Source organism: Rhinolophus sinicus, linkage group LG02 (assembly GCF_036562045.2).
Source record: "Rhinolophus sinicus isolate RSC01 linkage group LG02, ASM3656204v1, whole genome shotgun sequence".
Classification (NCBI taxonomy): domain Eukaryota; kingdom Metazoa; phylum Chordata; class Mammalia; order Chiroptera; family Rhinolophidae; genus Rhinolophus; species Rhinolophus sinicus.
The window spans coordinates 135847914-135967872 of NC_133752.1; the positions used below are offsets into that span (position 1 = coordinate 135847914).

A 119959-nucleotide genomic window follows, 5' to 3' on the forward strand; every position below is an offset into this window, starting at 1 on the left:
TTGATGTTAAATTCCTGTGTGGAGGTGAGACCAGCCATCAGCACATAAATAGTGTCAGCCTGAGACTGAGATTTAGGGTCACAGAAGGAAAAACCTATACAGGGTGAGGAATTCTAGCTGGGGAGGGGGAAGAAGCTGAGCAAGAGTGTGCTCAGGTGTGTCTCACCTTGGCCTGATCACTGGGGGCTCTGACATGCAAACTGCACCTGCTGAGTCCTACTTTGAGGCAAGAGGATGCAGCTTTTGTATCTCTGTCTCTGTCAGTCGTTGGCCACACCATGTGAAGTGGCTCCTTGGTCACTAGTATAAGTTGTCAGCTGTGGCATTCTCAGGAGGGGGGTTATGGGCTCACTGGCTGGTAAAGGGCTTCTGGGCAGAGTATCAACACCATCTACATATATTCACAAGGGGAAAAAGTCACCTAGTGGTAAGTGGTAGGAGAGAATGAACATTCAGTGACATAAAAGAGACTTCTAATTAGATTAGATAGCCATGAAACAGGGCTGGTAGGCTCAGATTTTGTAGAACCTGAAGCTTACAATTTGAGGGGCCCTTCTAAAGTGAAAGAATATAAAATCATAAGTACAAAATTAGTACACACGTGAAGATCTATTCAAAATGAGAAATCCCACTAATTATAAATAATAAAAGCTAAGAAATAACTCAAATATCACAGAATCCAGAAAATATAACACATTTATATTAATGAACTCCCTGACACACCTCTACAATACTTTTCCTACATAGTTGGGTCATGTATTTTTGTTGTTTTGTTGATTTTTGTTTTGCTTTGGGGTTTGATTTTTTGTTTTTTTTCCGGTTAGGGTTTTATATTTTTAAAGTACCTCTTTATGTGATAATGTTTAGTAATACACTCTTTATTAAGGGAACAAAGACATTTTGATCTTTCTCCTAAAATGGTAGACCAAAAAAGAAAAAGTATTCTTTTGTTATTGACTTTTTTAAAAGTTTATTTCAGCTTCAGAACTTATTTGATAAAGTCATGTGACATTTTAGTATTATTGTCAAATTTGGGAAAGTCTGTACTTTTAGCTTTGGAAAGATGTGCCACAGACTAGCGTCTGACCCCACCACACATTTCATGCTTACTCTCCTCCCACGTTTTCCTAGTCTTTTGGTTGCTGGGTGTTGAGACATGGTCATCGTGACAACAGGTCATCGTCAGCACACCAGTGACAGGAGTATTCCAGGAAATCCTTACTGTGCCAGGATATCCAACAATACAGTAGTACCTACACAAGGAAATGACTGCAAATTACTTAACTATTTTCCCTAAATTCGCCTAAAATGAATCCTAAATCAACTTCCCCTTAGCCCAATCCCCAAAATGCTCTCAGAGCCACTCCAATGCCAGCTGACAAAGGGGAAGCATGAGAGAGGGACAATTGGAGTAAAACGAGGGAGTAGCCTTATGTTTTAACCGATTGTGGTTAATATGTTTTACTTTTGCAACATTTATAAAAACACACAAGCATGTGACTAGATCGTTTGGGTCCCTCCGAGGATTTAGAAAGGGCCCACGCAAAGTCAGGGGTTCTGAGAGGTAAGCCTCCTTAGCTTCGCCTTAAATCCACCTCTGTCAGTGAGGGATTGAGGAGGTGACATAGAAACCAAAAACACTTAGTTGACAATAAATTATTATTAATTGGAGACTCATGGTGACTCCACTGTGGTTTCTGAAGGCACCAAATGATGAAAAGACAGGAATGTAGCACTTCATCTGAAAAGCCTCTTTTAAAATAGAAGCGGCCCGCATCAGAGACCCTCCCCAAAGTACCCCATTTATGGACTTCCGCCACCCGTGCATACAAGCAATGAACAAATGGTTCCTGTCTAAGTGCCTGTGCAGTGTTGGTTGGAATCAGTAAAGATTTGAAGTCAGTGTAGCATTTGGCTATGGTTTGCATCGTCTCTTCCTTTGCTGGGTCCCTGGGTGAGGAAGTCCCTTGTTCCTGCCAGGTGTTCTTGATTAGAGCAAGAGTCTCCCAGCCTGGTAAGTATTTGTTTACCTGCCTGTCTCCCTTACACAACTGAGCTGTACCAGGGCAGGGCCCTGGCCCATTTGTGTGCCTAGTATACAGCCCTTGATCCATATTACAAGCAGAATACCTAATTGCCCTTCCAGGAATGTACGAAAGAAAGAAAATCATTCCACCAGTTTCTTTATTTTATCTCAAGTTCCCAAGGAGAGGTAAGTTAATACTTTGTTCAGTTTGGTCAATAATGTAATGCTTGATCCTGAGTGACTTAAGAATATTTCCGTTTTTCAGGTCATTTGCAGAAAGCATGGGCTAGTTTACATAAATAATTTTCACTGTCGGATAGAAAGCATTCACAAAGTAAAGGAGAAATAACATACAATATACAGTTTTCATTCTGGTTCCTCTGCATCAAAATATGGCACAGATTCTCTTTATTTTTGAGAACAAAAGAGCTGCTTGTCTAGAATCACTGTTCCCTTTGTCAATAAATAAAAGGTCCTTGTGTTTGCACGGATTTCACATGATGTACTAAAAAAAAAATTTTTAAAAAGCGTGTAAAGTTTTCCATAACAAGTGTGCTCACCAAATGTGCTAGAACCACTTAATTACAGAGAATTCAGAGGGATAAACCACACTTATGTACAGTGCTAATAGATGTCAGGGTGTTTTTCCCTTTGGGTTTCCTCTTTCCCGTATGGCTTTCACAGATCCCAAAAACAACAAAAGCAGCAACAACAACTACAACAACAAAAAATCCTCACAAATTATTTTTTAATTAAAGTTGAAAATTTGAAGCTTATTTCCAAGGGATTAACAATATCTCACATCAAACTAAATTAATAGCAGAGAAAAAAATGTTTCTCCTGTGTTTAAACTACCAAGAGTGTTTAATAAAATCAACTTAAATCCTTCACAAACTTTCTTGGGTTCTCAAATAACCCTGGCTTCAGATAAAAAGCATGCTTAACTCCAAACATATCAAAGGAGTTAAATTTTATTTGTATATAAATTAAAATCTAGATGAATCCTGAAACTAGTAAATAAAGACTAACTCTGGATATTTGAAAAAGATCTTTATCGATCAAATATCTATGTTTATAAGGCAAGAAGAGCCTTGGTTTCATTAATGAAGAAATAATGGGCTAGTGAATGAAATTTTATTAAGTAAAAGTTAATCTATGTTAAAAGAATAATAATAAATTAAATCTCGGAGCTTCGGGTGATAGTCCACTAACCAACTGTCCTATTTCTTAGGGTAATTTTGAATGATCTTGGAAGTTTTTGCCTAACTCCATTCAAATATTTCTCTATATACTGGTCTACAATGTATGTAAAATTTCGGCATCAGCCTCATTATTGGGTTCTGCCAAAATAAGTTAGCTTTTATCACTCATTAATACCTTAGTTTGAATTGGCATTTGAGGTAGCTGGGATGTGAATGCAAGCACTGTGGGGAGATAAGATGGCTGCAGAGGTTAGGAAAAGGGAACACATAAAATAGTCAAAAAGCAACTGTCTCTGGGAGACAGATATCCTCTCCCTGGGCAGAACCAGTAGCATGCGATCATACCCTGTTTGGTGGTCAACTCACTCAAGTCATGCCAATTTCGAAGGCTTTTCAAGAGATGGCAGATAACCTTCTCCAAAGCCCACTTTCTTTTCTCTGTCCGTGTGGTAGAATGTAGTGGTCAAGCCCATGGGCTCTGCAGCCAGACTCACATTTCCGCTGCATGATCTTGGACAAGGCATATTTTTTGTTTATGCGTGTCTGCCCCATTAAGATGTAACTTTCACGTTGGTGGAACTTTCTTTAGTTCCCAGTCACAGAAGAAGGCCTAGTGCATAGTAGGTGCTCAGTGCTTACTAACTGAATGAGTGAATGAAGTATTTAGCCTCTCTGAGCCTAGTTTTCTCATTTGTAAAATGAGATAATAATAGTACTCAATGTGACATGTATACAGATAGCAACCAGCGTCACAATGCAGTAACAGGGTTTACCTATCCAAGGAGTCCTTTATGTTCTTCCTGTTCAGGGAGCACACGGTTTCAGGATGCACAGCTGCTGATAAAAGGGGAACAGAGATAGCAAGTGCAGGTGGGTCCTGTTTAATCATGTTTACTGGAAATGTGCTCTTTCAAGGAGATTTGATCATACCGACATCCTTTTGCTCTTAGTTTTGTTTTCATGGACCAGCCACTAATATTTAATGAAATGAAAATGACAAATAAAATGTGATTGAGGAAGGAAGAGGGATAGAAGCAAAACTTGGCAGTTACATTTCACAACTCTCATTTTCATTTGACTTACACAACTTGGGTGGGAAAATATTTTTAGAATTCAGTATGCTCAGTTACAAAATAAGTGTATAAACATTGGTGTCTTTCCTACAGATGGCTGTGTTCAGTTGGAAAAAAAAATGGAAATATTTTTGCAAAAGCAAAACTAAATATTAAACACCAATGAATAAACATTAACAAGAAATATAAAGTCCTATATGAAGAATCCTCTATAACATTATTTAGAGACATAAAAAGAAATAATAAATTGAAGAGACACACTTAATTTCTGGATGAGACGATTCATTATTATCAATATGTGAAATTTTCCACAGTATTTTTCTTGGACCTATTTAAAATAATGATAAGCATTAACTTTTTAGACTTAATCAATAAAATTTAGAAGAATGAAAGAATATGGTTAAGAAAGGACTTGTCCTATCAGTTATTTAACAAAGCATACTGGGAGTGCCAAAGAAATGTATACACATGACTTGTATTTGTCTTTTGTTACCGGTATATATTGAGTATTACAATTTTAATATAGTTCTTTCCTTTCTTAAAATGTGTATGTATTTTTTTTTTGGCATCCTCTGTATTATAAAGGTATAACACTTAAAGTATAATACATAAGATTGATAGTTATGATCTGTTAAATTTATTTCAAGGCCTACTAAGGGTAATGCACTGCAATTTGGAAAACATTGGTTTTTAGATATCAAAAATGGGTAATTTGGTTAAGTATATTTTATTACAGTCATAATGCAGAATATGCAGTTATTAAAAATAATGTGGTACGACTATATTTGTTGACATGGGAAGGTGTTGACAATATATTGGTAACTAAGAAATTTACTAGAATTACCCCATTTTGAAAGAATAAAAAATATATATGCATATGTATGCAGAGAAAAAATATATAGACAGATAAATGCCAATATATTAATGAAAGTTATAGCCCACTTGTCTTTAGCTTAAACCTTGTTTACAATTTCTTGCTATTATAAATAATATGACTATCAACTTGATGGAAAAAAATTTTTTCCAAATTTCTGATGATGCCCTTAGGATAGTTTCCTAGAAGTAGAATAACCTTAATAAGCATTTTTAAGGCTACATCACAAAATTATTTCCTATAAGATTTGCAGCAATTTTCATTCCTACCACAATGTATGAATGAATGGCCACTTTCTTGGAACCTTTCTCGTCATAGGCATCTCATTTAAAAAAATGAATAGATACAAAAAATTTTTTTTAAATAGTTGCTATTTTGATAGGTTAAATTTTTTTCACTGTTATTTTCATCTGTATTTCTTTCATTTCCAGTGCGGTGAAACACTTTTCCATATGTTAGTCACTTGTATTTCCTCCCTTGTGTATTGTTGTGAACACTTTTTTGACTGGACCACTTCCTTTTGAGTAATGATGAACATTAGGACCACGGTGATTACACTTTTTCCACTGCTAGAGAATATACTATTATATAATCTCTTGTCGAAAACCAGGGTCTAAAATCCGCCATCTAAAGTCCCACCTCATCATAAAATGAAGAAAGGTTTTAAGATAGCTAACAAACTATGCCTTTTATTTATTATAATAATTCGTTGCCAAAGATATTTTTCATCTATCCTTCATACTTCAAATATAATTACTCTTGAATTTCCTTCCCCCCCACCCAAATGTAGCCCCAAAAGGAATTTCAACTAATATGTTGGGCCATTCCATTAACAAATTTTATTTACGCAGCGTAATATTCTCTTGTAAACAACATCGAATAAATAAAATTGCTTAGAAAAAAATAAGCTTACTGAGCTGGAACTAATTCTTGGTCTATTTTCAGCAATCAACAGAGCTTTCGTGGAACTTTCAGGACATACTCATAGCATAGTGAAGGCAGTCATTATTTTATTTACATGAAGTATGCCTGTCGTCTCCATTAACATTAGCCTTTAATAACTTAAATTTGTTTTAAAGAGGATTATTTATTTGCTGCTATCATATGCTAGCCATTGTTCTAGGCACTGATACAGTGGTAATAAACTGAGATCCAAGTCTCACTGGGCTCCCTTAGAGGAGGCAGACAGGTGCGGTCCATACAACTCAGGTGGTTCTCCAAGCACCACGGAAAGAAGGAGGTAAATGAAGGACAGGTAACAGGTGCCCTTCTAGATAGGATGGTCAGAGAAGGCATGACTGAGAAGGCAATGTTTGAGCAGAGTTCAACGTTTGAGTTTTTAATCTAGCATTTTAAAATGTGATTTTAAATTTAAAGGGACATCGTAATAAAGAATGGTGAACTGTTGCTGAGGTTAAAACATAGAAACTATTTTAATTCCTTATTATTATGTTTAACTTTTCATTCATTTGTATCTTTAGTCATTTGCTTAAAAAGAAAAATGTTTATTTTGTGCCTACCAAAGGCCGGCCACTGTATTGGGCCCTGGGGGTTGAACTGAGAGAAAGATAAATTTAGTTCTTGCTCTCAGAAGTGTCTAGTCTACTGGGGTATTCAAAAAAGGGACGTAGGCAAAGGCAGTCACAATGTGATAAGTAAGTAATGGGGCGTACAGGTTGCAATTTCCCTCTTGGGGGATAAGGGAAAGCTTCCTGGAGGAATGATGACTAAACTGAAAAGGAGAGGGTGAAATAAAATTATTACTGTAAGTTAACAATTTTGTTTGACTCACTCTCATTTAAAATCATAATTGAGGCCATAGGCATTGCAGTGGTACTTAATGAGACACTTTGAGTTGTGACACGAGCGCTTTTACTTCACATAGCACTGGGTTAGTCATTACCCTCTATTAAAAAAAAAAATGGAGGAGGTTAGAGAATGTTTACATACCTGTTGCCATTACATTTAAGTCTATAATGATTTTACATCTTGTAATCATAGTTAGGTTTCTGTTTACTAAAAAGGGCAAAGAGTGTTCCTGTGATATTCAGCGGTATGTTTTTATAGTTGGAGGGGCTGTTGACCCATAACCTGAGACTATGAGTGTTAGTCTCAGGTTATGGCACTTCATGGCAGAACTACCTGTGAAGTGCCAGAACGGTGCACAGGATCGTGTTTCTTCATCTGAGGTTATAAACTGTTTTGTCACAGGAGGTCAAACTAGCTCACCAACCTTGTGATAATTAACCAGGAAGACCTCACTGATGCTGGTATAATGAATTCAACCCATATAAAAGGCTGTGGGTTTCCTTGGTGTAAGGATAATAGCTTTTTCCTCCTGGTGTAGATTATGCAAATAAAAATAAATAGGTGCGGCGAAACCAATTACAGTAATTTTAGGCGCAACCCCAACTCTCATTCTTCCACAGAAGTTAGCACACAAGGTGGAGCGGAGTCTAGTCCAGTGTTTGAGATCATGGGAACTGAATACTGGGGGAGGTAAGTCCTCCAGACCAGCACGGGCAAGCTTTTTTTTTTTTTTCAGGAACTGAAAGTTCAGATGCGAAGTGTCCAGGGCGAGATGGTGGATTAAACGGATGCGTGTGATTTCCTTCCCTGACCCAAATTTAATCTTCTATTGCAGTACCCTCCCTGAGTGGCATTTCACCACCACCACCACCACCACCCAATTTTTTTCCAAAGCATTTATTATTCGCTCTAAAATACTATGTATTTTACCCTTTATTTTCTGCCTCTCCCTTCCTCCACCCCCCAATAGAATGTAAATTCGCAGAGAACAGGACTTTTGTCTGTTTTGCTTACTAACACCCCCAATTAAGAATGGAGACTAAACACTGATCAGATTTTCAAGAATGAGGCTTCTTAACTTTGATCTTCAACTCTAGACCCAGGGTGATATGGGTGGATTATTTGCTGACTCTCATCTCCACCCTCTACTCCCATGTTCCTATTTTTAAGTATTTCCCCTTGGGCTGGTCAGAAATTTTCCTGAGAAGAGTTTTGTAATCTCCTACCTGGAGGGAGAGTAAGGTCTGGCAAACTGTCAGATTCTAGGAGCTGAGTTGGGAGAAGGTCTGGGAGTTTCTGCGTTCAATGTATTTTTTTAATCAACTTTTCCACATTGGTTTATAGGCTCATGGGAGCAAATCCATGTCCAAGTTAGCTCAGCTAGAGAAATAGAAGCAGAAGGTCGATTATCTGTCCTGTCTTTTGATTCTATGCTTCCAACTTCTGCCAGCTCCCTTCCATAGTCTCTCTTTGGTCCCATTGATCAGTGAAACCTTATGATATATCTATTCACTTCCCTGACGTCTTTAACATGCTTCTTGTGCATCTTTGATCTGAGAAATCCCCTCTCATTCTTCCTTGTCCTTCTAACCCCAATGGGCCACACCTTCTCGCCTTATTTTGGACGGGACCCATCCTCTATAGGCCAGGTCTTATTTATTTCCTTTACACAAAGCAAGCAGAAGCCTCACACAATGAAGCTGCATGTATACTTCATCAAAGAGGATGAGGTAGAGGGAAAGGGAAGCAAGGGAACTGACTTGAAGGCCTGGAGCTCCATAACACAGCATATTCAGGATGTTTATGGGAAGTTCATGGATTTCCTTAACTCTACCACATGTATATAGAGGTCCCAGCTGAGTTTACATGAACTTGATGAACTTCATTTCTCCATGAAGTCATATTGGCAAGAAAAATGGTCTTCAAAATCAAGTCCTTCTTTGCTAAATCTTCCATTAATTCTTCCGTTTCAAGCTACCATGTGCAAATGAGCTGCAAAGGCTAGTCAAGATCACTAGTTAGCTAGAAGTTACCCGTGGGGACCCTGGAACTCTCAGGGACACCTTTCTCAAACAATAGCATAACATTTACATAATGATGGCTTTATTTCCTTTTTTTTAACCTGCCAGCCAAAACACAGATTTGTTGTTGGTAACAAGGGAGAAATTTTATGCAGTAGAATTCCTTTGGGGGGAACATTACACTATTTCAAAGGCCTTATCTTGATGAGGCCTTTTGGGAGTGTAAAACAAAAGACTGGCAACCCAAGTGTCCGTGCGCAAATGCATTGATAAATAAAAAGTAGTATGTACATAAGCTGTAATATTATTCAGCCTTAAAAAGGAAGGAGATTCTGATACATAGTATGACATGGATGAATCTTGAGGACATTATGCTAAGTTAAATAAGGTAGTCATAAAAGATAAATACTGTATCATTCTACTTGCCTGACAGGGCATAGTAAAAAGTCAAGATAAGCAGGCCAAAAAGGATGTTTCTTTCATTCATTCATTCATTCATTCATTCATTCATTCATTCATTCATTCTGTATGCTTTCTCACTGGGAACATAAGCCCAGGAGATTCTGATTGCATAGATCTACAGTGGGCCCTGTATTTTTTAGAAGGTCCCCAAGTACTTATGATGATCAGCCAGGCCTGGGAACCATCAGACTAGAGGGGAAACATTAAAATATTTGCATGGACTAGTAAATATTTGGGACTAATACTCTGAAATGATTCTGAAGCTCTTACTAAAAGAGTTCCAAATTTAAAATAGGAAACCCTTATCAGGAGAAACCGTTACACTAGAAATGTGTTTTAAAATTCTATTTTCTCTTACCTGAAGATCACAATTACGTAAACACCTTGATTTCCTCCCTTAGTTATTACAGATAATCAACTTGCTTAATTCTTACCTGTTCTGCAGATAGGGAAAGTTCGATTAGCTTACTGAACAAGTCATACTAAGAGGATCTAAAATAGGAGGCCGGCCCGGTGGCTCAGGCAGTTAGAGCTCCGTGCTCCTAACTCCGAAGGCTGCCAGTTTGATTCCCACATGGGCCAGTGGGCTCTCAACCACAAGGTTGCTGGTTCAATTCCTTGACTCCCGCAAGGGATGGTGGGCTCCGCCCCCTGCAACTAAGATTGAACACAGCACCTTGAGCTGAGCTGCCGCTGAGTTCCCAGATGGCTCAGTTGGTTGGAGTGCGTCCTCTCAAGCACAAGGTTGCCGGTTTGACTGCCACAAGGGATGGTGGGCTGTGCCCCCTCCAACTAGAAACGGCAACTGGACCTGGAGCTGAGCTGTGCCCTCCACAACTAAGATTGAAAGGAGAACTTGACTTGGAAAAAAGTCCTGGAAGTACACACTGTTCCCCAATAAAGTCCTGTTCCCCTTCCCCAATAAAAAAAAAAAAATCTTTAAAAAAAAAAAAAGGGATCTAAAATAACACTTAGGCAGGGCCAACTTCCTGGGCTCAAGACCTGTGCAGTCACATAGGGCTCACGCTTAGAAGAGCCCAGTGCTGGGATTCATGCTCCACTGTTGCAGTCTTGAAATTCTTAATTTTTTAACGAGGGGCCCACATTCTCATTTTGCACTGGGCCTGCAATTTATCCAGGAGTTCGGTCACTGATTCCAACATGTGATGCTCTAGGCTCAGCTGGAAGAAAAGTCATATGAGTAAAGGAGCAGCACTGTCCCTTTTCCTCAAGATTCAACATGCTATTTTATAGACAATTTTCATACTGGTTTGGCCAACTAGCACTGCAATACTGTCTAGTATCTTCCATTTAAAGAGAAGCTAGAACACATATTACTTATAACCAAGTTTCAGAGAGAAATCCTCAGAAAGACGAATATAATTTTCTCATAAATATTTACAAGTTTCAAATTCTTGGACATGAGTCACTCCATTTGTCTTGGTGTTTCCTTGTGAATGAAGTCCATCCAGTGTCTACAGCTTATTGAGAAAAATCTGTGAAGCTAATGCAGAAAGAAGAATCAAGGATTCCAAAAATAAATGTTTCCATCTTGAGCCAAAGAATGAATCATTTGTGCATTCATACGTTATAGAAAATGTGATCCCTTTTTCCCAGTTTTATAAGGCCCACACCTATCAGAAACACTAATTCTTACGTTTACTGATTTAGACTAGGTCTCAAAAGCCATAAAAAGACCATTCATGGAAATGAACAAAGAATGTATTTGTATCTTTATCTGAAAATTCTTGCCAGAACCCATTCCAAATTACCAGAGTAACATTTACTTTATATTTGTATGTTTTCGCGAATTTTATAAACCTTGATGCTAACTGATTTTTGCTTGTAAAGTAGAGATAAACTGATGTTGGGAGCGAAGACTGGTGCTATGTCAGAACTGAAATGTTTGTGCCTTATTTATTAAACATAATCATCCTTTCTCACCAGAAATCACCATAGAGCCTGCTTTCTCAGAAGGCTCTGAAGTCCAAAGTCTGGGTTTCACTTCTTCCTTTTCCCTAAGCACCTAATACAATACAAGCACATGGAAAGTACTCAGCAAATCCTCTTTTCACACTTTCTCCAATTGTGGCCTCCCAGGGAGCAACTTCCTTTCTGCTGCTAATTTTTCATCTATATCTGTCCTAATTGGGCCATGCTCCCAGGGAGGCAACTTTTCATGTTCTCACTTTCACACTTCCTTTATAATTTATTTGTCTTTGGTCCCACTCCCTCTGATTCCCAAGATGAAAATAATCTGGTGACTAATTCGGGCTCGTGTTTTGTAGTCACAAGGTAGCATGTGACTTCTATTCTCCTTTAGGTAACATTTTTTACAATAACAATGAGATATCAAGACAGTGGCCAATGGAGTGACTCTGAGAGTTAAAATGTATGGCTAGGGAATTGGGATTTTGAAACATCTCTAAGTCTCATAATTTAGATGGCAGCCTCTGGGCAGGACTGGCTCTTTTGAAAAGGTATTTGTTCATTTCTTTGTGCAATCATCAAACACGTATTAAGGACAGCCTATGCAGGGCAGACAACATTGAACAGGATGACCAAGCCCATTTCTCATGGAGTTTACATTCTAGGCATGTGGGAAGATGATCTACAAACAAATAATAAGAAAATATTTAGTAATGATAAGTGCTATGATGAAAATAAGACACAGTGGTATGAAGAGAAGTGACTGTTAGGGCCTGGGCTGGAGGTTACAGCTGAGTCGTCCCAGAAGGCCTCTCTGAGGAGATGACATTGAGGTTGAGACCTGAAGGCTAAGGAACCAGACACGCGATGGTCTAGAAAAAGAACACGTCAGACACATGGGAAGACCTAGTACGAAGGCCCTAAGATGAGACGCAGCTCTGTTTGTTCAAGGGTAATGTGGCTAGAATGTAGGATGGATGACCAAGGGAGATGAGGGGAGAAAGGGAGGCAGGGACCGGGTCATGGCGTGTCTTAGAGACTGTGAAGAGGCTTCGGGCTTGATTCTGGGTGTGACTAGAAGCCACTGGAGTGTTTTAAGCAGGTGATGGATATGTTCTGCTTGTGTTTTAAAACAACCCTCTGGCATTTGCTTTGTGACTAGACTATGGGTGCCAGAGAGGAAGCAGGGAGGGTAATGAGGACAGAGACGATGGTGGCTTAGGCCAGAATGACACCTGTAGTGATGTTGGCAGCAGACAGAATCAACAGATTTTATATATGGAGGGGAGAAAAGGAAAGAGAAGAGTCAAAGATGAGTCCTGGGGTTTTGGTTTGAGTTTATGAATGTACGGTGGTGTCATTTCCTGAGATGGAAAAGCTGGGGAAAGGGGGCCAGGTTGGTGAAACAGGTTTTGAGGGGGAAAACCAACAATTACATGTTTTTAAATGTCGAGTTTGAGGTGTCTATTAGACATCCAAGTAGAACTGCCAAGTGAGTATTTAGATACATAAGTCTGGAGCGCGGGAGAGAGGCCAGGGATAAAAATTTAAATTTGGGAGTCATTAGCATATAGATGGAAGTTAAAGCACGGGGTTGGATGAGATTATCTAAAGAGGGAGGGTAAATGGAGAAGGTGAGAAGTTAAGAATGCCACCACTTAAAGGATAAACAGAGAAGTCATCAAAGGAGCCATTGAAAAAGATAAAAATCTGAGCTTCGTGTGTCTGAGAAGCCAAGAGAAGGTAATGTTTCAGGAAGAGAGAGTGTAAATGGTGCTGGATGCTGATGAGAAGCTGCATGAGATGCAGGCAGATGTGTGGCCATTGGAGGCCTTTGGCAGCCTTGACAGGGCAGTTTCAGAGTGATGGGAACAGAGTGAGGGGATTGAGGAAATGCATGTCATATTCTAGCAGGTTGGGCAATATCCCCATAGCTGTGCTGGTTTAGGAACACACAATGTTCTCAGAGGTTTGGGCAGGGGGGTGGGGGGTTTGTTGTTGTCGTTTTTTAAAAATATTTTTTCTCAGCTCTTTGGCACACAGAAAATGCACAACAACAAAAAAATGCTGTGAAGTTTTCATTGCCACTTACATAGCTCATAAATCTGGAAATGCCATGAAAGAGCTCCTAAATAACCAGCATTAATAATTTTATGGGGTAGCTCTCCAAGACATCATGAAGAAATAACTAATAAAAGCAACTGTAAAAAGTCTAACAAAAATAAAAAACCTGACTGGGAATAACTCATGCCTGATGCATTTTTCTGTTGTAACACTAACAAAGCTACCATAAACACATGGTATTCACTTCTGTGGTTAAGGCAGTTCATATTATAACAACTCCCACAACCAGCAAAACTATGTCTACAATGGTGAGAGACTTTTATTTCACTTGTCACAAAGCACTACAGAAACTTTATTGTGTTCCATTTAATTCAACAAATATTTTTACTGGGCAGATAGTAAATAAAGGGGTTGTGGTTGCTGCTGAAGGGGACACCAACATGAGTCAAAGATGAGTCACACATCATAAAAAGCTGACAAGAACTCTCTCTACCATCAGGCCGCCACCACAACAGGGGAAGGGACTGAGTCTATGGCTTACCACTGAAACCCAACTCCTAGACGTAGAAGGAAGGCACTTGTCTTAGTCTGTTCGGGCTACTATAACAAAATATTATACACTGGGAGGCTTATAAACAACAGAAATTTATTTTGCACAGTTCCAGAGGCTGGGAAGTCCAGGATCACTGTGCCAAGCAGATTTGGTGTTTGGCGAGGGCTTCCTGGTTCTTAGAGAGCCGTATTCTTGCTGTGTCCTCACATGAAAAGGAAACTCTGTGGGATTGCTTTTACAAGAGCATGAATTCCATTCATGAGGGCTCCACCCTCACGATCTAATCATCTCCCAAAGCCTCCCACCCCTTCATACCGTCACCTTTGGCATTAGGTTTTCAACATAGGAATTTTGGGGGGACACAAACATTCAGAGCGGAGGAGCACCCAGGTCAACATTTGTGAATGAATGAATTCAAAATACAGTAAGATAAGTAGATCTGGCACATAGTAAGTGTTCAATAAATATTTGTTAGACAAACATCTTAGGATACCTTACAAAATAAGAAGGAAAAACATAAACAAAGGGATATAGAACTAGGATCGTCAGAAAAGATTATTGAAAAGATTGTGTCCTCTGAAATAGGCCTTGGAGGCTGGATAGAATTCTAACAGAGTCAGAAGGAAAGATATTCTAGGCATGGAAACAAGAAAGAACTGTCTCTGTAAGATTTTTCACCCCCAAAGGAGATCCTTTAAAGAGAAAAGAGAAAGTATATGCATGCTGGAGGAGGCTCTTCATTACCCAGTCGTGTGAAATATGTGTTCGTTCATTATTTTGAGTTCGTTCATTATCCAATATTGAGCCAAATATTCTGTTGGGGCAATGTGTGTCAACGCCTTGGGTTGGGTTCTATAGTGCTAACTTGCCGAGAACTCTGTTTTCTATAACTGGTACCTACTTACCCAGCCTGACCTTGTCTTCTTGAGAAATAGTAGTTTTGGTTAGATCACCTATACATTTTGGGTGAAGACAGTCAGCCATCCAACCTCAGCCAGAATCATGCAAATAGACCAGAATATAACACAGGTAGCAGAGCCTAAGGCTCATGTTCTTCTGACCCAGCCATAAGCACAAAGGAGGTGTATACAGTTAGTCACAAATGCTTTTCCTCCCTGTTTACTTTCATGGGAAACAGGCGGCATCAAAGACACCTGTAGGACTAACTGACCAGATGGAGAACGTCTGTAAAATCTTGCCCTGTCTGTCATCTTCCCAACAATTTGGGAAAGGCAAGGACTCTGGGAGGTGTGAAAATATACACAGGACAAACTGGGGAAAAGGCTCTCTCTTCCCTCTCTTTAGCTGCTGCTCTGCCTCAGAAATATACCAGATGTGTGTTTGGAAGAGGGGAGAGAAGTGGGTAGAGCCAGCTTTGTCGGTGTGGGGCCTGCACAATAGCTCAGGACCCTTGGTTTAATGGCCATAGTTTCGCTCTCTTAATAATTTTTGAACCATGGGACCTCATCTTCATTTTGCACTGGGCCCCACAAATTGTGTAGAAAGATCTGAAGGCAAGAGCTGGTCCTCCCATCCTAGCCTTCAGGGAAAAGCAAGCTCAGTCCTGACTCTCAACTGGGTCTTAAACTAGTGCTTCTTGACCAGTTTCTGGTCAAGTTCTTTCTTCTCCCAAGTACTCCCAGTGTCAGAACAGAGGACTCACTAACCTGGGTCTGAGGGAAGAGCAGGAAACAGCTCTCCTCAACTGTGACATTTCTTTGAAGGTGGATATTTCATCCTTTAAAAAAAAGTGATATTTGGATTCTGCTCCATAATATGTCTGTTGGATACATTAAAAAAATAAGATCGGCTTCCCTCCTACTCCTAAAGAAAAGCTTTAAGTAAGACTGACACTTCAAGAAGATACACCCTCTTTATCACTTGGATTTGAAGGCCTTCTGCCCTCCCAAATAACCTCTCACACAATCACATGTTGGGGCACACAGGGCTAGGAGAAGCGAGTCAAAGGTCCAGTTCTGCAAACACCCACTCACAGAACTCCAACTTCTTTCTCCTCACATGGTCCCCGCATGGCCTTCAATGGCACATGATGGAACTCCTTTTATTCTGCCCTTCTTCCTTTTCCTCTTCTTATAAAAAAAAAAGTCTCATTTGCTTACTAGAACACAGACCTCAAATTGCTTTGTATTTTCTCTCAATCCAGAGGCGCCCTCATGGCCCGGCTAGTCGGCTTCTGATCAGGCTTCCTGGCTCCGGGAGGGGTTCTGCTCTTCCAGGCTCCATCCCTCTTCTCGGCTCTGGACACAAGGTCCATTGGTGGTGGGAGGTATCAGGGCCAGTGTTCAGCATATACAATATGAACTCTAACAGTCATCACCATCATCGGGCTCTTTCTTACCTCTCGGGTTTGTACATGCAGTGCCCTCTTCTCAGAATGCTCAAGGATTCCTACCTGTTCTCAGGTCTCAGTGTAGATGCCACTTCCTCTGGGAATCCTTCCTTGACATACCCCACCCCCACTCACCACCAAGACTAAGCTGGTCCTCCCATCCTACTCTTTCCTCCCCTTATAGGAATACTTACCACAGCGTACTTACTAATTCTTGCTAACTTGCCTGTTACCTGCCTAAACCCCACGCATGATCAGAACAGCGACTTGCTTGCCTTGTTCTATACTGTACTCCCTAAACCTGGCAGCCCACCCCACACACACACACAAACATTGTTGAATGGTATTGAAATGTAGACATTGTTATGTGATTTTTATTTATTATCTCACCGCAATTCTGGAAGGAAAGGATTAGAGTTCCCATTTAACAGATGGGGAAAGTAAGGCTCATACAGATTAAGTTGCCCAAAGGTCACACAATTGGAAGTGGTGCCATCAGGTTGTCAGACCTTAAAGTCTATCTATTTAATTCCCTGTGCCAGGTGGAGTTCAAGCCAAGAAGCAGAACTACCAGGAGTGATATAGAGTGAGGGATTTCAGAATCTGGCCATAAATGAGCAATTGTTGGAGCTTGTTAAATGGTCTACGCAAGGCTATTGCCTCCTCATCTGGTGCTGGGGCCTGCAGTCCACAAGGCAGGTAGTCAGGAAGGAAAGATGGATGTGAAGTAGAAGAAAGCAAGGACACACAGGAGCTTGCAGGGATGAGCTGGAACCCTCCAGCACATGACTAGCTACCATCCTGCCTCCAAGCCTCCAACTTCTATGTGCAGATGACTTCCAGGAGCAGTAGGCACCTATGTCAGGAGTAAACACACACCTGGTCCAAGGGTCACAGAAATTGAAGGCGATCTGGTGAGAGCTGGAGGAGCTGTGGGCTTCCGCAGTGAGCAGATGAGCAAGGCCCCCATCACCCCCATCTTCTCCAGAAAATGACCATTTAAAATCATAAAACAGATAGTTTCACATTTTCATGAAAACCCCAGAAAATAAATGATCAGTATTTATCTGATACCTATATTCCAGCTATTATAGGCAGATAATAAAATCTGGGATATTTAGGGACACAGATCAGGGGACAATTATAAATCTTAAATTTCAATATTTCTGTTGATTCTGTAAAGGAGATACTGAAATAACCTCACCTGGAGTCTGAAGATGGGCCCCAGCAGTAATTAACTAAAGGCCTACCTCAGCAAAAGCTCAGAGCCCTTAGCGGTTTGGGACCTATTTGTTTGTTTGTTTGTTTGTTAGATTCTATTTGGGCCTTGAGAGTTGCTTTGGGATGCTGTGATATTGTGGTTTATAATAAGAAATATGTATTTGGTTTTCATCCCCATTTCTGGCACCAAGCTCCTAAAACCCTTGGAATTTCCTATGTGATGAGAGCCGAAAGTTCTCTTGTTATGTTAATGAGATGACTTTTGGAAATCTCCTAAGGATGGGGGTAGGTTGGCATGAGAACCAACCAGGTGATTAGAGGTTGGAACATTCAGTCCCACCTCCACCCCAAGGTTCAGGGGAGGGGAGATGGGCTGGAGGTTGAAATTATCACCAATGGCCAGTGAGTTAATCAATCATGCCTACATAATGAAGCCTCCATAAAAACCCAAAAGAGGGGTTTCTGAGAACTTTCAGGTTGGTGAACAGGTGGAGATTGAGCGAGAGAGTGGGGCACTGAGAGAGGACATGGAAGCTCCCTGCCCTTTCCCCATACCTTGCCCTTATGCATCTCCTTTATCTGACTGTTCCTGAGTTAGATCTTATTAATAAACTGATAATCTAGTAAGTAAAATGGTTCTCTAAGTTCTGTGAGCTGCTCCAGCAAATTAATCAAATCCAAAGGAGGTCATGGGAACCTCTGATCCATAGCAGGTGATAACTTACGGGACTGAACTCTTACCCTGTGGCATCTGAAGCTACCTTCAGGGAGAGTGTCAGGATTGAGATGAATTGCAGGACACCCAGCTGGTATCCGGAGAATTCCTTGGTGGTGGTGGGGGAGCCCCCCCGTATTAAAATTGGGTGTTCAGAACCTCTTTAGGTGGGGAACAGCTGTTAGAGTTGTTTGGAGAGGGGATTCTGGAGATGGATAGAAAACATGAAAATATAGTATAAATCTATAAAAAAAAGTGAGACTGCTCATTATCTCAATATTGTTTCTAATGTGTGTGAAGAAATGTAATAAAAACTATATAAGAATGTAAAATACAACATACTTTGTCTCTTCCTGGGCCCTCCACTTCTCCATCCTTCAGGCTTCAGCTTAAACAGACACATCTTCAAGAAGCCTTCTCTGACTTCCACTCATGCCCACTCCAACCCAACTAGCACCCTCAGTCTATCTCATAATACCCTATAATTTCCTTTCTGTAGTACACATCAAAATGGTACTTGAGTGGTTGTTTATCTCTGAGTCTTCCCCAATAGCATATGAACTCTGTTAAAGTGAAGGCTATGGTTCTAACTTTCCACCATGGTATTCACAGTGCTTAGCATATTATTAGATGTTTAATAAGAATGACTAACCAATTCAATCATGGGAAGACAAGAGAATTTGTTTTAGGTGCTGTCTGAGTATATTTATAGTTTCATTTTGCGGAGATCATTGTTGAACGGACATGATTTAGGCTGTTTTCAAAAGGATCATAGAAAAGAAAATGACTGGATGAACTTACAAGTGTGAATTACAGTAGTCCCCCCTTATCCATGGTTTTGTTTTCCACCATTTTGGTTGCCTGTGGTCAACCATGGTCCAACAATATTCTATGAAAAATTCTAGAAATAAACAATTCATAAATTTTAAATTGTGCACCATTCTGAGTAGCATGATGAAATCTTGAACTGTCCTGCTCTGTCTCACGCCGGGCATGAATCATTGCTTTGTCCACTGTATCCATTAGTCATTAGAAGCTGTCTCAGGTATCAGATGGATGGTTGCAGTATCACAGTGCTTCTGTTCAAGTAACCCTTATTTCACTTAATAATAGCCCAAAAGCACAAGAGTAGTGATGCTGACAATTGCCCAAGAGAAGCTGTTAAGTACTTCCTTTAAGTGAAAAGGTGAAAGTTCTCAAAGTTACCATTGCTTCCAGTCTCTAGACACACAACCACTAAAGGAATTCATATAACTACCACTGCTTCTCTATCAAATGTATGATTTCTAAAGTCAGATCAGCAACCCTTCACTTTGTTCCTTGTCAGTTTCCTTTCCCATTCCTTATAGTAACTTTACCAAAATTTAGCTAATCTCCTCAAAGTCCATTCCCCCTCCTTTCAGAACTCAGTAAACAACAGTGAAAGGAGAATCTCTTCAAGCCATCTAGTAGAAGTCACATTTAACATAGTAATGGTAGCATACCTTTTTAAAATTACTTAATATTGAATATTTACTCATTCATACAGATCATAGGGTTAGTGCTATGGATCTTGGACTTCCAGCCTTCAGAACTGTGAGAAAAAAAATCTCTGTTGTTTAAGTTCCCAGTCTAGGGTGTTTGTTCTGGGACCTGAACTAAGACAGTTAGCTTCACAGGTAGATGTGTTTGTATAAAAAAATTAACTGAAAAATCATTTGGCTTTTATCTGTTATGTTCATTTAATTTTAATTGGCTTAGTTCCATTACAAAAATCTAAATGACAATTCAAGTTATTTACAATTTCAGGAGATGCTTTATAAAAAGAGCAAATGATTTATATTAAGGAAAATTATATTAATTCATCTTAAAATAATATTAAATTGATTGTTTTAGCTGGAACATTTTATTTTTTCTTTATAAAAATATGTATATTTATAAAAATAAATATTTATTTATTTATATTTATTTTTCAATTACAATTGACTTTCAACATTATATTAATTTCAGGTGTACAGCATAGTGGTTAGACATTTGTATAATTTATGAAGTGATCCCCCAGTTAGTTTAGTACCCCCAACACCATAGATACTTATTACAATATTACTGACTATATTCCCTTTGTTGTACTTTATATCCCCATGACTATTTTGTAACTGCCAATTTCTATTTCTTAATTCCTTCACCTTTTTCACCCAGCCCCCCAAACCCCTCCCACCTGGCAACCTATGAGTTTGTTTCTGTTTTGTTGGTTTGTTTTGTTTTTCAGATTCCATATATAAGTGGAATCATATGGTATTTGTCTTTCTCTGACTTACTTCATTTAGCATCATGAAATAATGCAGCTCCATCCATCGTGTGGCAAATGGTAAGATTTTGTTCTTTTTAATGGCAGAGTAATATTACATTGTATATATGTACCACATCTTCTTTATCCAATCATCTATCAATGGACACTTAGGTTGCTTCCATATCCTGGCTATTGCAAATAATGCAATGAACATAGGGATGTTGCATACCTTTTAAAAAAAATCTACTCAAAAACCCAATAATGTCATATTAAGATTTTCCAAGTCTTAGAAAATTCTGCTTGAAGACATATTCAACTAGATTATTTCTTTAATAAACACCTTACACAGAGCCCCAGATCATGTGACACTATTGTCTTAGCTCTTAAACCTCTTGGCTATACTGCCTGGGACTCACAGGAGGTCTCAGGGTTCCAAAGAGCTCAGTTCTACAATAGCATCTATTAATATCTGTAACAACAACAAAAAAAGGACAGGCAAACTCTTGAAGGCACATTAGATTCACTCAAGGCACTTTTTAAAAATATCTCTCCTGGGCATCATTGAGAGAACTTCTATTCAGTTCATCTGGGGTGGGGCCCTGGCATCACTATTTTTAATCTGTTGGAGAGGAATGTTATTGCAAATCAGTGATTTTCAAAACAGTCCCTCATTATCCTTACAGGTAATGTGTGTGGCAGGTGTATTGCCTCTCAGGTTCCGATGAAGTCCTTGTTCTCCCCAACGTAAACACAGACTACCCCATCTTTCCAGAAAAAAACATTTAACGAAGAGAGAATGGAAATTGAACTCGAGTATTGGTGGAGGGAGCACTAGATTTACAAATAAAGGCTCTGCTTTCCTTCATGTAATTTCCAGTTTTAAATTTAGCTCTGATTTAATCAAATCGCACTCTGTGTGTGTGTGTGTGTGTGTGTGTGTGTGTGTGTGTGTGTGTGTATGCTTCTCAGAAATTTTTCTGGACTACATACTTGATGGCATTTAAAACTTTTATACACATACATTCTTTTTTTTAAAAAAAAAATCCCATGCAACTGCAGAGCAGGCAGTGCAGCCAAGGGGAGCCTGGGGTGGCTGGCAGCGCGGCCTGGGGGAACTCCGGCTGCAGAAACCCGTAAGAGCCGGTGTGGGACTCCGGGAGCCCCGAGTTGGCAGCGCACCCAGGGACTCCAGGTGAGCCAGTGGTCCGTCCGCGCTGCCCAGCGCGTGAACCCTGCCGAACTTTTAACATCTCCAAACTTGCCCCAACTGGAGACACCCAAACGCACGGGTGCCCCTCATTGGAGCGCCCCGGACCCCTCCAGCGGCCGGAGCCCTGATCGAGGTGAGAACACACTTCCAACCCAACAATGATTAAGGCTGCCGCCCACACGCACAGCCCGGCGCGTCCCTGGAACCCCGCACTGCGCGACAGCGGGAGAGCCCAGGTGCGAAAGAGGCAGAGGCCCCGGGGCTGCGACTCCGCCCCGCCTAAGAGGGACCTCGCGGTGCCTGAGTGGGCCGGCGGATGTCAGTCAGGCTGTGGGGGCGGGGCCTCGGTGCACCCGCCCCCTGGCCCGGCTATAATCTCTGTCCCAGCGCTGAGACTGCGGGTGGATGGAGGTGCGCGCCTGTGCAGGGGTGAGGGTGAGGGCGCGTGTGGCCGAGTGCAGCTGCTGCAGCTGCCGGGCGGCGGCTGGCAGCGGAGACTAGGAGAGGAAAGAGAGGGGCGGGCGGCGGGATGGAGGGCACCCGAGGTTGCCCGTGTTCCGATTGCACTAACTCCCTAAGGTGTTGCTTCCAACTTTTACCTCTTTAGGAAGCAGGGAGCGATAGTGTCAGGAGCTAGTAACGTCCACACCAGCGCCCCCGCGACCCCCCTCCTTGTCTGTTCTCAGCTTTATTATCATTTTTATTCATCCCTAGAACATGGACTTCGCCTGCCTCTGGCTAGGGCTGCTCCTGCCTGTGGTAACTACGCTGGATTTCAGCTACCACCACCAGGAAGAGATGGAAGAGTTTTTGAAGAATGTTGCCCAAAACTACAGTTCTATCACTCACTTACACAGTATTGGGAAATCTGTGAAAGGTAGGGTCCGTCTCGTGCAGTTTTCCAAACCCCGCGTCCTCGCTTTCATTCATTAAATATGCCTTAGCTTCGTGCCCACTCTGCGTGAAGCTACTCGGACAGACTCCAAGCGGGTACTCCAGTGCCTTGCTTGTGGGTTGTTTTCTGATTTTGTATGTCGTGCTGTTTTATTTTGTCAGGGGAGTAGTAGTAGGAAGACCTGAGGTTTACTAAACATCATCGCAGTCATTCGGTGTCATTGAGTCCTATGAGTTAATGGCGTTCTGTCTTTTTGGATCTTGCAGACATTGGTTGCCTGGGATGTGTATTTTAGTTCCTTTTCTAAATAAACTTCTGCCAAGGAAGTCCGTTTATCCATCTCAGGTTTCCCTTTTTGTTGACTTCTTTAAATATGATTTGGACTGTTAGTATCATTTCTTCAAGCCTCTTTTAAACTAAAATAGTGCAGCTCTGTTGGTGAGATTTCTGTCATGTATAATTAGCCCTATGGCTTAAAGTAACATAAAACCATCATTTTTCAGGTTTCTTTTAAATAGTACAGTTCTGTTGGTAAGATTTGAGTCATGTATAATTAGCCTAAATGCTTAACGTTATGCAAAAAAAGTGGCTCTGATACTGTTAAAGGCTGTTTTTTTTTTAAATTATCCATTTGAATAAGACAAGTGCTGAATAATAAATATACATTAACAGTGATTGGCCCTGCTTCTAGCATTTTGATTTTTATTGTTTAATTGCTTTATTGTTTTAATTTAGAAACTATACATTAAGCATAAACATAACTATATATTGCATTAAGTAGTTCTCACTTTTATAGATGGAGAACTTGAATCATAGAGAAATTAAGTATTTTACCCAAGATCACCCAGATTGTGAATTTTATAATCAAGACCACTACTTCAAGGCTTAGACATTTGGGGTCAATGCAAATAATTTTATCAGATATTATTTCTGTCTTTTATTATATTGCTACCCCCAAAGAGATTACCAGAAAATTTAATGCTTAAATCAAAAGTTTTGTCAAGCTTATGCAATTTTGATCTCAATGCTTTGTAAGTGTGTTCACACCCTACCTGGATTTTAGCTCAGCTTTTCAGCCAATTGGGAGTCTCTTAATTACCATATTCTTATTCTTTCCCCAAAAAAATTAAGGTCACGGTTTTTAAAGAAGTATTACATAAGTTTACTTATGTGCAATGCAAAATAAAAATCCTGGGCTTCTGTGTATAATGGTACCTTTGTTTTTAAACAACGTTGCCAAAGAGTTGTGCCCAAATTACTCTATGTTGCTCTATAATTCAAAATTATAGAGGTTTGATGTATGAGAAATCCTATCTTGAATCAGCATGTGTATTCAACCTTTTCAAGTCATTTCCCCCTAAGTCTAGAGAAATTTAAAAACATCTACGAATACTAATTATATTAATAAAGGAAATATTGAACACAGCCAGCTTGAGTTATTCAGTCATCATTTAAACCACAACATGATGAGGATGTTGTTAATTTTATGTAGTAAATGATTTGGGAAGCTTTTATTTATTTCAAGCACAAAGTGTTTGGCTTGTGAAAGAAAGCTGGGGACTTTCTTAATGTGAACCAGCTATTTTGATCTATCCTGCATGATATCAGACCACAGAATAGTAAAAGCCAGCAGGCTTATTTTTTTTACCTTGTACGCACTCCTGTAGTTAGTTGAAGGACTAAGAAGTTATAATGTAAAAATAAAATCTGACCCGTAGTGGTCAAATGTTTGCGCCGAGTATGTTCTGAATAATTACTCAGATTAATAAAAATCCCAAATCTGCTATTCGGTTCCAAGTGGTAGGTTAAACTGCACATTAGCATGAACACTGAAAGACAGTGCTCCTTTGTCGGCACTCTTTTCACTAGATACGTAGGCAATTTTCCCTAGCTGACCTGCCCTCTGGGGTGAGGTAAGTTTGCTTAGCAAACAGGATTTATTATATGTGCTATTTTCTTTCCTTTTTTTTTTTTTTTTTTTTTGTTATGAATGTGGGCAGCCTACCCAGAAGGGAAGAAAGTAATATTCCTACCTCATCAAATGCATTTTTAATTTTTTGTCAGTGTATATCACATTTCCATTGTGATCATGGATTCTATTCCTTTTTTCCCCATTCACGTTATTTCATTACATATTTCCATGAACTGGCAAAGTCTGCAGATGTGCATTGGTTGCCATATAGTATTTTTATTCTCTTGATTATCTGAGTTTTCTTAGTCATTCACCTCTTTGGGACTAATCTGTATAGTTTCTGATCTTTGTTATAAAGAGTGATGCTATAAAACCATTGATACATGTCATGATAGTCACCTTCTATTACATTTGGTGATTTCTTTTTCAGTTTTTTTTTTATTTTGAAGTGTTTGAAACCCACGTATACCCTTCACCTCGATTCAGCCATAGCAGACACCATATTTCAGTTGAGTCTTTTGGAGGGAATCCCACTACCTAATAACATAGTAAAGAAAATCTATGTGAAATAGAGAAGCAACTCAAAAAAAAAAAAAAAAGAACTGACAAATGAGTTGAAAAAAATCAGTAAAAGTACAATGTTCATTGGTTCATTAGTTCACTCCTCTATTCAGTTAAGGACGTGCATCCTTTTTTATTTTTTCCACTTCTAACCCCCTTTGTATAGCAAGATGCCTGGCACATATTCAGTCATCTATATCTGGTTAATGGATTAAATATTTGCTGAATGAAAGGTGTGTGAAGCAAGCAAAGATGTTCCTTGCAATCAGGTAGCCCCTTTAAAATATGAATGTATTTATTGTGCATTTCCCCAGCTTGGCTCTTCACACCCCCAAAAATTAGTTCTAGGACCATTTTAAATGGGATTGCCTACCATCCCTGTTTTAAGAATCTTGTCTTGCCTTCTGCTAAGTCTATTCTTTGTCTGAATAAGGAAGATTGCAAAGGGCAATAGGTAGATAATAAAAATCTCTATTATCCAGTGTTGTCCATGTATGGGGTGTTTTAACACATGATTTCAATCTCCACAACTCAAAATAGGAATTATCCTCATTTATCGCACAAGTCAAATGAGGCACAGAGAAGTTAATTAACTTGCTGAAGACCACACAGCTGATAGGGTTAGAGGGAGAATTCAAATTGAGATTCACCTATTTCCCAAGCACATCTCTTTTTTTCTGTAAAGAAGCATCTCGACACAGAGGTAGATGGTTATATGGTGATTAAGGTTGTTGGTGGAGGGTTTCAGAGTCATGCTTTAGGCTTATTTGATCTGAAAGTATAGCTTCTGCCAAGGATCTATAGCTGTGTTGTCCATTAAAGTACCCATTAGCCACTTGGCTTATGAGCAGTTAAGATGTGACTAGACCAAACTGAGATTTCCTAAAGTGACTGAAGACTTAATACAAAAAAGTAAAATATTCCACTAATGATATTTTTGTATTGACTACTTGTTGAAAAGGTAATACTTTAGACATATAGGTTAAACAAATACTTAAAAATTAATTTTACTTTTGTTAACGTAGGTATGGTTACTAGAACATTTTGAGGGCTATATGACACATTGTATTTTGAAGGCTGTGCTGATCTAGAGAGAAATTTGTTATTAGTAATATTTTTCTAAGTACAAAAAGAATTTAAGTTCATTTAGAAAATTTGGAAGATCCAGCAAAGCACCAAGAAGAAACTTAAAATCCCACAGGAAAGGAAACATTTAGTAGACTAGAACCACTATGAGTGCTGTTTTGTGCCTTTCCTGTCCTCCCACTGAGCCAAATAATTTTGTTTGTCCGTGCAAACAAGTTAGTTCTAAAACTTGATTTTTAATGCCTGCTTTGTGTCCTATCAATGGATGTACTATTGTTTATTTAACTCATACCCCACTGATGGACATTTAGTTTACTTCTAAACTTTTTCTACTATAAACAGTGCCATAGTGAAAATCTTTATCACTAAGACAGCAAAAGTTGTCAGAACACAGGCTTTGGAACCACAGTGCCCAAGTTCAAATTCTAGGTTCTCTACTTTGTCACGGTGTGACCCTGGGTTGTTGAATAATTTCTGGCATGTAGTAAGTGCTACATAAGAGCTGTTGTTAGGGATACATTTATTGGAAAATCCTGGTCATAAGCAGCTTTATGTATTTAATACATATAACCAAATTGTCTTTCACAAAGATTGTATGGATTTATAATCTCACAAGAAATGTATGCTAAGAAGAAAACAACTCTTCTAAATCTTATACTTGTCATAACTCAGTACTGGTATTAGTGGTTTGAAAGATTCCCATAGTATTTGTCAAAGGGTGCAATACAAAGTTTCAGTTATACAAGATGAATATGTCCTGAAGAACTGCTGTACCAGGTAGTACCCATAGATAATAATATTGTATTATGTACTTAGAAATTTGGTAAGAGGATAGATCTTACGTTGAGATGAGGACGATGATGATGAAAGATTACCGCAGTACCAACTTTTTGTTGTTGTGTTTAAAGTATAAGGGAGAATTTATTCCTCAGGTTGTTTTCTAAGAACTCTCACCTCCATATATTCATTCAACAGATAATTTATTTAATCCCTCTGCCAGGAATCTTTATACAATTTCAGATGCTCAAAAATCTCCCTAGAATTGGCTTAGATTCCTACCCCAACGATGCATGTACTGTGTTCACATACACAGATCTTTCATCATCTCCTGCCCTTGACTTGGGTAGGTTTTGGCTAGTGATTTGTCCTTGGAAAAAAACATTGTGTGTTAAATTTTGCCACAACATTGAGTTTTCCATCACATTCTGTTCATTTCTCAAGTGTGGTCTTAAGGCCAGTTTGCTCGTGATCCTGATAAAATGCTCTGTGTGATGTAAAAGAGGGGGACATATTGAGGATGAAATATCAATAAAACCACTAAAATCTACGAATTTCAGCTGTAATACACGTTTGTGATTTAAAGTTACATTGGTTTAGCAAGTCTTTCCCCTATTTTAACTTGAAATGCAAAGTCTTCTTCTGAAACATCTTGTGGATGTCAGCCTTGTTTTATAACCATTTGGGGATTTTTTATGGCATCGCCTTTTTTTTTCTTATAAGGAAATGATTTAGATGACCCCCATGTCTGTAGAATATTTTAAGAGAAAATTGAGACAGAATATTTTAAAAGTAGCACAGAGTTTTACTCTGCTTCTTTTATCTAGTAATCATTTTTATTCCAAATCTCAAATATATCTAAACAAAAATCCTCTAGGGGAAAGTGGCATTTGAAATTTTAGAAAAATAATGACAGCCTATGTCAACTGAATTTTACTATTTGCCTGGCACTTTACATACACGTATATGTTTCACTTACTCATTCTAACAATGGTATGAAATACCTTTATTATTCCCCAATTTACACGTGAAGAATTGAGATTAAGTGAATTGTCTGTCCACAGTTTGTTAAAGACAGAGGGGTGATGGAACCAAAGTCTGTCTTGTGCCAAATAGTGAATAAACCTTAAGTTTCTTTGGTAGAGATTTATAGATAAAAGTTTCTCCAGGTACCTTTTTCTCTGTTCTTGACCCTAACCCCTGTGATTCTGAAAAAGTTGACAAGCATCTTCTATCATCCAAGAAAGGGCCTTGTGCTGAGTGATCTGTGGAATTCCTTGATCTGTTTTCAGTATTCACACAGTTCCATTCAAAGCAATTTGAATTCCATTTTTTGGTGTAGACTTAAAATTTTCTTTTCTATATGCCAAAACTCTTTGATTATGCGACAGAAGGCTGAGATTCTGGTTTGCACACTTACTGGACACCTATTCACCAAACTGCCATCTCTTGAATTGAGAACAGTGGTAGCCCCCCCTAGAGGGAATTTTGGAAATTGAGTGAGGTGGAGGCCATAACTTAAGAAATCTTTGTGGGGGAGGTGGGGGACGCTCCTGGTGCATTCTCCTGATATCAACGCACAGAATAGTTATGCAGAGTGAAAAATTGTCCCCCACATTTTCTAATGCCATACATAGGTTAAAGACCAGCTTAAAATTATCTGAGTCTAAAACCAAACTGTTTTTTGTGCAAACACAAAATACTTTTCCCCATGATTTTAATATATAGTTAACTTTCCAGGAACGTAACTGTAGGTAAATTGAGGAAATTTTTGATTTCGGCTTTCTCTGAATTTGCTTGAGAGATATTTCACATTCATAAAGTCCTAACACCAGTGACCACACAGCTGAATTACTCTCAACTATAGTTTTCTGTATCCACAGTTTCTGCATTCAATCAACCATCAACCACAGATTGAAAATATTTGATATGTCGTTTGTAGTTAGGCCCGATATGGTTGCATTTGCACTGAACACGTACAGACTGTTTTTCTTGTCATTGTTTCCTAGACAATATAGTATAATAACTGCTTACATAGCATTTACATTGTATTAAGTATTATACTCATCAGTAATCTAGAGATGATTTAAAGTACTCAGGAGAATGTGTGCAGGTTATATGCAAATACTACACCACTTTATATAAGGAACTTGAGCATTGGCAGATTTGGGTATCCACAGGGGTCCTGGAACCAATCACCCGCAGATAGAGAGGGACGACTATATAAATGTAAGCATCTGAGTTTTTCATTACGTCTTCTAGTGAATCGTGCCCAAGTTTTTACATACTGATACCATGTTTTAAGTTGCTTTCCTTTTATTTCTCCTCTATATACAGTTTGAACACTGAGCTGATCTTTTTGGAATTATGTTGTATTTTCTATGAATTTAATGCCAGTAAAGGAGGAGTTGCAAAATATGGGACATAAAAAAAAGAGTCGTAGACTGATAGGGTTAGGAACTGTTAGTCTAAAATTACAGACATAGAGAGCTGATAAGGACCCACTTCAAATTTATGTAGCAGCATCACTAAGGTGGTTGGTTTCTGTTCCTGATCAGTGAACATGTATGTGTGTCTGGAGATAACACTGTGCTGACAGCAGTATCTGGAGTTGAGAGACAATTGCCATTAGCTCTGTTTTTCTTCCTTCAGCTTGTATATTTAGAATGTACCTCTTTGTCTAAGGGTACAAAGTAACAAAGTATTAAAATTCTTAGTATTATCTCAAATACCAACATGCATTTGGGTTAGGGGAAGGGAGTTCAATCAAATCTTCCTATGCAGTGATTTAAAACAATTGGTATCCTTTCTGACTCCTTAGCAATTCAATGTAGTATAGTAATTTTTTTTTAAAGATTTTATTGGAGAACAGGACTTTATTGGGGAACAGTGTGTACTTCCAGGACTTTTTCCAAGTCAAGTTGTTGTCCTTTCAATCTTAGTTGTGGAGGCTGCAGCTCAGCTCCAGCTCAAGGTGCCATGTTCAATCTTAGTTGCAGGGGGCGCAGCCCACTATCCTTTGTGGGAGTCGAGGAATCGAACTGGCAACCTTGTGGTTGAGAGCCCACTGGCCCATGTGGAAATCGAACCAGCAGCCTTTGGAGTTAGGAGCACGGAGCTCCAACCGCCTGAGCCACTGGCCGGCCCCTAGTATAGTAATTTGCTGAGAGGTTAGTAAGTCCTAATTTGAGTTTGTGTTAAAACAGACATGAGTTGTACATTAAAAATGTTTCTCATCTCTGTATGTCAGATGTTTAAATTAAAGTACAAATTTTCTGGTCTCTGACCTTTCCCAGAGAGCATAACTTCGTCAAGCTCAACTGGGGGGCTTAGTCTTCACTGACTCAGGAAAAGGGCCGCCAACTTCAAACAAGTGCCTTCAAACTGGCTCCACAGACTTATCATGAATTTACTCAGAGCTGAAGATAACGTGGGGTGTAAAGGGATTAACAGTAGTGCTTACGTATTTGGAGGGTTTACCCTATCACAGAGTTCAGTAGAAGAAACCAGCTTGGTAACTCTTCTATTTGTTTAAACAAAGAGCTTTCAATTAGTTGCTTTCCCAGCTTTTTCCTTTTTCTGATCGGAAGCTCTCTGAACAAACTAGAACCACACTTACAGAGCATCACTGAAGTCACACGAACAGGTACCCAAATGCATAATTCAGACTCCTTCCTGACAAAGTGCGCAGGTATACTGCAAAGACAGCAGGTGAAATTGAGCGTAGCGTCACATTTTTAGAGCAGTTATGGATGGTACAGACCATGTGATCATTTATTCAGTTAATTGAGGCTTAGTTCAAAATGGTACTTCCTCCGGGAAGCCTTTTTCTAATTCCCTGGGCAGAACTGGAATCTCCTTGGGCTTCTCCTCCTGAGCATCTTCCAGTGGCTCCAGCTACATTGCATCCGGAGAGCAGGGACTAGGCCTTGTTCATCTTTGTATCCTAGGCCCGAATATGTGCTTCTTCTATGTGACAGGCACTCAAAGGGTCAAAGCTGAAGAGTTTTCCATGCATAGTAAACGAAACATGAATGGAAATATACGGTTATACAGTTTAGTGTAGAGTATGTAGTGTGTTATTATGTTGTATAAGTATAGGACGTCTTTTTATATATACTTTTATATAGTTACCTATGCTATATGTCACTTTATGTTGTATAACTTTACATATTTACACATACTGTATGTAATAAGTACTTCAGTCTCTCAAGAAAATGAAATTATTTGTTTGCAATGTAATCTTTTTTTGCTAAAATGATTTTATGGAAAGTAATATAACTTGGAAAGGTAGAATTGGAGGACCTCATGCCACGGTGCCAGAGAAGTCCCTGACAGCGGGGAAGTTAGTGTCTTTCAGGCAGTAAAGCACATAATTGAATTATTCACTGACAAGCCTCAAGTGGTTCTGTTCCTGCCCCCCCTTCCGCACTTCCCCACCCCCAACGCTAACCAAACGTACTAAGAGAACAGAGGGTGTATATAGAATATACACCCACACCTCCATTAAGAAAAGTAAGTAAATATCCTTGGTTTTATTTGAACAGCACAAGAATAATTCAAGTGTCTATTAAGAGAATGTAAAAAGAAAGAGAAACAGATAAAGCCTCCCCTCAAAGAAGTTAAGCACCGATTTGAAACTCACCAATTTTAAGTGTCTTTTTTTGTCCCCTCCATACTCAGGAATGTTGTACAGATTTAATATGAAGGCATTTGGCATGTTTAATTATTCTTGCTGTGAGTGGTTCAGAAAGGCACAGGTTTTGGAAATACACCAATATGCTGTCTGACAATTAAGGTTGCGAACTCATCCTAGAAAAAGTGCTACACACCTCATTGCTGAATATCACTACGGTCACCTTCCAAGTACTCCCCTTGGGAAGCTATGCACTGATGCCAGCGCCTAGTCCACCCTTCAAAGCAAATTTTGGAACTCTTTTTCTGGAACGGCCAGCAGAGCTGTCGTTGTATTACCCTTGATGTCCTGAGTGTCATCAAAATGTCTTCCTTTCAATATTTCCTTTATTTTCGGGTAAAGAAAGAAGTCATTGGGGGCCAGATCAGGTAAGTAGGGAGCGTGTTCCAATACAGTTATTTGTTTACTGGCTAAAAACTCCCTCACAGACAGTGCTGTGTGAGCTGGTGCATTGTTGTGATGCAAGAGCCATGAATTGGCGAAAAGTTCAGGTCGTCTAACTTTTTCATGCAGCCTTTTCAGCACTTCCAAATAGTAAGCTTGGTTAAGTGTTTGTCCAGTTGGTACAAATTCATAATGAATAATCCCTCTGATATCAAAAAAGCTTAGCAACATCGTTGTAACAAGTTCACGAACTTAATTGTCAGGCATTGTAGACTGTTGACAGTATCTTAACTTTAATTTTTAGTTCCTATTAAATATTCATTCCCTTGCCCATTGTTGGTAAGTCAGTTGAGTTCAAGCATTAAAATTATTTTAACCTGATTCACTCTTGTGAAAGGGTAGACACCTGGGGACATGTGGGAAGCACAGATCATTTTAAGGAGTTTTTACATTTTTAAGTAGAAAGATTTATTTACATCTTAATAATAATACCAGGGTCACATGGAGTTAAATGTCAGGTAAAGGTTGCTCAGTTGGGGAACACATTTTATTTATTTTTTCCATTACTCTTAGGGACTCAGATGAATAATCTTACTGTACTATAAATAACCTATAGATAAGCCTAGCTGGTTTAACATTTCTTACTGCTAAGTTTCTATTGATGAATAAACAAAGATAAACTGGGAAATACCACATTCTGGCCTTTCTGAGTTTTAAGAACATAGACTTCTAAAGGTAACTACAAAGTGTGTTTTCAGACTCTATAGCATACACTGGTTCACAGTGTAGAAGCTGGTGAGAGTGCAAAGGGCAGGAGGTGGAAAGGGTTCTGCTGTGTTCTAAGGACAGAAACGAGACCAGTGGGCTGAAGTACAGTGAGCAGAGAAGAGTGGCCCTGGATGAAGTTGGGGAGGGGTACAGGGGACAGTTCACAGAGTGCCTGACAAGCCAGATCGAACATGGAGGCTTCGAATTCTGTTCTGAGAATAGAATCGAAGGGGTTTCAGCAGGTTGATGTAATCTGATGTGGATTTGAAAAAAGATAACTTTGGCTGCTGAATAGAGAATTACTTGGAAAGGGGCAAGAATAGAAGCAGAGAAAATAATCCAATTATAATAATCCAGCAAATGTTGATGATGATGAGTTGGATTAGAAATGGAGAGAAGTGGAGGGATTAGAGATTTGTTTTGGAAATAAAACCAACAATACTTGCTAATGGATTGTAAGAGAGGTGGGCAGAGATGAGGAAAAAAAAAATCCAGGAAGACCTTTTAGGTTTTATGCTTGGGCAACTGAGTTTGGGAGGTATTATTTACTAAGATGGGAAAAACTAGAAGAGGACACATTTGGGGTGAAACCAAGAGTTCTGATAATAAACCAGTTCTTTTAGAAGTTTGAAGTCCTTAGTAGCTATCCAGTGAAGATGTCCGGTAGACAGTTGGGTTTGTATGTGGAGTTTAGGGGAGAGGTTTGGCTGTAGAAATAAGCTTGAGAGTCATCGAGATGTAGATAGTATTGAAACCCATGTGACTAATAAAATAAAATAATTTAACAAGAGAGTGGAGATAAAAGAAGCCCAGAATAAAGTTATAGGACACTATACCGTTTAGAATCTGGTAGAGACAGAAACCAACAAAGGAGACAGGAAGAGAATCAGTTGTTCAAGAAGGAGGCTCTTTTAAGGGCCTGTGACCACACCCACTAGTGAATTGCTGGAAGGAGTCATGACTCAACGTAAAGTCATACAGCTAAGCGTTATTAAGCAAAGGATACAGCGCAGGAACAGTAAGATAATGATGTATGTATACAGAGATGCATCAGCTTTCTTGTTCTCCTTCGGTGAGGACCCTACAGGTGCATGTTCCTCTCAAGCTGTGAACAGTACTGCCACCCAGGGAAGCCCACTCACGTCTTGGCAGTCCAGAGTTCTTCAAGGGAGCTGTGCGACCAGCCAGGGCACAGATCCACCCTGGGGACCAGGTGTACATCATGAATCTTCATGTTTACTTTAAACAGTGCTCTCGGCTTGGTACACCTTGACCCACTGACTTGAGGGTACAAAATAACATCATTAATTAGTGAACATTTCAGGAGTTTCCTGCTCAGTTTGGTTAAGGGTCATTACTGTGACTGCACGTGTTCCCTGAGATAAGAAGTAAGTAGAACAGACAGGCCGTGTTAACTCTTCCCTCACTGAGGTCATGGTTACAGAATGCTGCTGTGAGTGAAAACTGAGGACCATAAAGTTAAGGGAAATGTCTCAAAGGATAGTTAAATTCCATTTTTGTCTAAACAGATTCATTCCATTTCTTCAGCAAACATTTACTGAATGCCTAATAAGTTTGTGGCATGTGCTGGCATAGGAATATAGAGGTAAAAGACATGGTCCCTGCCCTGATGGAATTGACAGTCTGAGGGGTGAGCTGGAGGGAAGAGACATCTGGCAAATACAGATGTGATCAGCCCTGTGGGAGTATATGGAGGGGGACTTGTTGTGGCTGAGACCTGAGGAATAAATGGAAGTCAACCAGGTGAGAGGGCGAAAGCAAGGCAATACATAGCATATTCAAAGGCCTGGTGGTGAAGGAGCATGTTGACCTTGAGGAACAAAAGAGATTCAGTTTGGCTGGAGAGGGGCTTGTGAAGGGGAGAGAGGCAGCAAAGTGGGCAGATCCTGGGAGACCTTGTACCACTGTTAAAGACTTTGCTTCATCCAACGGGAGTTTGTACTCATCCTAGGGATTCATGCCTCATTGGAAAATGACAGTTTTGTTTTCTTGATGGGACATTTTCTGATAATTTTATAATTCATCTTGCATTACAATAAAGATTCCCTTTAAGAAATAAGTCGAATAGCTATTTATGGAATTTAAAAAAAAAAGTGAGAAAATACAAACCAGCGTAAGTAAACCAGAGCATCAACAGAATGTAACGTTAAATCTGTAAAACTAAGAACTATGAGGGTGAAGAGTTCTGATTTAAATATGATAATTGGATCAAATTGTTCACTTAAACCTTAAAGAAAATTTATTTTTACCAACAGAACTTACTAGAAATATTTCAATAGTGATTACACAGTGTCTTTTCTTTTTGCCCTCAGAGCACAAAACACACAAAAAGAAATGATATTTTAATCAGCTATGTTGGAGATAAATTCTGTGTATGCCAAATGTAAAGAAACTAATAAATATTATTTAAATCTAGAATTCAAAGAGAAATGCCAGAGTAGCTAGTAAGAGATACTTTATTTTTTTCCAGTTATATCGAGATATAATTGGTATTATATATGACACTGTGTAAGTTTAAAGTATATGATATGATGATTTGATGCATATTGTAAAGTGATCATAATGAGGTTAGTGGACACATCCTTCACCTCACATAATTACTATTGTGTTGTGGCGGTGGTGAGAACATTTAAGATCTCCTCTTTTAACTACTTTAAAGTATATAATACAGTATTGTTAACTATACTCACCATACTGCACGTTAGAGCCTCATGTGCAGATCTAACGTATTCATCTTATTATTGGAACTTCGTACCCTTTGACCAACATCTTCCCATTTTCCCCAGCCCCTAGCAGCCACCATTCTACTCTGTTGCTATGAGTTCAGCTTTTTTAGATTCCATATATAAATGAAATCATACAGTATTTGTCTTTATCTAACTTATTTCACATACCATAATGCCTTCAAGGTCCATCCATATTGCTGCAAGCGGCAGGATTTCTTTATTTTTTATGGCTGAATAATATATGTATACTATGTATATATTGTATACACACACGCGCGCACACACACACACACCGGGGGTGCCAAAAAATGTATACACATGACTTGTATTCATCTTTTGTTGTTGGTATATAGTGTTACAATTTTAATAGTTTTTTTCTTTAAATGTGTATACATTTGTTTGGCACCCTCTAACCAATATAAAGATATATATATAAAGATTCTTTCTTTTTTAAAGATTTTTTTTTAATTATTGGGGAAGGAGAACAGGACTTCACTGGGGAACAGTGTGTACTTCCAGGACTTTTTCCAAGTCAAGTTGTTGTCCTTTCAATCTTAGTTGTGGAAGCTGCAGCTCAGCTGCAGCTCAGCTCCAGCTCAAGGTGCCGTGTTCAATCTTAGTTGCAGGGAACACAGCCCACCATCCCTTGCGGGACTCGAGGAGTTGAACCGGCAACCTTGTGGTTGAGAGCCCACTGGCCCATGTGGGAATCGAACCGGCAGCCTTCGGCGTTAGGAGCACGGAGCTCCAACCACCTGAACCAACGAGCCAACCCCTATGTCTTTTCTTTATCCAATCATTCACCTATGGACACGTAGGTTGTTTCCATGTCTTGGCTATTGTGAATAATGCTGCAGTGAACATGAGGATGGAGACAGCTCTTGGAGATAGTGATTTCATTTCCTTTGCATATATACCCAGAAGTGGGATTGCTGGATCATATAGTAGTTCTAGTTTTTAATTTTTTTGAGAAATTTCCATACTATTTTCCATAGTGGCTGCACCAATTTACATTCCCACCAACAGTGCACAAGCTAGGAAAACATACTTTCTATTTAAAAATAATTTTGGGATATTGCTATTATGCAATGTAACCATTTGTATTTTCAGGTGGTATGTAGTAGCACTGAGAGGGAACTTAACCTTGGTTTCATGTTCTAGGTAAGCTATTCAATAGAAGCAGTGAGGATGGGAAAACCAACGAAATGCAATGGTTGTTTATTGAGTACCTGTTATGTGCCAAGCACTGTGCTAGATCCTTTATAGATTTTTCTCATTTAAGCTATATAAAAACTCTGTGATGTTATTTACATTCCTATTTTGGAACTGAGAACAAATAGATTTTATAGATGAAGAAATGAAGGATCCAACAGTGTATCTTCGTAACTGACAGATTTGGGGCCATTAACCCAAATTCATCTTTTTAAATTCATTTGTTCAGCAAATGTTTATTGAGCTTCTGTTTTCTCTCAGAACCTGTGTGGGAGGATACAAAGAAGAACGTGACCTGGACCTTTCTCTTTGGGAACTAGAGCTGGGAGCTTTATGCCCCGTCACCTTAATGGGAAAGTACTATAACCGTGGCCTGGCCTCCGGGGTGCTTGGTAAAGTTGAGAAAGGCTTATCAGGGAAGCTGATACTTGAACAAAGCTTTGAACATTACCAGGCGGGCAGGTGAAAGGATAGGAATTCCAGGTAAAGTGAATGGGAAAAGAAACTTGGAGCCAAAGGGACAGGGTGGGATGGTGCTGCAGGAAACAGCTGGAGCCCTGTATGCTGAGGAGATGGGACCACCCTTGTACATACGGCTAACGATAAAGATCGGACAGCAATTTCTAATGTGTGTTAGCATTGAGGGTATCTCAGTTCGTGCTCACTGGAAAATACAAATTTTAGAAGGATTTTGTCATTATGGTTTTGTGTGTGTGTGTGTGTGTGTGTCTGTGTGTGTGTGTAATAGATTATTCAAAGAACAGTGATAAATAGGGAAACTATCTTGACTTATGTAATACTTCGCTAAAATTGCAATATTTGTAGCCCCAAGGGAACTGTGTTTCCATAGGACATTCTGTTCTCTGTCCTTGGGAAAATATGTTTAAAAAAGAATAAAAAGGAGTATTTGAGGATTAGTAATAAAGATGGACACTTTATTGAATGCTTACTATGTACTAGCTACTTCTGCCTGTTATTTTAAATCCTGACATTAGGGAATTGGGTAGTGTTACCCTTGTTTTATAGGTGGGAAACTAAAGCTTGGGGAAAAGGTGACTTGCCCAAGACAACTTAGCTAGAAAGAGGTGGGAACTCAAAGCCAGGTCTGTCAAGATTCAAGGCCCCAGTTCTTCTGGTTTTCAAATGGTCTGTAGAGCCTACAAGTTTCTGTTGAAGTGACTTAAGTTACTTCATTCAGTGGGTGAGGAGACAGACGACAGCTTGGGGTCCTCCTCCTTAAACCAGAGCTGCTTAGCGTTAACTTTTCACACTGGATTTTCACATAAGACTTTACTGGAGAAAGGTTCCAGGACCAGGGTTGGGTAGCATGAAAACTACTTCCTTGACCATGGTGCCTTTGCAAGACTAGACTGAGTATATGCCGTAAGCAAGGCACTGTGCCAGACTCTCTGGCGTGTGCCAAGGTATATCAGTTCCTGCCCTTTGGAACATAGTATTCTAGTGGGACATGTATAAGTGATGCTTTACAAAGGTTCAGAGCCCTCTGAAACTTATCAAAACAAGATTGTATCTGTCAGAGAATGTTGACTATATTCTATATATCAAGCCAAATGTTAGGAGCTTGTGTGAATAACAGTCTCTTGGCTGATCACCTATGTGTTGGGTTAGGCAAACGATCTCACTCGTCACCCTCTCCACACCCACATCCTTGCTGTACTCTGGGCAGGTACAGTCTCTCTATTTCAAAATGCTCGGAAACACTTACCCACTTCTACTGACTTGGCTGGGCTCAGGAGCTGTCTCCTCACAACTGAGATTCAGACTCATACAGACTCTGTTGATGGACAAGGTGAACCTAGAGAGTAGGGGGTGGAATCTGGCCATCAGGAACTTAGGTTTCCCAATGAGCACGGACTAAAATACCTTGGATGTTAGGCTGCAGGACCCCTGAGGGGAGACTATGCATAAGACATCAAGCCACCCAGTTGGTAAGACAGACTCCACTCAGCACCCTTAATGTCTGGGAGAAGATGGTGGTGAAGTATAGGGATGCTTCAGCTTTGCCGACCAGCCTCAACTCCTGTGTAACCTGTGAAGGAGATGGTCCGGTCAAACACATAACTCTTATTCCTCACCACTGGGGTCCCACTCTCTAGGGGTGGGGGAAAGGGTTTTTCCTATGTGCTAGAGATGGAGATAGAAGTGAATTAAAAAAGGAAAACAAAATAACCTTTTGCGTTGGGTAAATTAACAGAATCCCAGGCTGCCAAACACCGAGGTGTGCTCCATCAGGAGTCCAAACTGTATTTCCTCTGTGGGATATATTATGAGCTGGTATAATGGTACATGTGGTCTAGTGAGAAACTATTCAATTTTGAGGTGGAAACTCTAGGAAAGTAGCGTAAGCTAAAGGACTAGAGAGCTGCCCGTTATGAGACGGTAACTCTCCAAGCAATTGAGTTCCAAGACATCTTAGGCTCATAGGAATCACAGTGTGATCTTAGAGGTCCAAGTGACCAATGAGAAGGGTAATAATGCCTTTTCTTATATTTGTTTTTATACAGCTGCCTTTAAAACACGTTATCATCTGGCAGTCATTTTAAATTAGATTAATTGACTGTTTAGCAAAGTAATCTTAATTTTTAAAATTTTGCTAAGAAAGAGATCTTCATATCAGGTATTGAAAGTGGGGAGCTATCGGAATAGGGAAATATAACATATGTATACCCTCACCCCTAAATACACAGATATTTTGGAAACAATCATACAATAGTTGAATGGTTAATAGTTGAATAGTTGAATGGATACAGACTCTGAAGAGTACAGATTACCTGGGTCCAAATCCTGGTTCCGCTATTTAGTAACTATGATCCTCAGCAAAGTTTCTTACATCCTAAAGCAACACTTTAAGTTTGTTCCAATCCAATGGGTAAAAAGAAATCTCCATTTTAAATTGCACTTTCATGACTGAAAATCAGAATGAGTATGTTTTTACACTTATTTAAGATCACATAAACACTGAAGTTCTGCTTAGATGTTGGAGGCAGCAGTGAACAAACACAGATCCCTGCCCCTGTGGAACTTCCATTCAAAATTTATTGGCCATTTATATTTCCTCATGCCCTTTGCCTGTTTTTCTACTTATTTGTAGGCCTTCTTAGATATTCTGGATATCCTTTATGGTATATGTGGGAAATATTTTTACCCACTCTGTGGCTTTTCTTTTAAACTTTGTTTTCAATATCTTTTGCCTTACAGAAGTTTTTAATTTTTATGAGGTCATATTCATCAATCTTTTTCTTTAGGCTTTTATGTTTTATGTCTCATTTTAAAAGGCCTTCTTTCCCCCAAGGTCATAAATATAGTCTATACTTTTTTCAATATTTTTATAGTTTTCGTTTTTATATTTAGCACCTGAATCCATCTGGAATCTATTTTTGTGAGTGGAGTGGGCTGTGGATAGATTTCACCTTCATGTTGAATGTTCAAATTTTTTAAACGCATGTATGATTTCTGTAAGCAGACAGAGCAATGAAGATTTTGAAAAGACACTTAGGGAGTGAATGTCCATGGGAGCAAAAGTAAATTGATGGGGAACGAAGACTGTGGGCCTGTGGAATAGATTTGGGTCATAAAGGCTCTAGAGAGAGACAGAGGCAGAAGGACGAGCCCCTTGTTGACCTTGTGTCCTGGTTGCTACAGCAGCTTAGGAAAGACATGAAACATCTCAAATATACAAGATGTCACAGCTTCAGGAAACAAGCGAAAATGAATCAGAGATGGGATTCTGTGGTATTTCTAGTTGTAAGAGAATTGTTAATCCATCATCTGGGACAAAATTGAGTTTGTCCCAGCCTATTTAAAAATAATCCAACCTTGGATTCATGATTGACTTGATTCCCATTAATTCTGGCTACCAGAGGTTAATAAAAGTGGGTTACTAAAGTATGCAGGCAGGTGAATTAACACTTTTTAGATTTAAGAAAGAGAATGTTTTGTGGCCGAAATATGGGTAATGAATGAACGAACCTTCAGTAGATAGAATTTTTTAAAGTGGAGGTGGAGTGGGAATTAGTCTGGGTTAATCCACTAAGAATCACCTCGGTACCTTTCTTCCTTTGGCATGAGACCCATACGATCTGTGTTCAGTATCTGTGTTACACTGATGAGTTTAGAAATACCAGTTCATCTATCAGACACGACGTCTGCTTGCTTGCTGTGTGCCAGACCCTTTCCTAAGTGCTTTTCGAATGTTAGCTCATTTACTCCCTCTAACAACTCCATAAGGTACAGTTATAAGCCTTATTTTACACATAAGGGAACTGAGGCTCCAAAGAGTTCAACAGGATACCTAGGGCCACACAAGAAGTAGCAGAATCACAATTTGGACCCAGGTAGTCTGGCTCCAGGTAAGCATAACCACTATGCTCATGCTGTCTCCAAATTGGCTATTTTAGTAAATGCAGTGGGGAGGAAAGGATTCTACTGTGATGAGCTCCCAGGAGGCAGAGCTGAAAAGCCAGTGTCAGGAAAAGAGATTTGTAATGCCTCTACGGCTATCAGACCACCCTGGAAGGAGCCGCTGTAAACTTGAAAAACAGCTACCGCTCAGGCCGGTGGGTACTCCAGACCCCCCCTCTGACTTCAGTGACAGTGTGAGTTCGGTAGTTCCTGGCAAAGTTGGGCCTTATGGTAAAAATGGAGATGAGCGCCTTCAGATATAAGCTGTGGCATATACGTGCAGGGATAGCTGTGTTAATGCTTCGTTGTGGAAGGCCGTGGTTCTCTGTTTGATTTGCATCACCCAAAGGAATACTCTAGAGCCCTGAGAATAAATGATTTCCGTTTACACAATAGTATGAGTGAACTCACAGTAGGGGAATAGTGCCTGGAAGTAGGCACAAAGGTGCTGGCTGCCCAACTGCATATAGTTTATAACATCCACAGTGAGTTGTATACTGTACAGTTTTCTGTGTATATTGTATTTCACTAAAAAGGTTTTCTTTTTTTTAATGGTATGTATTGTGTAGTCAGATATTGTGAAGAGTGCATACTCCTAAGCTCACATCTAGAGATTCCCATTCTAGGTGGGGCCCAAGAGTTTGCAGTGGTAACAAATACCCCCCAATAATTCAGCTGCAGGTAGTCCCGAGATATTCTGTAAGGATGTCGTGAGCACCTGGAAGGGCAGTTGCCACATTTCAGTCTCTTCCTGAAAGTCAAGGGGACATTAACCACTCAGCAGGGCCCTCCATCCCTGCGTGGTACTCATGACGCGAGTGGGGAAGTCCCGGCACACAGGTTCAGATAGAGCGAGTAACACAGCTTTGTTTGGGAACCAATATCCCTCCAGAGGCCAATGCTCTGGTAAGCACCATAGGTTATACAAGATAGAATAGCATTTAGTAACGAACCAAGGCCCAGAGTCAATCGAGAGGGAGAAAGTCCCTGGTCTGGGAGAGACTACAGGGCCCCCGACTCATCTGAGACAAGCTGGTCTTGCAGGGAAGAGCTTCGGAGAGTATCTCGGCATGCCCTGCGCAGAGGGTCTTAGCCAGAGTGCCCAGTCGGACTACTCACTGCACTGCTCTCGACCTCTGCTTTTATCCTCTTTCCCTTGCACTTGTTTACTTCTTAGGTGATAACCAGAAGTTGCTTTGGTGAACGTGTTTGCCACTCAATTTTGTTATGCTCGGTTTCACACATAAACATGTTTACTTGCACTTCACTCTTATCAGTCTCACACCTACTAGTAAACCGCTTGTTTTGCAAACCTCAATCCAACAATAGCCTTGTTTATAATATATTTTATATGCTCTACATGAAGGAACATGGTGATGCTATGGCCCTCATCTGCTGTTAACTCTTGCCAGCAACAGGACTGTATAAGCTGAGCAAAAGAATTTTTGAGAATGACTGAACTCACACCAGAGGATGTATCTTACATGATTTAAAAAAAAAAAAAAAAAAAATGCTCCCAAAAGCAGAAACACTATAAAATGCCTGCAACAAGACTTCTCTGAATCCCTCCCACGCCTATATGAGAGGTGTTTAAAAATCTTCCTGCATTTTGAGGGAAAGAGGATAAATTCCAGGTGTGGCTCTAGTCTACCAAAGTTGATCTCCATTCGATAGAAGTGATCCACACATGACTGTATCACCATCCACTTCCTCCACTGACTTTCTTCCCCTTCCAGCCAAATGCAAAGCCATGGTTAAAACTGCTGCTCCCCAGCTTTTCCACTGGGCCATTGCCATACCATGTCATGCCCGCTTACGTATGTGCTAAATGGAACAGTACATTATCACAGATCTTTAAGAGTGATGGTTGGGCATGTCGTAAGGTATTGCCCTATTAGTAATTCTTTGGCTGAGTATTGCTGACTTGTTGAGCAATGAGAAAACCCTGGCAAATCTCATTTTCCATCTTCTCTTAAGAACGTGCCTCATCCCACTGACTCTGGGTGGTGAACACACAATGTGATATATAGATGATGTATTACAGAATTGTACACCTGAAACCTATGTAACTTTACTAACCATTGTCACACCAATAAACTTTAATTTAAAAAAAAAGAACCTGCCTCATCCTTTCAGCCCAACCATTTAATTGAGTGTAGTGAAGTGAGATAAGTGAGAGCTTGAATAGGTTCCTGTCTACAAATTTCTTAAACTCAATTGACATAAATAGAGGCACACCGTCAGAAAGCTGGGCACCATGTGCCGGGCAGAGCTGTGATTGTGAGAGGACCCTTGGTTGCTACCTTGACCCTTTGTGAGAAAGTGTCTAATGTCAAAAAGTATCTCTGGAATGGCTTCTTCTGTTTACTTGGCCTTTTCACTAGGTTCCTGTGTCATAGCCCATGGAAAAGGAGGTGCCTCTGAAGAGACCTGATTTGCATCATACGTTTGTGTGTATGAAATCAATTGTAGGCATCTGGCCCACGCTTTTTTGAGAATAGTTTGCCAGTGAGCAATGTGCTATGTGACCAAGCTGTCTCATATCCTTTGTGAAATTGGCAGGGCATAAGTCGTTAATTAAATATATACAAACTAACAAAGATCAAGATAAAGATGTGCTTTCATGGGTGAGTAAACTCAGGTGGCTTATTAACAGTTGCATTTCCTCATGCTTCTTAGAAATGGGCATTTCTCAACCCACATTTTCAGGTAAGAGCTGATCTGAGACTCAAGCTAATCATATAGTTTGATGAAGCTGAAGAGTTGGGCCTGGGAGATTTTCTGACCTTAAAATGTTCGGTGGCAGTGGCCTTTGTAATCTGGGGTCTGCTCTGGCAGACAGTTCAGAGCTTGAACGTTCAGTATTTCTCCTTCAGACAGATTGAGCAAAAGCTGCAATTATGGGTACAAGATGGCATCGTTAAAGCTATGGTCTTCAGCTTAGGAAAGACATGATCAGTTGTAAATACTCCGCCACAGAAACAGTTGGGAAACTTAGCAACTTCCAAAATATATGCCAGTTTCTTTGTGTGTATGCAGGCCTATTTTGCAGATAACAATGGCTCTGAAGGGTAAGCAGTTAGTGTCTCAGAGCTCTGTAGACAGAAAAGAAAGTAAACACATGACATTCCAGAAAGCATCTTCTCATGGATGAGTCTAGTGCTATTGGAGAAGTGACTTAGTAGTAGTTGCTTTTGTGGGCTGGTTAGAGGGACATGGAAGATGAAGCTCTTACTTTGTTTCGGGAGTTATGCCTCATGCATTTAGGAGTTAGATGTGTCAAGTTCTTTGTTCTCAGAAAGATAAATATCTGTTGCAACCAAGGTGGTTACAGAGGAAGTTCTGTTTTCCATCGGAGGAGCAAAGTGGAACAAATATTAATCTTAGAGTAAACCAAACAAAAAACCAGTTCGAAGTCCAGTCTGACTGAGCCTATTTCCTCAGGTGTGAAATGAGAATAATAACACCTGCCTCACCTACCTTGTGGGGTTTCTGTTGAAGACTGAATGATAAGACGAAGTACATGAGAATACTTTGGAAATTATGTAAAATATCAGGATCGATATGATTTCCTGAAATCTTGGAGTTCTTCCTCAGATTCCATGATTATGACATCATTTCAATATGTTACCCCCTCTGTAATCTAATAATCAAATTCTCAGTGAAACACTGGAAACGTCCCAAATCAATAGAAATTGCTATCAAAGCATCTCACCCTATAATGCTCCGCAAGGAATGGTCATTCTAATGGGTCTGCTGACGGGATCATTGCCGATTGCTTTGCAAGCTTGAGAAATCTGTTGATAATTTCTGAAGGTAGGGTGTTGCAATGATATGAATGCATAGGCACTGGTTCTTGTGTTTATTTGTTTTTGAAATAAATATTTATATTTGTATTGACTTAGCAACAGTAGGTACAGCAAATTTAACACACTACTTCGTTAGAGAAATTGATTAGAACCAGCTCATGCTTTAAATGATTGAGAACTATGATATTAAAGTATGTTAATATTCTTGGCCATATTAAAAATGAACACAAACATAAATTAAGTCAATCTCATTTTCATCACTCCTTGGGAAGAGGTTGAGTAATTACCATATATCTTCTTAAATTTGTTGACAACAAATATATGCTACGATTTTGTTAAGGGATAAATTGAAAGGATACTTGAAAGCCACAAATATATGTGGCTTCATTGATGTCCACTGAATAAAGCAGGGCGTCTCCTGAGTCCGTGTTCATGGGCTGGATGACATTCAGAGCCTTCTTTCTCATATTTTCCTTCTCAGTAGCCACTGTTCCTGCCTCACCTTCCCTTCCTCTTCTGTAATAGTCTTGCTGCTCTGTTCCAACCAAAGCCCCCAGGGTGATCAGATTGAGGCAGAGAATGATTCCAACTATACATTTCTCTTTCCCTGACCCAAAGTCCAGTCTTGAAGAAGACATGGAAGTCGGGATTAAATTGCCCAACATCCACGCTTTACTGATTCCTTATTCTTATCCTATGTTAATCGCTTGGCCTTTGCTAGATTAATGACTTGGTGACCAGAAGGCTCAATGATCACATGAACCGTATCATTTTAAAATATTTTTGTAGTTGTTTTCTGGTTGTATAAAAATAAAAAAATGTCTGCCCTTTACTTAACATTCACATTTGCACTGAGATGATTTTTCTTTCTCAATATATGGAAATTTAATCAACTAATGTGCCTTGGCTTTGGATAGCTTATGTAGTGATTTCTTTTGTTTTTTTGTTTTGTTTTTGTTTTTAATTAAAGTTTATTGGGGTGACAATTGTTAGCAAAGTTACATAGGTTTCAGGTGTACAATTCTGTAATATATTATCTATTTCTCACATTGTGTGTTCACCACCTACAGTCGGTTCTCTTTCCATCACCATAAATTAACGTAGTGATTTCTTAATCCCTTTTCTAGTATAGTTCTATGTTTTCAAAAGAAAGAAGTAGCCTGTGAAGTTCTCACCTTGAGGACTCCATTTCCTCCTCACAACTTCACCTTTTTGGTGATCAACTCTGACCTCTCTTGAGCTTGCATTTCAACTTTACAAGCTCCAGGAGCCACAATCCAGTAGATCAGGTCATGATTTTTTACCTTTGTTTAACCTTTCCCCCTCAGCTTTTAATTTTGAAATTTTTTAAACCTATAGAAAAATTGCAAAAATTATCGTAAAATAAATACACAGTTTTTATGTTGATCCACCATTTGTTACTATTTGCCACGTTTGCTTTCTCTCAAGAGCTCTATCGATAGAATTCACTGAACTTTGAGAAATGGTAAATAGCATGCTTATTTACTAAATACTTCTTCATGCACCATCTAAAAATGGCCTCTTCCTTCCTAACTACAATACACCATTATTAAACTAGAAAAATAATAATCAATACACAATATACTCCATTTTTAAAGTTCTCCGGCATTTCCAAGGATGCTTTTTTTTTTTTCTTAAGGATGCCTTTTATAACATTTTTTTTGCTCTTAGAATGCAATCAAGTATTGGAAACACATTGCATATACTGTTATATCTCTTTAGTCTCATAATCTGGGACAGTTCCCCCTGCCTTTTGTTGACACTGACTGACTCATTTGGAACCAGTTTTATGTCACTGACTGATTTTTAATGAACCAATTCCCCACCGACAAACTCCTGAGTTGCCCTTTTACAGTGATGAGTTGGAGTCTTTCCGTGGCAGGGCCAGACTGGAAATCTTCACATGGTTAAGCCCGGAGATAGTTAAAATCTGTGTGATGGTTTCAATGACTTTGGCAACAGACCATGTAGGAAAATGTTGTGAAAAATGTTTTATGGTGACTGTTTCAGTACAGTTAGCCAAGGTGACCTGCTTCCTGCCCTGCCACCATGGCAATGTGCCTGTGCTGCTTCCAGCCTCAGCACCATCCTCGGGCATTTTATTCTGGAATTCGGAATGCAATTCAGTCCTTGGACTTAAAAAGTAAAGTCACCTGATGTCCGGTGGTATGTTTGTGACGGTTTTTGTGCTAATTGATTTTGAAGGACATGTTCTTTCAAGGATAGCCTCTTCCGCTTTCTGAAGCCACACTTCAATTTGTACAAAATCTTCAGTGGGTATGGTTTATCTGTATGGATCTGCAGATCCTCTGGGACGTACATGGCCCCTGGCTGTGAGCATAAGGTCTCTATCCATATGTTATGGACACTGTTTATATTTGAAATTTTTCTTCAATGGCTCTGCTGTGTCCTCTGCTAGGGCCTGTAGTTTGTCATCCGCCAATTAGATGCACTCAAAGCCCTCAAACAAACATGTGCTCACCATGTTTCTGGCACTGTTTGTAAAGGGTGTGAGGATCAAATGAGATAGCAAGCTTATATCGTATAGGTACCATTAATCCCATAACAATGAGGAGGGAACTGATTCTCTCAGAGAGATTAATTAAGCAACTTGCCCAATACCATGTGGCTAGTAAGTGGCAGAGCTGGGATTTCAACCCTGGCAGTTGGATTCTGGAAACTGCACAGTGAATCATTTTATAAGGTGCCACTAAACGGATACTGTATGTCTTTTAAGAAATCCCAGATGCTGTTTTGAGGCAGATGGTGTGCTGCTGAAATATTGGTTTTGATGTCCTTACTAAACTATTGGCTAATTTGTGAGATTTAAATCTCAGAACAGTGATACTAGCGAGAAGGTCACCCTTGGTTAATCTCACATTTCCATTAAATACCCTAGTTTTAGGTCAAGTTTAGTTCTTAAAGGAGTTTAAGGAGAAACAAGTTCAGGGTTTCTCCTGTTATCAGGAGCTCCGCAGCCTTCTGTCTGGACTCGGGCTTGGCTTCCCTTTTAAAGGAAAACCTTTCAGAGCACAAACTCAGGGAGTAGGATGAGGGAAAGAAGAAGTTTTAGCCTAAAGCAGATTATGAGGAAACTAGTAAATTAAATGTCATTATTTCTTGCCACTAAAAGATGAGTTCTTAAATAGGCAATAAGGATAAGCAGGCCTCCAACAAACTCTCTTTTTGGAGGGCACATGGATCTGAATTGACCTTGTCATAAATTCTAGCTGTGTGACACCTACAGGAACTCATCAGAAACAAAAACAGCAACTGAGAAGAAAGAACCAAAGCATCCACACTGAACCAGAATGCCCCTGACCAATCGTAAAAGAGAACCATTAAATGGACAATAAATATCTAGTGCTAGTTGTAATTATTATATCTTTTAAAATAACATTTTAAAAAATCTCTTTAAATATTTTTTTTGTACTTTAAGATAATACGCAGCTTGGCTATTATGATTGCTGAACTCCCCTTCGAAAAGATGATCTGATTATTTTTTATTTCTCTCCCAAGGAAACAACAAGGGAAGTTCTCAGCTTTTTATAGTATGAGGCCTCTAGAGGTTTTCACTTTGGGGATTTAAAAACAAGTTTCCTGTCTCTATATGAAAAAACACTAGAAAGGAACGTAGGGAAATTACGATGGTTGGGACATAAGAATTATGGCTGGTTTGAAAACTCAATTTTTTTAAAACTTACTATAATTGTATCAGTTATAGCTTAAAAATGAAGAATTTTACAGGCAAAGGAACAGAGTCATCAGCCTCTGATAGAGTGGGAGGAATAGTGATGATACAGCTGCCAGAGGAGGAAATTCTTAGACTCTTGTTTTGGTTGATGGTTGGTAAAGGAGACAAGCTGCTCTGCTTCTCTGGGAGTCTTGACTGTCTTGAAATCAAAAAAGAAGAAAAGAAAATGTATTCCAATTCACCGCATCTTCAGATTTTTTCCTTTCCTTTTTTCAACTGAAAAAGGAAATGTCCCTGAGCCATCAGAAGAATCCTGATTTAGAAATTGAGGTCCTCAAACCTCTCCACTCACCTATTCAGGAAGAAAGAAAATGGAACCTAACATCCACATTTCTCAGGTATCATTTCAAAACATTAGCGCCATGGGGGCAAATGTATAAGTAACTAAAATCCTGTCTCCCCATGAGGTCAGAAGTGTCTAACTCGAAGCCAAGCATTTGGTTTGGATCTTGGCTCTCCCTTGCACAGAAATACTCCAACAAGTTCCATCTACTCTGAATTGATCTAGAAAATTGGGTCCTTTTCAGAGGCCACCCCAGATGGCACTTGGTAGACCAGCTGCACACTTTTCAATCAATATTGGAAAACAACTCCATTTAACCTCTGGGCCAAGAGTGATCCCAGCTCCAACTGGACTTCCTTATTGTTAATTTATGCAATCATTTATTCATTCAGCAGTATTTATCAGTCATCTACTATGTATGTGCCAGGCACTACACTAGGTGCTTACACACACAATCCTTTGCCAGCAGGAAAGCCTGTGGTTTCAGTAAGTGTTAGGGGAGGGGTTGCAGAAATACTATGGGAGTTCAAAAGGGAGAGTAACTCAGGCTGGTAAGGAGAGAGATATGACCAAGGGAAGAGAAAAGTAAGAAAGGTGTTGCATGAAGGGAGCTTTTGGTTGAGTATTGAAAAGGCAAGTGGAGGGGCGGCTGCCTGGCTCTGCTGGTTAGACCGCAGTGCTCTTAACAAGGTTGCCGGTTTGATCTCCACATGGGGCCACTGTGAGCTGCACCCTCGACAACTAGACTGAAACAACTACTTGACTTGGAGCTGATGGGTCCTGGAAAAACACACTTAAATAAATAATAGTTAAAAAAAAAATCTTAAAAAGAAAAAAAAGAAAAGAAAAGGCAAGTGGTAGTTCTCCTTTGATCGGGTGGACTAAGGACTGACTATCCATGCAGAAGAAAAAGCATGCGTTAAAGATGTCAAGGCAGATGATTGGCTCCTTTTGAAACTACACATAATTCAGAATGGCTGAGCCTGGTGTGTGGGATTGTGGGAGGCTCAAGGCAGGAAGGAGACAGCCCATGAGAGGTCTCGTGTGCCGTGCTGAGGGGCTTGGGTTCTATCTTGAGGCCCTGAGGGGAAGCCATTGCAGGATAAGCAATGGACCCTTGTGATCCGATTCACATGTGATTAACCCCCAAATAATGGAAAACTTACCAAACATTGTGCTTCTTTTGGACTTCATTTCTTTCCAATGATGAAAGTTACACCAGAAATAGAAAATCTGTGTTTTCCTTGGTAATATAATTAGTTAGCATTTTCCATTTGTTTCAGCTGACTAAACGTCAGGCTCAGGATGGGCATTCAGTGCTTATCTGTCAAATGAGTAAGTGAGAAAATGAAGAGTTAAGCCCTTTGTGTAGGATGGTTGCTCGTAAAACTTTGCAAAGGCGTCTGATCACCTTAGGAAGGTTGCAGTTGCAGGGGGCAGTGCTGGCTGCTGCTCTCAGCGTGGTCCGAGAGCTGCGGTGTACCCAGTCTTTGCCGTCCAGCTCCTGGTTCCCGCTCCTGGTTCCCGACGTCAGGCAGTGCCCCTTAAAGGGCCTCCCCTACTTACCTTGTTTGACATTGCCCCACTTTACTTAACCACATGGTAAGTATTTAGGTGGTTTCGTTGTCCTTTTTTTTTTATTTTTTCTATTCATGCCCAGTTTTGCACTCAAAGCATTAGTTCAGCTCTGGAATCCTATCCGTCCACATACAAATACTATTTAATGGTACATGAAGATATAGTGAGATTACTCAGGGGAAAAATTCCAAGAGACAGGCTTTGCCGATGATGTCTTACTATTGGTATTTCTTTTCAATATAGTGTTTTCCATGCATTTTAACAGTGATTTGTTGCCTGTCCACGATCAATCCATAGATATGTGAATGGGCATGACACCTTCCAGTGCTATAAAAAAAACACTGTACATGTTTAGCACTGGATAATTTGGAATTTAGAATGGCCCCAGGCAAAAGAAACAGCCTAGCCCCATGTTGTTTCCAGGCAGAGCAGAGCACTTGCTCTTATCACAAGAGCAGCAGGACTCCTGGGACCCCCCAATTCCTTTCTGACCCCCTTCTTGACAAGTTCCTCTGTTCATGAACAAGGTCAGGAATTCCCAGCCCACTGCACAGGAAATAGCAGTTAAGCTTCCTGGGGATTACATGGCAGGGAGGGGGAAACGGGGCAGGGAGGGCATTGCATCTGTCCAATCGTGGGTTCTTGGCTTTGCAAGTACAGACACAGACAGACTGAGTGTTCACAATGGCTGGCCAGAACCCCTCAATTCAGTACAGAAGCCACAGTGAACACTGGGCAGTTTGCCACGAAGGGAAGACATTTGCATGGATTTTGTGTCGCAGAGACAGGATATGTATAGAGCAGATGGGTTTTGTTTGTGTCTCTCCTTTGATTGCTACTCTACCCACCCTACTTTTTTAGCCTCATCTTTGTTGACTAGTAGCCAACCGTATTGCAGGGAAAATGCCTAGCAGCCAGATCCCCTGAAGTACGGCCACTCCAGATGCCACAACTTTGGACTTGCCTGTGTCTTTAAGTAGAGAGCAATTTGGAGACGAACTGGTATACCAGTTTACAATCCACTTTGGGGTTTGGTTTGCACACGAAAGTGAGCAAACAATAGCTTTAACTTCTCAAAGGACCCTCATAGTGTCATCTCAACCTCCTCCTTCCTTGTCCAATTCTCTAGGGGGGAGAAAGAACAATATCTCAGCACCAGAGATGGCACATCACAAACATGGGTCATGTTTCTTTGATTTTTCTTTGATTTTGTCTTTGATATTTTCCATCTCTTAGGTGACTAAAGCAGTGCAGCAGAGTGGTTAAAAACAGAGCAGTTTCTGTGGGTAGACTCCCCAGCTCCATTCCTGGTTACAGTGGTTCTTAAACTTTAGTGTGAAGGAGAATTCCCTGGTCCTCACCCCCTAGTTTTTGATTCAGCACATAAGGGGTGGAGCCCGAGAATGTGCGTTTCTGACTAGTTGCCAGGTGGCTGCTGGGACCACACTTTGAGAACCACTGCCTTATGAGGATACTTAAGGTTGTGTCTACCTGCATGAAAGGATAATACTAGTACCTACCGCTTATGGTTGTTAGGGTTAAGTGAGTATATATATAAAATGCTTTGAGCTGTGACTACTACTATGCAAGCATAGCTAATCTAAAAACTTTTGCCCATGCTTTTTGTCCTTGTTCTATGCGCCTGTGTTTGTTTTGTTTTTGTAATAAGCCAATTAGCAGGTGTGAACTTTGGAGGCAGAGTATATAACCTGACTTAAGTAATGTGCTATTTTCAACTCTTGTAGGGACTCATCTGTCATGTAATACAGGGTTTTGTGTGCTATGTGATACACTCTTCATGTGTGTGGTAATGGGAATGTGCATAAGGGAAAATGAAAGTTTGGTATCAGATCTTTAGCTCCTTCTTAGAAGCAAGTCACCAGCCTTACAACAAACAGCTTTGTTAACAGGGCTATTATTCTCACGTGTGTATGAGGACACTGAAACTCAGCACATCGGGCAAGCTCTCTGAAGCTTGGACTTAGGTCAAAGGGTAATGATGAGGACATACAGAGATACATGCAAGTTTGAGAAACCAGCCTCTGATCCATCACTCTGGGTACCAGCCTTGTGGATCAGACCACATATACAACAAGCCTCATGAAAAACTGGAATGTGCCTCATCATCACTGCAGCTCTGCTTCAGTGACTGGGCCACCAGGAAGGCTCTCTGCTTCTCCCTGGGCACGTCCCACGGAAACTCTCAGACGGGAGATAGTCTGATAGGGTTGTTACATCAGCACCCAGCATGCAACGACCCTATAGGATAGCCCTCCATTCAGGTGTCATTCCTGGCTCAGTGGCCAGGTACCAGCCTAGATCTTGTTCTAGGTGCAAACTGTAATGACAGGATGTGGAAACAACTGCCGGGGAGCATTACCCCCAGAGTGGGGATGGCTCTGGCCTATCTAGTGCTTTCAGGGAGACTGAGGCAGCCTGGAGTCACCAGACAAGCACAGATTTTGGAATCAGATATACCTGGGGTTGAACCCTGTTTCTGCCATTTAAATCAGTTTCCTCAACAATAAATTGTGGCTATCATCTACCACACAGAGGTGTTGTGACGATCGGGTAACACAGCGTCATGCCTAGCGCATAGCATCTGGAGTTAATGAATGGTAGGATTGGTATTTTATTTTTTTTAAATTAGAAAGATGGAAAAGTGAAAAAAAAATCACTTGGTTTTATAGCCCTATCACTTAGCCCCTTATCACTGACACTGTGACGTTTTTAATTTTTTTTTTTTTTAGCATAGTTTATCTGGTTTATTGAAAAACTCTGTTGGTTTGTGGGTTTTTTTGTTTTCTTTTTTTATTTTCGGTTCTTGTAGGGGCTCATTCATTATTTAAGGCTTTACAAGTTGTGGAGCTATTCCCTTCCATGGTATTTTTTTAATGAATGGTCTGTTTTTACATGGTTGTGGTTACATAACTTTGCATTCTGATTTCTTTCACGTTATAAAATATCCTCATGTCATATTTTCATGTACGTAATTTCAGTGGACGTGCTGAAATTTACATAAAATGCTTATTGTTGAACCCCTAACAATAGAGCACTAGTGGAATAAATGGTAGTGCATTCGTCTATAAAATATTAAGCAGCCATTTTAAAGATATAGAAGTACCTATATTGTCAACATAGGAACATGTTCATGATTATATGTAAAATGAGATGATTTTACTTAAAGATCGACTGGATGTTCACTGCCTCAGTCTCAGGAGCTTTCAAACGTTAATGGGCCTCAGAGTCACCAAGGGAGCCTAATACATGCAGACGTTAGGCTTTATCCCTAGAGTTTGATTTAACAGAGTGGGTAAAGGGATTGGCAGTTTTACAACAATTCAGGTGATTCTGATGTGGGAATGACATTCCTCTCATTCCTACCTGTTGAAGCTATACTTAATTTTCCGAGCTTTTCCTGCTTCCTCCTGAATGCCCATAGTACTTTGTGGCACTTATTGCCTGCTTTCTTGTCCTGTGGATCTTTGTGAATCCTGAACTGTAAGGCGTTTCTTGATCCTCCAAGCAAACCCAGTTGGGTACCCATGCCACATGGCTGGGATTTGTGTGAAGCCCCAAGTGAGTTCCTGAATACAGATAATGAAATGTTTGGAATCCAAGTTTTGTTTACTTTCTAGTGAGGAGAAAGAGGCCAAGCATTTCAAAATTCTTTAGCATACCTGATATTAGCAAGAACTTTGGGGAATAAAGGTATCCTTTCCAACCTTGAAAGGAAAAAAAAAAATCTTGTTTAAATTATCTTTACCTTGGCAATCAGGCTGTGAAAAGTAAATAGTTTGTCCTTTGTGCATTTACTCTGGTCTAAGCCAGAGACAGCCAGTGTTCATTGGAGAGAGTGGTTAAAACCCTTGAAGAGGTTTGTCTTTCCTAAAGCATTGTGTGAATATCTTCCAGATTTATTGGTTGATTTCATTCTCAGACTTTGTGCCATTGAGGTTATTTAAGGTGAGTGTCTCATCTTGCAGTTCACTTAGGGGCCATTTGTGCTAAAATTGAGATTGAGTTACCCACCGAAGTACCTCTTCACGTAGTTTTTATTGGTTTGGTTTCCCTCCTTACTTAAACCAAATAATACTAGCTATCCACATTTGTGTTGTGTTACACTCTCCTTTATGTAACAGGCCAGTTGGCAGATACAGAGTTGGTAAATATTATGTTAAAATGATATTGAAGTTTTTGCCTTGCCTGTGAAGGGATTAGATTCTGTATAAATCTGTGATCATTCTAGCTTTGAAAGTATTAATAGCTCCCTAAAAGAATTCCCCAGAAGGAAACGTAAAGAGCCAAGTTTAATAGCTTGCTCCTCAGATAAAGCGCTCACTTCCTTCACATGAGAATGTTCACTTTGTAGAACTGACTCCCAATGACCTGAGAATTGGTATTATTGGGGAATAAAAGGTTCTGGTTAATGCCTTGCCATGGTTTGGGCAGGAGACCACCAGATGGCTGTACTTGTCCACATGGCAAACTCAGAACTCTTCTTCAGAATCCTAGTCAGAAGTCAGCCCTAAAACTCTCCATCTGTAAAGTTTTGAAAATTAACCATTTCTTCTTTTATTCTACATCCACAACACCTTAACCACAGTTCTATGATGATATGTCACAGTCTGTGTCATTGTGTGTTTACATGTTGCTCTTATCCACTAGGACAGAAACACTGGGTGTGGAGAGTGTGACTTATCTGTATAGTCTAGTCACCTGGTTAAATGCCTGCATAAAGTAGGACTAAATAACTGTATGAATGAATGAATGGGGACTCTGCACTGAACAGATGGCATCCATCAGAGAAACTGCATTTTGGGGGTGTTTTCTGAGAATTCCTGCAGTTACTAAATTTAATGTATTACCCTGTCATGAGAAAACTCCCTAAAATATTGTTATAATAAGAATAAATGGTGAAAAAGACAAGTCCAGTATCTAATTCTCCCTGGGTTCCTCATGGCACTGAGTGTTCCCCGCCGGTGGGACCCTTATTGTTAAGGAACTAGATCTGAAATGCTGCAGAAACCTGCTCTATATTAGCCCATTGGCTGCTGCTGGGCTCCTGGGCTCATTTAAGCCACAGCAGGCTTAAACATTCCAGGTTATTTGACCTTTGTACATATGTGATAGATATCAAACATACAACCCCCAACCTCTGATTTTAAAATGCTTGTATTGAAAGAGCCAGGTGAGTTTAGAATTGAAAAGGACCTCTGCCAGATTACTGGTTAGGAAACCAAGCCTTTTGAGAGATGACAGTTTTCATTAGTGAAAACAGCACTAGAAATGAAATCAAACAGGCCAGGATTCAGGTCTCGGCTCTGGGGCTCAAATCACAGCCTCTCACCGGCTCTGTGATCACAAGCAGTTTACTTCGTATTTTTTTGAAGATCAGTTTTCTCATTTGTAAATATTGGTTAAAAATCCATCTCAGTGAGTCAGGATGAGAGGTTACCTGAGATAATGTGAACCAGGGTACCATCTGTAACGGCTGCACAGAGCAAACCCTGAACGATCTTTCGTCTCTGCCCTTCCTTGCCCAAATCACACCATCTGTGGCAGAGTTAGGACTGAGAAATTTTCCCTGAGGTATTGTTAGGATGGGCTGTGGTCCCCAGTTCACCTGACAGGACTCACGCGCATCAAGGACCCTTGCCGCAAAGCAGCTGTGCGTTCCATCGGCATTTGAATACGAGATTCGGGATTTCTTACTTTAAAAACAATTTCCCTTCTGCGTTACATGTTTCATTTATGTCGGTTTTTTCCCCCACTTTCCTTACTCTGAGAGTTACAGCACCCTCTCAGTCAACCATCAAGGACAGTTTTAAGTTGGTATAATTGTGTCAATTACAAAGCACTAGGAACGCAGAGCAAGATATATAAACATTTTGGAATAATAAGCTCTGCATAGCCTAATGAGTCTCCAATTTTTAAAAATAGCATTCTAAAAAAGTAAGTAAATATTTGTGCTTAAATTGAAAGGGTTTTGGCTGGCAGTAAACTAGGAGCGTTTTAAGCATGGAGATGTTAGTCATGTGAACTTTAGTCTTCCTGAAACATTAATCAGGTAGGACAAGCAGCATCTTTTGTTTCCTTTTGTCATTCTCCCAGAGTTCATTTGTCATTTGTAGAAGACAACTTATTTTTCTATTTTTTTCTTCCCTGTGAAGGCAGAAACCTGTGGGTTCTTGTCGTGGGGCGCTCACCAAAGGAACACAAAATTGGGATTCCCGAGTTCAAGTACGTGGCAAATATGCATGGAGATGAGGTATGTATGTGGCTTGAATAGCTGAAATGTCACCAGAGCAACTTCCTCACAGGTCTCCTGAGCTCTGTATAAACGCCAAGAAGGCAGCATAAATTATAGCAAAGAATCTGGAACGGTCTTCCTGTTAGGCCTTCTGAGAGAATGGCAGGAACCAGGGCCGAGCCACCATCGCAGCCACGTGGTTGTTTACCTAGTGCCCTGTGAGGGTAACTTGAACTCTTTTTGTGTTGGGGCTGGAACGACAGTGCCCAAGCTTCCCACTGCCAGCCAAGTACCTGAGCTCCTTCCTGGTTGACTTTTCCCACCTCCCGGTCAGCATCAAGGTGACCCAGCCAAAGACGGATCCTCTATTCGAACCCAAAACAGTCAAAAGATCTCAAAAGGCAATCCAAACTCCTAGAATCTGGCTTTTTGAATACTTTGTCACTTGCTCTTAACCTAATACTCAATGTTTTCAATGCTCAAGTTTAGACAATCAAACTTAGTCCTCTCTCATACCCACCGTTCTACAAACACTCTTACAGTCCATAATCTCTTGCACTTTTATCCAACTTAGCGAGATAAATTCTACTTTTGTTTTGTTTTATGTGTGTTATTTATTTTATATTTTGCAAGATACCCTTTTACTGCTCCTACCCGCCCAGCCGTTCTTGCTGGGCATTTGAAGATGCTGACTCTATTTCTCACCTTACGTCCTCTGAGTACCTTAAGACTATGACAACTGTACTATTTTCTGTTCACCAGGACTCCACACAACTAGGCAGTCAAGTGGAAGGGAAAGATAGTTCCCAGTCACCACAATAAAGAAAATGTATGTAGAAATCATGTGTAAACCCCTAGAAAGCACACTTAACTTGAAGGAATGTCAAAGTAAATGTATATTCCAGTAAGTACAACCGGCTGGCTTGTTAAAACACTTCTGAATTTGCGAAAGTGTGGGTGGCATGCTCTAATCAAATGCTGAGCTTCCTGTCCTGGCTTAATCCTCCCCAAACCTGGGCTCTATAGGAAGAGGATCCACCCATCATGACACACAGCCTGCCCTCTCCAGGCATGTGGCCCAGCCTGTCCTGCAGAGTGAGGGCACTTCTTGCAGGCGGAGCTAAGATGCAAACACTTGCCTATAAGAAAGGGGTTGATCTCTGAACCTGATTTGTGAATGGGAGTTCAACCCCCATGTGACTTTTTTTTTTTTTAACAGAATGGGGCTGTACTTTCAAAGACTTAATATTGCTGGGAGTCTGACCAACGTTGTTTTTAATAAAACAACCGCTCGTTACAGACAGCAGCCCAGACTTCCTTTGGCTATCTAGCCCATTGATCAAGGTCCCGTGGAAATCATTTTTAATAAGAGACATATGGCACTCATTGACTTCAGTAGTTTATTTATTGAATTCCTGGCGTTTCAGAGTCGCAGCCTGCTGCTCAGAAATTATACCTCTGAACTGAAACTTCCAAAGATAAGCAAGAGTCCTTTCGCTCACTCACCTCTGAATTTGCTTATTCTTTCCATGCACTTCCCCAAATTTCTGACACCTTGCCATCTGAACCCAGAGCCTTAGCACTGAACTCTGCCTCCAAATTAATTTGGTTTGGATGGGTATCTAGTTATTCCAGTGCCTTTTGGGAGAAGATTTGGGCTCATTCATCGTATGAGAGAGTAGCGTGCTCTTAAGAGTAACACCGGAATGAGTATCTCCAAGTCACCTATCTCGTCCCTTTCTTTTCCCTACTCCCTGCTTCCCCCTCCTTGACTGCTGTGGAATCACACTGGGTGGCTTTTGGATAAGCCTTTTATCACCTGTTTTCAAAACAACATGTGAGAAATATTTCTGAGTTTCTACCTTTCTCATTTTAATAAGATTTGCGGATGTGTTTCGTTTTCCTAGACCATCCAGTCCCTCCTTTGCACACACCGGTGTGTTGCATTGCAGAAACCCAATTCTAGGTTTAATTTATGCAAGCTCCTAAGTGGCAGTGCTGACACATGTCAAGTCTAATCGTTTCGTTGTTTTTATTGGGGAATATTGGGAGACAGGGTGTTTCTCCAGGGCCCATCAGCTCCACGTAGTTGTCCTTCAATCTAGTTGTGGAGGGCGCAGCTCAGCTCCAAGTGCAGTCACCATTTTCAATCTTTAGGTGCAGGGGGCACAGCCCACCATCCCATGAGGGAATTGAACCTGCAACCTTGTTGTTGAGAGCTCACGCTCTAACCAACTGAGCCATCCGCTGCCCCTCTGGAAGCTCAGCAGCAGCTCGGTATCTTCAATCTAGTTGTGGAGGGCGCAGCTCACTGGTCATGTGGGAATCGAACTGGCAACCCTGTTGTTCTGAGCTCACACTCTAACCAACTGAGCCATCCGGCCGCCCCCTAATCATTATTTTTAATTGGAAGGGATGATACCAGTGCAGACTGAGCAGGGCTCTGCCATTTCTTACTCCACTATTATTCGCATTTGGGAGTGGGGTCTTTGCCCCCTCACCCACCACCTCCACCTCATTCTGCTACTGGCTGGCTTTGGAGTAAACTGTAACCCAGTATCTACAACAAGAGCTTTAATGAAACCTGGGACCATCCCTGAAATTGGGGACATCTGATACCTTCAGCCTAAATGTGGGTGCAGGAGAGAAGCCTGGGAAAATCACTCCTTGTTCCTTACTCAAGCCCTCCTCTCTCTGTTTTGTGCCTATCTCCTATCCCAATTTTTTAAGCTTTGTAGAAAAAACATCTTATGCATGGGTGATCTCTATATTGTTAAGACATGTCTCATTCCTGTCCAATGGAAATATTGAAGTGAGGCCTGACTATGTGCTTAAAAACTTGGGTGCCAATAGTTTGAAACTAATCCAGTAATGTACAAAGTACAGGTCAGAGGCTGGATCCACAAGAGTCCCTTCACCTCAGGGCCTACAGTCATATATATGTGTGTTAAACTTAACTGAATTGCCGTTCTGACACTTTTCTGGAGATTTTTTTAAATGTTTTTTTGTTTTGTTTTCAATTACAGTTGACATTTGGAGATATATTTTAAAGCTTCTGTTTCTTAAACGTCAATGAATTATTTTTATTCCGATGATTTATTCAGGTATAGACTTTTGAAATATCCACATCACACTTAGAATTTCCCATTTGGTGGCATTAATGTATAGTTTATCATATTCCATACATACAGGTTGAAGGGGAAAACATTCTCTGGATAATAGAGACCATATTTTTCAACTTTGAAATACAAGATAAATGACTTTTACACACACTCTCTAAATCTAGGAGACATGAGATGTAGTTTGTATGTCTAAATGTTGGTACTTAGAGGGTAACTTAATGTTTACATGAACGATGATAGGACATAAAATGCCTGTCCTAGAAAATCTGGGATGTGTAGTCAACATGCAGTAGAGGTTCCAAAATTTCTAAAACAACAAAAAATTAAAGCTTGTCCTATCAAATGACATTTCCCAAGTTCATTTTTCCATCACCATCCCAGATGATAGAAAAAAAAAAAGTCCTGCTATGCAGTGTGGCTTTGGATAATTAATTCTCTTTTTGGATTTAGACAGAATCCTTATTCCAGACAAAGTGACTAATTCCTTTTAAGCATGTATTACATTCCCCATATAACCATCCCTTTCTCTTCATTTCCCTTTTGGCGAGACTGGGCCGAGGTGACCAGAAATCCTGAGTGCTTGACCTGATCAGAATTGTTAGTCCCACTCCCGTAAAATTCGTTCAATATTGAAAATCCTTCACATGAAATAATCATTTGTACACCTCCCCTCAGTAAGCACCTTAAGTCCTCGTTTTCAGAAAGTTCCTCCTTGAAATAGTCTTGATTTTGTAATGGTTTTGTCAATAGTAACAAGAGTGGGGTAGCCGGTTAGCTCAGTTGGTTAGAGCATGGTGCTGGTAGCAGCAAGGTTGCCAGTTCAATCCCCACATGGGCCACTGTGACCTGCGCCCTCCTTGGAAAAAACAAAACAAAACAGTAACAACAGTCATTTTGGAGGGCATGACATACCAGGAACTGGGCAAGATACCAGGGCTACAGGGAAAGCCGGTTAGGATCCCTGCCCTCAAGGCTTCGATGGTGGAGTGGGAAGGTCAGTCAAGGTGAGCGAGGACAGTGTGATGTGTGTGCGCAGTATTAGGATAGCACAAGTGTGGAGAGTGATAGGGCCACACAGGCAGGTCATGGAATCCAGACTTTGGGAGGGCAGGGACAGGTGTGCGAGATAATGTAATATTTAGGCTGATACTTGAAGAAGAAGGATGTAGCTAGTTAATCAGGCTGATGAATTAAATCTGTAACACACTACTGTGGAGCCCCAGAACTGACAGGCTTATTTTTTCCCCGAGAAGCTGCCTTACAGTGTAACATTTCAAAAATAGATTCCATCGTTAGGACAGCTGAAGTCTTGTGCCACCTCTCACTCTCTCACAACACACTACCTCTGTTGTGGATTGTTTCTTCAAAAAAAAAGGTTTGACATTGTTTATAAACATTCTTTGAAGAGCTTGAACAACCAATTGTATCTACCTAGCAAATTGCAAATTGACTGAATTGAACTAAAACTGATAGAGCATTGTTTTCTATTTTATGGGTTATTGCCATTTTATCTACTGGATGAATTATGAATGAAAGGTTCCAGAAGCTGGTGTGCTCACGCAGCCTTTCAGTTTCTTAATGAGGGATTCTTTCATTAAGTCTACACTCTCCCAAAAAGGAAGTGAGCGTGCTCCATGGAAGACTGGTTAAGCTACTAGAGACTGTTTTGACCACATTCTTTCTTAAAATTTGGACTCTCTAAGGTTTCATATTCAACGACTTAATTTTAAATGAAGGGAGGTTTATACATAAAACATAAATGAGTGTTTGAGACATTTATATTGAGGTTGGGAAGAATTAATTTGAATACTATTTGGCATAAATCTTCTGTTACAGAGGCAGCAAAATATGGCTCAACACAAAAAGAGGACTTTGTTTAACTGAAATTTCATCTGTTTACTTCAGCATTTTTTAAATTATCTGACTCTTCGTTAGTTCTTTATTGTATTTCCAAGATTCTTATTTACCTTCTGCAGTTAAGAACTTGTGATTTGTTTTGGCATGTGGAGACAAACAGAAAATACCTTGGTCATACATTTGTTTCCTTGAAAAAAATCATGATTTTATTGTCTTTGTAAAAATGACATAGGTTTTCTTTAATTTAAAAAGTGACAGTAGAAAAATAAGAGGAAATAAAAATCATTCAGAATACCATCACTAAAAAAATAGCCATCAATACTATTTGTCGGACATCTATGCATGTCTGTAGTAAGCGAATGAGAGGGATTAAAGGATATAAAATTAAATGTGTGTCATATCGTATTATATGTTATCTTTAAATAAGTATGAGATTTAATTTTACTTGGATTTAACAGACTAAAACTGAAGTAAACTAAAATAATTGGTGAACTTGAAAAATATCTTCTCAAAATAAGAAATTAACTATCAGAAGATTCTTCTAAAGTCAAGGGAAAACTTTGATACTCTAATCATTTAACCTTTTTTTTAAAAAAAAAACTTTTGATAGTGTCTTATGAGCCATTGCTATGAAAAGTAAAGAAATTAGCACTTTGAAAAGTCTTCTCTCCTTTCCCTCCCTCTCCCCTAGCTCCTGCCCTCTGTTAATTATAAACCTTAACTTTTATATTCTATTCTGTACCCATGTTACTACAGCTGCTTAATCCAGTTCTATAGCTTAATCATAGCTTCTTTACTCTCTGTTTCCATTTGCTTTTGATTGAATGAATTTCATTGCCAATTCTTGTCTTGAGTTCTGGCATGCTTGCGGATGCATGGTGCAGATAGTTAAGAGGGAAATTCACATTTAGAACCACATGGGGTTTGGATATGGCTCCCGTCTGGACTGGACTCAGACAAGCCTCCGTTTTTTTCCTGATCTGTCCCTCTGATTGATCCAACCTACAGTCTCCAACCACAGTTAGAAATTTCAGGAGCTTCCTCCTACTTTTCCTTTACATGTTTTTCTTCCATTGCCAGAAAAGCTCCTTAAATCAACAACATTTTCTACATTTAAAGTCACCTTTCGAAAATTAAAATCGGGCGGCCGGTTGGCTCAGTGGTTAGAGTGCAGTGCTCATAACACCAAGATTGCAGGTTCGATTCCCACATGGGCCAGTGAGCTGCGCCCTCCACAACTAGATTGAAAACAACGACTTGACTTGGAGCTGATGGGTCCTGGAAAAACACACTGTTCCCCACTATTCCCCAGTAAAAATTTAAAACAAAAAATTAAAGTCACCAGCCTCTTCTCCTCCGGTTTTAGGGTAGCCAGTAAATGGCTCATGGAAAATGTTGCTTCCAAAATTGCTTGAGCTTCCAAAACACAGAGTTGGAAACCTAGCTTTTTGGGTTATTAGTTTATAAGGACTTTCCAAGTGACAATTTGGATTGTAAAAATTAAAATCACAGTAGGGGAATAAATAGAAATCAGTAGGAAAAAATTGAAGTCAGAATTTAATGTATTTCCACTCTGAATTTCGTGGCTACCTATGAATATATAATTCACATAATCCAAATATTCTTGGTCCCAGTTTCAATTATTTTGTGTTCATTAGGATAACAAAATCATAAAATGTGGTCTCTGCTTGCTTGCTAGGGAGGGGCATAAAGGATGGAATTGCTCATCCTCTGTCACAACGATGAATTCCCACAGTGGAGTTGTAGTTGAAAATTATTTTCCTGCCCACAACCAACATTAATGCCTCTGACCATTGTCCTTATTTAATCACCTGCTGCCCTGATTTCCCATTTACCAGCCCCTCAATAGCATCTGATCTTATGTAAGATCACTCAGAAAGAGTCCTTGAACCCAGGATTACAGGGAGAAATTGATACAGCCTAATCAAATCTTCCTATAAGTCTGAAATGTAATTACTTTAAAAAAAAGAAGAGGAAAAGTAGTAAATCTCCCCCTTGGGAATTATAAAGCAAGATTTCTCACACGCCTTCAGTTTCCTAACCACTGGTACCTAAGATACATTTAGGTGGATGCGACCATTTTATTTTCATAGTCATGCTTTAATTTTAATGTACATTAGAAATGTATCTAGCAAAATGGTAATGACACAGAGTTTTTCATTTTTAACATAAGTAAAAAGAGCCAATTTAAAGAAAATACAAATAATAGTATAGATAATATGCAGCTATGGCAAAAAAAATTGTGAGAATTTGCAAACGACTAAAGTTAATGAGAATGTGGAAATCAGAAATACAGTGATATGGAAAAATTGCACAAATGTACAATAGGGGAATTTGGAAATAAGAGAACTTGGAAATAGAGGGATATGGAAATCAGAAACCTATTTAAATTTTGCTTACTACAAACTTGGAGTTTTCTCCATTAAAAAATCTACATGTCCATGCAGTGGTTCTCCGTCTGTCATCCACTGAGACGTCCCTGATGGTTTTCACGTGCACCATGCGTTCTCATGGAGACACACAACTCCCATGCCAACCCCATTTCTTTCTCTACCACTCCAGAAAGTATTTCAGAAGGGGAACAAATTGGAAATATAATAACAATAACCTTTACTCAACTTTAATTCATTTTTTAAAAGTAAACTATTTACGGATGAGTATTTTTTAATTAACGTAAAAAAACAAAACAAAACAAAAAACTTTTACTAACATAGTTTTCAATACACCAGTGATTGATTGGCCTTTGCCAGGGTATCAGTATGCTTGAGAAACAGTGGTCTCACAACTGGTGTTGGTCTCAGATACCATGTGTAGAGAATCCCTTGTTGGGGAATTTGTGCTTTGGGGGTTGTTTTCCTTGTTTTCCTCTGACCTAATAATATCCCGTTTTCTCACATATAGACTGTAGGGCGGGAACTGCTGCTCCATTTAATTGAATATCTCGTAACCAATGATGGAAAAGACCTTGAAATCACAAGTTTAATCAATAGTACCCGGATACACATCATGCCTTCAATGAACCCAGATGGATTTGAAGCTGTCAAAAAGCCTGACTGTTTTTACAGTAATGGAAGGTAATGATGAGCTACCCAATCTTTATTAAAAACAAAAGGCCCCCATCAGAGAGAACCCCTGGGCCCTACAGAGCAGTCAGTGAACCATCTCATTGCCAGTGTAAGGGCATTGCTGTGCTACAAACTCTTCAGAGCTGCCTTCCCATTGCTCTTAGGATGAAAAATAAAATCCAGAATAAGGCAGCTTTGCTCCTGTGCCCACCTTACTGCTTCCTTCATCACTCTTCCTCCTCCCCCGACACCCTCCACCTTGTTTCAGCCGCTCTAACCCTCCTTCTCCTGGAATTACGTTCTGCACAGCCCGTTTCCCCCTCCTCAGCCCTCTCACTGCTGAAACAGCACTTCCTAAAAGACTTTTTCCTTAGTCTGTATTAGGTCCCCAATTATAGTGGTCCTCTTACCACCTAGCACTTTACCTTCATAGCACAATTTTAATGTCTAATGTCTTATTTCATGTCTAAACTATAAGCTACCTGAGGGCAGGTGTCACGCCAATTGTGTTCATCGTTGGTAAATCCCCAGGGCTCAGCAGAGTACCTCGGCCCTCAATAATTACTAAAGAACTAATCCCAAAGAAGAGTGAGTCTTGTAGTATTTCTGATTTAAACTATTTAATTTGTTTCAAGCTGCCTCGAGATGTTTAGCATTTCTTAAATATCTAATATGCATTTATAGTTGTGCAACGAAAAATTTGTTTGCTTTTACCAAAAATAAATAAAATCTCACCACTGGATTCCCTTCAACTGTCAAGTTTTTCTAGCTTATGTAAACGTGGCCGGTTCATTTTTTTGAAATACATTTGTATAAAGTAGCACATTCCTATTGTTTCTGTTATCAAATGCTAGGTAACAAACCACCCCAAAATGTAGAGACTTAAAACAACAATCTTTTCATTTACTTTCAATTCTGTCAGTTAGGAATTTGGGTAGGGCAGAGCAGGGATGGCTCATCTCTGTGCCGTGATATCTGGAGCCTCAGCTGGGGTCTGACAACTCTCCCAGGACCACATGTCTGGAGTCTCAGGTCTGGCTGTCACCAGGATACCTCATTTCCCCATGTGGACTCTCCACATGGTTAGCATTGGGACCTGAGGATTCCAAAAGGGGGTGTCCAAGAGCAAATGCCCTGAAATGCAAAACACTTATCAGGCCTCTGCTTACATTACAACAGTTACTGTCCCATGGGCGAGAGCAAGTCACACAGGAGGGGGACTGCATGCTATTAGGTTGGTGCAAAAGTAATTGTGGTTTTTGCAATTATTTTTAACCTTTTAAACCGCAATTACTTTTGCACCAACCTAACATATGAATGCCAGGTGTGGGTCACTGGAAGCTGCTAAGGCACACATCTACCACCCCTGTATTCATAGTTGGAAAAACACTTGGAGCCCACACCCAAGGTTTACACACTGCACGAATCTACTCTCTCACATACCACCCGTAAACCCTAAAAAATTCTTTCTTTTACAGGGAAAATGGTAACTTCTACGACTTGAATAGAAATTTCCCCGATGCTTTTGAATTTAATAATGTATCCAGGCAGCCTGAAACGATGGCAATCATGGAGTGGCTGAAAACAGAGACGTTTGTCCTCTCTGCAAACCTGCATGGCGGGGCCCTGGTGGCCAGTTATCCATTTGACAATGGTGTTCCAGGTAAGCAAACACGGGCCAACTCTGGCTCCCCAAGTCCGAAGTGAAACCGCGAACTCTCTGCCTCTGCGTGAGGATTAACTCTTCTCTCCACTCAACTTATCTGGAAGGCATAGAAAGAGCCTCATTTGCTCAACTCTGAGCTCTCCTTCCTACAATTTATAAACAGTACACGGGCAGCATGGCTGAACTGACAAGCAACAACAGGATTATGTGACATTCATCGCTGAAATGGTAATATCGGGATTTAGATGATCTGACAAGCAGCAACATGGCTAAAAGAAAAGAAAACTAGAACTGACTTTTCTTTGCTAATTATATGAGTAATAATTGCTAACGGCTCTTAAAACTCTGCAGGATGAGCTATGTACCTAAGAACCTAAAATATTACAGTGGCTTCCTTTAATCCCTACTGTGCCTAAGGAACGTTTACTGACCTCCAGAAATTAGCTAGAGTGACTAAGAGGATATTTAACTGTTAAGCCGATTTAGGAGGAGTTTGGATATGAATGTGGCCTATTTTGTGTGATATCACCTTGTGTGTGTTCATTTAAAATAGCAAGAAAAGTAGAGGGAACGTTCGTGGAAGTGGGGAGAGGATTTCTTTCTGGGAAACGAAAGCCTGTGTGTGTGATAACATGATGCATTTGCTAATGCGATGTTGCAGCTTCCTCTTACTCTAACATCAACCAAAAGGTCTTGGTTTGTCTTTCACACACAGCAACTGGGACAGTACACTCCCGGAGTTTAACCCCTGATGATGACGTTTTCCAATATCTTGCAAATACCTATGCTTCCAGAAATCCCAACATGAAAGGAGATCAGTGTAAAAATAAAATGAACTTTCCGAATGGAATTACAAATGGATACTCTTGGTATCCACTCAAAGGTGAGTTTGTCCTCATTTCTCCCATGTTTCTTGTTGCCTGCACCCAGAGGGGCCAGCTGGTTTCTTTGACCTCTGACAATTGTCAAAAGTTCCTGAGTCACAGTGCAGGCCCTTCAATCGTGGCTCTGTCGGCTAATATCACAAGAGCAGTGGGGGTGACTGATCGTTTGAGGGAAGCTCAGACATGTTCCTCACTGCCAAGGTCACCTTCATTCATTTGGATGCTTGGTCAGCATTTTCCTACTATGATCAGGAACTGTGCCAAGAAAGATGAACAGCAGGACACAGATCTTAACCCCAAGTTTAACAGGGAAGAACAACATGCAGATAAGTCATTGTGATGGCAGCATAATTAGAATAGAGATGTAGAAAAGGTACAGTGTACCACAGGTGTAAAGCCAAAATATGACAGGGAGTTAGTAGTAGAGACCTTGGAGAAATGTAATGCTTACGTGTCATCTGATGGGGACAGCTGCTCCTTAGATCCAGTTAATTATTGCATGCAGCAATGAGTGGGTTCCAATACTGCCAGATCTTCCGGTTTGTAAAACAAACTGGATTTGTACAGTGAAGTCTCATGATTTTAAATGTTGCCACATTGCAGGCTAAACAAAAGAGCTCTTCAGGCTGGATACAGGGGTGGGGGCAGGGGGGCTCCAGTTTTCTACCCTTGGAACAGGATGGCCAGGTGAAGGGGGAGGTGAGGAGAGCGCCAGGTAGGGAACATGGGAGGGGGGATATTCTTATCAGCAGGAATAATATAAGCAGAAGCCCAGGAGTGTCAGAGAACTCATCCTGGTCTGGAACCTGGGAGAAAACAGGAGGCACGTAGGATGGAAGGGTGAGAGGGAAGGTAGTGGACAGTGGGCTGGAAACGGGTTTCCATGGCCTCAGTGGAAAGTGTCTCCTTTGAGACTGTTTAGCCTGATCCTACCAACAGCAAGTTGAAGGCCACTTCCGCATTTGTCACTTTGGATGCACAGACTATAAGCAGTCTTGCACAAGCTGCTACGTTTGTGTCTGGGCGGCTTTCTGCCAGCTTTCCAGGTAACACAAATAAGCTAGACCACAATTGGTAGGCAGCAGGGCCAGCTCGATACCACAACACCCCAAACTTCCCTCCACTGTCCTAGGTACGGCCTCCCTACCTCCATCCACCTCAGGGTTCCAGCTTTGTCTCTGCTCATCACTCTTCACAGGGATGAAAGGGCCCTCTCCTGCCTAAGGCAGAGCTGTCCTTCATGTGTACTGACTTTCAAGACAGATCCAGGTGTGTGGGAAATTAGCTAGGAACCCATCCTGCTGCCAGGAATTGTTCTCAAGTGTGCCTGTGTGTAAGCTGTGTATCCTTCTGAGAAGAAAAGCAGACAGCCAGCTACTCTGAGGAGCTTAAGGCATTCTGGCTCAGCCTGGAGGTGTTGTCAGCCGGGCCTGGCTGGCCTTATCCAGAGCCGCGCACTCGCCACGCTTGGCACCCTCAATCATGCACGCTTTGCACACCTGTTTCACCATTTAAATTCTTTCTACCTGAGACACAGTCATCACACCAAGGGCTTTTGTTTTGTGTCTCTCACCATTTTCTCCTTCTTCTATTTCATGGTGAAAATGAGGTCAGAGAGAAATACAAAACTCTTCACTAGAAAGGACAGAGAAATTCTTCCTGGATGGAATCTGGACCTACATTGATACTACTTAACATTTAAATACTTTTTTGATATAATATTTTGACCTTTTTGTGAGCATAAAATTTTCTCTACTTTACTACTTCCCAAATACCCTGATGGAGTTGAGAATACATATTTTATTGGGCAGATATCAAGCATAACAAATTAAAATCAGGCAGAAACTACTTCCCTCAAAGTTACTGTATTTCATCAAACCCAAAATGGCACTGATTGTAAAGTACAGTGTACTACCAAGAAAGAAAAAAAGAAGTTTCCAGCTGAACTAATGACACAATGACATTTTTCAGCTATCATATTTAAGACACCTCCCAATTCAGAGATTTTAAAAGATGAAAAGTTTTGCATTTTAGAAAATATGAAATACGAGTATAACCCCTTGAATGTAGGGTCTCTAGAGTTAAGAACTGGACAGTAAGCGTGGGCAATGGCAGCCCCAGAAGCAGGAGGGGCCTGGGCCTTTTCCCTCCCAAGGGTCAGTCAGCACGGCACCCTTTGTTTTCTCCACAGCAGCAGTTTGGCATCAGGGGTAAAAGTACGGGGGCTCCAGCAGGAGCCTGTGCCCGTCTATCATCCCCTGGCTAGAACCCCCGGGCATGTTACTTATCTGTGATTAAGTTTCCTCATCTGTAAAATATGGTGTCATGCAGGGTGTCAGGCGGGGTCTCAGCTCCCGCTCCCCACATAAGAACACAGGACATGGTGAGGCCAAAAAGGAACACCCACGGAGCCATATATAGGGGAGTCATACCACTGTAGTCTCGCTGGCGGCTGGGTTGGAGACACAGGAAGCAGGAGCCACACGATCCGCAACCTGCCGTCCACTTCTCTCTGCCAACCCACCTCACTTGCTAGCTGCAATCCGTCCTGCTAACCGCAATCCGCACTTGCTAGCTCAGCCACCATCTTCTTGCGAGCCCCCATTTTCTGCTAGCGTAGCCACAGCAGTTATATTAGTGGCCAGTGGCTCACTGGTTACAGCTGACGGCCAACTAGCCACAGCTGATGGCCATCCAATCACAGCTGATGGCCATTTACTACCTGAACCAGCACCTTTCCACGTGAGGCCGAGAGCCTGGAAACTGCACTTCTGGCTCTCTCCCTACATATGGGTAATAATTGCTGCGAGGCTTAAATGAGTTGATACAAAGCGCTTCAAACAGGACCTAGCAACAGTGAACAATCAGTAAATGTTAGCCGTTATTACTCCTCCAAAGTAATGTGCTTAGCTTTACATAATAAATGTGTATTTATAAATGATTTTTAGGAATATTTTTAAAGAAATCTCACTGTCGTTTACATCTGTTTAAAATATAATTTAGGGAAGAAATATAATTTGAAGAATCCTTTTGGTAACAACGTATGATTACAAAATAGGACTCTTCCGCTACCCCTCACTTAATTCTGCTGCACAGTTGAATGTCAATCAGCTGTGATCCAGTTACCCATATGGGAATGTTTAGGACTACCTGGTCATGCCTGGGTAATTAAATGTCAAACCCTAATTTTATATGCTAATATGTCAAATTCATCTTTTCCTGTTCACATGTATTTTCTTTCACTTGTCCTCAAAGTACATGACCCTTGGCTCCACTCCAATTTTAGATCTTAAAAAATATTAAATATGCTTGTGTTTAGGTGGAATGCAAGATTACAACTATATCTGGGCCCAGTGTTTTGAAATCACGTTGGAACTGTCATGCTGTAAATATCCTCGCGAGGACAAGCTGCCATCCTTCTGGAATCTTAACAAAGCCTCGTTGATTGAATACATAAAAGAGGTGCACCTAGGTTTGTAAGATTTTCTTGTTAATTTCTGTTAACACATAATATAGCATCTGGCAGAACCTTTGGGTTGAGAAAACGTGAGCCCCTATTTGTGTCTTGGTGCTGCCTCATTTTCAGTACCAACTAATGGTTAAGCATTCTCTGTGCATGAATTATCTGTACTGTGTAAGAAATAGAGTGCCCCTCAGTTCACATAAGGGAAAGTATGGTGGTTACTTTAATATAGGGGTATAAAATCCAGAATATTTCTAACTTTACATGTTGAATGACCTGAAAATCTGGCAAAAGATCAGGAAAACAGGTCATTACTCTGTTACGTCATTACCCAGTAAAAAATGCAAAGCCGAGTTTGCTTGTCACTTGCTATACAGTATCACAGATTCAGAGAACACTGGACGTGCCATTTTCGCTTTTTTTTCTAGAACTGAGGTCCTAGCACCATTAGCTTTATCCCCTCCCACCCCTCAACTCTGCCAAATGACCTGGGAATCTTCCCAGCCTGTTTTCCTGACGGCTGTCTGGCCTTTATCACACACGGACAGACTAAATGTGGCAAGAGTGGTCATTCTCAAACGCGCAGCATACTCACCAGGAGGGCTTGTTGAAACACAGATTGCCAGGTCTCAGCCCCAGAGTTGGACTTCGTGTGTCTTGAATGGTTAACATCTTCCCAGGCGAAGCTGGTGCTGGTCCAGGGACCAGGCTCTGAAAACCATTGCACTAGACAAACACCCTGCTGGTGATGATGATGGAATCACATAGTTCATTTAACTCGTCTGTGTCTGTGGGCAGGGTGTGGATGGCTCTTCTGCATTGCCCGAGTTAATTTTCTCCACTCTGATGGCTTGGGGGAAGAAACATGTCAGGAACTGGTATAATAGTTATGCTACCACATCAAGCCAAAGTGGAGGGTGTGTGTTTGTGCTGAACAGGTTTGCATCGTAGGCCTATTGCGTAATTCCCATAATTTTCTGCATGCTTCACATCAAAGCTTTCCACCTGCTAAGAGATGAAGATGGTTGACGGAGGGAAAAGTCAGAAGCACAGGGGTACAACGCTGAGTACGAGGGGAATTAAGAGTTTCCCTTGGCCACATGTCCCCAGAATGGAGGCCCATCCCCTTTCATACCTGTATCCCCATCCCCTCACCACAACACAAGTATGTATAGGTGACTGGTGAACTCACAGGGCTGTGCCTCACTGGCTGAGGCATAGATGGGGTAGGTTGATTCCCTGTGATGAGGCTTGTGACGAAATGTCATCTTTTCCACCAGCATTTTAATATGTAGTAAGCTTATTATTGGGTCTTTCTTCTTCCTAATTATGTCATCAAACTTTGTTTTAGGTCCTCTTTTTTTCCCCCTTCCTCCGCCTCCCCCCCCCCCCACACACACACACATTCTGGTTCAAGCTGTTGTTTCTCAGTCTAGTTGTGTAGGACACAGCTCCCTGGCCCATGCTGGCATTATGAGCCTTGCTTTCTCCCCGGTTGAGGCCGTCTGTCGCCAGTCGTCGGTCGCCCCTCATAGCAGCCCATGGTTGCCCACGGCAGCACACAGCAGCCCGCGGCAGGCCATGGCAGCCCCCAGCAGCTCACGCCGTTTTTGGGTCCTCTCTTGCTTAGTATTCTGGTATTTCTCCACTCGATTCTCCTCGCAAGGCATGTAATAATTTAGCCTTTCTATTGTATTTCTACCTACATTGATCCTTCACTGTGTTACTCGGCCTATTCTTTTCTAGAATTCCTCCCCCATCAGCATCAACATGGGAGGGCAACTGAATGTGAAATATGCTCCCGGCAACTGCAGTACTATTTTCTGAATTTCAGTCAAGGTTTTTTGCGAAGTACTGCATTAACGCAGGCTCTGAAGTAGTGTGCTGACATATTGCCAGTGAAGGAGTTTATACTGTTAAATGACATACAAATTACAGTATAACTCCTGTTATTATTAATTTGGAAGGCTTACAAGTCCACTTACACTGGGTTTTATAAATGTCTATCTAGCTGTCTCTGTAATCAGATGTGCTCGACTCACTGAAAAACACATACGTTAGCACATCAACCCTGCCCCCTTGTGGTTTAACACAGGCATTTTTGTTCTAGTTTATTATGAAATCCTATTTCAAAATACTGACACCGTGTGGTCATTGTTACTTGACAGAAAGGTTTTCATATTGGTGCCCAGTAGGAAGCCACAGGATACTTTTGTGGGTGATGGAAGCAAACACCGCTTTATTGGTATTGTTCTGGTTTGAGGAAATTGTAGGTACTTTTTAAGCTGCGTCACCTTCACTGGTCGTTTCACCACTTGCTAAGATGCCTCTGAGTCTGAGATTTTGACCCATCTGGGAAGTCTCTGGCCTATCTTGTCTGGGAAGGAAAGGCCTCCTGCTTTAATGGAAGGGCCTGGCCCAGAGCACAGGAGCCTGGGTAAGACCCAGGCTTTTTTGTCATCTGCCCGTGTAAAACCTTGAGTGAGCCACTTGTCTACAGTTTTAGTCGACTGAAAGGGGAGGAATAGCCTCTACCTTTGCCTCACCCAGCTTGTTCTCAGGCTCCAGTGGGATTATTCTTTCCATGAAATTCACTGCCAACGTCAATATAAACTGAGGCCCCTGGGTGCTGTGTCACCATGCTTAATTGTCTAATTTTTTTTTTTTTTTTTTTGCATGTATCTGTCCAGTTTTCTCAGCACCACTTAGTTGAAGAGACTGTCTTTACCCCATTGTATATTCTTGCCTCCTCTGTTGTAGATTAATTGACCACATAAGCGAGGATTTATTTCTGGGCTCTGTTCTACTGCATTGATCTTATGTATGTTTTTATGCGAGTACGATGCTGTTTTGATTATTGTACCTTTGTGGTATAGTTTGAAATCAGGAAGCATGATACCTTCCACTTTGTTCTTTCTCAAGCAAGGTTTCTTTGGCATCTTGTGTGGTTCCATGTAGATTGTAGGATTAGTTGTTCTGAGTAGAATGCCTTTGGTATTTTAATAGGGGTTGCAGACATTGAGGCCAAGAAAGCAAAGGAGGGCAAGTCTGAGTTCTAGGGACCTGGAATGCTTGTCCCCCTCTCTGGGAAGGAGCAAAGATGAGCAGGCCATGATGTTACCTGTTGCTGTCCTCTCCCCTCAAAGCAGATCTGAACCCCAAGGTTTGGGGGATGGCCCCCAGCACCTAGAAACCTAAGCAAACTGGCCTAAGAGAATCTGGTATGTGCTGAGTTCCAGAAGCCTGTGGGACACAGATACGCATCTGTCATCAGATCCAAAATAGATGGCAACTGTGATTATTAGGTAGAGCCCTGGGAGTGAACGAGCAGCCTCCGAGCACCACCCAGCTCGGACACTGCCCTGTGGCCAACAGATGCCGAATTCCAGTTCTTGCCTGACATACACTTCTCATTCCTGAAGCTCGATTCATTTCCAAGGGAAGGAGAGCTTTACATTTCTCCTCATTTACAGATGTGGCCACAAAATCTAAGGCTTCGATTTTATTCTCCTTTGTTTATTATCTCAGCTATTTTTTTCCAATTTCTACTTTTTGTTCCCCTGATGTAATGGTGCTGGCTCTGTCTGCATCTCTTTGGATCTACTGGTGTTTTTTTCAATGTTTCGGTTTGAACATAATAGAGATAAATCCTATCTTCTGGTAAAACAATTACTTCCCTCTAAGGGAAGGTTTGGTGGTGTCTGGACAGAATATTGTAAACCTGTAAGGTCTGAAGACAGCTTTCGTTTGTCTGGAGGTATGGGGTTTTCCCCTAATAGAAACTCCATATTTTGGCATGGTCTGTGTTTGTTCAGTGACAGTGATATTCAGATACCCAGCCTTTCCTCATTTGAAGAACTGTCTCTAGGTTTGGGTAAGGGTCATATGGAAATGAATCTTTTTGATTTTCAGAGGATAGTTAATGACGGTCAAACTGGAATCTGAAGACTTTTACTGATGCCCTAAATCCAAATGATTCCTTTGCCTGTATGAGGGTAGACAGACCTCAGGTCACTTGAAATCTTTGTTCACTTGTGACACATACTGACATATGGCTGATGTTTAGGTACCTAAGGCCATCCAAAAACGCTGTTCATGTGAAAATTCAAGTCTGTTCTGCTAAAGTGTAACCATTTCTAGCCAAGAAGGAATTTACTACTCTTTTTTAAGGTACCATTTCTTTTTCTTGGTGCCTTCTGCCAACTACTCATTATTAGCATCCTGAATCCTATTTCAGCATTATCTTAGATGTTAAAGGATGGTGTAAAGTCAGTTTCAAAGATAGTTTCTACTGTTTGAGTTTGGGTTTTGTTTGATTTGGTTAGTTTTGTAAAAATCAATGAAAACTACAAAAGACACCAACAGACATTACCACACACTATCTAGCTCAAATGCACACATTTTCTAAGTGGCAGAAAGATGATAAGCTAGTTTAGAGACCCGAAGAAGAAAGAAATATAATTTCTTCCTTCACATATTCCTGCCCTAGTGGAACAAAGTTGAATTAAGATTCCAGAAACTTACCCAGCATTTCTGTTTCAATTCCAAATTTATACAGCGATAGTCTTTCTATTCCTTTGTATAGTTTTTCTTATCCAGATAAGAAAAGGCTTACTATTTGTTAAGCCTCCTCTTCTGTGTTACTTCTATTTCATTTTCATGACCATCCCGGAAGGTGCTATGTATTAGCCCTGTTTTATAAATGAGGAAATTGAGGCTTCGGAATGTTTAGTGACAGGGGAGCTGGGATTGAAATTGAGACCTGACTGGTCTTTCTGTCACTCTAAACTATGTTGTGTTTATCTAATGTATCAAAGGGCCTCCTAAGAAGGGCACAATGGAAACATCTCTTCAAAGATGAAATCCAAGGAATAAATGCATAATCAGATTACTAAATTATGACTGATATTTATGGTTTAGTGCTACCTAAAGATCTAAAGATCAAAAATATATTTATTTCTACTACATACCAAGTAATAGGAATAAATATAAATGGAACATTTTCTTAAAGAGGCAAAAGAGGGACAAATTACATGAAAATAGAGATTTACATAGTTGATCTATGTTGGAAAAGTGAGAAGAAAATATGGGTTTTAATAATTCTTTCCCTGGAGGAAAAAAATGAAGAGTCAAGAATTAGAAAAGAAATGAAAGGCAATTTGAGCCAGATAAAAGTTTGCTTAATGTTCAAGATAAAGATTTTATTTCTAAATGTCAAAACTTTTACATTTCCCATTAACCTTTTCTGAAGGAAACTACTTAATGTGTGTCTCATATTTTTCTGTCCTAATAAATAATTACTAAGTATAATTGGGGACAGTTCAGGGTCATTTGTTCATTGCGTCCTCTTCTTTCTCCTTCTCATCATTAAGATAACATGATTTGTCACGGGAGTGAACAAAATAGAATGTGAAACAGAATTTAAAATGAGAAGAGTTTTAAAATATAAATGGCCTTTTACTAACTTTACTCCTGAAATTTTGAGGTGAGGGGCATGGATTTGGAACTACCATGAATTTATAGGTAGGCTCTGCCACTTAGTTATGTGAGCTTAAGAATGTTATTTAATAATCCAAAGCCTTAGTTTCCTCATCTGTAAAATTGACAATAACATTGCCTACCTTATAGAGTTGATGTGAGGATTCAGTGAAAAAATGCACATTAAGCACTTAGCATAGAGCCTAAAGTATACTAACTGCTCAGTAAATGTTTGCTATGTCATTAATAATAAGACCCCATCAATCAATTCCATGCTTCCAAGCAACCTCACAATTATAATTTTGTTTCCCATGTAGTTTACCTGACCACAAAACTACTGAGTCCCTTGCATAGATAAGTATCTTACTGTAAATTAATACATTGGTATTTTGAGTTTTGTTTAGGATTTTGTGGAATCCACCTGTGGTAATGTTGTAGTACAGTTTGGTGACTGAGGAAACAACTTGAAAATGACAGGACTGGATTTAGACTGTCATTTATGTGCTCTCATTTTGATATTCCATTGGTAGTTTGACTATATTTTGAGATATATCAGAAATAAGTTTACCAAGTTCGGGTTCAAGATGGCGACACAGTGGGCTCCTGAACCCACTTCTTCCCAGACACACCAAATCTACAGCTACATGTGGAACAGATTTCTGTGAAAGAAACCCAAAAACTAATAGATTCCTACACATCAGGTGAATGAGAAAAAGAACCCACATGGAAATGGGAGGAGAGGCTGAGATAATCTCACTATAAACCTTATTCCTGATATGGCGACCCACAATCAGGAAGGAACTCACAACTCTGAGCTTTTTCCCGAGATGTGAAGGCTTTGAACCCCATATCTGGCTCCCCAACTTTTAAGACCTGCACCAGAGAGATGAGCCTTCAAAACATCTAGCTTTGAAAGCCTTGGGCCTTTCCCACGAGAAACCACAAGGCTAACAGAAACTGTTCTAGAAGGGCTCACACAGATTCACCTGGCTACACCCCAGCACACAACAAATGCAGAGGCAGTCAACTGAAAACAGTGCTGTCTTTCTGAGAAAGAGGCCTATTTGCTTGTCTTAAAGCTTCAGCCTGAGGGGCAGGCATCTAATTTAACCCACATCTAGGGGTCTACTGAACTATTCTCCAAAGATGGAACCTGACAGGCACAGTGTGCTCACCTTCCACCTCCCTCCAGGTCACCAGTATCTCCCAGAAAGGAGCTTGTGCACTCATCTGGTGTCCCAGTTTCTGTGGCTGCTGCCGTGGGCTAACCCTTGATTGCCTGGCTCTGGGGGCCAGCAAGCTTGTGTTCACCAATTCAATAGGACATTAGCAAACAAAGAAATGGCTCTTAACTGGCTATCACCCCAGGGCTCAGTGCAGTGGGAGCACACAGAAATGCCCACCTCCAAGTCTTTCCCGGAAAGAGGTAGATTTGCAGACTTTAAAAGCTGCTGCCTGAGGGTCTGGCTTCCAATCATCCTGAACCTAAGTGCTGACTGAGAACCTCCCATTTGGGACACTAAAAGTTCTTGGTACATCCTTAAGTACTGGGATCCACTAAGAATAAAGTAGGCTGCTTGGATAAGTACAAAGATTTGAGAGGCAACCAAGAGCTAGGATAGGGTTGAAGGATACGATTTGTCTCCTCCACAAGGCCACTCCTTCAAGACTGGGAAAGGTGGTTATTTTATCTAACGCATAGACACCAACAGAAAGTAAAATAAAGTAACAAGGGACTATGTTCCAAACAAAAGAACAAGATAAAACCTCAGAAAAAGAACTCAGTGAAATCCAGGTAAGTGATTTACCTAATAGAGTTCAAACAATGACCATAACGATGCCCACAGACCACCAAGATCAGGAGAACAATGCATGAACAGAATGAGAATTTCAACGAAGAAATGGAAAATAGAAGACAGCACCAAATACAAGTCACACCACTGAAGACCCATAAGATTATCAGTAGATTTTTCAACAGAAACTTTGGAGGCCAGAAGGGAGTCGCCTGACATATTCAAAGTGCTACAAGGAAAAACAAATGCCAACCAAGAGTACTCTACCTGGCAAAGTTGTCCTTCAGACTTGAAGGAGAGACAAAGAGTTTTCCAGACAAGCAAAAGCTAAAGGAGTTCATCACCACTAGATCGGCCTTACAAGAAATGTTAAAGGAACTTCTATAAGCTGAAACAAAAGGACACTGATTAGTAACAGGAAAACAAATCAAAGTATAAATCTAACTGGTAAAGGTAAATATTTGGTAAAATTCAGAATAACCTAATGTTGTAAAGGTAGCAGGTTAATCACTTATAAAACTAGTATGAAGGTTAAAAGACAAAAGTAGTAACACTAACTAAGCACAATAATTTCTTAATGGATAGTAAAAAAAAAAAAAAAAAAGGAAGCAAGAAAAGAACAAACTAAGCCCAAAGTTATTAGAAAGAAGATAACAAAGATCAGAGCAGAAATAAACAAAATAGAGATATAAAGACAATAGAAAATATCAATAGAACTAAGAGTTGGTTGTTTGAAAAGATAAACAAAATTGACAAACCTTTAGCTAGACTCACCAAGAAAGAGAGAGGACTCAAATGAAATCTAAAATATAAGAAGAGACATTACAACTGATACCACAAAACACAAAGGATCGTGGTGACTACTATGAACAATTATACACCAAAAAACTTGACAACCTAGAAGAAATGGTTCAATTCCTAGAAACATACACCTACCAAGACTGAGTCATGAGGAAATAGAAAATCTGAACAGACCTTTTCCTAGTAAGGAGATTGAATTAGTAATCAAAACCTCCCAGCAAACAAAAGCCCAAGACCATATAACTCTTCCAAAAAAATAGAAGAGGAGGGAACATATTTTTCTTAAATAATTACACGAATGTTTTTCATATGCCATAAAACATGGTATTGATATTTAATTCTTTTTGTCTTGCAGGTGTAAAGGGTCAAGTTTTTGATCAGAGTGGAAATCCATTACCCAATGTAATTGTAGAAGTCCAAGACAGAAAACATATCTGCCCCTATAAAACCAACAAATTTGGAGAGTATTATCTCCTGCTTTTGCCTGGGTCATATACACTAAATGTAAGTATACAGTTCTAGTTATTGTTATTAAAATACTATAAAACTCATAATATTCCCTCACTCAGCAGGAATCTAAAATAAGTCTGAAAAGTCCAAAAGTAGTACATCAGGACAGACGGAAAGGACAACATCAGACTTGTGTCTGGCAGGAAGTGAGAGAGGTGAGAATCATAGGAACCAACCAAAAGAATCATGGTTTTTTTCCCCCGCTGGCAATTTTTTAAATAGAAGCCAAATCCTACTTGGCTATAAAAATGGAACAAACCTTATTAATAGTAATAATTAAACAGTATAACCAAAGTACTTCCAAGCTTCATGGAATATCATTTTAATGCCCATTCCATGAAACATAACTTCTGCTATTAAAAAAATAGACTGAGATACAAGATCTGTAGAATTCTGTTTTAAATAAAATTTGATCCACCAATTTTACCACTATATTAAGAAAGTTATACACATTTTGCAGCACTTTCCTACACAAATGATAGTGAGTTTTCCAATGGATGCAAGTAAAATTTCAGGTTTTAATTCTAGTTTAACATGCATGTTTCTGAGTCATTTCTTCCTAGTTGGAAGCATGGACTAGTTTGAGCCCGAGTAGGTATATGTAAATGAACTAAATGAATAAGTACCTGATTTAGTTGGCCAGATTGTGCCTCTTTCTCTCTGATATGACTTTTCTCTAAGACACTCCAGATTCTTCTACTTTACCAGTGGATCTGATGCCAATCGTAGCAGTTCCGCCTAGGAGAAGGCAGTCATCTATGCTGCAGTAAAAACTGGCTTTGTATTTCATTATTTCATCTTTAGGACATAATAAAGGCATGGTTTTCAGTTTATAAAACTCTATAGAAGTCAGTGCCTCCCTGCTCCATAGGTTACCCCCCAGTGCCCAGCAGTGGGGCCCATCAATTGCTAATCTTCTTCTTGAGAACCTCTCCTCCTACTGAGAAGATCGACCGAGCTGGAAAACCAACTCGGCGTGTCTCTCTTCCTAAAAAAGGCCCTTTATTTTCCTGTTATTTACTGTGACATTTCCATTCTAGGAAAAAAGGAGTTTTCCATGTAGTGAATCTACATTATTTCTATGTAATCCCATAAATAAACCACACCTTGATAGTATAGTTATGAATTGTTCATGTCTAGTTAGTTAGACTAATGCAGTACATGTCAGCTTAGCTACTGGTTCTAGGACAAGATTGGAAGGCAAGACTTTGGAAGCCGAAATGAATGGCTAAAATACATACCAATGAATGGTTATGCAAATGTTATTCCCCATTCTTTTCTCTCTCCACCATATAGAATAAAAGCATTTCTCAGTAGACATGGTCTTAAATTAGTTTAGCATTTGGCCTGTTTCCACCAACAAAAAAAACAAATCTAGCTGAAGATTCAGACTCCCTGTGAATAAAACCAGGGAACAATCAAAGCTTTTTAAGGAAGCAAGAAACTTGTACACTTAGGTCAGCTGCAAGGAAAATGGAATGAATTGAATAAAGAATTCCACTTATGAGTAATCTTGATACCCCGTCAGCATAGGAAGTACAGGTGTGGGACAAAGCGAAACAGGCAACTCTACCTCTGCTCTCCATGACAGTGATGGGGTCGAATCAGTCTACTGCTTCCTTCCCCTGACTTACATCTTCAGATAAGGGACCTGTCTTTATGGCACTTTGTAAGTCCTTGAAAAACAGCATTAACTATGGCCCATATCAACAGACACTGGATAACTCTTTCAGCGAGCAGGACTGAAGCGGTTACTAGCCTAGGAGGCCGGGCAGATCGTTACATGTGTTTCATAAAGAGTGCATTTTAGGGGTGGATTTCAGTGTTTTCAGTGTTGGCACCACGAAACATCTGAAATCACTCAGATAATTGTTTCTTGTTTCTTCTCAGGTTACAGTCCCTGGACACAATCCACACCTCACAAAGGTGATCATTCCAAAAAAATCCCAGGACTTCAGTGCTCTTAAAAAGGATATTTTATTTCCATTCAGAGGGCAGTTGGATTCCATCCCAGTATCAAATCCTCCATGTCCTACGATTCCTCTATACAGAAATTTGCCAAGCCACTCAGCTGCAACAAAGCCTAGTCTGTTCTTATTTTTAGTGACTCTTTTTCACGTATTGTTCAAATATAGCAAAATGTGAAACTCAACCCCCATCACCACCTGGAATCAGGGATTACTCATGCCAGGTTACTGCAAATCTAACTCCCTCTGTGGGACAACTGGACAAACTCCACTGGTCCTTCCCTAAGAAGATAAACCATTGTCTCCAAATCCTGCAGCAAGCAACGTGTGGTGATAACAAAAGGAAATGATTTCATCTTGAATGGAAGCCACCTCCCTATCAAGTACTACCCACTTACTTACACTTAATTTTAAAGTAGTCTTAGAAATTTGTAAGAAGTTAAACTTGAGAAGCAAAAAAGAAGCTCGTGCAAGGAAAAGCCAGGAGCCATCTTTGTATACAGAGGGCCAGATGAATGTAAGCAATGAAGATGAACATTTATTGATCACCTGTTATATACAAGACCGTGCTATGAGTGCTATATGTGAAGACATAGTGCCATATATAACTAGTTCTCAGGGCAGGGAAACCTGATGGCAGGACTGGGAATATTTAGTTTTGTCAATGTTCTAAGGAAATTTGAGAGAAAACAGGCAACCATGTCTCAGTGGCCCAAGAAAATATGGGCCGAATGGGATGACAGGTTGCTGCTTGCAGCCCCAAAACAGGTAAATAAGTGCCCCTGCCTTTCTGTACCCAGATGCCACAGGCCTGTTTTGCTGATCACCCCCAAATGTATAACTGTAGCATCTTGCCTGAGCTTCAGACTTACATCCAGCTGCCCACCGGACACATCCACCTGGGTGTGACACACAGGTACCTCAAACTCATGTCGAAAATTGGACATGCTTTTCTCTCGAGCTGCTCTTCCTCCTGTCTTCTCTCAGTTACTGGTCCCACCAAACTAGACACCTGGGAGTCATCCTTCCTCCTTCCTTCCCTCCTTCATCCATATAGTCAGTCAGTCCCTAAAGACGGATGTTCATTACAAACGTTGACTGGTTCTACCCTCTCTCCACGCCTGCTAACACTGCCGAGGTTCAGCCATCGTAGCTCACCTGCGCCACAGCAAAGCCTTCCTGGTGTCTGGCTCCCAGCCTTCTCCTCTTCTGATCCATCCTCCACACAGCACTGGGGAAAGGGGTCTGTTTAAAACAAAAATCAACAATCAACTGCTTGTGGTTCCTATACACATACTGTCCTGTTTGTGTCCCCCGTGTCTGGAATGCCATTCAGACCCACTACGTTTTCTTTCCACCTCCTTTAAAATTCAGTTTAGGTACCAACTCCCCCAGGGAGGCTGTGGTGTGACCATCATCCCATTTCTTTCCATTTCACCCCCGCCCAGTCGTTCTGGGGGCCCTTCCTCTTTGCTTCCCACATTAAACAGTTTGCCTCTATGATTGGATTTAGAACAGTGTATTATGATCCTCTATTTCCACATGTGATTTTTCTCTAGTAAAGTGTGAGCTCTTTGAGACCAAGGGCTATTTGTTTGAAAATTAGCTTTTATATCCTCAGGGCCTAGAACATATTAGGACCTGAATGAATGAATGAATGAATGAATGAATGAATGAATGAATGAAGGGTTCCAGCAATCTGCTACTCCCAATCTCTCCCCAGAAACTGTATAGAGCTTTGAGTCATTTTATGAAACTAGGACCCATGCTTTGCCAATTTCCAGCTCAGCAGTAACCGTGTTTTCATATATGTATCAAGAAATAAATTCAAATAGGGTGCTTTTACAAGACTTTGCATTTATCCTAAGGTTCATAGTAAAGATATTATGTTACCTGTTAACAACACTACAGCTACCTTTTATCAGAAAACAAAATTTTTACCATTAGTACTCAAATATAAAGCAATTGTTCTCCACTTTAACGAGTTAGCCTAACTTAAAACATTATATGTAATATTAAAGGGCAGGAAAGTACAAGCAGATCTCTAAGTGCTGTGTATTGCTTATGGAAAGTGAGTTTCCTTGGCTCTTACATTGAAATTTCTGTAGGATCTAGAAATGAAACTGTAATGAGCTTGGCAAATGCTTAAGAACCACAAAGGAATAGGAGATATGTGGGCATTTAGGAATTATTCTTGTGCACAAAAATCATGCATGTTTAATATACACAGAATTTATCGTCTTTTAATCACTTTTAAATTGGGCAATAACCTAAATATCTTGATCATTTTTATTTAAACCAGCCTTAATTTATTATATACTCGAAATTATGTATTACTATAACATTGCAGAAAATGATCTTGGCGTATTACATACATATAAAAGTATATAAAATTCGGCTTGATTTACCATCAAGTCCCAAACAATTTTCCAATCCAGCATTCTGAGTTCTAACTTTTCCTTTTCTAGGAAATTTTTGAAGGGATGTGAACCAAAATCTGAATTGGTTCATGATCCTTAATGTAAATTTCTTAAGAAAACAATTTTAAAATCAGGAATTTTATCAGAATCAAACTTAAAATCATTTAGACAATTTTTTTTGGAGATGATTACAAAATCTAAACCAACCTGAATTTAATTCAGAGCAGGTTTGCGCTACTTATTTTGCAGCAAGGGCTCTGTGCTCAAAAGTAGTTTGCAGCAAGGGGAATAGCACCATAGCATCCCAGCTACACCCTCCACTAATCCAGAGAAACCACAATAGAATTCTGACTATAGTCGGACCAGATCCCCACATTGCCCTGTGTTAACATCTTTCCGACTGTTCCCACCCTCATGTGCTCCTCAGGTTCTGTAGAACTCTTTGTATACAGAAACCAAGATGGTAAAGGTTTTCACGTTAGAAGACAGCACATGGGAATAAAATGGTAATTTTATTCCCATGTGCTGTCTTCTAACGCTGTCTTCTAATGAGCCCTGGGTTCAAACCCACCCCATTCAATTTCCTTACCTGTAAAATGAAGACCTCTGCTTGACTCCGATTCTCTGACTGTCAGAAGCAGTGGTTAAGTCACATTTTGGTGCCATTTTTTTGTACTTGCTCAGGTAGAGGAAGTATAATTAACCCTGAGGTGGTAAATATTTTGAAGGCGGTATAACTTATTAAAGACCAAATCTTTTGCCTCAGATACAAACAGAATTGGTCTGAAAACAAATTGGTTAGCTGGAATGGTCATTTAGTAATATTTAAGGAAACTTTCATGAACTTTTTCTGATGTACCTACTCAAATTATGATGTTAACATGTAAATGGTGGGGAATATTTTAGAGTAATGTTAAGTCCCTGCAGATAAGTCAGTGTTGATTTTGGTGCTTAATTTATCACATTCAGACGAGCTGTTGGATATCAGAAATGTTAAAAAAAAAAAAAAAAAAAAAAAGCCTCTACTCAACATTTCTGAAAGTCTTAAGAAATCAGCGTTTTGTTCCAGAAGCAAATTTGCATTTGTTCTACCTTTAGAAAGTAACAATATCCAACACTTGACTGGAAATATCTTTTCCTGGGGAATCCAGAAAAATGAGCATAGCATATTGTCTCGTCGCAACTGGATTAAGATGCTTAATGAGAAGTCTGAGTCTTATTGCACACGGTGAAACTACAGTTGATGTCTATTTTATGACAAATCCCTTCTATCTTCCTCATGACTTTAGAGGGGAAAGAGAAAATGGTTAAAGAGCAAAAAAATTGTTAGTTAACCCCTAAAACAGAAGTTTGAAGTCTAACTTCATTATAGACTTTATATCACTAATAAGCAAATATTATACTGTATTGCTTGCAAACTATTTTATCATACTTTAGCATATGAACTTCTCCACAGCCATTTATAGATGTTTCACAGATGATTTTATAAGTTTTCTGACTTTCTAATTAAGAACTTAAAATGTATAAATCATCTAAGACCATAAAGTTTTACTGAGTATTGGCCATGACTACCTCCGAATGCAGTAAATCTAGAATGTTTATTCTCAATAAATTAATATTCATGTAAACAACGAATGCTGTCTCTTTCCATTACATTACCTTGAAAACAAATACGCAAGTGTAACAAAGTCCACATATTAGAGAGAACTGATTATCACGAAATAAAGCCTGGGAAAGACCAAATGACATTTTATCTGGCAGTAATATTGCAGTAACTCTTCAAAGCTCAGTAGTCCTTTCAGAACAGTTTCTATGTGGTATTACCCATCCTAATGTTATACTCCAAATTAATTTGTACCTGGGGCAGAAGATGAACTGTGTATTCTGTTAAAAAAATAAAATAAAAAGACCTTTGGAAAATTCACAAGGCACGTTAATGTACTCTTTCCCCGAAAATAAGACCTAGCCAGACCATCAGCTCTAATGCGTCTTTTGAAGCAAAAATTAATATAAGACCCGGTATTATATTATTATATTATACCCGGTCTATTATAGTAAAATAAGACCGGGTTTTATATTAATTTTTGCTCAAAGATGCCTTAGAGCTGATCGTCCGGCTAGGTCTTATTTTCGGGGAAACACGGTAGTAAAGGGTCTGAGAACTCATGCAAGAAATCATCCAAACATACTTGGCCATGGAACCATTTTCTTAAATAATTTAGCTTAGTACCATCCCTTAGAACTTACCTTCCTAGATTTCCAAACACATTTTGGGAAATGATGATATAGGGAGAAGTCTTCTGTCCTAAATAAATTGCTAAATAAGTGTCCTAAATAATAAAGTGCTTTTGAAACAGCATCCTTATAAACAAAGAATTTGCCTCCTGTAGGAATTGGAAAATTAACAGCCCTAATGCTTCATCAATATAACCCCTGATATCGAATTCCTAGTCATAGGACAAAGAAGTTGGGCTTACGTCTATGTCTGCCCTCTGAAACATGCTGAAAAAGTAATTTTAAATGAGACAACGCTGAGTAGGACATAGCAAATTTATAGACACCAATTTATAAAAAGTAATAAATATCTCAATTTAGAAAATAAATTGGGATGTTTTTCTATTTTTGAAAGAGAATTCATTACATAGGAACCCCTTCGCAGAAATTTCCTACTGTATTTTAGCTAGACTTCAATATTTAAATTTGCAGCTCCTTAAAGCATCCATTACTCCCCACCCCCCCAAAAAAAAGCAAGGTACAATTTTTAAATCAACTAAATTTTAAAACATTAAACATAGGGAGGAAAAGTAAAAGAAAATATAAACAAGTGATTAGTCCATTTTGAAATTTTCTATTCACTAGTTTAATAATGAAAAGCAACTTAAAGAATGAAACCTCAAATTTTAGAAGCACCAGTTTACACAATTACATCTTACATATTCACTAAAGATTTCCAGAGTTTATACTGAACTAACAGTTGATTAACTTAGATCAAATACATTTTTTCTAATTGATCAAAGATATCTGTACTTCAACAATAATGCATACTGTCTTTATACATAGTATTTATCTCATGATGCTCTGAAGGGCCAATAGTGAAGGATTTCAGGACGAAAATGTGAAGCTTGTGTTTGATTTAATTGAGAATACAACTACCATTACTTTGCTCTCTAGCCCAGCAATCTCTTCTGGGAGTATTCTGTCTATACTGTTAGGGGTCTTCCATCAGTGGATGCCTTCAGAGAACCCAATGTGGTGTTTCCACCTTGTGGGTAAAAAAGTGCTTAACTAAAGATTTGGTGTTCCCATGCCTCTTATAAAAACAATACAGGGGCGAGGTCCAAGATGGCAGATTAGGTAAATGCTATGCCTACTACATCTCAGGATCACACCAAAATTACAAATAAAGTATAGAACAATCAACCTCAAAAATCATCTGAAGACTAGCTGAACAGAACCCCTATAACCGAGGATATAGAGACCAAATCAAGACTGGTAGGAGGGCAGGGAAATCAAAGCAGGCTGACCCCGAACCCACAGACAGTGGCTGAACGCTGCGACACCTTGGTGGCACAGGTCCCCCCTGAAGAGGGCGGGTTCCCAGCCCCATGCCGGGCTGCCCAAACCAGGGGTCCTGCATCAGGAAGAGGAGTTCCCACACCATCTGGCAGTGAAAATCAGCAAGGACTCTGCCCTTCCCAGTGGGGCAGAGGGTGGCTGGAAACCCAGACACCCTCTTGTCAAGCCAGCACACGGACTCACTTGCTCATGGAATCTCACCTGGTCTCTGGTGGAGGGGCAGCAGCTCAGGAGGCCCAGGGACAGACATGCGGGGAAGAACCAAGCTGCGTGGCTTCGGGGCAGGAGCTGGAGGAACAGGAGCCATTGCTGTCCCTGTGTGGAGCCTGACACACCTGTGGCCTATAGGAGGGCACCATATTTTCAGTGTTAAGCCCACACCCAAAGGGCCAAGTCTGGGACTGCATTGGTCTGGTAAAATCCGCATATGCGCACCACCGTTTGATGACACCCTGGGACCCACCCTTGCACAGCTGGTGCCACATCGCCTGGGACACTCTTGACTGCTGGGCTGCTGGCCCCACCCTACCCACTGCTGAAGCCTGGGTGGTGGTCTGGGAAACGTTCGCTAGTGGGCGGTAACCCAAGACCTGCGCCAGAGCGTCCCTTGGGCGGCTCTCAGGAGCCTGCGGGGCTGAGACAGGCAGTGGTTGGCCATGGTGTTCTCAGGGAGGTTTTGAGGGGTGGTGGTGGGCCCAGCACTGGTGCCGGAGCTGAGGCTGCACTGACTTTGTAGAAACCACCAACCATACCCCTTAGCTCCCTGGAACCCCACTCCGCCCACCTAGAGCTGCACTGCCAGGGGCACTCTGGGCACCTAGGTGGCTAGCCCTGCCCGACAAGCCACAGAGGCCTTTTACAGCAGAGGGCCGACGGCCCGGGGAGATTTTGGTTGTGGACAGTGACCCAAAACCTGCACCACAGCCACCCTTGGGCAGCTCTCAGGAATTTGTCAGCCTGAGGCAAGTGGTGGCTGGCTGTGGCGTTCTAAGAGTGCTGTGAGAAGTAGTCACAGGCTGGGCACCGGCATAAGAACTGAATCTGCACTAATTTTGTAAAAACCACCAGCCACGTCTCATGACTCCCTGGGACTACACCCCACCCAGCTAGTGCTGTCACTGAGGACACTCAACATCAGGTCAACCAGTGCAGCCTGCACACCCAAGGAGGCTCTTTCAATGGCTGGGCTTTATGGGCAGCTGGCGATGGCGATAGGCCTAGGGGATCTCTGGGCCCTTGCTAAGCTGCCTCAGACCCACTACTGGTGGCAGCCAGCCTCGTTTCACAGGAAGGCCACACCCACAGGCCTACAGGTCCAGCACAGGCAGCAGCCAACTACATACAGTTTTGTGGCTCCTACCGTGTTTCCCTGAAAATAAGACCTAGCCAGACCATCAGCTCTAATGCATGCGTCTTTTGGAGCAAAAACATAAGACCTTATTTTCGGGGAAACACAATACCAGGTAGCTGCGGGCCAGTGACAGGTTAAGGCTGAAATTGGGCTGCAGGGTCAATTGACACCAGAAACAACACACCCAGAGGCTGGCTTCAGACCACACCAGAGCACCACCTGGTTAGCCCAACAAGCAACGCATCCAAAGGGTAGTCTCAACAGGCACAAGAGCCCATGGAGGCGACTCCTCCTCTGAAGGGTCACCCCCCACACATCAGATCATAGTGTAGAGATAGCCGATCCTCATAGTCAGTCAGCCTGGAAGTCAATCCCACCCACTGACTTGTGAAAAGCAATCAAGGCTCAACTACAATGGGAGAACGCACACAACACACTCAAAGGACATTCCCGGAACACACGCACAGGAGATCAGAGAGACTATGCCACTGGACCACACAGGACACATATGACATAAGGCCACCCAGCAAAGACTGAGAGACATAGGAGATCTACCTAATATATAGAAGCAAACACAGAGCAGCAGCCAGAATGAGGAAACAAAGAAACATGTCCCAAATAAAAGAACAGGAGAAACCTCCAGAACTAGAACTAAATGAAATGAAGGAAACCAACCTACCAGAGACAGAGTTTAAAACACTGATTATAAGAATACTTAAGGAACTTAGTGAGAATTTCAACAGAGATAGCAAAGCATAAAGAAGGACATAGAAACCATAAAAAAGAACCAGTCAGAAATAAAGAATAACTGAAATGAAAAATACACTAGATCGAATCAACAGCAGATTAGATGGAGGATCGAATCAGTGATATAAAAGACGAGGCAGCAGAAAACACCCAATCGGAACAACAACAACAAAAAAGAATAAGAAACAATGAAGATAGTTTAGAGACCTATGGGACAACATCAAGCATAACAACAATTGCATCATAGGAGTACCAGGAGAAGAGATGGTAAGGGATCAAGAACCTATTTGAAGAAATAATGACTGAAAACTTCCATAACCTGGTGAATGAAATGGCCATACAAGCCCAGGAAACACAGAGTTCTAAATAACAAGAAGCCAAACAGGCCCACACCAAGACACATCATCATTAAAATGGCAAAGCTTAAAGACAAAGAGAGAATCCTAAAATCGGCAAGAGAAAGACAACTAGTTACTTACAAGGGAGCTCCCATAAGACTTATCAGTGAATTTTTCTCAACAGAAACTTTGCAAGCCAGGAAGGAGTGGCAGGAAATAATCAAAGTGATGAAAAACAAGGGCCGACAAGCAAGATTATTCTACCCAGCAAGGCTATTATTTAAAATTGAAGAAGAGATAAAAGGACTTCCCAGACAAGAAACAGCTAAAGGAATTCATTACTACCAAGCCAGTATTACAAGAAATGTTAAAAGGACTACTTTAAGCAGAAGAAAGAAGAAAATGAACAAAGATCAGAAAATATGAATAATAACTGTGTACCTATCAATAATCTCTTTAAAAGTAAATGGATTAAATGTTTCAATAAAATGACATAGGGTAGCTGAGTGGATAAGAAAACAAGACCCATGCAGATGCTGTCTACAGGACACCAACCTCAAACTGAAAGACACATACAGACTGAAAGTAAAGGAATGGAAAAAAATAATTCATGCAAATGGAAATGAGAAAAAAGCTGGGGTAGCAATCCTTATTATCGGACAAAATAGACTTTAAAATGAAAACTATAATAAGACACAAAGAAGGACATCACATAATAATAAAGGGATGAATCCAACAAGAGGACATCACCCCAGTAAAAGTTTATGTACCTAACATAGGAGCCCCTAAATATATAAAGCAAATATTGACCTACATAAAGGCAGAGACCAACAATAACAACCATAGTAGGGGACTTCAATGCCCCATGACACCAAAAACAGATCTTCCAAATAGAAACAGTGATCTTAAATGACACACTAGACCAGATGGATTTAACTGATATTTTTAAAGCATTTCACTCCACAGCAGCATAATATACATTCTTCTCAAGCGCACATGGAACATTTTTCAAGGTAGACCACATGTTAGGCCACAAAGCCAGTCTCAATAAATTTAGGAAGACTGAAATCATATCAAGCGTCTTCTCTAACCACAATGGTATAAAACTAGAAATCAATTACAAGAAAAAAACTGAAAAACACACAAACACATGGAGAATAAATAACATGCTACCCAAATAATGAATAGGTCAACAATGAGATCAAGAAAGAAATCAAAAGATATCTCAAGACTAATGAAAATGGAAACACAACGACCCAAAAATCTATGGGACACAGTAAAAGCAGTCTTAAGGGGGCAATTCTTAGCAATGCAGGGCTACGTAAAGAAATTTAAAAAAAACTCAAATCAACAGTCTATTTTTACACTTAAAGGAACTGAAAAAAGAACAGCAAACAAAGCCCAAAGTGAGAACAAGGAAGGAAATGATAAAGATCGGAACAGAAATAAATGAAATAGAGACTAAAAAAAAACAATACAATGTCTGAGAGAGGTATCAGGGTTTGCCCTAAGCCACAGCACCAGGATATAGGTGGGCTGGGCTGGTACTCATGCCTTGGTTTGGATTGATAGGGTAAAAAGCTCTGGAATTAGATTTCAGCCTATCCTAGCCACTTACTAGCTCGGCTCCTTTTTACCTCTTTGTATCTTCTTTTACTGTGAAATGGACCACAGATACAGAAACACACATAAAACATGCATGTACAGTTTAATAAATAATAAAATGAACACCCATGTTAAAAAAAAAAAAAAGCCAAAGACCAATGAAACCAAGAGCTGGTTTTTGTGAAAAAAATAAACAAAACTGACAAACCTTCAACCAGTCTCATCAAGAAAAAAAGAGAGAGGGACCCAAATAAAATCTGAACTGAAAGAAGGAAGTGACAACCAACACCACAGAAATACAAAAAAATTTAAGAAAATACTATGAGTAATTATACACCAACAAATTGGACAATCTGGAAGAAATAGAAACTCCTAAAAGCAGACAATCTTCCAAAGCTTAATCAAAAAGAAACAGAAAATCTAACAGACCTATTACTACCAACGAAATTGAATCAGTGAACAATAAGCTCCCAAAAAACAAAAGTCCTGGACCAGATGGCTTCACAGGCGAATTTTACCACACATTCAAAAAAAAAAAAAAAATTATCACCTATTCTCCTCAAACTATTCAAAAAAATCCAAGAGGAGGGAAGGCTCCCAAGCTCATTTTACGAGACCACCATTACCCTGATTCCAAAACCAGACAAAGAAATTACAAAAAAAGAAAACTATAGACTGATATCCCTAATGAACATAGATGTAAAAATCCTTAACAAAATATTAGCAAACCGAATTCAGCAATACATTAAAAAGACCACACACCACGATCAAGTGGGATTCATTGCTTACCAGCAAGGTCAATTCAATATCCACAAATCAATTAACATGATACACATTAACAAAACGAAAAATAACAGCATATGGTCATAACGCAAAAAAAGCATCTGACAAAATCCAGCATCCATTTGTGATAAAAACTCTTAGCAATGTGGGAATAGAGGGAACATAATAAAGGTCATATAACAGACCCACAGCTAGTATCACACTCAATGGGAAAAGCTAAAAGGACTCCCCTTAAGATCAGCTACAAGACAAGGATGGCCACTGTCACTTTTATCCAACATAGTACTGGAAGTTCTTGCTATAGCAATCAGACAGGAGAAAGAAACAAGAGGCATCTAAACGGGAAAGGAACAAGTAAAACTGTCATTATTTGCAGATGACATGATACTATATCTAGAGAACCCCCAAGGTTCCACCAAAATACTAGAACTGATAATTTAGTAAAGTAGCAGGATACAAAATTAATATTCAGAAATCAGGTCAAAGGGGTAGTAGATTGGGGGATGGGGCTTATCACTTTGTGAGGGGTGTAAATGTCTAACTACTACATTGTTTTGTACACCTGAAACTGATAAACTAAATTCCATTAAGGCCAAGAACCTCTTCTTGCCAGACCCCATCTGAGGCTCCATAAATCTTTTTTGTCTCTAATTCTAGGGGCACTAAGCAAGTACCAAATGTGCTACTTGAATTTAGTTAGCTCTTAACACTCCACAGCATGAAAATAAAACGTTATGGAAAAGTCAGGAGGTAGTGAACTTTGTTGTACTAAAAAGGATGAGAGAACGGTGAAAAGAAAGCACCTATTCATAGGGAGCTCTAAAAGTCTAAAACCATCAGGCAGAACATTTCAGATAATGCCCAATGAGCAATAAAATTAGTTTGTTTGTTTTCCATATTTAAATCCGGGAAGTGACTTAAAAAAACCTGTAAATTATAAATGAACCAAAAATGGTCCATTGACCAAAGGCAGTGAAGTCAATTGAGGCAGATGTCACTCTGTTCTTGGAGAAAGGCCTAATACGGAGTGTGGCCTGGGAATGTGTGAATCAAACACACACACATAAGTACTAAAATTTAGCTGAAAAGTCAATGAAATACATAACATGATAGTAATGGAAAAAATAAAACAATCTATTATGGTTCTCTTATCCAAAACAATACTATTCCACCAATATTTTTATATATCATTCCAAATGCATTACCTGTTAATTACTGAACATGTGGGGAGTCTCCCATCTGCTGTCACTTCACACTGCTCGTTCTATTTCCTGTTGGTTTTTATTATAACCTGTTAACAGTCCATTTTACAATTTGTTAACATATTCAACACTTCTGAGCACCTTCTAAAGTGCTGGTACTTTCAGGTATGTATCTTCTTAAAGCATCACTTGTATATGTCAAAAGTTCCCTATCATATACAATTGAAAGCTAGCCACAAACTTCTATACAATTGGTATTTTAAGGTGAAGAAATTTTTTTTGTAAATACTAAATTAAAACCCAATTCAGAATCCAAACCACCAGAAAGTGCAACAAACTTTTCACGATACACTGCATAACTTGCAGTTACTGTCTACAGACCTACATTCATCAGTTATCTTTAGAACCCTTATTAAAAATAAAAATGTAAACTAAGATGCCAACAGCTAACCCTGGTCTGGCTTTGGGGCCCGCAGGCTCCTGTTTTAAAGGCAGCTTCAAGACTCAAGTCTCAATGCTTTGATTCATTCAATAAATTCTTATTGGTACCCATGTATGTATATCACAGTCAAGAAGAGGTTCTTGGCCTTATGGAATTTAGTTTCATAGATAACTCAGGGAAATTACAAGCAATTACAATAGGGCTTTTCATGCTGACTAGTGGCAGGGTGGTTAGCCCTAACTCCCCTCCCTGCCCCAACTACATCCCTTCCAGACCAATTAGTCCACTATCACTTAAGAAACCACTTAGCAAGGCTGCCATGTGGTAACACAAGTGAACAAGACAGGGAGAAAAGCGTTTCGTGGCCCTACTAAACTGTAACATCATTCTCTCAGGTTGGCCTTACTCGATACCTTGGAGGCTCCCAACCGCATCAAGTTGCCCATTGATACGTGTACTTCCAAAGTGAGCAGACATAGCCATTCCAACAACAGAAGCATATTCAGACTTGTACCTTTGATTACCCAAATAAGGTGATATTCAAATGTAATTTCTATTTTAACAACTCATTATTATGGAAAAATTTATAAGATCCAATAATCACATTCTTGAAACAATGTTTAGTCATTTAATAATTGTTTATTTATGAATCAATAAACTTACGTATACTAACCCAAAAATTTAGACAATCAAGACTACATTAACGCACAGCCAATGTTGCACATGTGAATGTTTTCTAAATAGTATAATTATTGTATACCCTAAATGTTTATAATCACATTTTTAATACTAACTCTGTTCAGAACGGATCAATTCTATTTCTGTGCTTGAAGTATTATAAACCGCAAATTAATAAAGCTCTACTACATTAGAAGATCACTCTTTGTTTAAGGTACTGATTGCTTCAACTATCTTTTCCTACTTACCTGTGAATTGGTAAGTCATATATATGTTTTTATGTACCATTAGTAACTGGCACACAAACTTCCTGTGCAAAATCAAGATGTTAATTTATACATTTGCTATTTTAGTATCCTATGTTCTGACCGCATCATCTTAAAAAAAAAAAAAAGTGATCTATTATTTCTAGACAACTTAGAGAGAAGTTATAACATTTTCAGCTAGTTTAAAAATAAATAGTTGTTCTGTTTATTAAATTTCTCAGTTAGTCTTTGTGAATTCCCTGGCTTCTAATACTGGCCTTAAGTAAAGGCCAGTAACTAAATAATTACATTTAAATGTTCTATTGACAGTATTTTGTTAAAAAAGATCCAATCGGGATCTTTTAAGAAAGTGGAAATTATTTAAAATATGAGTGGTGGGGATCAAGGATGAGTTACATATCCATTCAAATTACATTCAAACCTAAATATAAAATATAAACAGAAGTGAAGTTTTCATTAAAGAAAATAAATATTAACTATTCCCTCTTACAAAGGAGGCAATATTACACTACAGAAAACAAATCTACACGTACTAAGGCTCTCTCTTGTTCTGATAGAATTTCATGTCTAAATTTTTAGGGTTAGAAATACATAATTCTACTTTTCAGACTAGGAGAAATAAGTTAGCACAATCATTTGAATTGGCTGTCTACATACTGGGCAGGGCTTATTCCTTTTCTTTAGCTTCTTTGCACAGGTAAAGCATGCCATAAGATGTCCTGTTTTGCCATGGACAATGCAGCCATTTTTAGGTCGACCTTGGCAAATCACACAAGGTTCAGTGGCATTAAGGGGAAAACTAGATTCCACACTTTCTTCTTTGTCTTGTGTCTCTTCCTTCTCAAGATCTTTGACATCTTCTTGGCTGCTATAAATGATGCTACTGGAAGTTGATGGCTGAGAGTAGTCCTCACTTTCTTGGGATTGGAAGGCTTGTGTGATCTTTTCATCATTTTCCTCAACACATGATTCTTGGGAATCATTCACTGTGTTTTTTTTACAATCAGGGACATCAAAGCCCTCTTCTACTTGTGTTGAGTTTTCTAGTTCAGTTTTCTCAGGCATTTCCCCTTTGTCTTTCCCTTTGTCTTCAGGAAGCCAATTCTCACGAAGGGCCCAACATCTGTTGCAATGTGGTGGAAGGGGAGGGTTCATTTCATTACATGAAGTACACTTCCAATAGTCCTTCAAGGAAATAAGACAGAGTTAGTTTCTGCAATCCGTTAGTAACTAGTCATCTCAACACCAAGAACTTTAATGTTTAAGGTAAAATGTATCCCACAGCTCAATTTTCAGTATTTAACAATCTTTCCTCAAGTATGAGATTATTAAGTATTTCTTTTTTTAGCAGAACTCTGAAGAATACTAAAACAAATAAATGTATTCACCGTGACTTAAGTCTGTACCTATAAAGTCATCTGTTCGAGGACACAGATACTGTTGGTTCATTTAGTTGAAGCACATGCTACGGGATCAATCTTCTGCTCTGTAATGAAACCTGTTTCCACTCCACTCCCTTAGAGGCTCAGCCATGGATACTGTGCCCAGAGTCCCCCCATCAATCTGGACAAAACCACTGCTCAGTCTGCCATTGCCTCGCTTTCAAAGTGCTCTAAAATCAAGGCTCAGCTGAGTGTTTCTTAACTTCACCCACAAAGGCAATGCTAAAACATTCTTCTCGACAATCACTGCCAGCTCACTCTGTCATCCTGTCACTATCCAAAATATGTATTCCTCTTTCTTGTCTATCCTTCCTGTGTTCTCATCTCTGTTAACCGCTCATTGCTTCTACCTTATCCTAACTTATTTCCCAAACCTTTTCACCATGCAAGTTGGGTAACAAACTCCCCGCACAACCCCAGCCTCTTTAGTGAACATATCCTTATTTCCCTGCCAGAACTGAAGCATGGTTCTTGCCTAAGGATGCTGTAAAACCTGCCATAAGAGGTTCTTCCTATCTTGCCATAAATAATGTAACCATCTTTAAATTGCTTGACCAATGACATAAGACATTAGCGAGAAGGGTGCAGACTGTTAATTCTCCCACATTGGTTCTTTCAAGTTGTCAAAGTAGGTTTCTTCTAACTAATAAAACTAAAGACAGGTGCTTACAATATAGAAAGGAGAGGGGGTACTGCAGAGTCCAAAAATTTGCAAGATCTATGTCTGAAACATTTCACTCAGCTTGACATCAAATGAGTCAACTAATTATTTGAATTATTTTCTAATATAGAAAAAAAATTTTTTTGAAAAATTTTACAATTTCACCGTTTTTGCATTTGGATAATTACTAATTGTTTTCAACTCAGAAAAGAAAAATGAGATTTCCTATTGGAATATAATAAAAGGCAATATTAAGAACAAAAATTAAAGCAATAATATTCCGTTTTGAAAAAACTTCCAATACCTCAGGAACGCAGTGAAGTATGAAATGTGGTTTTTGTTTTTTCGTGTTGGAATAGGGTGTTGGTTTTAGGTTTTTTAAAATTTTTAAATTACAGTTGACATTCAATATTATTTTGTATTAGTAGTATAAAATATTTAAATCCTGATTTCTTTAATGGCAAATCCTATCACATTTTAATACAAATCAGTATGAAAATGTTTATATTCAACAAGATTGGCAAAATGTTGGTAACTATTAGAGCTCAGTGATAAGTACATTGGAGACACATTATATTACTCTGTATGCTGTACACACTTGAAATTTTCCATAATAAAATTCTTTAAAAGTTCAAATTCCAGCACAAAAAAACTAAAATGTAGCAACAGATCCCAACACAACAAATAAAAGAATGCAAATGCTTTAAATCATTAACATTTTAAAGATTTTAACTTTATTAAAAATTATCTCATGTCAGGAAGTAGACTAGACATATTTTCCAAATCTTGACTTCAATGTTATTTTTTGATTCCTTAAAAAAGTAAATGTTCACTTACAGCTAAGGAAATTTCAGGATCATCTTCAAATGAATCTGTATCACTCTCCTCGGCCTGATACACAGTAACTTGATACACCTAATAAAATAAATCCATTATCATCAATTTGTCACCTTGCTTCTTCAACCTGAAAGGTTTCTTAGCAGTAAGTCCTAAACAAATAGCATCTACTACTATATATGAGGAACTGAGACAGGTCAAATGGAATAGGTGTAAACGGGGAGAAATGGAGATCAGTGAAATCCTCACCCACTGTGGTAAAAAGTCAGCGGAATGTTTAAAATGAGTAAAGCAAAAACTTCAGTACAAGCACTTTTATTTTATAAATATGAAGGTATTAAATAACAGTGAAGCAGCTAGAAATGTAAGCAACAGATCTAGAGGTACTATGTGACTTTAACTGCATGCATGCTTTACTTTTATAAAAAGTAAATATTAAAAGAGAACTGAATATTTTTAAATGAGCAGACTATTATAAGAATGCTCATTAAGGCCTACTTCTCGGCATTATATTTATAAAAATATAAATCAGATAACAAGGAACTACAAAGCCTCAAGTCCACAAAACAATATTCTAGTATGAATATTTCAAGTGAAATCTGAATATATTATTTCAATCTCATCAGTTAATATGGAAAATGTTAAAAAAAAACTTTAGAGTATAATTAGATTAAAAAACTACCTCATCATCTTCATCCGAGAGTTCCTGTCCTTCTTCACTAAGGTTATAATCCTCTGAATTGAAAGACTCAACTTCAAATTCTACACTGAATCGATCTGAAACTGAATCCTGATCCAACCAATCAGCTGAATGTTCACTTACACCAGCATCAAGATCCTAAAATCAGAAAGAAAAAAATAAGCGTGACAATGTATATTATTTGTTGGCCTCTGTTAACAGCTTCCTAAGTCATCCCTGTGTCCTTAATTTCTCCTCAGATCTATCCTGCACACTGACACTAGATTAAGATTCTGGGTCATTACTGCACTAATCTTATTTTCCCTGTTCAGAACCCATTACATTAAGGAAAAAGGCCAGATCCTCCTTGGCATTCTAAGTACATGTAGTATGACTATATTAACATTTTCAGCTTATCTCCAACTACACACTCTCCTCCCCCATAAATATGAACTATCAGCCAGACCAAGACTGTTTCCTAAACCAAACTTGGCACTTCAACTGCCATACTCCCTTTCTAAATGGAATAACTCAACAGTTTTTAAATCCTGCTCATCCTTTTTTGCCAAAGCTTCTTTCAATACCATAACCAATACCATAAGAGAGCTCTCTGAACTTTTATTATCTTTACTACTTATGATATTATTGATTATACACTTCCACACATAACTTATGCAAAATACAATTTTGCACACATTCCTTATCTGAGTTATATACACTTAAGAATTAAGACCATGTCTTAATCATCTTTATATCTTTAATTGGTAGAATGCTAGTAGCTATAACATGTAATTATGAGATTTGTTTTATAATAGATTTTGGGAGTAATTTCTTTGGAAGAGCTTTCAGACATCTTTTTTATTATTATTTTTAAAATTCCGTATCTGCTCATGTGATTCTTCATTTTAGGTCTCTAATTAATGGTACAAATACCTAGTAAGACCTTCAGTCTCATAATATTTGCTGTCAATAGCTAAGGATAGGAACATATACAAAACAGAAGGCTAGAACTAGAAAAAATATGTAAGTCTGGGAGTCAGGATACATACATTCTTATTGTAGATTTGCCACTAAGTAGCTATTTAACTTTGGACATATTTAACCTAGAAAGGCCACAGCTATTTCATCTATGAAAGGAGTTCAAATTAAATGATCTCTAAGATACTTCCATCATTTATAAAAACAAAAACAAAGTATAACCACTGAAGTCAAAATGCTATTTTTCCACAGTGATGTTAAGCAAGTAGTAGTAAAGCAACATTCATCAAGTTGCAGTTCTGACTCCTAACAAGGGCTCTATTAACAATCAGGTTAAAATCACAAGTCAAGCCAGAATACAATAACATCTTTAATACGGTAACTTAACTGGATACTTCAATTAACTAGTCTTTGGTGCACTAAGTTTCGAATAAGGGGGTAAATCACAAGAAAAATAAAGTCTTAGAATGCATCCTCTAAGGCAGGCATCAACAACTATGGCCCACCACCCATCTATTTTTATAAATAACTACACAGCAAGAACCATTTGTTTTCCTGTCGTCTATGGCTGCTTTTGCTTTACAACAACAGAGCTGAGTAGCTGCAATCGACCATATGGCCTGCAAAGCCCAAAACAGATACTATCCCACCTTTCATAGAAAGTTTGCCCACCCCAGTGCAAGGGTACTGTGAAGAAAGGAATATTAAAAGTTCTTTTTAAAAGTTCTGGCTAATGTTCAAAAAAGAATGTTCCAGAAACTTTTAAATACTGCGTATTTAAAAAGCATACGACATGCTTGATCTGGAAAGATCTTAAATTTTGAAGTTAGAAGTCCCTGGCTTGTCTGAATTCCAATTGTGACAGTTATTAGTTATGGGATCTTAACAAGTTATTTGAAATCCTCAAGTCTTCGTTTTCCCATCTATAAATAAGAGTTTGAGCCTACTGAGATGATAACTGCCTAGTATAGAGCCCAGAATATAGCTTTAAGTTTCCCAATTTATTAAACCCAAAAGAAGGAAAAGACGGGAAGCAACTGCACTTTCCTTTTAACTCCCTTTAACTGGTAAATGACAACTATAACATTCTTATGTGAAGTAAGCTAAAATGAAGAAAAAAAAGTTGGCCCTACCAAAAGCTTTCCCAACTAGGGACTAAGCCTGAAAAACAAAAGATTTTTAATAGAGAGGAATTTTTGGCAAGTGTAGGATAGGAATAACCAAAAAAAAAAGGGCGGGAGGGAATACCCTCTACATTGCTTTGATAACAAGGTAGTGTCCCAGATGGAAGCAAGAACAAGGACTTTAAATATCATTTAGCTAGAATTTTGAAACAACTTTAACAAAGACTAAGTTTAATGGGGCATTGTAAAGACTATAATAATCCAAACATGAAGTTCGTGTACATGTCAAGATTTCTTTTATTGGATTCAACTTTCAGATCACATATATTTGCTTTCAAGAACCCATATTTATTTTCATAGCATTTATTAAATGTCTTAATTATTTATTTAACTGCTGATGATCTACCTCCCCATGAGGGCAGGGGCCATATCTACCTTGAGTACTACTGTATCGCCAATGCCAAATGGAACCTGGCATAGAAAAGACACTTCAGTATCTACGGAATAAACAACTTGCTCTCCCATGCCATCTAGTGGCCTAGACAAGTAACAGCTCTATTAAATACTAACTTTAGAGGGCAACATCAGTATCCATAAAATCACTGCTTTGAAGAGAAAAACCTAAAGATAATACACGTTAACAAGAATACATACAAAGCAAGAATAAAGTTACTATCACAACTGGTTCATCCCCTTACATCTTCTAGAGAACTATAAAATGATCACTCATATCCAGAATAATGACCATGTGGCATTGCCATTATCACAAATATTCCAATTTTAGTAACATTTTAAAGACAAATGTTAATGACAAAAAAATATATATTCCATTTGTCAAACACTCTTGTTAGCAAAAACTTCTTTACAAAACTTCTTTCAGTGAATTTATTCCTGGCTAATACTTTGGAATTAAAAACTACTGGTAATCTGTCATCCATGCATTTCACCTTCCCTAAGGTCTATTTACTACATATGGTCTATTTACTACATACTACTGTCTGGACTACATATGGCAAATGTGAAGCTCAGACTATGCCAATTTACTTGCTGACAGCTCTGTAAAAGTGACATTTCTATTCTAAACATTCAAGACAAATTTGCCTTAGAATCCTATGACATCTAACTAAATCAAATTTTCATTTTTGTTCCATTATTTTTTATTAAGAACTGAATTCTCAGACTACGCTATACTCCAGTTTATTTGAATTTACTATTGGTGCAGTGACCCACAAAGTTTCTCCAATATGTAGGGTGACATTAATAACTATTAATATTGGTACTAATCTTAGCAATACAAATCCAGTGCAATTCCACTACCTTCTACACTTCTCCCCAAACCTGAGGTTAGGGTGGGGTAGATCTATATAGGCTTATTTTAAAGAATAATTTACCACTGTATATAGCAGTAAATACATATGATACATGCGCTTTCTACATGAATGCTTATTAGAACTGCCAGAATTAAGATTTTAAAAATTAGAGTCTTATTTTATTCAAAACGAGAAGATTACCGGATTTGAGGGAGTCACTGTTGATTCACTGCTACTGCTTCTTTCACATCGTATCTCCCTTATTACACACACAGCAACGCTTTCATCAAAGGAAAAGGAAATACTATCAGATTTGTGGCGCTTTCTTTGTCGTTCACCAGGTAATTCATCTGAATTTTCTTCTGGATATGTAAGGAAAAACAAGTTAATTAAATTTCTACAATTGCTATATGTAATTTATTTAGAAATTGAGCTGTTTGAGTACCTATTTGTACTTAAAATTTAGTTCCAACAAAATTAAACAGAAAAATAGTGCTATTTGAAAAGTCAACACTCTTTCATTGGATCTGTCCAACAGTTATAGGAGAACACTGTATTTTTAAAAGCTTTTTAAGCTTATTTCAGAACTTTGTCTCCATTAAGTCACAATTAATCTAATTCATCCACAGCTTGTATCAAACAAACTAGGATATTTCTGTCAAAATCAAACTTTAAGATGTTAAGGGTTTTTTTCTGAAAAGAACCAAAAATGTTTAATATACTTAGAAGGCATACTTGGAATTCACTTTGGCATGAGTTACAAATATAACTCGATTTCCCCTCCCCCAAAAAAACTAACCATTTGTTCCAGTCCCATGTATTTAGTAAGCCATCCTCTGCCCTTCCTGCCCTCTACTCTCATGTACAAGATTCTAGTCTGAGTTTATCTATTCTGTTTCACTGATCTTCTTTCACCTGAATCATACAGTTTTAGTTATGATACTGACGTCTGATCATGCAATAGCCACTCCCTCCGCCTCCACTATCTTTTCTCTGCAAAAATGCTCAGCTATTTTATCGTCTTCATTTCTAAGATGCTATTTAGTTTGTTTTCAAACTTACTGGTATGTTTTACCACTTATTAGAAGCAATGATTAAATATTTTCACTGTTATGGTGAGTAAAATAGTTTCATCCTTCTCCTCTATTACCTTGACTAGAGAACTGACTGACTAGTAAAACCCAGGGGCACAGTAAACTGTGCCTGCTGTAGTCAACCAGAAAAGTATTACTAAGAAAGCAATTTTAAAACCAAATAAATCAAGTAAAAACGACAATGAAACTCAGAAATTCATTCATCTAAACCAGCAAAGCACAATAATTTCATTAAGCTAAAACGTACTTTCATTAGAGAATGAACACCAAGAAGCTGTTTAAAAATGACAATTAAATATTCATATATACCTGTCTCACTAATTGTTCTCCTTCTAGATGAGGTAGATGGTCTAGAAACTGAATGTGAAGATGAAGGTTTCTCTTCCTGTAGCTCTTGCACAGGGTCCTAAACATTCAAGAGAAAAAAGACCCACCAACTTAACTTGTAACACCAAGAAGCTAAAAATTTTGTTTTAAATAACCTTTCAAATTTTCAAGAAACACATTAGAATGAGTTAATTTCAAGATTACCTTTTGATCACTCCCACCTTCAAGGTGATACCTTCTTTCACTCACAGATGTGCCTGAATCTGATGGTTCTGACAGAAAACAAAAACAAAAAAATCACAAACTAGGAGAGAAACGGCTACTCCATAGATATCAGGACAAATTCCTTATACAATTTAACTTTTCAATAAATATGTGTCTCCCAGGTGCCATCCTTGTGCCAGATTCTGGAGATGTAAATAATTCAGTGTGAATACAGAAGATACATAAGAGAAATTAGAAAGTGCAATAAACACAATAAAAGAAGTATAAATCAGTGGTGAAGCAGGGCAACGATTATTTGGTAGGGACAGAGCTGAGGAACAAGAAACCAGGAAAGGCTTCATAGCAGATGTAGAAGTGGGACTAGGAAAGGTCATTCCAGACTGAGGGAACACCGTATTAAAACACAACGTGCAGAACCGGATCACCAGTGCTTGGTGCGGGAACTCCAGCAGTAACTACTGCCAGAACGTAAGCAGGATCAGAAGCGATCCTGTGTGTCTTCCTAAGCAGCACTCATGCCGTCAATCCTGCATCTCTACACTCTTCCCACTCATACTTCAGAATCTTCCCTAAGGCACTGCTGAAGCCACTACCCATAAAAAGGTTTAATCCAAGAGATAAAACTGACTTGCTAGTGCACAGCAAGTATTTTATCCAGAGAACAATAAGAAATCCCTCCCGAAATGGTCATTTTAAGCACAGGAGTAATGCATCACTCTTGCAAAATAGAAGGAAAAGAGAGCAGAGGCAAGAAAACCAGTATTAAACAGTAACTGGAATAATACAAATAAAAAAGTATTAAAGCCTAAACTAAGGCATGGAAAAAAAGATCAATTCCAGAGAAATTAGAAAGATAAAAAACACGGTATCTGATATACAAGGCAAGGGAGAAAGGAGTCAAGGATTCCAAGATTCTACTTTGGGTAGAAAAATAGGTAGTACCATAGTACCATTCACCAAGACAGAAAATGTAGAAAATGAACATATTTGGATGGGAAGATAATGAACTAAAGTAGATGAAACTCATTCAGGTAGGTGAGTTTAGTTTGTAGTTGGATATGTAGACCTGAAGCTCAACAGTCAGTTTCAGATACAGGATACATACAATTACCAAGATCATTATTAAAAGCCCTTTACTATTCCCTCGGAGACATTTTCATCTTAACAGTGAAGTCATGCCTGAGCATTAACATTTTGAAATTATACATGCATACATTATCATAATACTTTGTTTCTTCTTTATGTTATGGGCAAGGTATTACACTGATTTTAAGTTATACATATAAATAGGTTATATTTTGTTTTGGTATAATAAAGTAGATATTACAAAACAGATATAACAAAAGCACTACATGTGAAAAGGTTTAGAACACTGATATGAGTTCTGAACTTTATGCTATTAAACTGAAACCTCAGACAAACTCAGAATGAGAACGTAAGTAATCTACAAGTTACCATCTCAGTAACAGAATTTTCCTAGTAATCTATCAAGGTTTATTTAAATGAATGAACGAATACATCAGAAATAATGCTCCAGAAAATTGAAAATACTGCAGTTCTTTTATTTGCCTTCATTTGATTTTATAAAGATCTTTGTAAAACAATAAAATGTCAAGTCACCAGACTAATAATTACTTCTATTCTAGGATAAGATGGTGATGTCCTTTTCTGGGCCTTAAATCCTAACTTTGGAAGAATAACTATTCAATTCAATACATTTACTAACACATTAATAAAACAGTGTACTGTGCGATGAAGAATGCAAACTTGAATAAGCAGAAAAGAGAAATATAAACAAGTGTAACAAAGCAATATATATAACAATAAAATCTAAATACAGAATAGCGGGAGCACAATGGAGTGGTGAGTTCATTCTGGGAAGTAAACTGAGAACAGTTCCTTGTCTTTTGAGGATGGGCTTTAAGAAACCTGTGGGATGTTGAAGCCAGCTCCCAGTGGTACCCGAGAGCAGACTGCACATCTCTTCCCTACTTTATATGTTTATAGCCTGAAAATGGCCCTGATGGGAGTATTCATAGCATGGAAATCAGCAACAACTACACATCAGGACTTTTCCCCAGGAGAGTGGGTTGTTAAATCAGCATACGACTACATACGTGTATCTTTCTGGAATAAGAACCCAGTGCTTTGAGATTATCAAAGGGATACGTGACCCCAAAATTAAGCAGTTAAGAACAAGTCTAAAGGTAGAAAAGTAAAATGCCACTTATCTAAACAAACTGGTAAACAACGCTTTGTCTATAAAAATCAAACAAAAAAATACCCATCCTTTCAAATGATCCGACCTATGTATATATATTACTTCCCAAAGATTTTCAATACGTTTCAAGGTTTAATCACATCTCTACCAAGCAGGAGCTTCTGAAATGATCTACCTTTCAAAACAAATTCTAACTTTAATATCCCTCCTTAAACTGAGGTAATAGGATATTTAACCTTATATATCATAAATCTGCATTAGAACCTTATTATTACATTGTTTTAGTTTATACATGTTTCTTCCTGTTAAATTTATCATACTCTTTTATAATCAAACACATAATTAAAAGCAACTTTTAAAGAGAATCACAATTTTAAAATGACTGCACATATACAAAATGTCTTTAAAATATTTTTATGGCACATGTTTATGGTATTCAAAATTAACTTACCCTGCTGATTGACTATTACTAAGTTCCTGTAGATCATTGTATATATTTTCCTTGTAGGGAGAAAAAAATAAGAAATGTACATTTTAAAATAAAAATGTATTAAACTGGATTTAATCAGTTTTAAATGCACTATTAGTTTGAACTACTGCACACAAACCAAATTTTAAATCACTGCATTCGAATTACATATCACGCTGCTAGACCCTAAAAAGTGCCATATTTAGATGCACAATGATTACATACAGCTACTTTTAATAATCACTAAGGTCTCTTCTAGCTGAAAGATCCCACACTTCCATTTCCTGAAATGTGCCTTGTTTATAGACTTTATCAAAGGACCCCAGAGAACGGGTGTGAACAAATGCAGGAGGCAATTTAATATATGTACTTATTTTCAGTAAGAAATTTTCTAGCTGTGTGCTTAGAAGTAGACTACCTAAAAAAGTAGCGTGTTATAGAAAACCCACTATATAGGAACTTGATTATAATTTTGACTTTCACCAATCTTAGGCCAATTATCTAACGGATTTTCTTTCTTAATCTTAAAATTTATTAAACATAATGTAGTCTTGGGGTGGCCGGTTGGTTCAGTTGGTTAGAGCGTGGTGCTCATAACACCAATGTCGCCGGTTCTATTTCCACGAGCGAGTGAGCTGCGCCCTCCACTAGATTGAAAACAACAACTTGACTTGGAGCTGATGGGTCCTGGAAAAACACACTGTTTACTAATATTCCCCAATTAAAAAAAAGACAAAAAAAGATAATGCAGTCTTCATTCTTTTCATAAATACATACTGGGAACCTACTACATACCACTGTTCTAGATATTGGGGAAAAGAATAATTAGAACCAAATCTCCGCTCTCATGGAACTTAAATTCTAATAGGAAGACAATTCCCTTATTCCTCTATTCACTGACATGACAGTATGCTGTGGTTTTTTTTTTTTTAACTAATGATTTTAGAGAATGCTTACTCGTCTCAATATATCATTTCTAATTTTCAAGGTTAAGGTGGAAGTACCAAACCCAACTATTTCTTTTCACCCTAGGGACTAGGGATTGATGACACAGTTCCTTAAACTCATAAAAAATCAATATTCCTATTCATGTTCTTTTTCCAAGTCAGTAATTTTCCCAGTGTTTAACCTCTCAACATTAGAATTCAAGTCAAAGGTAATTTTAATATTATGCTTTCAATATCAAAAACTGTATCCCCAAACATTATCGAAGATTCAATATTCAAATGGTACAAAATCACCAATATAGGTATTTCTTAAACTTATAGAATTAAAGCTTACATCTCAAGGTCAAGTGTAAAATGATAAATATTAAACAGAAGTGGTTTTGTCAATGGAAAGGTGTTATAAAATGTTAAATTAAGAAAAACAAAATTAAATATATTATGTTCACAACTAGGTTAAAACACGCTTCTACTCATAACATAAAACTGATGGGTAAAAATACCTTTCAATGACAAACTATAGTCATTTTTTTCCTATTCTTCTTAGTTTTGTCTTTTCTTTTTTCTTTTTTAGTTTTGTCTTTTCTTAATGTTCAATAATAAACGTATATTATACTTATAATAATGAAGGTATTTTAATTATCCCATTTAATTACCATCTTTTTAGCTATATTATTGAGCATTAAATACCAGTAGAATCTAGTTAATTGTTTCATGTGAAAAGTATTCATCCCATTTATGAAGATACACATGCTAAGGCTCCATATAAACTGTGCTAAACCTTAAAACAAGACAAAGAATTCTAAATGTAAGGTAAGAATGACTGAAAAAACAGTCTTCAGTTCCCAGTAGAATAACTCTAGAAATGTTATCCAGGTTAAATCAACTGATTAAGTACCATAATGGCATACAACAAAGAAAATGATTTCCAAAGTAACCAAAACTCAAATTTAAGCCTTTACCACGAGGTAGAAAAAGATTTTTGGAAGTGATTACAACAATAGTTTTTAATATGCAGTAACTAACAGCTAATATTTGAATACTTTTCTACGTACCAAACACTATGCCTTTTACACAATGTCTTTTCATAACCTCCACATAAAGTATTTATATTATCCTTATTTTTACAAACAAGGGAAACTGAGGTTTAGAGAGGGTTAAGTAAACTTACCTAGTCACACAGCTAGTAAATGACTGAGCTGGGTCCGAAACCCAGGTTTTAAGATTCCAAAGCTCAGGTTCTCAAACAATACGCTATATTGCTAAGAAATTAAATTTCAGCATCTTTTATGTATGTTGTAACAACTTTTCTCTTACAAAAGTGAGTGAGGGTGGAGGTGAACTGAAATGTTTATCCAACTGGCTTTTTACAATGGACTAAACTGAAGAATTTACCTGTGTTCTTTTACAGAGAAGCTTGGCACTCCAAACAAATCCCCTAGAAGATCATTTGAACAATACACAATATGCTGTTGCTTCTCATCATATAATCGTTTATTCATAATATACTGGCCAAGATAAAATATAACCTGAAACAAAAATATGATTTCTGAGCATTAATGAACATTAAAGGTTAGTTGCAAATACATTCAATAATATCTTATTTATCTGAAGAGGCTTAAACAACGAGCAACCATTCACAACTATTTAGAATAACAATCCTTCTGTACTATTTAAAAAAGCTGCTTTTAAATCTTTCCCTTTTAATCTGATGGAAGCAGACACTTCTTTTCTAACTAAAATAAACCTTAAAATGTGTTTTTTTTTCAGACCTTAACTTTACCCAGATATCTAGGTACTACCATGTTTCCCCGAAAATAAGACCTAGCAGGACAATCAGCTCTAATGAGTCTTTTGTAGCAAAAATTAATATAAGACCTGGTCTTATATTATATAAGACCCGGCATTATATTATATCTGTATTACATTATATTATACCCAGTCTTATATTAAGACCGGGTCTTAAATTAATTTTTGCTCCAAAAGACACATTAGAGCTCATGGTCCAGCTAGTTCTTATTTTCGAAGGGAAAAGGTAGCAAAATGCAAACCCACTGATAGCAATAAAAAGTTGCAGAATCAGGGCAACCAGTTAGCTCAGTTGGTTAGAGCGTGGTGTTCTTAACAACAAAATTGCTGGTTCGAACCCCATACGGGCTACTGTGAGCTGCGCCTTCCACAACTAGATTGAAATAACTACTTGACTTGGAGCTGATGGGTCCTGGAAAAACACACTTTAAAAAAAAAAAAGTTGCAGAATCAAAAACATCAACTGAAATATAGCAGTGACCTAGAGTCATTTAGTAAATAGACTCAACACCATGCATGTCAATTAATTAATTACTTCTACAGTTTGGGAGAATTCAGTGAATTAAATAAGCTCTCAAAGGTATCAATATAATCTAGGCAATAAAATGAAAATAATGACCCTGAATCATGCATATACAGATAAATTATATTCTGCATGCTCCATTAATAAGCAGGCAATACATTTTAAGACATTCAATACAAACTTATTAACCACTTAAATATGTATGCGTTCTACAGTTTAAAATGTACTTTTACAAGTATTGTCTCATTCTTCTGATAGTTCATAGAACTGTTATCACCGTATTAGAAATAAGAAAACTGACCCAGTCTTCCAACTCCTGGTCCAATGTTCTTTCTACTATCTTTCTACTAGCTTTCATCACTGTCCCATTTGCCCCAGAACAAAGAGCCTACAAATGTACTGTCAGACAACATATACAGTACTGTTATATGGTTTAGCATAAGCATTCTAAGTCTTTTATGATGGCCTTGATCAATTGTCTTATTTTTATCAACTACTAAATCCCTTCTGGTTTAATTATTTAATGGTAGTAAGGTTAACAGCCCTGAAAACATCATTTGATACTTCTCTGCAAGCGCTGTCTATAGACTTAACAGGCTAAGCAGGGTTCAGACTTAAATACTTTCTACGTGACTGACTATGGATTGGAGAGATGGTTAACAGTGGGAAAGGAGGAAGAGAATCTAGATTCCTTCTACCAAACATCTCATAAGGAAGTTTTATAAAATTGTGGCTGAAAAAGAAAAGGGTCTGGTCTCTCTTCCTGCCCCGCCATCCTGATGTAGGTAAGGTACTTTTTTAGTGTTTTAAGCAATCTAAGCCCTACAAACTAAGTGGGAGAGATGGGGAAGAGGCACATTTCATACACATTGAAATTCTGCCTACGATGACCCAATCCATCACTGAAAATCATGATTCTGTGCACAAATTTAAAGCTAGACAACGCTGAAATGTATCCACTAAATTTTACACGTCATGAATCAGCTCACCTCTATCTCAGAAACAGTGTATTGTACTCATGTATCTCTAGTGTAGAAGTCCTTAACCTGGAATCCATGGATGCCCAAGAAGTCCTTGGACAGAATTCAGGGGGTCCATTAATTTTGAAGGGAACTAAAGTTTTGCCACCTCAAAAACTGCCTTTTGGGATATTGATTTTAAGTTGATTATTAAGAAATAAGACCCAGAAAGAGAACCTTTGACAGACACTCCCATTTCCTGCCTAAGAGATTCAGAGGGAAAAACTTGCATCAGGAAGGGAATCTTAGCATAATCCCCTCTGCATTATATTTAGGAAGACTCCTATCTAATGCAGGAGCCTGTTGAGTAGATCCACCTGTCCACTGTTTCTGGGTTGCGTAGCAAAAATTTACTCGCCATGTATGTTCTGCTCTTCCTCAACTATCTGTCAATTGCCTACTTCCTTTGAAATCTCAGGCCCCTACCCCCTCTTCTTTGTCCAAAATGACATATACACCCAATTTGTCTTCACTTCTTTGGGATTGTCATGCTTATGTGAATTCCCCATGTGTACATAAAAATTAAAAATTTTATTTTCTCCGGCTTATCTGCTGTCTGTTAATTTGATTATTAGCCTAGCTAGAAGAACTCAGAAGGTGAGAGGAAAAGTATTATTTTTCTTTAGTCCCCACTATTTGATGGAAAAGAAATCCTTATTTTCACTAAGTTTTAACTGAAATTTAGCTTTTCTTTCAATTACTAATATAGGCAACAAACCTATATTAAAGTATTAGCAATACCTGTGATTTTTGTCACCAATAAAAATCACAAGTGTTTTCATACTATGCTTGCTTGATATAAACATTTCAAAATATCAGTTATATTGAAGTCCTCACGACTTCAAAATTATGTTTATTAGATCTGCTGCAAAAATCTAGAAACTTATTACTTTGATAACTGTATTTTAATATGTTTCCTTTCTAATTCTATTTTATTCCAAGCATTTAAAAATATGAGTCTGAAAAGGAATTAGCAGTCTGACAAGACTACCATTCTGCCCAGTGGGTTCACCTACAGAACTTCCCTTTGTCTCAATTCCTGAGAAATGAAATTCAAGTGTAACTAGAATTTTCAGCTTCAAATTATAGTCTAAAAGGCCACAATGCTTATTGTTTCTTACTGAAAATCACTCTATATGGCCAATTTCTCCCCATGGATATATAAATTAGTAAGACATTAGTTACCTTGCTAACTCTTAGTTCAGCTTACCTCTTTCATAGTATACGTGTCTTTTTGTGCACCAACAGATTTTAATAACTTCAAAAGCAGTGGCTTTGGTCTAACCTATAAGGAACAAAGAGTTGCTATTATACTTCCAAAATTATTACAGAACTCTAAGCCCCACAGCAAACACGTCCATAAAGAATTTTGGTAAGGTAGCAGATACTACATTTTAACAATCTCACAAGGTTAGACTTCAAAAAGTAAGTCAAAATGTTTTCACTAAATGTAAGACTATATAAACTGAATACCATAGACTATCTAGGGAGTTCGGAGGAAAAAATGCTGGGACTTTATGCAAATACCCATGGACTCAAGTATCATCAATTGTCATTATGTTTAAAAAGGTACCCAGGCCAAGGCAGTGAAAATTATTCTTTTTCTTCCAGCTGTTTCTGTCATCTGCTTACTACCTTACAAACTCAACCATAAATGGAATACTCCATTGAGCTTTCTGTAAACTAAATTACAAAATCCAAGAAAAAAGAATAAATCTTTAGTGTGAGGCCTTTTACCAATCTCTTCCTTCTCCAGAATAGGCTCCTGAAAAATGGAGAATTTAAATAACCCAAGCTTACAAAGAGAAGAGATTTAAGACTGCAACTCATGTCCCTCAACTATAAGCCACCATTTTTTTCCTATTATATCACACTACCTTAGTTTGTCTCCATTTCAATTACCTACTTGACAAACATTTATTGAGCTTCTACCATGCTAGGTATTGCGCAAAAAAAAAAAAAAAAAAAAAAAAGACAAAATATATGACCTGTATTCAAGGAGATAGCCAACTAGACCAAGGAACAATTTTTTCTATAAAAAGCCAGATAGTAAATATTTTAAGTTTTGCCTGCCAGATGGTCTGACTCAGAAGAATAGATTATATGTAAACCAATGAGTCTGACTGCATTTCAATAAAGCTTTATTTATAAAAATAGGCAGCTGGCCAAATTTAGCCCACAGGCTGTAGTTTGCCTGATCTTGATCTAGAAGCTCTGCAAATGATACAGAAAAAATTACAACTGGCAAGGGGGCAGGGATATAATGTGCTTATGCTTTCTATCTGTTGCTGTATCAAAATCTTCAGAACTCAAATATAATTACAGCTTGCCACCTCCACACAGACTGGTACCTCTGCACCTCTCTTTAAAATACTCCTGTCTTTTGTCTAACTTTGAAATCTGACAACATCCCAGTTTGGGATCGAAATCTCAAAACTAGATTTAGGAAAATTGCCTACTTCCAGCTAATAAACAGAATATTACTTAATAACTGGAAAACTTAAAATACACAATAAATGTCCTATTGAATGATTAATTGTTCTGATCACACATTTTTGTGCTTACATATGTACTTTACTTCCAGAATATTTAAAGAATGATTCTCTCAGAAAATAAAATATTACTTTTTTTCTCCTGAAATTTTATACATACTATATTCCTAAAACAACTCAAAGTAAAAATCTGCAATGAAAGCCATGGTTTTTAATTAAGACATGTGTTAATAAGATAACTACTATAGAAGATAATATCATTCCTAATCTTACATGTAATAACAAAAAAATAAATTCCAGATAAAGATCTAGATGTAAAAATAAAAAATACTAGAAGAAAATACAGGAATTTATTTGCTTAATCTTGGGATGAGAGTTCATCCAAAGCATGATATGAAATTCAAAAGTCAATAAAAGTCAACAAATTTGACTTCATAAAACATTCTCAACTGGAAAAAGGCAACATAAAGTTAAAGGCAACTTGTAAATGATAAGTCAAATATACTCAAAACACAGAGAATTACTACAAATTATTAAGAAAAAATACAATAAACCTAAAGGAAAATTGGACAGTTAAGACCAGGCAAATCCCAGAATAAACAAATGATTACTGACAAGATGCCAACCTCACCAAAGATTAGGCAAATACAAATTTAAACAATGATGCAATACCTTTTACCAAAAAAAGGCAAAATAATTAAATATTGATAATATTCAGTGTTGACAGAGGTGAAAATTGTTACAATCTTTTGGTAGCTAACAAGTTATCAGTAGCAATCAAATATGTGTGTAATTTAGGACACATTAGTTCTCCTTCTGTAAAATCTTCCCTACAGAAATAGTCACATATAACACTTGTGTTCGGATACATGTACAAAGTAGCACTATGCGTTATACTCAAAAACTAAAGGCAATTAAAGCTATCAGTAAAGGCATAAATTTTTTAAATGGTATACTGCTGTGAAATACTATGCAGCCATTAGAATTCTGCAGATTTTATTTATTGATATGGATGCTATCAGTAGAACACCTCTAGTTTAATCTTGTTTTAGAAGAACAGGAAGGTAACAGATTAAAACTCACATGTGCATATATATTGGGGTAGGTACACGAAAGATATAAGACATGGTCAAAAAAAGATTTGAATTTTCAGTTTTCACTTTCTACATTTCTGTGATGCCTAAAGTCTTTACAACACACACAAATTACTTTTGTGACATTTAGAAACCAGTTAAAAAGTTAAATACTAACAAATCAAAACAGAAAAAAAGCTATCACATAATAAACTTCAGCATCCATGCTTAAGAGTATAATGGAACTCAGTTTTAAATCTAGTGTGGTAAAGAGCTAAGAAAATAAATACTGATTCTTACAGTTAACTTTTACTTCACATAGTTATTTTATGCCTCAGTGGCAGAATTTAAGCTATGTACATACAATTTCACCTAAAGAGCCATGCTAGAATTGGGGGCGTCTACAGAATTTAGTCGATCACCCAATGAAGTAAATTATTAAAAGGTAGACTTGAGACAAAAATACCAACCAGGGTCTCTTGTTCTGACGCTGGAATCTGTGAGGTGCTTACAGCATCATCAGCAGACACAGACATGTTGGTATTGCACATTTGCCTAGAGTAGGGAAAAAATAAAACACGATAAAAACTTAAAACAATGAAACATCTGTGAAAAAGACAATCACATAGAAAGGAAATAAATAATACCTTTAAATGCCTTTATTAAAACTAAAGCCACTAGCAAGTGGGTCCTTACCTGGGTCACTATCGAATCAGTGTTGTGCGCCTGTAACCACAGTGAATACAGCTGGGAAAAGGCATGGTTTAAATAGCCGCAGCTGGAGACAAGTCAGGGCTTAGCTCCTTTTACTGCAGACTCGGAACTTGTCCGAACTTGACCAGCTCAAGAGGAAAAGCTGAGTCAACCTGCCCACAGAACCAGCCCGATCTCGCCCAGACTCGAAACCCAGTTCAGACTGGCCACAGAACAGGCACCTGTCATTATTCCAACCCCCATCTCGGAGTAGGCCCGGGGCTCCGCAGCGGCCTCTGCCCACATGACCTTTACCTAGAGATGCAGCGCCCCCTGCCCACGTGACCCTTACCCAAAAAACCCCGCCCGAAACCCCGCCCTCCTCCCGGGCGGCAACAAGCTCACCTCCTTCCAACAAAACCCGCACAAACGCATGTGCTCTGCACCCCCCGACCCCATCGCAAAATGCACAAAGACTGCGGGTCGGGAAGACGCTAGAAACGACAGCGAGCTAGGAGACCCGAGTCGCAGAGCACACCCTGAACTGCCCACGCACGCTTCCCGGCCCGACCTGCTCCTCGCCAAGCAGGGTTTCCCAGGCCAGGAGTGGCTCGGGGGGAGGGGTCCCCAGCTCTCCAGTTCCTTTCACGGGCGCGCGGGAGCCCGACACCCTGGGCCTGGGCAACTATTCCACTCACGGGGCCCAGGCCAATGAGGCGATCGAACTTACTAGGTCCGGAGAAGGAGGCTCCTGGCGGCGGAAGCGGCAGGACCTCGCTCAGAGGGCTTAGGGCTGCCCGTCAGGCAGCCCTTGTTCCATTTCTCTACACACGCAGGCCCGCACATGCCCCAACAGGAGCAGAGGGGCCAGGCGGCAGCCAACTCACGACCCCTACCGCCCAAGGGGAGCGCGCCGGAAGCCGCAGTCCATCCGGGTTTTTGCGCGCGCGCGCGCAATCGCGTGCGCGTCCGGGACCCGACACCTCCGCTAACTGGGGCAGGGGCTGGGCCGGGCCGACTGTGCAAAGAGGCAGGTCTGGCCCCGTCAAGGCCTCGGCAGGGGGAGGGAGGGAGGGTGTTTGGCGTGTGTGACTGGCCACCCGAGCTGACGGGGGATGTCGCCGCTTCGTTTGGCGCCGGGTGCTTAGAACTTCTTTGTTGGTTGTGCTGTTTTTTTTTGTATTTCTTGTGTTTAGACGCTACTGCGGTGGAAACTGCGGGCAAATGGGTATCTAAGTGCCACTGCCAAAAAAAGAAACCGAAATTAACAGCTGTGCGATAGATTAAGCGCTTACCGCCAGCAGCTGGAGTTGTATACAAATGAGTTATTTCAAGAGGGGTTTTCCTTTATGATTAAAAATACCACAATATAGGCTTGTACACAGATGCATACAAGTGTTCCAGTTGGAGAAATAAAAATGGGGGTTATATGTCATGCGGGGTGTCATATGGGGGGTCTCAGCCCCCGCTCCCCGCATAAGAACACAGGACATGGTGAGGCCAAAAAGGAACACCCACGGAGCCATAGATGGGGGAGCTCATACCACTGTATTCTCACCAGCAGTTCTGTTGGAGAAAGGAAGCAAGAGCCACAGGATTGGCAACCAACCTCACTTGGTAGCTGCAATCCGCCGTCTGCTTCTCTGCCAACCAACCAACCAACCAACAAACTCGCGTAGCCAGGGCAGTTATATCGGTGGCTAATGGCTAACTGGTTACAGCTGATGGCCAACTAGTCACCGCTGATGGCCATCTACTACCCAAGCCAACACCTTTCCACATGAGGTCGAGAGCTGGAACCTGCTCTCTGGGACTCTGTCCCCAGACTATAGAAGAGCGGTTACTTTCACTTTATGCTTTTAGAATGTTTGTCTTTGTTTATATAATATATGCATTCATTCCCATTAAAAATGTGTACGTATTAGGCACTCAATACTGAAAGACACGTACTTGTCCCTTTTGAGATGTGGCCATCTCAAAAATGAACAAGGACATAAGAATTGAGTCCTTACCCAGAAAGCACTGTCATTGGCTACGAACAGCCTCTTTGGCCACAAAAGCATTAATTAATTCCTTGTGAGCAAGGAAATTTTTATAAAGTTATCAGTATATATTACCCTTCTTCAATGCCCTAGACTACTAGAAAGGAATATTCCTTAAACATAGTGGTCACTCAATTGATTTAATTACCATTATTCAGGGATTCACTTTGGCTTAAAAAACCTGTAACAAAATAAATGAATAAACAAAACAGAAACTTACAGCTACAGAGAACAAATTGATGGTCACCAGATGGGAGGGGGTGTCGGGGGACTGGGTGAAAAAGGTGAAGGGATTAAGAAATACAAATTGGCAGTTATAAAACTACTCACAGGGATGTAAAGTACAGCATAGGGAATACAGTCAATAATATAACTGTTGTGTCAAATGGGTTACTAGACTTATCAGGGAGATCACTTCATAAGTTATGTAAGTGTCTAACCACAATGTGGTAAACCTGAAACTAATATAATATTGTATATCCACTGTAACTGAAATTTTTTTAAGTTTTTTTTAATTTACTAAAAAAATTAAAAACTCGTCTTTATCATAACAAATATAGTGAAGTTTCTGGTTGTGAACGTATGTGTTTGACACAGGATAAAAGAAATTCATAAGAGATGAAGAAAAACATCAAAATGTAAAATACAAATTGGCATTTGTTAATGCCAAGTAAAGGAACAGGTTGTGGTGTAAGAGTTCAGACAAGATTGCTCCATGAATACCCATGCAGTTCACAAAGGCTTCAGAGAAGAGCAGACATATTTTATGCCTTGAAGGATGGTAAGACTTAGAGGAGAATATTCCAGGTTGAAGAAAAATATTATCAAAAAATTCCAGAAGTGAAAATGTGAAAAGCTGTTTGAGAAACAATAAATAAATCAGTTTGACTTACATAAAAGCCAAGAAAAAAAGTTTTAAGAAGTTGGAGGCTCCTTAAAATTTGAAGCAAGGGAATTGGGGCTTTGGACAGGGTGGGCAGTAGACAGGTTGGGAGGATGTAAACAGGTGAATTGCTTCAAACTGTTTTTAACAGGACCACCATGAGCAGATTCAAGCTCTTAACAGTCGGGCCAGGCCCCTCTGGACCAAATTTCCCCCTTCTCATTAGCCCAGTGTTTTGAAAAATTCTGTTGACAGAATTTGTAGAGCAGAAACAAAGGACAAAACTGATAGGATTAGTCCTTTTCTAAGGGGACCAGAAAAGAAGGGCAGACATGAAGGAAGAAGTGATAGTACTTAGTGATGGGGAGAGAGATGGGTGAGACAAGGTTCTATCTTTCAGGAATTGGTATTGACAGGAAGGAGAAAATTTTGAGATGTCCTAAATTACAGCAGGCCAGAGGATGGAAGGAAAAGAAAAAAGGGGTTAATCAGTTAACAACTGCAGGGCAAAACCAACAAAAAACTGCTCACACTCCTTAATGTATGTTGCAATTATTAAATTAATTTCTAGGTGGCTATTTCTGAGATTATCGACAAAGAGAGAATAGCCAGGCAACATAGAATGCCAGGAGCCTCCACTTCTTGTTTATGTGTGAATTTTACAGGCTCTGCTGTGGACCCTGCTGCACCTATCCCAGAACTAACCCTGCTTCACATTCCCCCATGTCCTTTGTTTATAGCTAATATAAATTCTTTCAGAAGGGTTTACATCTTTCTCCCCGCCATCCCCCACCAACTTGATGTGTAAAAATGCTTGCAAAACTCCAGGATGACAGACATATTGTCTTTTCTACCTATCCATGCTGCTGGTGGTTTAGACTCCATTCCCCAAGACTAGTCTTACTTTTTTGTTTTTTCTAGCATGAACTAATAAAGGCCTTTTTTTTTTTTTTTTTTTCCTAGCAATGGCCTTGCTTTTAAAAACTCTTTCAGGGGCAGCCAGTTAGCTCAGTTGGTTAGAGCACGATGCTCATAACACCAGGGTTGCAGGTTCGAACCCTGCATGGGCCAGTGTGAGCTGTGCCCTCCACAACTAGTTTGAAACAATTACTTAACTTGGAACTGATGGATCCTGAAAAAACACACTTTAAATAAATAAAAGTTTAAAAATAAATAAAAAGACTTTCAACAGTGAAAGTTAAAAATTTTTTTAACAGTATTGAAAATTTACCATGTGTACCAAGCACTACTCTAGGCCCCAAGAGATGAACAAGTTAGTCTTTCTCTCTGCTGTCTTAAAACTTAGCAAGATGACTGAATTTGCACTCAAAAAGAATGATGATACTGCTGACAAAAAGCCTGGAAGACATGAAAAGTTGGGTGCTGGCTAAGTTTTGGATGATGCACCGCAGAAGGAAGAGTTTAGTGCTAGAAAATGTGGCACTGGAGGTCAGGCTGGAGAGAGCTTTTGAGATGATGATTGGCTCAACACTGAAGAACTGATGAGTTCTTCAAAGGCAAGTAGAGACTGGACTGGAAATAAGGCTGCAGGGTTAGAAACAGTAACAAATCAGAGGAATGACCACAAGGCCAACCAACACAGGACCATCTAATGGTGTCTCAGAACCCAGAGGACTCAAGTAATGACACTGAATATTGCTGGAAGAAAAAAAGAAAGAAGGAGAGAAAGAGAGAGAGGAAAAATACACTGGATCTACTCACTCTAAAAACAGTTCTTTGGGTGGCTGGCTGGTTAGCTCAGTTGGTTAGAGCGTGGTACTAATAACACCAAGGTTGCTGGTTCGATCCCCACATAGGCCACGGTGAGCTGCGTCCTCCTTAAAATAAATACATACATACATATATACATAAATACAAAAAAATAAAAACAGTTCTTGTTTATGACTTTAAGAAAAAGATGCACATGAGCTACCGTGGTTTCCTTGCATTCCACAGTTATCCAATGTCACTCTGCTCTTGTGCTTACTCAAGGCTTTTCTGAGGCAAATTTCTGCTTAATGTGTAGCAATATTTTTCTTGACACCCTCCTTTGTTTCAAGAGATGGAGATACCTTTGAGCATCTTTATATTCTTTGGGACCTACAAGCAAACACATCCACAATAGAATTTTATCCTTGTCCAA

At 39.3% G+C, this 119959-nt stretch overlaps 2 protein-coding genes across 3 annotated transcripts; one reads left to right on the top strand and one right to left on the bottom strand.

Annotated features, from left to right (window-relative positions):
• The first annotated feature begins 22173 nt into the window (after positions 1 to 22173).
• Positions 22174 to 85618, top strand: CPM (carboxypeptidase M). Its single transcript, XM_019748976.2, has 9 exons — positions 22174 to 22207; positions 22493 to 22655; positions 56857 to 56954; positions 64838 to 65010; positions 66480 to 66664; positions 67383 to 67550; positions 70871 to 71023; positions 79442 to 79590; positions 81487 to 85618. Exons 1-9 carry the CDS (start codon positions 22184 to 22186, stop codon positions 81739 to 81741), a joined length of 1368 nt encoding a protein of 455 aa, XP_019604535.1. The 5' UTR covers positions 22174 to 22183; the 3' UTR covers positions 81742 to 85618.
• Positions 85619 to 94646: 9028 nt separating this feature from the next.
• Positions 94647 to 116023, bottom strand: MDM2 (MDM2 proto-oncogene). 2 transcript variants are annotated; one of them, XM_019748971.2, is made up of 11 exons: positions 115622 to 116023; positions 114669 to 114753; positions 111844 to 111918; positions 108678 to 108811; positions 106321 to 106370; positions 103628 to 103695; positions 103406 to 103502; positions 102204 to 102364; positions 98594 to 98749; positions 97912 to 97989; positions 94647 to 96156 (listed from the first exon to the last, which is right to left on the bottom strand). In XM_019748971.2, the coding sequence occupies exons 2-11, from the start codon at positions 114747 to 114749 to the stop codon at positions 95581 to 95583; spliced, it is 1476 nt and encodes a 491-aa protein (XP_019604530.1). In that variant the 5' UTR covers positions 114750 to 114753; positions 115622 to 116023; the 3' UTR covers positions 94647 to 95580. The 2 variants fall into 2 exon arrangements, with proteins under 2 accessions (XP_019604530.1, XP_019604531.1); XM_019748972.2 differs by lacking the exon at positions 115622 to 116023 and adding an exon at positions 114895 to 115026.
• Between the last annotated feature and the right edge of the window lie 3936 nt (positions 116024 to 119959).

What these genes read in the sequence shown, in the direction of transcription:
- CPM (XM_019748976.2), top strand. Translation starts at nt 22,184, where the DNA reads ATGGAGGTGCGCGCCTGTGCAGGG. An exon ending in CAAATATGCATGGAGATGAG is followed by an intron (nt 56,955 to 64,837) that starts GTATGTATGTGG and finishes TCTCACATATAG; the next exon opens with ACTGTAGGGCGGGAACTGCT. An exon ending in ATTTGACAATGGTGTTCCAG is followed by an intron (nt 66,665 to 67,382) that starts GTAAGCAAACAC and finishes TTTCACACACAG; the next exon opens with CAACTGGGACAGTACACTCC.
- MDM2 (XM_019748971.2), bottom strand. Translation starts at nt 114,749, where the DNA reads ATGTGCAATACCAACATGTCTGTGTCTGCTGATGATGCTGTAAGCACC. An exon ending in CGTCAGAACAAGAGACCCTG is followed by an intron (nt 111,919 to 114,668) that starts GTTGGTATTTTT and finishes TGTTCCTTATAG; the next exon opens with GTTAGACCAAAGCCACTGCT. An exon ending in TCTCGGATGAAGATGATGAG is followed by an intron (nt 97,990 to 98,593) that starts GTAGTTTTTTAA and finishes TTATTTTATTAG; the next exon opens with GTGTATCAAGTTACTGTGTA.